Source organism: Denticeps clupeoides, chromosome 11 (assembly GCF_900700375.1).
Source record: "Denticeps clupeoides chromosome 11, fDenClu1.1, whole genome shotgun sequence".
Lineage (NCBI taxonomy): Eukaryota > Metazoa > Chordata > Actinopteri > Clupeiformes > Denticipitidae > Denticeps > Denticeps clupeoides.
The window spans coordinates 19,420,480-19,562,421 of NC_041717.1; the positions used below are offsets into that span (position 1 = coordinate 19,420,480).

At 46.2% G+C, this 141,942-nt stretch overlaps 8 protein-coding genes, 1 long non-coding RNA gene and 1 other non-coding gene across 15 annotated transcripts in view; 6 read left to right on the forward strand and 4 right to left on the reverse strand.

The window, feature by feature from the left end:
• The window catches only part of sema6a (sema domain, transmembrane domain (TM), and cytoplasmic domain, (semaphorin) 6A), a 74,807-nt gene extending 47,540 nt beyond the window's left edge, over positions 1–27,267 (forward strand). The window contains exons 11-21 of one of the 4 annotated variants that reach the window (XM_028996092.1): positions 716–933; positions 1,660–1,791; positions 3,781–3,936; positions 5,997–6,170; positions 8,887–9,027; positions 9,963–10,040; positions 11,642–11,700; positions 11,970–11,990; positions 12,128–12,178; positions 14,802–14,960; positions 23,422–27,267. In XM_028996092.1, coding sequence (XP_028851925.1) covers positions 716–933; positions 1,660–1,791; positions 3,781–3,936; positions 5,997–6,170; positions 8,887–9,027; positions 9,963–10,040; positions 11,642–11,700; positions 11,970–11,990; positions 12,128–12,178; positions 14,802–14,960; positions 23,422–24,548 — 2,316 coding nt within the window. In that variant the 3' untranslated portion in view covers positions 24,549–27,267. The remainder of the gene's footprint in view (positions 1–715; positions 934–1,659; positions 1,792–3,780; positions 3,937–5,996; positions 6,171–8,886; positions 9,028–9,962; positions 10,041–11,641; positions 11,701–11,969; positions 11,991–12,127; positions 12,179–14,801; positions 14,961–23,421) is intronic. The other 3 variants (XM_028996094.1, XM_028996093.1, XM_028996095.1) reach the window with 3 other exon arrangements.
• A 17,682-nt stretch (positions 27,268–44,949) lies between these two features.
• Positions 44,950–81,471, reverse strand: commd10 (COMM domain containing 10). The gene is made up of 7 exons (XM_028996976.1): positions 81,381–81,471; positions 81,054–81,144; positions 80,846–80,956; positions 79,747–79,902; positions 75,851–75,961; positions 45,297–45,356; positions 44,950–45,207 (listed from the first exon to the last, which is right to left on the reverse strand). Exons 1-7 carry the CDS (start codon positions 81,407–81,409, stop codon positions 45,169–45,171), a joined length of 597 nt encoding a protein of 198 aa, XP_028852809.1. The 5' UTR covers positions 81,410–81,471; the 3' UTR covers positions 44,950–45,168.
• Positions 81,472–82,182: 711 nt separating this feature from the next.
• ap3s1 (adaptor related protein complex 3 subunit sigma 1) lies at positions 82,183–94,121 on the reverse strand. 2 transcript variants are annotated; one of them, XM_028995719.1, is made up of 7 exons: positions 93,914–94,121; positions 88,817–88,908; positions 87,993–88,104; positions 87,283–87,354; positions 86,598–86,705; positions 84,263–84,304; positions 82,364–82,500 (listed from the first exon to the last, which is right to left on the reverse strand). In XM_028995719.1, exons 1-6 carry the CDS (start codon positions 93,980–93,982, stop codon positions 84,269–84,271), a joined length of 489 nt encoding a protein of 162 aa, XP_028851552.1. In that variant the 5' UTR covers positions 93,983–94,121; the 3' UTR covers positions 82,364–82,500; positions 84,263–84,268. The 2 variants fall into 2 exon arrangements, with proteins under 2 accessions (XP_028851551.1, XP_028851552.1); XM_028995718.1 differs by lacking the exon at positions 84,263–84,304 and having other exon boundaries at positions 82,183–82,500.
• LOC114799246 (uncharacterized) lies at positions 85,377–86,598 on the forward strand. The gene is made up of 3 exons (XR_003751202.1): positions 85,377–85,446; positions 86,275–86,310; positions 86,437–86,598. It is a non-coding gene; the product is annotated as an uncharacterized LOC114799246 (long non-coding RNA).
• Positions 94,122–97,539: 3,418 nt separating the features above from the next.
• Positions 97,540–102,256, forward strand: cdo1 (cysteine dioxygenase, type I). Its single transcript, XM_028996854.1, has 5 exons — positions 97,540–97,807; positions 98,588–98,665; positions 99,501–99,658; positions 99,892–100,061; positions 101,286–102,256. The coding sequence occupies exons 1-5, from the start codon at positions 97,632–97,634 to the stop codon at positions 101,313–101,315; spliced, it is 612 nt and encodes a 203-aa protein (XP_028852687.1). The 5' UTR covers positions 97,540–97,631; the 3' UTR covers positions 101,316–102,256.
• An 8,420-nt stretch (positions 102,257–110,676) lies between these two features.
• On the forward strand, positions 110,677–113,839 carry tmed7 (transmembrane p24 trafficking protein 7). 2 transcript variants are annotated; one of them, XM_028996851.1, is made up of 4 exons: positions 110,677–110,809; positions 111,351–111,538; positions 112,151–112,396; positions 113,101–113,839. In XM_028996851.1, the coding sequence occupies exons 2-4, from the start codon at positions 111,371–111,373 to the stop codon at positions 113,335–113,337; spliced, it is 651 nt and encodes a 216-aa protein (XP_028852684.1). In that variant the 5' UTR covers positions 110,677–110,809; positions 111,351–111,370; the 3' UTR covers positions 113,338–113,839. The 2 variants fall into 2 exon arrangements, with proteins under 2 accessions (XP_028852684.1, XP_028852685.1); XM_028996852.1 differs by lacking the exon at positions 110,677–110,809 and adding an exon at positions 110,846–111,044.
• Positions 113,840–115,284: 1,445 nt separating this feature from the next.
• On the forward strand, positions 115,285–120,240 carry fem1c (fem-1 homolog c). Its single transcript, XM_028995886.1, is given in 4 exon segments — positions 115,285–116,492; positions 118,129–118,460; positions 118,462–118,491; positions 118,493–120,240. Coding segments are annotated over 4 exon segments (1,845 nt in total). The 5' UTR covers positions 115,285–115,948; the 3' UTR covers positions 119,432–120,240.
• A 4,501-nt stretch (positions 120,241–124,741) lies between these two features.
• Positions 124,742–124,814, reverse strand: trnak-uuu (transfer RNA lysine (anticodon UUU)). The gene has a single exon. It is a non-coding gene; the product is annotated as a tRNA-Lys (tRNA).
• Positions 124,815–129,100: 4,286 nt separating this feature from the next.
• Positions 129,101–133,098, forward strand: ccdc112 (coiled-coil domain containing 112). The gene is made up of 10 exons (XM_028995888.1): positions 129,101–129,175; positions 129,447–129,505; positions 129,835–129,941; positions 130,017–130,106; positions 130,194–130,269; positions 131,233–131,608; positions 131,685–132,098; positions 132,175–132,270; positions 132,683–132,801; positions 132,901–133,098. The coding sequence occupies exons 1-10, from the start codon at positions 129,131–129,133 to the stop codon at positions 132,929–132,931; spliced, it is 1,413 nt and encodes a 470-aa protein (XP_028851721.1). The 5' UTR covers positions 129,101–129,130; the 3' UTR covers positions 132,932–133,098.
• A 422-nt stretch (positions 133,099–133,520) lies between these two features.
• On the reverse strand, positions 133,521–138,406 carry LOC114799335 (tripartite motif-containing protein 16-like protein). The gene is made up of 6 exons (XM_028995887.1): positions 137,765–138,406; positions 136,288–136,350; positions 135,844–136,077; positions 135,539–135,698; positions 135,052–135,111; positions 133,521–134,467 (listed from the first exon to the last, which is right to left on the reverse strand). The coding sequence occupies exons 1-6, from the start codon at positions 138,347–138,349 to the stop codon at positions 133,917–133,919; spliced, it is 1,653 nt and encodes a 550-aa protein (XP_028851720.1). The 5' UTR covers positions 138,350–138,406; the 3' UTR covers positions 133,521–133,916.
• Positions 138,407–141,942: the final 3,536 nt, after the last annotated feature.

The following is a 141,942-nucleotide window of genomic DNA, read 5'->3' on the forward strand; positions in this document are numbered from 1 at the left end:
TTAGACTCGTAGGCCTGTTCGTATTTTTCCGTATTTGTGCTCAGCTTTAAAGACGGAGAAGTAGATCAGTCTTTGCCTGATACTTTTTCGTAAAATTGATGCAAACTTGTGGCTCTGAACATTATACCCAGTATAGCAACATAGTCGTGAGGAAGATATAGCGGAACTTTACGAAGAAATGTTGTGTCAGATGGTGAAAAGTTGGTGACCTCTAGATGATGTCACTTTGTATTCTGAACAGCATAAATGTTGAATATAGAGTTAATCACAATTAATTAACAGTGACCAAAAACCTGGTTGTGCCTACACTCTCTGCAGTTTAACATGTTAAACACACACACACACACACACACACACACACACACACACACACACACACACACACACACACACACACATATATATAAGCTCTGTAAAAATATATAAAATCACATGGATTAACATGCTAATTTTGTCGGCCCCGATTAAGCACGTTTTATTTTCTAGACCATGAATGTAAGATGACACCATGTATTTTGAGGAAAAGAACAACAGCATATATATGGTCTAGTACTCTATGTATAACCTTTGAAACGGACGTCCGTATTTTTTAAGTACAGGGAGCCTTAGTCCAGCTGCTGTGATGGGTTCGACTGGCGTCCATATGGGCGCACGTGCTGCTTCTCCGCTGGGATTGGCTCGCAGCAGATGTGTTGAGCAGGTGTGTTTGTGTCAGGTGGTGTTTCCACGCGTGGCGCGGGTCTGCAAGAACGACCGCGGCGGCTCGCCCCGGGTCCTGGAGAAGCAGTGGACGTCCTTCCTGAAGACCAGGCTCAACTGCTCCATCCCTGGAGACTCCCACTTCTATTTCAACATCCTACAGGCCGTCACGGACGTCATCCACATCAGTGGCCGTGACGTCATCATGGCAACGTTCTCCACCCCCTACAACAGGTAGTGCTCTGATCCAACAAACACTTCAGAAAAACACATCCAACGCCAAAATTTCTCATTTTATTTCCAAAGTTTTTTGTTAATTTTGGTCCTCAGGTAGAGTGGACACCTCCGTCTGTCTACCTGTCTCTGTCTCTCTGGTGTGTTATTCATACGGGGCAATGGAGACTGTTTTAAAACGTAATTAGAATTACAAAGCACAGGCGGAGCGCTCAGCATTTGCCAGTTCTCCCTTTTTTAAGGAGATAAGAGAATTCCGTTTGACGGCGCAATTGAGCTTGTTTAATGGCCGTTGAAAATACATGCGAGCGGCTGGCAGATCCTCGCTGGGAATTTCAATAAGGTCGATGCACAGCGTTTAATTGTGGAGAACCTACGACGCTCACAACACACACACACACACACACACACACACACATCATGCATGGACTGGAAGGAGCAGCTGCACTGGTTCCGTTTATTAAACGGCCATTTAAGAGGAGGCTCCTGGAGCGCCTGGCACTGTTACTCTGATTTATCGCGTGCAAAATCGCGCTTCTGTGGACGCCACAGTCCTGCCGTTGTGCCAGACCGTCGGCGATGCAGCTGGAAGAGATGAGAGAGAGGCCTGATTCGGTCCCGGAGACACTGTGCTCCTCATCTCTCACCGAGAAAATGAGTTTTGATTTTTTTTTTTTTTTCTCGTGCGTGTGTGTGTGTGTGTGTGTGCGCGCGCGTGTGTTCTAGTATCCCCGGCTCGGCGGTCTGCGCTTACGACATGGCGGAGGTGGCAGCCACCTTCACCGGCCGTTTCAAAGAGCAGAAGTCTCCCGACTCCACCTGGACGCCGGTTCCTGAGGAGAGGGTGCCCAGGCCCAGGTGACGTCCACGCAAAGACCCTACACACATAACAAAGACAAAACCAGCAACCTCGATCCATATCGGCCTCCGACTTTCTCTAATCATGTCGCAAGTGCCTCCCTCGCTTATTCACTTTACCTCCTGAAATTGAGTCAGCAAATAAATAAATATATGTTTGCATCTTCTGAAGCGCTGTGGCAGGCGGCACGCGGCTCCATATGGCTGTCTGATGACAGGAGCAACAGGATATCGCCGCCCCACTCATTACCATGAAATGATGTGTTTGCGCGGCGCGGGGTCACGTGCTAATGAGATCTGAGGCACGTAGCCGCGTTTTATTCTCCGCGCCTCGTGCGCGGAGAAGGCAATCAGCGAACAGAAGGCAGGTCTTGCTCCGTTGGTGGAGCGGAGCGGCGCGTGCACGCGGCAGCCTCGGCGGCTTCACCGACAGTGGAAACAAATGGGACGAAAAGTCCAGAGAATTGATGAAACATGCACCGGAATTCTCTTCCAATCATGCATGCTTCTTTAATGATGTGCATTGTCATTGCCATTTTTGGGTTGCAGTGGCCTGTGAACCAGAAGACCACAAAGTCACGGTTTCAAACCCCACTTACTACCATGGTGTCCCTGAGTGTCCAGGGGGGACTTTGCCTGTCACTCTTCTGGATAAGAGTGTCTTTTAAATGCCATAAATGTAAATGTAAACACATTTTCCAACTTGTTTTGCCCCAATTGGACCTTCTCAGTTACCAGTGGTTAAGTTTCAGTTTTTTTGCTTCTGTAAAAGCATGCCCGATGCAGGGACTGCGAAGACGCCCCTTTGACAGCAATCCTTGGTATTCTGTTGATGGGGAGTGTCCCTGAGACACACCACCCCTCCGTTGTAATGCTCCACAAGCTAATTATGATCCTACAGGCACCTAGTGGGCACAGCTGGGATGTGGAAGCCCACCCCCCCCAACCGCAGAGATGAAGCAAAGATGGCTACCGCACTTTGCATTACAGGCCCAGTTTTCATGGCACTGTAACAGACATAGCATGTGATTAAAAGAAGAGAGGGCTGCTTGCTAGTTGTATATTGTATAGTTGTATATTGAAGCCCCCTTTAAAATGGGCGGGGCCTATATGGATGACTGACAGCTAGTGTTGTGTTCATCAACAAATTTAATGGTGAAATATCTTCGTAGAACTAACCTTTTTGATGTGATGAATACGAGACTCAACGTAAATGCTGGTCAGGTGACAATAAATATAGTGAAATATATTATGTAATATTATTGACGAATAAAAACAAGACTAAATATGGTTTACAAAATAAAAACTATACTAAAATGTCTCTTCATATTTGTTGACAAAAATGAGACTAGACGTTATTTCCTTTTGTTTAATCGCATTATTATTTTTATGCAGTATTTCTGTTTTACATTTGCAGCATTTATCAGATGCACTCATCCAGTGACTTACAATCAGTAGTTACAGGGACAGTCCCCCCCTAGAGCAACTCAGGGTTAAGTGTCTTGCTCAGGGACACAATGGTAGTAAGCGGGATTTGAACCCGGGTCTTCTGGTTCATAGGCTAGGCTACTAGCACCACCTTTTCTGTGTCTCCCATCCTGAGACATCACTTCTGCAACACACAGTCGCAGCATTGATCTTTGGATGCTCTTTCTTTACAATAATGAGGAAAAGAAATCAGAACGTGTGGTTGAAAAGTGTCTTCCATGTCTGGAATTAATGTAGATTGTTCTAGAGTCTATAAGGTAACAAAATTATAATAATAAGATAACCTTGTTTTAATTGTGAAATGGGTTTGACTAAAAGAAAATGTTGTTTTTGTACGTTCTTCTAGGTACTTGTACTATATTGATGAGTTAAAATGCAATTTTTATTGACTAAAACTGGACTAAAATATCATCAGTTCTCGTTGACTAAAATTAGACTAAAATAGTCATGGATAATACTCAGAATTTCTATGTAAGTGACTAAAACTGTGTTTTCTGGCAGGCCTGGCTCCTGCGCTGGGACTCCATTGCTGGAAAGGTACAAGGTGTCCAACGAGTTTCCCGACGACACGTTAAATTTCATTAAGGTGCATCCTCTGATGGACGAAGCCGTGGCCTCCATCGCACACCGGCCCTGGTTCCTTAAAACGATGGTCCGGTGAGTATAGCGCTACCTCACTGTAATCCCGTGTGTTAATTTATTTATGTGCCTTTTATATGCTTCAAGACCTTTATTAATATTTAGATGGGACCTCTGTGGGTTTGAACATATCGGCTTTGCTCACTGGGGTTTAGATACGGTTACAGTAGCGATCCACACGAACTGGAAGGTGAATAACACACTGAACCTGAGAGGCATCTGAAAACAAAGTGTGCGCCATTGTCGTTAAGGATTTATTCATTTTTTTAAATCAACAACAACAACATTTATTTTTTTATATAGCCCCCAAATCACATACTGTATGTCTCAATGGGCAGAATAATCCCCTGGGTGTAATCCTCTACTTCCGTTTTTTGTTTCTGGTGAGATATTATGGGATCATTTTGTCTTGTTTTCAGGCTTCAATGAAAAAATGTGCAGGCGCAGAAGATTTTAAAAAGATCTCCCGTGGATTTAGGATGCTGGGATTTTAGTTAAGTAGCATTATGATTTCCTGATCCCCGAGGGAGGAGGTTACTGTATATTGGATCCCCACAACAAATATGAGGGAATGGACCTGCGAAATGGTGCCACACTCTTTGAAACTGTGCCTCCGAGTTCAAAAGAAAAAGGAAGGTCTATGGGCGAAGGAATGAATTGGCACACGTGGATTTTGCCCGGATTATTTCTGCTATAGCGACAGTTGGAGGTCCCCTGCCATTCCTGCACTCTCATTGGCTGAAGCTCGTTGGCACCTTGGCCAGATATTTTGCATGCCACAAAATCTTGACACCATTTACATAAAATATGTTTCTTTACATTTCTTTACATTTTTGAATAAAGTTTTACACTGGCCACCTTTTTTCTCTATAAATTTGAAAGTATTTACAACATTTACATTTATGAAATTTATCAGACGACTTACAATCAGGGACAGTCCCCCCCTGGAGACACTCAGGGTTAAGTGTCTTGCTCAGGGACACAATGGTAGTAAATCGGGTTTTAAACCTGGGACTTTGTGGTCGTCTGTTTTTTTTTTTTTTGCATCTTGGCAATTCCCACAAATTTCCTGATCGTGATGCTTTACCATTTATATAAACCTATAACTCGGTGTTAGTTAGCTGAACTCGAACCGTGATTCCACTGCTGGAAATAAACGTGTCACATGTAGGAAAAGGTCCCTGGGTGTCTGTTTCGCACATTCCATACAAAGAGTGTCATTGACGCAGGAAGCTGGCTCCAAGCAGAATTGGTAAGGAGTCGTTTCTCTCCTCTGCAGCCTAAAGGAAGATGTCTGAATTCCAGCTTTCCTTTCATCAGCGCCCCCTCCCCTCGTTTCGTCTTATTTTTCCCCCCTTTCCCGTCCAAATTAGAACAATGGAGTCCATTTTCAAATAGTGCAAGAATAGGACCCTGCTGGGCACAAACTGTTAGCCGAGATACGCCTCCGAGCTCCTTATTTCAGAAGAAAGGGTGAGCATAAAAGCAGATGTTCCCGTCAGACGTAACGCTGTTAGAACCCCTCCTCTGTCTTTGTGTTTTTTTGTGTTTTTTTATTTCTGGTGGAGGGCTGGGTGGGTGGAGGGTTTAAACAAGCTCACTCCAGTCAAGCCAGACTGATTGATGGCACATTTTGTTTAAAGAACGTATTTTTGGAGTAGCCTGCTAATGCTCCGAGAGTGGATTAATCTCCCACCACTTTAAAGACTCTGGACGGGGGTGGGCGCTGCGAAGATTAAAAGAATTCTGGGATTATAAATATATATATATATATATATTTGGATTTAATTACCTTGAAAATGCATTTGCTTACCACTCTGAATCCTTTTGGATTTAATTACCTTGAAAATGTATTTGCATACCACTTTACACAGTCCACATACGTTTGATTAAGGACAAGATTCTCGCGGTAATTGGAGTGCCAGTTGCCAGATAATGCTCTAATTCCTCCGTGTGGGAGGCATCCAGATGTTCAATTTGTGGGTAACAAGAAGAAGACTTAATTAACGCATCTGGGCGGGGCGGGGTCTCATCCAGTTCCGTCTCAACCAGTGGCATGTTCTCTGTCCACGTTCCAGGTACCGGCTGACCCGGATCGTGGTGGATAGTGCGGCGGGGCCGTACGGGAACCACACGGTGGTATTCTTGGGCTCAGAGCGGGGGATCATCCTCAAGTTCCTGGCCAGGATAAGCAACGGACTCCTGAACGACAGCCTGTTCCTGGAGGAGCTCAATGTCTACAACCCAGAAAAGTGTGTACCCCATCAGCACTCTCTCTCTCTCTCTCTCTCTCTCTCTCTCTCTCTTCACTCTTGTTCATGTTCCAGGGGTTTTATCGGGTTTCAGCCGCATGTCCATTTGTGGTCAGGAGCAAATTAAAGAGCGAGCACTGCAGGGGCTTCTGTGGCCGGGCACCCACCCCGAACCTCAACCTCCCCCCTCCCCCCCCCCCCCCCCCCTCGACCACAGAGCGCTGCTCTTCCAAACAGCCGCCTGATTAAAGAAAGCAGAGACGAAGAAGTCCCTTTTGTGTGTTTGAACCAGGCCTGAGGTGATATCTTTCTTTCCATCTCGCACTGCCCCAGTAGCTGTGTGGGTCTCGCTGAGCTCTGGCTCACCCAGTCATTGCCTCCACCCACCCTTTTCCTTTGAGGTTCCTTTCATTAAGTTGGTGAGAACATAAGAATAAACGACGGCTGACGTTCAGGTGAAAGGTTGGGAGGTGGCAATGTTTGGAGGAAGGGAGGATGAAACTCTGTTCTGATGTCTTCATCTCATCATGAGCGTCTTTGCTGAGGAAAAACCTGGTATGGTTTTTATGGAACATGAGGACTGTGCAAATGTCAGTTTCAGAATAATGGTAATCCATGTTGGATTTTGGTGTGGAAGCGGTCCACATGTTTATGATGTCCACTGACAGCATCATGAAGTAGCGACATCATGAGCTAAGAAAACAAAGGGGACAGCATAGGAACAAAAGGACACAGGGTCATGCACCCTAATATTAAATATTTTTATATTTCAGGAAAAGAAACATACAGTTTCTCAATTCCTTAATTTAAAACTTAAGTTATTGTCTAAAATATCCAAAATATTCCAAAATCTCCCTTTGTATTGCTAAATCAGTCAGCTCAGGCCACAATTTCTGCTCTCAGATTTGTTTACAACATTTAAATTGACTAGAAATGCCAATCAACAATAAATATAATTGTTCACTATACAGGACAAAGGATGTTCAAGATGGGTTTTACGTCTACACACAACTACTCACACTGTCAGGGCGATACGCCCTGGTGCAGGATCTGTGAAGATTTACTGGAATGTACCATTCCAGTCTCAACTTCAGTCAACTTCACTCAACCTAGATGGTGTCACCATGGAAAACAATACAATCCACATGGCTTTTGGCACCTTATGCATTACTAAGAAACTGCATAAGAAATACAAATAATCTAAAAAAAACAACCAGTATAGAGATCATTTGCTGGACTATATTAGTCTTGATGCAACCTCTGCTGCCACATCAGGTCCAGTCTCTCTGGGCCCCTATGATCAACTCCATCGCATAGTGGGTGTGGGGGGTCATGGTTTCAGTTACGGTGGGTGTAGTTTTTCCTCTGTGGCGGGGTCCGGAGGTACTGCAGTCTGGAGGAACCTAGTCTCTCTTCCCTGGGCATATTTCAGGGAGTTAACTAACTAACAAGCAGTCAGTAAAGACATAAGTCACAGAAACATTACAGTGCAATACACAGAGAAACATACAGCGGCAAATGTGCACACGCATAGGTATGATCATGCACAAACGCACACAAAGATTCTACAAAACAAGTTTTTTTGGTTATGTGGACAAATGAAACCCAAGGCTGTTCTTCGTTTCCTCTTGCTTAACCATGAAACCCCGCTTTTATGGAGCACCCTCTAGATTTAAAGATGGAGTTCTACCAATTAGTTTGTTGTGTAATTATAAGTCGTTGACATTGAGAGCTCACGGCTTACGACAAACAGCTAAAATGACCCGAGAAAAACTGGATGATTTTCGTGCTGCTTAGAATCCACAGACTGTTCGTTTAAACTGTTCCTTTCCAGCCTTTTGTTCTGTCACACTGGGGCAGGGATCACATAGATAATTCTGTCTTTTACTAATTGGCACATTCGATTGCACTTCTTTATATTGACAGGGGGGGCTGGCACCCTGGGAACAGTTGCAGTGGAACTTTGGCAACTTGTCACAGGTGCAAAAAAAACATGGACGCAAACAGGACATTTTTCTCTTCTCTTCCACATCCGTTCTAAATACCTTAGACTATATACTACAAATACGTAATTACATGTTAAACTGTTATTACAATAATACACTGGTGTACTGATCCACTGTGAAATTGACCTTGAGTGCATTAAGTATAATTATTTTGTGCAGGCAACAGAATGTGACGGCTTTATTCTGAAATGTATCGTGTTTCGTCGTATTGGCACAACCATACGAATGCTTGTTCTGGGTGGTTTTACAGTATAAATGGCATTTCAGGGCGGAGACTTGAGCTAGGCCAGAGATTTATGGATTTTTCATACTGGCCTGGGGCAAACAAAAATGGCACAAAATGGTTGAGTGCTGAGATGCTCGTGTGTGGGCGATACCAAATATTTTCTGAGTTGGGAGAGGACAATCCTGTTGTTACAACCAGTATCCAGGATTGGTGTCTGACAGCTTTAGCTGGTTTGTAGCCGCATTTGTTGTCCTGTCGCGGTCTGCATTGTCCTCAGGGTTCACTAGCATGTCCAGGTTCTGGTGTTCTGGTCCCTGGCGACTGGGCAGAGAGCCGCAAAGTCTTTTGTTTCCACCACCCGCTACGGCATCCATCTGGCCCGCGTGTGAAAAGAAGATTCCCTGGACCCCACGTGGCCATCATGGAGGGAAAGGGTCCCGTGGACCGGCATGCTGACCAGGGACGCGTTCCTCTGTCTCTGCAGGTGCAGCGTCGAGGGCGTGGAGGACAAGCGCATCATGGGCATGCAGGTGGACCGGGCCAGCCACTCCATCTACGTCGCCTTCACCTCCTGTGTGGTCAAAGTGCCCCTGTCCCGCTGCGAGCGGCACGGGAAGTGCAAAAAGTACGTTTCGTTCCTTCTCTTTCATTCGCGGTGACCTTTAATACACCGTGCTGTTATGTGTAAGCGTACAGAACTTTTTAATTCTTTTAAATGATTAAAAGCACTGAGATTCAGCCTCTGTCCGCCCTACCTCTAATTTCGTATCATTTGCTGCTTGTAAATTTGTGTTTCGCATGTTGTTAATTAAATGTTTTATTAAATTTACATTTTTAATGAAACGTTAATTTGATTTGCAAATCTCGACCCCCATCGTCATTGCGAGACAGATGCGAAAATGGATGCTGAGGAGGTGAAACGGAGGCTAACCCTCATCTCCCCTCACATTACCCTTCCCTCTTAGTCTAGCGCTCGTAACATGCGTAAAGAACGCCATACTTTTAAAAAGCTGTACTTGTTGGGTCGGGACTTTTTAGGCCCGATCACAGCTGTACGTCCTTCAGCTCCGCCTTCCCTGCCCTTCGGTCCATACACGAAGCTGACTAAGTGGAGACGTCCTCCTTTCCAGTCCTTCCAGTAGCGTGTCCAGGGTCCGTCCATCCCTTCCACCCTTGTCTGGTGAACCGGGCAGGGAGGCTGGTCCCAGATCAGCTGTTAGACGCTGTCTTACAGCAGTGCTGGCTGGGATTTCATCAGGTTCGCCAGGGAAGCAGGGCACACGCTGCAATTTATTACTCGTCTTCTTATCTCGCCGTGAGCTGAGATGAACGTGTGGGGGGAACGTTTTTTTTTTTCAGTGTCACTCCTGGCCTCATATTTTCTATTGGTAGATGACTGAATGACCATAACCATCATTTCTTTACTATTCTTTACTAACATAACTGCCGAACTCCTAATAACAAAACTCCTATTATAATTGTTTTTGTTAATTAGCTAACGTAATTTGACATAGAAAATTTTTGATCAATTGTATAAGCCACAAAATGCATTTTGCCTAGGGCCTGCATCGCCTCCAGAGATCCGTACTGCGGCTGGGTTTCGGATGGAGCCTGCAAGGCACTGCTGCACAAGACAAAGTACGTGTATTTGTTTATGTCTATGTGCATTTATGTGCACGCACACGTCTATATGTGTATGCGTTTATGTGAGTACTGTAAATCTGTGCGCTCTTGAGTGCATCTGTATACCCCCTCTGAGAGCCGATTAATGCCTGGGAAGAATTTGGCGCTGCTTGTTGACCAGAAGTTTTTATTGAGGATTATGTATTAAGTTCAGGCTTGGAAACCTTCTTTTGGCAATGAGGTAGATAAGTCACAAGACACACATTACGTTCCTCAGAACAGGTGAAATGTGTGTAGAACCTCAATGTCTTGTCTGTGCTGGGAGTCTCCTGGGATGGCTGGACGTGACTGGATTTTCTCGTCGAGTTGATGGATTTTTGGATTTGGGCCTATAGCCTTTTTATTTGTGTTGTGTCGATGTGCGGCGGTTGCTCTGATTGGCTGTGCCCTCTGAGGGAGGAGCGGGCTTACGGAGGTGGACGACCTCACTCGCCACCTGCTCCTTTTATTTTTTCATTATTTGTCCGTTGTCCTCTTTCCGATGCTACCTTGTCTCCGGTGAAACAGCTGGTGGGACGGTCAAAACAGCCACCCCGTTTTCCACGCACAGTTTTTCCTTTTCAGGGTGTATGTGTGAGAGAGAGAGAGAGAGAGAGACATGATGTGTGTGTGTGTGTGTGAGATACCTGTTCCCGCGCTCAGCATGTGATGGTGCATGCCGTGCTGCTGCCGGCGAGGCGACTCCGCCCGAACTCAGAGCCCCATGGGCCTCCTTTGTGTTAAATGTCACCGTCTGTGTGATGATGTCAAGTTTGCCGACATGCTGAACAAGTCCGGCTCTGGTTTTGTGGGTAAACAGAGTCGCCCTCGCATCTCAGGCCTCCCCACATGGAGTCGGCTGCCAAAGGGGGCATCGCTAAGGTCCACTTTCCAACTCCTGGCGGATTTATTACATCTGACACAATAATCTCAAACCTCAAATGTTGAAAATGTTTATGCAAAATTCGACAAATGTACCGGAATCAAAATATTAGGGAATCATAACAACTGTTGTTAACATGCAAAACGGCAGATTCATCTGTGTAACATTAAATCATGACACTTATATAATATCACATCAGAGTGCTGATTATGATGCCATTGTGCTGTCATTGGTCCTTTGCTACTGGGATCCAGTGGAGGGAACGTAGCAGAGGGGCGAAGGTTGAAGATCAGTCGTGCTGCTGCAGTTTGTATTAGTTGTACAGGTCGGATGGTACATAGCGGTAGACTATTATGTGAGTGAGTATTATATGAGTATTATATGAGGTTTATTATTATATGAGTTGTGGACACCACTCAGTCATCCAACTATTTAGCGATGAAAGGTCGTCGGCTGGGGGTGGGAAGCAGACCTCTTTTACGATATTCTTTGGTCATTTCATTTTGGTAAAATCAGATTGGTGCCTCGCTGCTCAGGCTCTGGGGTGCCGGAGGTCTCCGGGCGTGTCAGGCCTACCTACAGCACGCTGGACACACGCGGACCATCGCATTCGCGCGTGTGTTCTGATACAGTAGTTAGTTTGTGCGGTCGTGTCACTGTGTTCTGACTGCGTTGTCCGCGTGTGTCTGTGCAGATGGGCGTTTGAGCAGGATGTGGAGCACGGAAACACAGATGGACTGGGAGACTGCCAAAGTAAGCACACACACACTCTCACACACACACACACACACACACACATTAAATCAAGGTCTGATTGTCTGAGACTCAATGAGAGTCTATTAGAATCTGATGGAGGCACAAGAGCCGAGTAAAATTGCAGTCTTCACGGCTGTTTGTGTGTGTGTGTGTGTGTGTGTGTGTGTGTATTATGTGTATTATGTATTACGTGGTGTATGGTGGATGAGTTATATTGAACGTGTGTGTGTGTGTGTCTTTTAACGATTTACTCTCCTTCTCTTTAGACTCATTTGTGGCCCTGAATGGTGAGTATGTACTGAGGGAGTTGACTTACTCTCTCTATCACTCTTTTTCTTATTACACATTTTATTCTTCATGTTTTCCTCTATGTAACGTACATATCTTTTTTTCTGCTGCCCGTCCTTCGCCCTCCTTCTTGTAGACTTTCTGTCTAATCGTCTTGGTTATGACATTTCTTCTGCCTTGTCTCATGGTCAGTTGGTCTTTATTTCTTCTCCTGCCCCTCCCTCTGCTCAGCCGAGTGGGTTCTGCAGAGAACCCACTCTAGAAAGCCGACCCTCATTATCCCACAGTGTCCCGAGTAAAAACCCTGACCGACCCCTACAGACATCCGCCCCGCCCCTTCTCAGGGTGCGGTGTGTTTCCAGCGAGGCCGCATCGATTGGACCTGACCTTTTGATTTTTCTAATTGGTCGGTCCGGAGCGGGATGCAAATGAAGGGTGGATGTTGACAGAGGCTAAACTCCGAGAGCGCAGCTGGAGATTATTCATGAAACACACAGCCTCATACAGACAGCGCACACACTGACAGGTCTCACGGCTGATCGCACACAAACCGCAAAGGGCAGACGTACACCAGTGTGGACGCGGGTACACACACACACACACACACACACACACACAAAGTAATTCAGCAACTCACTTCCCCCTAAACTGGTGCCTGTATTCGCTCTAGACAACGGCACAAACTATACCTCGCCCTTCTGCTCCCTTCGGTGGCCTTTTGCACCTCTCCCCTTCTCCCTTCGCGTCTCCTGTAGCCCCCTCACCTAGAGAAACTGAAACGCAGATCTGAACAAAAATAAAGACGTTAAAATACGTTGAGGGAACGTTTTCTGCAATGTTGTCCATGCCGAGTCTTTCGGAGGACAGATCTGAAGAGCAGATGTGACGTGACCCGAAGTGTCCCGTAATTCAGTGCCTTGGTTTTATGCAGAACGGGGCTATTTCTGCAAAGGAAGCCTTGGCCAAGGAAAGTGCTTGTAAAATGCATTTTCCTGAATATAAAGCGGCTTTATGACTGAAATGGTTTGTGAACTGTGCTTTGGTACAATTTTTAGGCTAAACCGTCTCATTTAACAGCCAGACCTCTGAAGGATTTGGCCCATGAACCTAGAATGTTCTGCTCAGCAAGAATAAGTACAATCCGTTCAACATGCATTTAGGAGATATCTACTTAAACAATAAACTATTAGACCTATTTTACCATTTTTTTTTTAACTTCCTTACTTCACGATGCGGTGCGGTGAAGGACTTGCTCTCGTCCACGTTTCTCTGTGGTGAAGCGCTTGTCTGAACACTGGATGGATGCTCGCTACTCTGAACCCCCCCGCATCAGCTGTCAGCTGCAGCCCCGAAGTGTTAACGCGGGGAACATGGCGGCGTGAGCAAACAGGGGGGTCCCGGCGGTACTCATGGATGATTTATCGCTTTAGCGACGTATATTCTTACCCGGAAGGCTTTCCGCTTAGTCTGTTTGTTTAAAGGGAAAACCTACCGAGGACGTTTTATCGTTATTGTCATTTCTTTTTCTAACCGGTGGTGCCAGTGCTTCCTCCATATGCGCGCCGCTGGCTCGTGGCAAATGGAGGATGAATTATAAAACAGCCCCGTCACGCTAATCTGTCTGCCCACGGCACGTCCTTAAATAAATCAGTTTAATGATGGGTCCTAACAGGCCGGGGGGAGGCGGCAGCGGAGCCTCCATCCTGGCCAGCGCTGGAACGGCCCTTTATTTACCGCCCGATCAAGACACGAGGTGCTAAGTACAGCCTCCGCGGCCCTCGCTCGGGCCGGCCGGAGTAGCAGAGTTACGCCGACGAAAGTGGGTCAGGCGCGGCGGGGGGGTTTCCTGAAAGACCTGAGCGCCATGGTGCCACCGTGAAAATTGTCTTTAATTCAAGATATAATTTTTTCCATCTGCCGTGTTATGACGCATTTGTGTGCTCCACGAACACAAATAAGTGTGTGGCGTCAGGTTTAATTAAATGACATTGAATGTGAAAGCCTTCGGTTGGAGGGTAAACCCCCCTCCAGGGGAGTGGGTTAGACTGACCCGTGCTCCCTTCGACGGGCTACAAACCCAAACCCTACAGGGAGAGGCAGAAAGAAGGGAGGGGGGCGGGGAAGAGACAGAAAAGCAAGAGAGGGAGGAACGAAAGGCAGCGAGAGACGAGCGTCGTGGGGGGACGTCCTTGAACGGACTGGTGGAACAATGCGGTGACGGTGGCATGAAGACTCTATTATGCCCCCTTTACATATGAAAACAAGGACAAACAACACCATCTACATACCCTGAGCAACATTTATGTTGTTAGCAATGTTAACAATGACACATCCACTAGAGGGCATTTTTAGAGTCCAGAGGTTCTGACCTTTTAACCACAAACATTCGATGGTACTTTGAATGTAAATGTAAATCGAAACAAAACTGTACAAATGAATCATGATTAATTACGTTTGATTGGAAGCTATGTAGCTAGATCAAAAATGAACATTAAATTACCATTATCGGGATTAATGGATTGTATCTGGCTGGGATAAGTTTCACATCTGGGGGTCATAGGTCAGACCCCACATAGGAAGTAAACAGAGCGCAGCTGTGGTAATTGTGTTAAACATTCATGAATTCATTGGAACGATTAACGCATTAATTTTGACAGCCCAGGAGTAACCTCACCTCAACTATTGGTTGTACTGCCCCATGATTAGAAGATTGTGTATTGACGCCGCCGAAATTAGAGCAGAGCACGTACTGAAGCCACGTAATTGACCGTAAAATGTATAAGGTGTATAACCTGTGCTGTGTCTGGCAGGCCACGCCATCTTCCCAGTCCACACCACGGCCCCACCCTCGGTGGCCGGACCCCTGGGCCGCGGCGGAATGGTAAAAGCAAAGGAACCCCCGCCTACGGCCTCCGATAAGACCCGCCCGTATGTGGCCGTGCCCGCCCACACCCAGCAGGACGCCAGCGGTAAGCCTTGGAATGAAGCCGGGGGAGATTTACGGTGCCTCCACTTCCAGATGACCGACACAGATACTCCCGAACCGATATTTATTTAAACAACGTCCGTAGTGTCCTCCGACTAGAGCAATATCTGGGCTATTACCGTCCGAATGCGGAGGATGGCCTCAAATTTATCTCCCCTCGCCTAATCTCGCTCACATCGTTGACACCGCGTTGGCCCTGTTTTTTTTTTTTTATTTATTTCTGGCGTGAACGCTGACCTCCTCAAGGTCACATGCCGGCGGCGCGGCGCGTTAAATCGCCGTGCGCTCAAAATGATGTACGCCTCGTATCAAAACCGAGCCCGCCGTTACAAATTCCGTCCAGCTCCGTGCCCCCTCTTCCAAATGCCCCCCGACTCCACGAATATCACATTCCGGCAGCCAGATATGAGGGCTGCCGCTGTAAATGGATCGCCGATCAGCTACAGAGGCGCCTTGTAGGTCAATGGCAGGCCCGATCAGTCGCAGAGTCGAATCGCTGCTTGAACGTGCGGTGGCCATTACTGCCGTTAATCCCATTTCGCTCCCGGAATTTCTTTTCTTCCGAAACCAATTTTAGCTCCGCCTCATTCACCACTCAGGCAGCCGGCCTTCATGTTATTCATCGAGGTCATTCGTGTAAGATGGGTGGAGGTTATCGGGGTTATCATGAATTGCCCACCCCATTAGGCTCAATCGTCCATCTTATAATACTTTCTAAACCTGTAGTATGAGACCCATTATATTATTCTATATTGTATTATATAAATACATTATTATATATGTATTACCACTTTACTATATTTAAATACGTAACAGGGGCGTGGGGCGTGGCTCCACGCAGCTCGGCGGAACCCGTTGGAGGGAGTATCTGTCTGGTCACTGGAAGCGGTGTACCTGTTCGCAGGACGGACACAATGGTGGCAGAGGTCTTGCGCACGTTAACGCAGCTCGAGCCAGAACGATAACTGCTTCCTCGACATGGCCTGTGATTGATTTATTTACGACATGCAGCTTCTTTTCAGTGTCTGAGGCTCTTTTGTTTCTTTTTTTTTCTTTTTCACTGGTCGTTGATGCTTGTGTGCTGGTGTTTTGATTTGTGTCGCATGGCTGCGTCCCCTCTTCCACCCCATTGTCCCGTCTCATAAACTCCCACACCACGACCCCTCCCCTGCCCTCCCCTCCCCGCTCCTGCACTCGCGCCTTCACAAGTTATCACTTCATGTGACCAATGTGCTCGAAATCGAAACAAGATCGCCGGAGGGGGGGCGAGGGAGTGAGAGAGAGGATGAGGGTGTGTGAATGAAGACATGCGAGAGAGAGAGAGAGAGAGAGAGAGAGACTCAGAGAGTTGTACTGCTGTGGGCGTGACCCCGGTGTAGCGGCGTAATTGATTGTCGGCACTCTCGGAGGTTTGGCGGCGAGGTGTCGTGCACGTCCGAGGCACCTCCGTTATCTCTGCAGCCGTTAGCGCAGCTGAATACAGAGCATGTCGACTGATGCATATTCAACCACGAGACCACGCCCGTCTGTGGCATGGGCGTGTGAGTGCGCATGCGATGCCTGTGTTTGCATGTGTTTGTATGTGAGTGTGTGCGCGAGTGCAGTATTCATTTCAAAGGAATTCCTTAATATTTCGAAAAAACTACAGTTATTTATGCTAATACTTATGGAGCCTCTATATTATAGAGCCTAAAGATTTGCATACATGGTTAATAATTAGGTGCCGTGTAGAAAAATCTTGTGTCCTCACAAAGACCCTGAAGAAAACGCGTGTGTGAAAGTGAAGTGATCGTCATTGTGAAACACTGCAGCACAGCACACGGTGGCACAACGAACTGTGCCCTCTGCTTTTAACCATCACCCTTGGTGAGCAGTGTGTGGGGACGGTGCTTTGCTCAGTGGCACCTTGACGGACCGGGATTCAAACCTTCCGATTACGGGGCCGATTCTTTAACCGCTAGGCCACCACTGGCCCGTGTGTGTGTGCATATACGTGCCATGCACATTTGGGCAGGTGACTATATCAGCCCCGTAATCAGACGATTTGTGCAAATTTCACTAGAACCACTCGAACTCTGTGCATCCTTGCAAGTTTGTCCACCCGAAGCAGGGGAACGATACCAACACGTAACGTCACACGTTACTGCTCAAAACTTGAAACCTTGCAGTCATCAAAAAGCTTGCAAAATCTTATATTTGACATTTTACAGCGTTTAATCAGACGCTCTCATCCAAAGTGCCATGCATTCGGTAGTTACAGGGACAGTCGCCCTGGGGACACTCAGGGTGAAGTGTCTTGTACCACCCTGCCCGTGAGATTTAGGAGGGACCGCGGTGTGTGTATGAGTGCGTGTTTTCGCAGTACATTGGTCACTGTTTTGCTTCTGCTTCTCCTGCTGCTGCTGTTGTCTCCGGGCTTCCTCTCCCTGTGACCCCTCCCAGCCCCACCCAGCATCACCATCTGCTGCCATTGTGAGATGCCTCCCCTCCCGAGGACCTCTCCTCCCCGTTGGAACGTTCCAAGGCTGTACCTTCTGTAGTGAAAACGTGTTACTAACCATATTTTACCGGACGTCCTCTACCTGTTGCCCCCCCCGTCTACCCTGACACCCCCGCTGCAGATTGGAATCTGTCACCCTTCCAGCTTCCCTTCCAGCCTCTGCAGCCATCTCTCTGTGTCTACTACCGTTTGATTATGAGAGAACTCTGGGGAGCGTGAGACAGGGACAGGGTCCCCCACGTCTCTTCATTGTTCTCCGGTTATAATGTCTGCACTGATAAATGTCCCATTAGCTAGTGGAGAGCAGCCATGCATGGCGGAGTAAACCTCATCCAGGGACCCGGCAATCGCCTTAGCGAGGGTTTAGGGGTGGGTGAAGCGAAATGGAGCCGGTCGTCACTTGGCTGGGTTTTACAGTCAGCCACCAGCTGGGGGCGGGGTTTGCACTCGAGCAGCCAATGAGAACTTAGCCAATGAGAACCACCGCCCGGGTGGGGTTAAAACCGGCCAAAGTTGTGAAGGTGCAGTCAGCCGCTTCGAAGGCTCCACCCACCCCCTGCTCTCGCTCAGCATTTGTTTAATGGACCAGTCCACACCGGCCAGATGTAGTCAGTATATAAAAATGATGATGGTGTTATAACTGGATACAGTCACTAATCCAGCTGTTTATTTTCAGCTTCACAGCAGATTTCAGTTGCGGTGGCAGATGGCCAGAAGCTCTTGCCAAAATGTTTTATCAGTCATTTATTTCTTAAGATTCTTAATAAAAGATGGCAAACCAGGAAAACCCTTACCAGAAGAATGCAGATATTATCCACTAGACTCAATTCACTCTAGTTGTGCCATGTGTACCATATCTAGATGTTAAAAGGGACACAAACAGAATTATTTTTACTGCTGGTGTTCAAAATGGAAATGAGTCAGAACCAAGAAAAAAACTGCTTTAGTGTTGGGGCGAAGCCCCCAACCCTACTGTACGCCTGTACGTGACCTCAATCACCAGATCACGAGTGTGCGTTGAGCGGCCCTGAGCCGCTGACGCTCCGGTTGGGCGGTGTCGTGCCACGTCTCGTCGCTCGAGTGAACACGCTTCCCTGGTGCCACATCCGACTCTGACGGCAAATGCCACGTCGTAAATTAATTAAAGCAAACGCGTGCATGAAAGGCCCAAGCCAGTGTGTGTGTGTGTGTGTGTGTGTGTGTGTGTGGTATGAGGTATGCAGCATCTAGTGTTGTTGTTATTAGTGTTGATGTCAAAGCCCTAAAATGAAAGAAAAATTGCCATGCTGCGAGCTTAATATTATATTCATTGTATATCATTATCAATGTGCCTGGGTCAAATTTCATAGTTCTAACAATGTTTAGTTGAACGATTGCCTGGTGGCTAGAGGAAAATAGGCCTTTTATGTGCCTTTTGATATGAGCTGTGAGGAGAAACGTCTACGAAATCCATAAAAAAAACAGCCAGCTCTTGATTTCACTGAAATAATAATAATAACAACAATAACAATTATCGGTTATAGAGAAATATAGTTATTTTAAATGGACCCCTTGTGGTCTGCAGTAGCTATTATCCAGATGCTACATTAAACCGATCAATGAAGAGCAAAGTGTCCAATTTAAATGTCTATATACAGCAAATTTCCATTAAAATGTCCTTTTTTCTCTATCTGAAATATATTTAAATATGCTGACATTTAAATGTCATGGAATTTTTTTTTTCAAAGGTAATGGTTTTATTATCTGCCATTTATGCAGGAGCTCCACATGGAAATATGTTTGGTTCTATGTGAGGAACCAAGAAAATCCATGTCTGTCTGAATGTGTTATTATTGGTACGTTGTCCACCACTGTCCTCTTCAGACACTTCCTCTTCCAAAAACATGGGTCCTAGGACGGGTCGCTGTCTGATTACAAGAACTGACAGCAGAAACACGCGACCTCTAAATTCTGCAGCCAGAGGTTCGGAGCACTTGAAAGGCCCAGCCCGAGGTGACGAGAGCTTTGAAGTGTCCACAGACAAAGCAGGCGGTGTGGGCCGAACCCCAATTACGCATTTTCACACGCCGCTTTCGCTCAGAATTACACCGTCCGGGGTGCTGAGGAAAAAAAAAAAACTTGAGAGTTGTGCATGTAGTAAATGAGGGGAATTCGGGCGGAACCGCGTCTGGATTCGCCTCCGAACACGAACATGGAGCCGGTAAGGAAATGAACTCTTTCGGGTTATTTTTAGGCCGTTCGCGAAGTCCTCCACTTTGAGACAAATCAAGAACGATGAGTCGTGGCGGGAGAAAACAAACAAGAGGTCGGCTTCCTGTGGAAGGAGCTTGTTAAAAAGAAAAGCTTCCTGGGCGGTGGAGCCCCAAGCTGCATTGCGCTCATCTGGAGATCTGGCTGCTCTTTTATGACTGGAGCAGCTTTGAAGATCCCCATCTTTAATGTATAAAGTCAATTGTTTGACTTTGTAACTTCAAAGGTCTGGCGGGGCCTTTTTTAAGTCGTCCCTCCCCGTCGTTGTGACAGGAAAGTGTTAAGAGTGCCAAAGAAAAATTAGGAGGCCACATATGGGGTAAAACGACCCATTATTTTCATCCTATAGCGGAACCCTTTGGGATCTTAAGATGCTTCTGTGATGTTCTACAAAGACCCCCGGTTACTCCCATTGCTGCTAAATGGATTGCTGTCAAATGAAAGTCTTTATAACGCGACGCATGGATCTCTTCAGTACCGCCACATCACAGCAGAGTGGTGAGGTTCCTGAAAATGACTTCATTTCCTCAATTCTACAGGTGAATTCAGGTCATGACCCTTTTCACAGTGAGGAAGCAGCACCGAAGGCCTTAATGTGTCGTCAGTTTCCAGCCTGGCTTTTGGACAACCACTACCCTTCAAAAGTTTGGGGTCGCATGGAAAATGTTTTCCAATTGACAGAACACTAAATTGCATCATGGGACAGTTATCATCAACAATCAGTCTTGAGTCGCAACAGAGCTTCACCCTTTTGGAATTAGCGGTTGCTAACAGTCCGAATTCAGACTAGCCGAGCATTCGGTGGGTCGTTATTTTTAACTTACGATACTTTTTGTGCAGAATCTGGTGTTTTTGTGCAACGCCAGATTCTCACCTGGCTGACAAGCCCGGTGAGGAAAGGAAATAAAAAGGAAAAGTAGTGAAAAGAGCAGCATTCCGGTCCAAAGCGTGGTCGGGAGCGACGCCGGGAGGTTCTTTCTTAACGGGGGAGCTTTTCTCGCGCTCATTTTCTCCTTCATCTCAAAGCCACGCTCACTCACTAACTCGCGCCGGAGCCGAGCGGCGCGCCGAGATACGCCGCCGCTCGAGAGAAAAAGGTCAAAAAGAAAGGGGATTAGCACAGGATTGCCAGCCTAATGCCAAAGCGCGGTGTCAAGCGTTTTCACACACTTGGCAGCCGAAGCCTTCGCTAAGATGGCACCCAGGGTACGGGATGAAGTATGGAATCTATCTGACTCACAACTCCTTATCCCTCAACTTTCCCTGTGCCGCGGAGAGAGAGAAGAGGAAGAGTAAAGGATGCGAGGAAACCACAGTAAAAGTGCTTCGCGTAAAGGTCGCCAAGAGAGGAAAGGGAAGTAAAATAATAAAAAGGGGAGTTTTCAAATTCTGTCGGGAAGCCGCGACGAAAAAGTTGTGCTTGGAAACAGGGGCGAAGAAGCGAGGGAAGAGAAAAGGCGTCGCTGCATTAGCGAAGCCGAAGCAGATGTGCAAGTTGTCATCTGAGCAGAAAGAGCTCGTTCACAACCCCTCCGCAGACGAAGAGAAAGACTTTCATTTTTTCGTATTCCGTTTCAAAAAGGCTGACACTTCAGCTGACGAAATGAAAAGGGGAAAAAATCCCAAAAAACGCTGAGTGTCGTGCAAGCAGAACACGGCCTAGCGGGTAACACACTCTCCTATAAACCAGAAGACTCAAGTTCAAACCCCACTAACTACCATTGTGTCCCTGAGCAAGACACTTAATCCTGAGTGTCTCTAGGGGGGGACTGTCCCTGTAACTACTGATTTTAAGTCGCTCTGGATAAATGCTGTAAATGTAAGTTTGGGGCAGTGGTGGCCTAGCGGTTAAGGAAGTGGCCCCGTAATCAGAAGGTTGCCGGTTCGAATCCCGATCCGCCAAGGTGCCACTGAGCAAAGCACCGTCCCCACACATTGCTCCCCGGGCGCCTGTCATGGCTGCCCACTGCTCACTAAGGGTGATGGGTTAAATGCAGAGGACACATTTCACTGTGTGCACCGTGTGCTGTGCTGCTGTGTGTCACATGTGACAATCACTTCCCTTTTAAAAAAAAAAAATGTAATGAGGAGACTGATGCCACGCGCTCGGGCCCGTTCGTCCGCGGGTTGCCGCCGCATCGCCGTGACGAGACATGACAGGATCTCCGGTTTGCGTTGAATTACGGTCGACCCATGGGAGCCATCTGTGCCGCGTTCAAAAAGAGCCGTAAATCTTCTTCAAACACGCTTAATTTTCGCGTGCGTTCCAGCCGCCCGGGTTCGGGCCCCCACCTCCCCGTCCCCGGGGCTCTCCACTCTGGAATATGGAAATCAATTAGATAATGCGCTGCCGCGTCCAGACGAGCAGGGTTTATCATCCTTTTATCAAATAATGGCCCATTCGCGTAGTGGTGGGGTTGGATTACGGAATTGCGGTTTGTTTTTTTATCCACTGCATTGTAAAATGTTTCTGAAATTGCATTTATCAGATAAAAAAAAAAAAAAAAAATCTGTCATTTTCACATTCAGGACACGTTTATCTCCATCATCGTAACCCCCCGGCATGAAACACAGGGTGGTAGTAGCCTAGTGGGTAACACACTCGTCTGTGAACCAGAAGACCCAGGTTCAAACCCCACCTACTACCATCGTGTCCCTGAGCAAGACACTTAACCCTGAGTGTCTCCAGGGGGGGGGGACGGGACTGTCCCTGAGTTTCCGTGGTGGAGTGTAGGCTGCAAAACTAAAACACCACGTTTTTTTTTTTTTTTCCCTACCGCAGATTCGGACTTAAGCGGCGCAACAAAGAAAAAGGCTGATTACGTTCTTAGTTTTAATGCAGTCGGTCCACATCCGGCGCCCCAGTTCTTAGCTTTTCTGCTTTCCCGTGAGCTGTTATCAACATTAGCTGGCAAAAAAAAGTGCTCGAAGCACGTTTATAATGTTTCGCGTTCTGCAAATTACGCCTCAGACCGCTTGACACCTCTACATGGTTCGGGGTACTTATGTAATTTAATACCAGATTTTGAGGGTTCTGACCGAAAACACCAAACGAGTGAAATTGGCACTGGACCTGTTGCTAGATGCCTGCACATCTGGCATTTTGACTATCTGGTCATGTTGACCAGTGTAGTAGCCTAGTGGGTAACACACACGCCTATGAACCAGAAGACCCAGGTTCAAACCCCACTTACTACCTTTGTGTCCCTGAGCAAGACACTTAACCCTGAGTGTCTCCAGGGGGGGACTGCTCCTGTAACTACTGATTGTAAGTCGCTCTGGATAAGGCCGTCTGGCCGTAAATGTAAATGAACGTGCAGCCCATGGGATGAAGAAAAGACCCTCTAGAGTCTCTCAAATCTGTACGACCCTTTGTGTCAATCAATTTTTAGATCCATTTGAACTGATCAACGTCATCTATTCCTAAATCTCCTGGCATCTCCTGTATCCTTTTCATGACAGAACGACCCAACGGACCCATTGAGGGTGAAAGATCATATAATGTGTGACTCTGCCCACCCACTCAGTATTGAAGTACAAACCCTAAACGACTCGATCACAAAAGTTGTGTAGAGTGATCTGTGACAGTGTGAACTTGCTGATGTTTTAAGCCGTTGTGGGAGCCTTGTTGAGGTAAAAGTTGTATGTTGGTGCAAACATGCTCTGAACTAAAGTCTGAACTTTCTTTGTCCAGGAGTGATCCGCGAGAGCTATCAGAACCGGCGGGACCAGATGGTCCCGGTGACCCTCCTGGCCATCGCCGTGATCCTGGCCTTCGCCATGGGCGCCGTGTTCTCCGGCCTCGTGGTTTACTGCGTGTGCGACCACCGCCGGCGCCACTTCGAGACTCCAGACCGGCGCGAGAAGGAGGTCCCGCACTCGCGCCGCGGCTCCATGAACAGCGTGACGAAGCTGACGGGCCTGTTCGAGACGGGCTCGAAAGATGGCCGCCCCGACGCAATCCTCACCCCGCTCATGCACAACGGCCGCCTGAATGCCTCCAGCGCCAAGATGCTCATCAGGGCCGACCAACACCTGGACCTCTCGGCGCTCCCCACGCCCGAGGCCACGCCCATGCAGCCGCGCAGGAAGCCCAGCCGAGGCAGCCGCGAATGGGAGCGGAACCAGAACCTCATCAACGCCTGCACCAAGGACCTCGCCGTCATGGCCGGCTCGGCGGTCATCCCCACGGAGCTCCCGCTCCGCGCCTCGCCGGGCCACATCCCGAGCGTGGTGGTCCTGCCCCTGCCGCAGCTCCAGCAGGCCTACCAGCACGAGTACGTGGAGCAGCCCGGGCCACACCGCTCCGGCATGGGGGACCCGGGCCCCGGCGGGCCGCCGGACGACCTGGGGGCCACGCTGGAGTACCGGCCGACGAAAAGCCCCCGCCACGGCAGCCTCACGCCGGCCGAGGACGGCGAGGGCGGGATGGGCGTCATCCTGCCCCCCAGGGTGCCGCAGCGCGAGGCCTCGCTGGGCGTGGCTCCGCCCCCCGTGCCTCAGATGGGCAAGCGCGTGGACGTGCACTACGGACACGAGTTCAAGCGCGGCTACGCCGCCCTGAAGAGGCACAACACCAACTCCTCCAACTCCTCCCACATGGCGCGGAAGCACAGCTTCGGCTGCGCCGAGACCCCGCCCCCGGCCCCGCAGCGGGTGGACTCCATCGTCATGACGACGCTGTCGCGGCAGGGCGGCCTCGGGTCCTACGGCTCGCTGCCCCGCTGCGGCGCCAAGCTGCTGAAGCCCGACGTCCCGCCCAAGCCCTCGCCCGCGGCCCTCTCGCCGAAAGCCAAGTCCCCCGGCGACCCCTGCACATAATCGTCACGGCAACGCTCAAAAGCGACTAAAAGTATTGACTTCACAGCGTCGACGGGCCAACGGAGCGCGGAAAAGGAACAAAAAAAAGTTTATACATACATAAATCTATAAAAGCGTTGTCCCCGGACAGACCCCCGGATTGCCGGGCGGGGCCCGACGTCTGCCGCCGCCAACGAGTTCTAACTGCTGTATCGGACATTTCATCGCGAACGCAACGTCGCGCCGAAGAACTCCGTTCGGCGGGAACTTTTTTTGGGTTTTTTTACTTTATTTTACGTTTTTGGGTGTCTGTTTGGTTTTCTACGCCGACTGCCAAAAGCACAGGACACCGAGACGGGAGGGCCGAGTCCTGTCCCTCTCCGACGAGCACTTGGGACCGACCCGCCTCAGGCCGGACCAGCAGTTCCGGGTTTACACGGGGGGTGGTGGGGGGGGGGGGGGTGTACAAACGGGAACAGAAAACTGTGAAGTTCACGTCAGTGTTACCGCCACGGGACACGGCAACCGAGTTCACGCCTGCGCCGAGGCCTGAAGTCCTTCTACTGTACCGCTTAGCGGACACGTGACTGTATTTATTTCAAAAGTGCTTTCGAAGAAAGGCTGTTTAGGCCCGAGCGAGACGAGCGGGAAATTTATTTAAAGTCGTTCAACTGGAGACAGTTTTGAGAAGGGACCCACTCAATTTTTTTTTGTTGCGTTTTTTTCTTTTGGGGTGGGGGGGGGGCCCTCTGTATGGGGGTGTTGGGGGGTATTTATTTACTGTGCCAGTGAAAAGCTCTGTGACCGAACACAGCCCAGCGGTTTACGGACCCGTGCTTGACCGTAGTGAACAGAGATGGACTAAGAAAAACATTTTAAAAATTAAAAAAAGGAAAATACATCTGGAACTCTTGCAAAGAAGCAAACCTCTCGTTTCCTGTATGGCCATCGTTGTGGTGACCTCACTTCCTGCTGGAACTCACGGTCAGCATCACGGTGGAGTCGGTGGATTCCCGGACTTTTATTCCACCCCCCCACCCCGTCCACACAGGCCCTCGATCCCTTTACATCCTCCTCAGTCACGTTACACTGTTGTTGGGTTTTTTTGTTTTTTTTTTTTCTTACCCTCCTATTCCACATGTAAATTTGTGCCTTACAACCCCCCCCCCCGATTAGTGACGAAATTTTTATTTTACAATTTTTTTTTTGTAAGAAATAAAAAAAGAAGAAGAGGCGTTTTAACTGTTTCCCCTGCAGTTTTTACGATGTCAATATTTCCCTTTGTTAAAAAAAAAAAAAAAAAAAATCAATTAAAGAATGTAGGTGTTGTTGTTGTATCTCTGCTCCCTCGGGACTAGTGCGGGGTGCAGAGGCGGGGGTTACCTCTCGCTTTTCACGCGTGGTTCGTTCCTCTGACAGTGCCAACGATGCCCCCCGAACAACCCCGCTTTATTTCCGTCGTGCTGGCGGTGGTCGACAATGCTGTGCTCTTGTGTTTTTTTTTTTATAATTTGTCAAAAAAAAAAAAAAAAAACTCACTTTTTAGTCTTGATGGTTGTGTCATTAAAAAAAAAAAAAAAAAGCCTGGTACACTGCAATCTGCTTGTTAACCTGTGACGTCATGGCCAGCTGAGCCGATGCCAACGTGTCACCCCCTTCAAAATCTGGGGTCATTTGGAAATCTCCTTCTTTTCCGTGAATAATGAAACCGTGAACTTTGTTTGAATAGAAAGTACACGCACGGACGCACTCGGATAGGAACGATGACGTTTGTACCGTTTGTCACTAGTCCGAATTGGGTTTCAAGCACGAGGACATTTCTAAATGACTGTAAAAAAAATCCCAATTTCATCTGGAAATGACGCGAACGAGCTAACGAGCGGGTTGTCCTAAGACAAACGAAGAAAACGCGGCCCGACCTGGTCCTGTGTGTGTTGTAACGTACAGACAGAACAAAACTCAGTTTCTAGGCAGTTGAGCACAGGCTGGTTCCTGTGAAAGGCACTGAAACGAAAGCGGAAATGATCAGACCACCAACCACCTTTCTATGTTTGTGACTGACGTAATGAACTAACTCTGCAGCGGTGGGGGGTGTGGACGTCCCCGTCCCCGTCCCCCCCCGAACACACCCACACTCGCTGCAGCACTCTGTTTGTGTCGTGTATGTAGTACAGTACAGTGAGCTCTTTCACGTCCTTTACTAGCGTCTCACCGCCATCGTTTTTCGAAGCCCCACTAATCACCGTCCGCCATCGGGAGGGACGTGCAGAGTCCCCTTCCCCAGAGTCGCGAGGCGCACGTTCTACTCACGCATTCACTTCGGAAAAAGTAGGAAGACTAACGTGTACATAGATGCTCGGTTAGGGCTGCAGCTCGTACTGGGGGAACATTCCGATTCGGAGAGGCGAGGGTGTTCCTCGAGCGAGACGTTTAATCCGGTTTGGGTAACCCACCTCTGGGACGGCCTTCGGCGGACCATGGGCCTCTTTGGTGTGCCTTTCATCTTTCACCTCTTTCTACACACTGCTAGACCCATTTCCAGAAAATGATTTTTTTCTATGGTTGTTGTTTTTTTGGTTTGTTGGTTAAATTTTTTTTGGTTTTGTTTTGTAAAATTGTAAAATAATTGTTGTCACCATTTTTTTTTCTTGCCCTATTTCACTTCTTTAACATCTGATTCACAGCTAAATGTATGTTGTAAAGAAATTCTCTTTAATAAATGAAAAAAGCATTAATTTAAGAGAACCTGTTGGTTTTGGAGTTCTTACACGACCGTGACGGTGTTTCGGGCGGAGGTGATAGGGTGGAACCGGGGCTTATTCAGGTCTTTGACACCCTACTGTTGTCTCGTCTCAAACATTGGGGACATGTGAGGCTCTGCTGATGACAGGGCTTGGGGTGGCTTGTCTGACGCAGCTCACCGTGAGTAAACATGGTGATAGGCATCGTCGTGGAGACGCGATGGCGCTGTGGGCGTGGTGGGTCAGCTGTGCCATGGGGGCGTTGGGAGATTGGCCCCCTTTCCAATCCATTCACCACAAATATAAAAGTCTCCCCAATTGGAAATAGTTTAGCAAAGCAGAGAGTGGAAAACAGAATACATTTACTTTTCTGTCCACCAGGACATTTATAAATTCAGTTTTACGTTTATGGTTAGAAAAATGGTGAAGAAGACATTTACACATTTGTCACCATAGTTTCTAAAGAAAGAGTTTGTGTAAGAGAGAGAAACAGGGAGAGTGTGTGTGTGTGTGTGTGTGTGTGTACATAGATGCAGTTGGATGCAGATCAAAAGACTCGTCGGAGGACTTGCTGGAAACAAAAAGCCTTTTCATTGAAGAAGGTGTTTACACAGAAAGGTGCCTGAGATTATCTCCTCAGTCTATCTGAGACGGCAGCCACTCGAGGTAAGGTAGATTTAAACACACACACACACACACACACCGCTCCTGCACAGCTGAGTCTGTGCCGACTGCATTATCTCATTTTTGCTTCCAAAAGGCCTTCGGTTCACATTCATCTTCAATCAGTACGTTCAGGAAAATGCGATGTCCCCATGCTCGCTGACCTGAAAAGGCTCTGTGATAAAAAAATAAATAAAAATGTTTTATTCACTTTTCTTGAGTTTCTCACATTCCTGCAATGAATGGGCTTTTTGAATTATTGAATTCTCTCAGAATCCTAAGGCATTATTTATTTCCATTGCAGTCCCTTAGCTCCTCTCAGAGAGATGAACTACAGTAGCACAAATCTATATATGCTGCATGCACTCTAACTGGCCCCTTTTATTAGAAAATCTGTCTACAATGCAGCTACACAGCTCCTGACCCCAAATCTACATTGACATTTAGGGCATCTATCAGACACCCCTATAATCCGTAGTTTAGCGACAGTCCTCCTGGAGACACTCAAGGTTAAATGTCTTACTTGGGGATTTATCAAAATATTTAATTGAAAAGATTTAATTATTTAATTCATAATTCATGGCCAGTGGTGGCCTAGTGGATTTGGAAGTGGCCCCGTAATCAAAAGGTTGCCGGTTCGAATGCCAATCCGCCATGGTGCCACTGAGCAAAGCACCGTCCCCACACACTGCTCCCCGGGCGCCTGTCATGGCTGCCCACTGCTCACACAGGGTGATGGTTAAATGCAGAGGACACATTTTGTTGTGTCATCCTGTGCTGTTCTGCTGTGTATCACAATGACAATCACTTCACTTTCACTTCACTTTCAAAATGCAAATAATTTTTTTTCTTTTTAAAAATGGATCTTTTTAGTTATTGTATTGTTCAAACCAAACATTGAAATTACAGACTTATCATCTCTTTGTCAGTGGGCAAAATCAGCAGGGGATCAAATGATAATTCCCCGACTGTACAGTACAAAGGCTTGTGTGTATATGACTCAGTCAGCCACCAACCAGGCCACCACACCTTAATAATGACTGAGTCAGTACCAAACAGCAGGGAAAACCCGGCACGGAGCGGCCCACGCGGCTCGGGATTTCGCCCATCCTCGTCTTACTTGCTCCTAATCCTTGCCATGTTTCTGTACTCTGTTTGAGTGCTCGGCAATCTGTAGTCAAAACAAGCTTAGCCGCATAATCCACATCTCTTATTTCAGCTCCCACATGCAATAACAGCAATTCCGTGTGCACTCCCCCAATCTGTCCCGAAAGTGCGTCTTTTTCAGCCGCTGTCCAGCTGGTCGGAGGGCCGAAGGACTTTATTCCTCATACAGTGTGATATATGACTGGTTTTTAGTAGTTAATTAATTACATCTAATTAATTCAAGACTACTCAAGACTATCATGCATGTATAAAACTATTAGAAGTGTGTGAAACAGACTCGGGCTTTAACTGCACACTTTCCATCCACTTTGGGGTGACATCATGTGCAATGTCCAAAACTGAATTCTGGGTTTGCACTTTTGAAGCATAGAGCCACTTTGGCACACTTAGGGTGTTCGTGTCCTAGTGGGTAAGACACTCACCTATGAACCAGAAGACCACAAAGTTCCAGGTTCATCCCCCACTTACTACCTTTGTGTCCCTGAGCAAGACACTTAACCCTGAGTGTCTCCAGAGGGGGACTGTCCCTGTAAGTCGCTCTGGATGAGGGCGTCTGGTAAATGCCAAATTGTCAGGTTTATGCCAAATTAAGTCACAAGCCAGAAATTGGTTGCCGCTCATGTGCTCCCAGCACAACAGACACACCCACACCTGACACACATACTACTGATTTAAATACTCGTTAAATCTTTTAAATAAATCACTGCAATTAACGCATTGGTTTTGACAGCCAGCCCTGATGTAAAACAAAAAATAGTATTTTACAGTGTTATTCCATGTTACGGTCAAATTTGCCTCATTTGTAGATCTGACCAGGCGGTGACCTTAATCCACATTGTTATTGTATGAAGATCTGATCCATGAGGTTTTAAAGGGGTTATTGGCTTGTTGGGTCAGGGTGATATGTCCATATTTTTCCTACCTAGCTATTATTGTGCCAATCTACTCTTAACTCCAGGATTAGACAGTAGATTGTGCATATTATTAATGCAATAACTGCAAGAATGGATTAAGAGGAGTCCATATCAGACCTGCTTCACCATGACCAAAAGTCATTTTTTTGGTATTTGAATTTATTATGTAACGTTGATGGGAAGGGAAGCTTAAGTTCAGCCCCTTTAATAACAGGACTGTGGCTGAAGGGACGGTGCCCGCAGCTCCATTGTGAAAATGTTGCATCAGACTTGGAAAAATGAAATGTTTTTCCAACCAGACGACGTGTCATCATCGGGCGTCAGAAATCCGCGCCACCAGAGGAGATTATTTCAGCACAGACACACATCTGGCGTGGGGTCTGAATCTGCCAGTCAGTGTGACAGGCCCTGTGCTCTGTGCCTCTGTGTGTGATAGTGAGAAATTGAGTGGCCTCGCAGTGTGGACCAAGGGTGTCATGTTGGTATAATGATTTGTTTGTCTGTGTGTGTGTGTGTGTGAGTTTAATAAAACAGGTTTTTAGTGTAATCATCTATTTTTATTGTTTCTGCATGTAGTTTAATTTTTCCGCAAATCGTTCCTTCATTAAACTAGTCATTATTTAACAAATCTGAACACATTTTAGATGTGTGCATACATTTCATCCTGGACTGAGGGTCTGAGGGTCCAGGTTTGGTAGTAGAACTAGTAGACTAGTTCATTCACTCATGCATTTTATTCACTTTTACCGCTCCATTTAATTATCGCATCACTGAGATTGCATCTCTCAGGCCCAAACATCTTGGCAGCTTTGCTGAAGATATGTTCCGCAGGTGCAGATGAGGCGGGGATAATGTTCTGCTTTTCTTGCCAATTCAGGATTTCTCCTCCGTGACTCTCGTCTGGTTGGCTCAGATAACCTGGCACCTTCTCTGATGCTGGTACCTGAGCGTATAGAAATGTCTTTAGGCTTTGTGCTCTTCTTTTGAAGAGCGTTCCTTTGTACTCTGCTGTTTGGGTGGAGAGGAGCTCTCCGTGTTGTGGTCTCTTTCTCTTTCACCAGGCGAGTCTGAATCCGATGTCCAGAGTGACAGACAACCCACACAGCCACACCAGTTTCAAACATGTCCACTGGACCCAGCAGAATCAACAGAAGCAACAACCAGCGTGCCTGGCAGTCCTGAACGGCCATAACCTTGTTGATAGGCCGCGGGACGGACATCACAACTACTGTATACAGCGTTATCATCACAGCTGCTTTTTCCCACCAAAAACTCCTCGATGAACATGTGTGTTTAGTCTGGACTCTGGTTTGATGTGTGAAACGTCTAGTTTACAGCACGGTGGTGGTGATTCTTTTCATGTGCGTAAAAACCTCTAATTACTTCAAATAAATACGGCCCTCTGACAAACTAGTACGCTGTAGTCATTTGACTAGTTCCCATTTCACCTTGTCAAACATAATTATGTCCCCCAAATCAGCTTCCTTAAACTTTCCCACGCTCCTTTTCATGCTGCAGCAATTGACGATCGTGATCTTACCCCGATGTTACGGGATTGGTTTAGTTTAACGTAAGCAGTGCAGGTCCGTTAAAATCGATGTTTGTGGCGGACTACGGTTACAGGGGCTCACTGGAGGCCGATGCTACTGAATATTGGCCATCTAATAGCTTTTATTATAGACCATTTTGCCTCTAAAGGCCCAATTTCACGGTCCAATTATGGGGTGTAATTTCCAGTAGGAGAGTTTAACTGCTCTCTGTCTTCTTGTTTGGGGACATTTGAGTTTATGTTTCACACCATCTCTCTGCCCACGTTTCGCCATAATCGCACCATGCGCAGGATGTACGACCATGCATGGAATTTCAAGTACCTCTCCTGCCTCGGAAAGTATTCTGAATCTGTGTTATGAGTGAAGTCAGACCCCTCACTCTTCTTTATTATTTGTTCCATCCTGGAACAAATGACCTCTTTCTCCAAATTAAATGTTACAATGGGGTTTGCTGATTGGATGTCTACAACTGTCTAAATGGACCAAAACGACATGGATTAACGCCGTCGCCATTGCTTCATTTTGTTTTCTGCACTCTCAGACGTCTGCGAATCAGGGTGGGTGTGTTTGTCGTCCATTTTCCTGCTCGCGACAACATAGCCACTTAATAAACAGCAAATAAACAGACCGATTGGCCAACCACTCTAGGAAAATTTGCATAAATGGATTTGATTGGCTGACGCTTTCTGTCTCTGCGTTTGTGTAATGGGTTTGTAGGCTTCAGTTTAAGGAAATGTAACTCCAAGTCAATCACACTTCTGTGAAATCAAACTGTCCACTTAGGAATCAACACTAATTCCACACATTTCCACACAACGGGTGGAAATGATAGGCAATTAGCAAGACGTCCCCAATAAAGGCACGGTCCGGCAGGTGGTGACCACATTTTTGTGTGATTCTGTTGTCAGTACATTCAACTATGTAAAAAACAAAGAACATTCATTTAGATCTAGGATGTCTTAATGTTTGTTCCCTTAAATATTTTCAGCAGTGTAGTTAAAGCTGATTTTTTTGTGTGTATTTGTGTGTGTGTGTGTGTGTGTGTGTGTGTGTAATAGGTCCTGCAGATAGTGAGTGGGGAGAATTTCCATCTCCTCTGAAGGTCATCTGCACAGCCCCTCTGGGGACCAGAGGGGAAGAGCTCTCTTCTCTTTTACACTGACGCGTCTGTGTTTGGACAGAGCCTGTCTTCATGACGGCCAGTGTGGACTTGTCGCCGGTAAATAAATCCATTATTCGGCCCCACTGTGGCAGAGTGGACCAGAGTGGACCAGCATGTGGTCAGCAAAGCAAAGCAAGAGTTGCCTGTACGCCGTCGTCGTTTACGGGAGGAAAATTCCGTCATGTAGTCTGTTATGTCTTCATATGACATGTGGAACTTACACCTGGCCCTGGAATCCAGTCCTGCTTTTTCGTCTCTCCCTCGCGGTTAACTGGCCAGAGAGTCTTCACCACTAAGTCACAGCTGAAGAGGGGATGGAGGTGCAGCCGGAGCAGGTTTACACTGTGTACACGTGCAGTCTATAGATTCTCCTCATATTTCATCTGTTTTTAAAATGCATTTTGCTTTTAATTGCATTGCAGCAACATATTTTAGAATCTTTTCTAGGAACTATCTGCAACAGCCAATATACACAATAGACACTAGACTGGTTCCATCTTGGCTCGATTTATTAGGTTCATTAGGGTTTTCACACAAAAGACCCCAACTGACCAGATATTATTCCGATTTTTTATTTTCCGATTGATCACACTGAAATTCTACTTCTGTGTGTAGAATCTTTATTATCCTCTTATTAACCCCCACTGTTGTGCGTTTTATCCCCGTTAATTTGATTTCCTGCTTCACAACCGATATTGACTCTAGGTCCAGGAGTTAGAACCTTTGATTTAACTTTGAACCATTTTATTATTGTCAGGAGTCGTTACGTATTTTCACATTTTCGTGTTGTCGATGTTTCCAGCAGGAAGATGAGCACAGATCTTGCACAACAGATATGGTGTATTGTACACATCACCGGGTGTCGCATACATTTCGTCAGGAGGAATCGGAGGTGAAGAAATTGGCATGACGGTGATATAATGAGTGACGTGCCGGGACTTTTAACCGGTAGATCTTTTGTCTCGCAGGTTCTGCTGCTGCGATCTCGGGCCCCTTCTGCCCCTTCAATATGAGGACCCCAGGTGCACACCCTCTCCTCATCAGCTCCCGGGCACATCGCCTCTGGTATCCCACAATCCCCCAGGGCCACCGAAGGTCAGCGCCGCCCCGCCCTCCGCTGTCGGCTGAGGATGAAGTCGGAGTGGATTCCCCCCCCCCCATGATTGAGGAGATCAAAACTGAAGCTGAAGAATAATTCTCCCACATCTCTAATTATAGATTAGGGCGCCGCAGATAACTCTTCCATTATCTCCTGAAAAATGGGGCCAAAGTGCTACAAAGTGCTGGTTTTGGAATTAAACTTTTGAAGCAATTTTTTTTTTTTTTTTTTAAATGAATTATGATTGAGGTGAAAACGCCATGACACCGATGGGTGTGCAGATTATGCTGTCCTGTGGGACGCGTGGTGGCCACGTGGTTCAGGTCCGAGTCGCCTTAGAGGGAAGGGTCAATGTAAATCAATTTCCAAACGATTGTGAGTGATTGATCACCCATTTTCAATAATGAAATCATTAACCATCAGATTGAAATTCCACTGCATGGAAACATGTTGATTTCTGTAAATCATGTTATCTGACCTTCAGCCGGCAGACCTTTCACCTTTCACTTCACTTCAAAACTTTAAACAGTGCTTGCACCTCCATCCTCAAAAAGTGGGAACTCCACCTCTCCGCTAGAGAAACCGCATTGAGCTGCTCAGCCATTTAAAAATCTGGAAATAGCCACGATGGCTCACCAGGCTGGTGACATGCCCAGACGGTGGGGACCCTCCCATATGGTGAGGCGCTGGCGTACACAAATAATCTGTCCGGAAAAGATGATGTTGCAGCGTCGCACATGCATTAATGTGCCGTTGACGGACGGAGCAAACGCGCCATTAATCTTCGGCTGAGTGTCGCCTGCTGCCGCGCCAGACACCCGGCAAGTGGACGCCACTCAGGTCTTTAGGGGAGCAGCGACCGTTATGAGGTTCATCTCCGCCCATAAAGCCAAAGGTCGGGGGTCAAGCAGAAGCCTGCAGACTCATCAGTCACCGGTGACGTCGGGCATCGATGGGGCCCTCTTTGTCTTCAAGTGCCGGGATTTCTGGGATGGTGGTGGCTGCTTGTACGAAAGTAAAATCACAAATTTCAAATGCATCATTATATTTTTTTGGTTGTCAAAAATGAACATGTTATTCACTGTAAGATTGGCTGACGTTTGCGCTAAGTAACATGCTTAAATGCGATTGGCAAATGATTAATTGTGATTAATTCACTGCATATTGTATGATTAATCGACTGAGCACCCTAATTTATTTAGAAAAAAGTCAAACATGATATTAGCAATATCGTATTTGCTCTGGCATTAGTACCAAAGAAGCTTGTAATGTTAACGTTTGCAGGCCAAACTTTCATAATGGCCGGAATACAAGACGACTCCCATCCCCATTCAAAACGAATGACAACATTTGTTATAAAGTATAATAATCGACATGTTTAAAAGTGTGGTACTGCAGAATCATACAGAAATTAAGACCTATTAATTGAAACAAAGGTAAAGACAACGGGAAAAACAATACATGAGAAAGAATATTAATACCAGAAATGTATTTGTAACTTGTAAAATGTGACAAAAGCAGAAAGCTGCTTCAGATGTTCAGAGGTTTGGGAGCTACACGCATGTCGTGGGGTGAACCGGGTTTTCAGAGTTCTCCGTGGTAAAATGTTGAGATTGGAAGGCGACGGGACGATCTTAGCTGCAAATGATCTTGTCCCTCGTTCTTTCATCCATAATAGATGAAGGTGGTGCGGTGTCCCTCAGGTTCTCGCTCTCTCTTTCTTTACTTCCATCTGTCTCGCCCTTCCTTTTGTTCCAGTCTTTTGAAACAGGCCGCTTTCCCGTGCTCCTTCAAAGAAACTTCCATCATGCTAACACCACCCCTCCATTGCGATCTGTGCTTTTCTTATTCTGGCCATCCAGCACCGGCCCCTTTCATGTCTCCGCCCTGACGGTTTCCAGAGCGCGGCCCATCTCGCCAGCAAGCGTCCATTAGAAGGCCTTCTCCCCTCGGCCTGTTTTTGTCTTTTGCTCTTGTCTTCTTATCCCCGACCCAGCCTTTAATCCAGAGAATTATGGGTAATGTGATTTGCGGGGGCCCAGAGTGCGGATGAATGAATTTTTGGGAGGTCGTCCCTTCTCGTTTGCCTCTTTGTGCAGCAACTCACAGTCACCGGAGCAGCAGAGCACAGCAAACACACAAACAAACACACACATAAATAAGATGGGGGAGCAAGAAATTAAAATAGCTTCAATTTAGACGTGAATAAAACATAAGACGGCGACTTCTGTTCGACTCAAACAGCCACTCAGCTGCTAATGCACATCGGCCCGCGAATGGATTTTTATTTCTTATTTCTTATATATATATATATATATATACACACACACACTTACTAAAAAGAGAGATTTTTAATTTTTTTTCACATCCCACAAATATCCAAGTGCATCAATTAATTGGGATTTAAAAATGTTAATTCCTCCATTTTTGGGCTGGGTCCAGCTGTCTTTCTGACAAACCCACTGAGCAAAATCTCCAAAAGCTCCTTGCATGAAAAACATCTTAAGAATGCATCCTAATTTTTCCTAACAGACTAAAACCACAGGCTGTCTTCATGTTTTCACATATTTATTCTGCAGTTTTACCCGAAGTGAGTCAGAATCAAGACGCCTCATAAGATTGGCTTTATGTTGCTGCCGGTGGGACAAGGGACACTTCACAGACTAAGCGAAGAATGGATTCGAATAAATACCATCAGGTTCTGGCTGCAAGCAATCACACCATGCGTGGAGCCGCCAATGGAATTCGAATGTTTGAAGTAAAAACAAGTAAAAAGTTTCGTTGTGAAAATTTTACAATAAAGCTCTTGATTTTTTTTTTATTACATATGTGACAACATATGTGATGAAAATAATTAGGGTCCTAAAATGAAAGTATTGAAGCACGCAGTGGTAATACCGAAAGTGTATTAAGCAGAATGCGGTGGAGATCTAGTATGGCGACTTTTAAAATACGGTCATTAGGCAGATCGTTTGTCACACCAACAAGTGTCCTGAGCCCTGAGTCAGTCGGCTCAAGAAAACGGCATCCCAGTGAACAGAAGACTGGAGATTGTAGACGGGTATTATGCTGGCATCTCGGTCTGGCTTTTTCAATATGGGACAGTGACAGTTAGACTAGAGACACAGCGACGAATTAAGCAGTTCAGCAGTGTGTTGTGCTTGAAAAAGAGGGAAATAAAATGTACTTTTGCAGGGTTTTCACAACCGAATGCATTCAAAAAAGGCTTGAAGTAGTACTTCGGAAATCGGCTTATATGCATGTGAACATGGTCACTTCGAAGATGCCACCAGACGGAGAAGGGCCTGTTTTATTAGGAGAGTATTTCTGATTTTATCTTGAAGCATGTGCTGATGAGTAGATCAGTCCAGGTATCTCAACCCTCACCCAGCTACTCCCGGCGAGTCCCATTTTTCTTGATATTTGCCACCGGGTCACAACACCAGGTGTTCCTTGGTCACCTTGGTTTTCATTTTCCTTTTGCCCCCGAGGGGTCCAGACAAGGTTTCTATTGCCAATTCACTTCCAGCTAGCTTTTGAAGGCCTGTATTCTTTCATGGTTCCCCAGGTTTCATGAAATCTTCTCCAGCTCCATTGTAGTCTGGTCTGGCAGCTGTACACCACAGGACCCTCGAGGCTGGCGGTGAGCAGCCCGAACTCTGGAAGCAAGCAGTGACATTAAGGAACGTCGGCACCTCCTACGTACAACTACTCCCACTCTTGGCATCAGGAGGACGCTACGGGAGTGTGAGAATACCGACAGCACGACTGGAGAACGGGTTTCAGCCACAGGGCCAGCAGGCTTGTGAACGACACCCATCTAGTACGCCCGGCCCGGCCCGGCACACTCTTTATTTTAAGACGTGCAATCATTCACACACACAACCTCTGTAGATGTACCATACGTGGTGCTCATTCTCCATACGTGCACGCTCTTCCAGTTCTGATTATCGGTTATTTACGGCGTTGAGGCCCGGGAAACCGACCTTGCCCTGTCTGTTTGCGCTCTCATGCCAGCATCTGTTCTGAACTGCTTGCTGACGGTGCTGACAAGGTAAGTGGGGATCGTCTCCACCTCCCAACACAGCCGAGGTTGACCCTGCTCTTCTCTCTGCGGGCAGGAAGCGGGCCTTGTTTTTCCGACATTTGCTGCTCGGTACGACAGAGCCAGGTAAGTCAAGGTCATCCAGCTGCTTCCAGAAGGCGTCTTCACATCCCAGTCCACGGGCGACGGGAGGGCGTGGATCCAATGATGCACGGAGCTGCAACCAAGTCGGGCCTGATTTCAGCTAATCAGGATTATTTTTGCATCAGTGTTTTTATTTTATTATTTAAAAGCATTTTGAATATGTATACAAATATAAAATAATGTTAACATTGGCAGAACCTTCAGCCAACATCAAACATAACACATACACAACGTGACAAAAACAAGAAAAAGAAATAAGAGCATCATAAAATTTTGGCATATATGGACCAGATATATAGCAGATTTGTCCAATTTACATTTACATTTACCAGACGCCCTTATCCAGAGCGACTTACAATCAGTAGTTACAGGGACAGTCCCCCCCTGGAGCAACTTAGGGTTAAGTGTCTTGCTCAGGGACACGATGGTAGTAAGTGGGATTTGAACCTGGGTCTTCTGGTTCATAAGCGAGTGTGTTACCCGCTAGGCTACTACCACCCTGGTAAAGATTCCCAGATCCAGACCCGGCAGCATATTTACACGTACACGAGAAAGAGAGGAGCTTCTCTACAGTGGAATAAATCTCAGCCTGGAGTGTTGTCAGGATATTGCAGTCGGTATCGTACGATCGGTATCGTACGATCGGTGTCACCGGCGGTTTTATTGCAAGAGAACGTCTCGTGTTCTCTTCATTTTAATGTCCTCAAGTGTCGGCGAGGAGCGTCAGCGCGTGGAGGTAATCTGGCGGCCCTGTTCTAATTAAATCTGCATGAGCAGCGGGGTAGAGTGAGGCTACCTGGGAGAAAAGGCCTGGGTTCATTCGAGACGCGGCTCCGCCCACCGTTGCCACGTGCGTTGCCAGGGGACGGAGCAGCGTGCTTCCAATCTCATTACCGCACACACACACGAGTAGAAAGTTCCCTACAATGACACACCCCTTTAATCTGCTCTTCATCCCACTCGAGCCTCATCCTCTCAGTATCTGAGACACACACACAGTCCCATTCACACAGAGTCACAGTGTCCGTGGCGACGTGCTCGCTGGCTCTGCCCGTCACCACGGACACACACACAGATGCTGGTGATGTAATATGACCAGAAATGACAAGGTTCCATCAAACCTTCGGACGACTTTAGTACGTATGTGTAGTTACGTATGCGCGTGCGTACGTGCCTCCAGGTTCTGCGAGTTGTAAAGAATTCATTGACTGTCCTAATTTTAGGCCTCCTCCTGCGCACTGAAAAATGAATGAGCGGCGGCGAGGGGAGGGCGTGGATCCAATGATGCACGGAGCTGCAACCAAGTCGGGCCTGATTTCAGCTAATCAGGATTATTTTTGCATCAGTGTTTTTATTTTATTATTTAAAAGCATTTTGAATATGTATACAAATATAAAATAATGTTAACATTGGCAGAACCTTCAGCCAACATCAGACATAACACATACACAACGTGACAAAAACAAGAAAAAGAAATAAGAGCATCATAAAATTTTGGCATATATGGACCAGATATATAGCAGATTTGTCCAATTTACATTTACATTTACCAGACGCCCTTATCCAGAGCGACTTACAATCAGTAGTTACAGGGACAGTCCCCCCCTGGAGACACTCAGGGTTAAGTGTCTTGCTCAGGGACACGATGGTAGTAAGTGGGGTTTGAACCTGGGTCTTCTGGCAGCATATTTACACGTACACGAGAAAGAGAGGAGCTTCTCTACAGTGGAATAAATCTCAGCCTGGAGTGTTGTCAGGATATTGCAGTCGGTATCGTACGATCGGTATCGTACGATCGGTGTCACCGGCGGTTTTATTGCAAGAGAACGTCTCGTGTTCTCTTCATTTTAATGTCCTCAAGTGTCGGCGAGGAGCGTCAGCGCGTGGAGGTAATCTGGCGGCCCTGTTCTAATTAAATCTGCATGAGCAGCGGGGTAGAGTGAGGCTACCTGGGAGAAAAGGCCTGGGTTCATTCGAGACGCGGCTCCGCCCACCGTTGCCACGTGCGTTGCCAGGGGACGGAGCAGCGTGCTTCCAATCTCATTACCGCACACACACACGAGTAGAAAGTTCCCTACAATGACACACCCCTTTAATCTGCTCTTCATCCCACTCGAGCCTCATCCTCTCAGTATCTGAGACACACACACAGTCCCATTCACACAGAGTCATACAGGGTGACGGGCAGAGCCAGCGAGCACGTCACCACGGAAACACACACAGATGCTGGTGATGTAATATGACCAGAAATGACAAGGTTCCATCAAACCTTCGGACGACTTTAGTACGTATGTGTAGTTACGTATGCGCGTGCGTACGTGCCTCCAGGTTCTGCGAGTTGTAAAGAATTCATTGACTGTCCTAATTTTAGGCCTCCTCCTGCGCACTGAAAAATGAATGAGTGGCGGCGGCGGCGGCGGCGGCGGCGAGGGGAGCCGTTCAGAACACGCCGTTCTGCCACGACAGGAAGGAGGACAGCGAAACAGAGAAGAACAGAGCCACGCACACAAGGTCGCGGTGACCCGGGAGCCTCGCGGTGTCACTCGTCACTCCAGTGCTGAGGATCGGAGCCGCACAGAAGGACATGGCATCCCCGGGACGTCCTGTCCTGATGCGTCAACACTCGTCCGCATTAAAGATGCAGGAGGGGCGTCCAACGCTCTTTCAATGACAATGTATGTTAATTTGTTCAATAAATGGGAAAATGTCCCCGTCTCAGCACTATTTTCTGTCCACTGGGGCATTCATCTAAAATGTGCTAAATATATACATATATTTACACTCTTTTATTCTATTGAACAGATAACATATTTAATGAATATTTAATTGGTGTTTGACATTTAAACACTGTGTGGTTGTAAAGACAAAGATCCCATTTGGAACATTATAGAGAACTATGCAGTGCTTGCTGGGAAAATACGGCCTCGTAACGTTTGCGTTTTCTTTTATGGACTACGGCTTTATGAAGAAGTGTGCTGTTTCTGAGCTGTTTCTGTTGGAATTTTATCACTCCAAGGCTCCGTGAAGATACTACATCTCACGACTGCCTACCACGAGGTAATATTTCACAAAACCCCGAAGCAAAGCCCTGTTCTGGCATTTGCAGGTCACATGACGTCCACCACGCGCAGGAGCGGAGATTAATCGGCACGACGTCTTTCTTTCGCCTTATCGTTAGAAGAGGGAACAAACATGTTCCAGTTCTTCTAACCGACTTCCTGAACGTCACACCTACCGCTCCGTTGCTCCGGGGCGGGCTGAACCCGTGACTGAGTACGTGGAAACGAGCACACGAAGCGCGTTTTCGGCGCGAGCTCGTCAACATTGCGCCGAACCGCAGCCGCGCCACGAGTCCCGCGTCCGCCCGGCCTGAACTGGGCCTTCGCGGCTCAAACCCGGATGAGCGCAGAAGAAATAAATAAAACCAGTCCGGGCGCGGCCGGACGGGGCGGCCCGAGGGGTAAACAGTATGTGTTTGCTGCCGGAGCCGTGCTGCGCGGCCGAGGACGGGTCCACCGTCTCTCTGCCCGAGCTGGCGCGCTCGCCCGGTCCGACTCCATCCATCTGCGCGCCTTCTATTTACAGAACACACAGAGCCGGCCAGGGAAGGGGCGCAAAGCTGGGAGCCGAGACGGGGACGTTCCAAACGTCCTAAATTTCCCTCTTTGTTCTTTCTTGGCTGACGCGGCAGCCGAGCGACAAGGCGGACAAACAGATGATGGAATAAGGAGGCATAAACGCGCCAGTGTTCTTGGCCTCGATGGCCTGACAGGCTCCAAGACGTCTTCGCCTGGGACGCGAGGGCCAGCCTCGGCGAGTCGGACCATCGCACCAACAAAACCCATTGTCCTCCTCCCGAGGCGCCCGCGCCGGATTTCTCGGTGTTTGGCGGTTTTGTGAGAACCCCAGGAGCGCATTGTTCGAACGCGGCCCTCTCGGCGCTGGCCGAGCTCGTGTCCTCAGGGTCAAGGCTGTCCTTGTCACAGCTGGGCCGGCGCAGCGACGGTTGCGTCGCTTCATTCATCACGGGCCCTGCACCGCCGCGGTAACGGCCGTCTGCTCACACCGGCTCCCCGTAGGGCCGTACGAAACACACACACAAGCCGAGTAAAGAACAGTCATTTCCTTAATTGCGTTATTATTTTTATGCAGTATTTCTGTTTCCTGCATCTCCCATCCAGTCGCACAGATTACCTTTTTACATTTACAACATTTACACCCTTATACAGAGCGACTTACAGTCAGTAGTTACAGGGACAGTCCCCCCCTGGAGACACTCAGGGTTAAGAGTCTTGCTCAGGGACACGATGGTAGTAAGTGGGGTTTGAGCCCGGGTCTTCTGGTTTATAGGCGAGTATGTTACCCACTAGGCTGCTACCACCCTACTACCAGATGATGTCACTTCCTCAATATGTATTTATTTTATTATTTAGACTCATAGCTATACGGTGGTGTGTTAGCAGATGGCTGGGAGAAAATGAGGAAGTGAACTCTAGATGCACTTTCTTAACAGAATGTGTGGTCAAAAACCATGAGGCAAAATGTGGCCACTGGAATGGATGTAGAGTATTCTTGAATACTCCATAAGGAGACAATAATATAACAATAAAATAGCCCTGTTTTAATAATGAAGCGGGATTGATGAAAATGTTATTTGTTAAACAGAATCGCATTACTTAAAATACAGTCTTTACTGACTAAAACTAGCCAAAAAAGCCATCAGTTTTCATAGACTAAAACTAGACTAAAATAGTCTTAAAACAGACGAGGCTAAATGAGTATGGAGGTGACCAAGTTAATAAAAACCAAAATGACAGAATTAAGACACCCCACCAAAAAAAACTATGCTGGGAGGGCCCCTGTAAAACATGAGCCACAAAACGCTGCTAGCGTAGAGCAATTTTCAAGGGTAGCTACTTAAGACTGCCCTCTAGTGGATGGTTAGTGTAGACGCCAACGTACATGACGTACAACAGCCAGTTACATTATAACACAGACTGCAGGACCTCCGGATGTTTATATAGAAAAAGGGAGTGTGTTTGACCGGTTTCTCGGTGAGATCTGCTGCCATTGTCGTCATGAAATGGTTGGCCAGTACTGGCTGCATTTAGGCCCCACTGCCATACCCAGCCTTGGGCACTTCCTCACTTCCCCAGCCTGCTTCCTCGCCACCTTTCCAGGGAATCGGGCGCCCTACTTCCCACTTTGCAGGATGGATGCCAGCCGGGTAGCAGACTGTGTTGGAACCAAATCCTGTCCTTTGACATATATTGTGGACACCGTCAGTGGCAACTTTATAGGAAACAACTCGTTACCTTACAACTTTGGTTTTTATCAGATTTTATCAGATACTCCACATACTCCACTGGTTTTAGAGCAAATTATAACGGAATGTTGGTGATGTTGGAAGAAAGAAGGTCCTAATATACCGCTTAAAACTCATACGCAGCAGAATAGGCATTTGACCCTGACATGGATAATCGGGTTCTGACCAACAATTCTTGCTAGTTCTTTCAAATAAGAAAGTGTAATAAGACCCTATTTGTCGCGTGACTGGCACGATTAGGTGCACACTACATACAGCAAGCTCTTTATTTCAGAGGAGGCTGCTATTCCAGGCTCTCTGCTAATCTCCCCCCGTTAGCATCTTTTACACGGTCTTGGCATTAGTTTGCATAAGTGATAGCGGCTGCATCGAGGGGATGAACCCATTAATGCTCATCACACTATTGTACCTTATCGTTTGAATGCAGCTCTTTCCCCCTGGGCCTCCAACGTCACCCAGATCCGCCTGGAGCTCCTGCTCCAGTTTCAGCGGCCGTGTTTCCATCCGGGTAAAATCCCAGCTCCGCAGCTCTGTTCAGTGGCGGGCTGCTAGTTTGGATCACTTCTAGACCACCTTTCCAGTCATCGCCTCGGTTTTCGATCAGATCTTCACAAGCACTCCTCGGCAGGCGCTTTCTGTTACCAACGAATATCTGGCGCAAAAAGAAATAAATGTGGGGAAAAAAGGTCCCAGCTTGACCACAGCATGTTCCAGAGAATCATTTTCTGTATTCCATTTGGAGATTTGGGCGGAGAACGTCAACACGTTCAGCATCACCAAGGGGGTTAAAAATTACTGTCGCACACAGAACTTTTCCGAAAGGGAATTTCCACTATGAGCAGCTTTACCTTTATGCCAAGATGGAAGAAGTAAACCTTTTTAGAAGTGTTTCGGACGATGACTTAAAGTGTTGTGCGTGTCATTAGGACCACGTGACTAGGGAACTACCTTCAAACTGGCTCTAAGTGCAGCGACATGCGCCAAGGGTGGGGCTTGCGGCTTGTGCATGATTGACGTATGACTTTGTCACCTGGAACACAATCTTTAATGAGTTTTTTTTTTTTTTAATAAAGAGAATAAAATGGTATTTGACTTGTCTAGTCTAGTGTAAGGCAGCGCAGACAGAAGAGCGATCCCAGGTGAGCTCTCATCTTGCGAGGTCTTACAGATCCGCACCCTCATTGAGGATTTTTACGCTCCAGAAGGCCGCGTCCCGCTCTCACACACACATTTATAGAAGCCTCTCCATTCCCGCCGCGGCTGGAGCTCGCTGGCATGGCCGCCTCGGAGAGGCCATCTGTTCCCCATGCTGCTTAACACACTCCTGCCCCGCGGCTCCAGCTCTGCCCGGGCTTCTTCCCCCCAGCTCGGAGAAGAAGAAGAAGAAGAAACCGCAAATTGGTCTATCGACCTTCCTGTTCCTGAGCTGAGTGCTCTTCACCTGAAACTCCTCGCTTCACTTTAAAAGACCAGAACGAGAAGAAACGTGAACGATTTCAGAGAGGCGCGTGTCGTGGTTCAAAGCGCAAGACTTCTTATCCAATTAACACGCTTCCCGCTTGGATGAATGCAAACGCACACAGACACACATACCGGACGAAGAAGACAGTCAGCAGTGCAAACAGGGTCGACTTTAATAAAAAAACAAAAAAAACCTTTCAGAAGCACCAGATATTTGCACTTGCCGATCAAACTTCTGAACATCCCATCGTCTCGTTTTTCCAACGATGGATCGTTTCATGTAGATCCGAAATGGAAGCGTGAGGAGTTAACGGAGAGCGTTCCACCAGCGACCTGTCGGCGGGACGTGGTGGAGGGTTGAGGGCCACGTCAGGTGAGGGAGTCCAGCTGGGCTTGGATCGTTTCCAGCTACGAGAGGAAAGAGGAAAAAGGTGATCAATTTTAAACGGAGGGAGGAAATGAAAGACGGTGAAGACGGAAAAGCGCCCGGCGCCGACCTTGTTGTAGAAGTCAAGCAGCTCCTGATGGCTGAACTCCACAAAAACGTTCTCTTGACCCTGGAAAAGGAGACAAAAGGGAGGATCAAATGAAGAGGAGCCGCGGGAGGGGAACTTTACATCCGGCCTCATTACGAATTATTGGAATTTTTTATATTTTTTTTCTTCGCCCGTCCAGAGAGGGAACTGTGTAACACAAAGGAAAATAAATTAGCGTCTCCTTTTTTCCCCTGACTGGACTGATGTAGACAGGAAGATCGGCCGTGGATCTCCGGTCCAACCCGTCGCCGAGGGCCCGCGCTCGCCGCGGCGGTGGGGGGTTTGCCAGGACGGACTGTCAGAGCATATTAATGACACGGACATTAATTAGACTCTACATCATCATCCATAATTAAGAGGAAAAGGGGAAATGTTATCTTTAGCCAGGCCCGCTCGAGACACGCGCAGCGGAATCTGGGGCAGCCGCTGCTCTCCGCAGCCACAAAGCGCCTGTTTACTTTGACTTATTTACTTTTTAATTCGCATATTTCAATGAATAAACAGCCTTTAAAACTCCGACATCTTTCTCCGAAGCCCAGAAAACACTAGCAGCTCCGTGCTGCGGCAGCAGAAGAGGTGCGACGTTGGCCTTGGGCAGTGGTGGCCTAGCGGTTGAGGAAGTGGCCCCGTAATCAGAAGGTTGCAGGTTCGAATCCCGGTCCGCCAAGAGGTGCCACTGAGGTGCCACTGAGCAAAGCACCGTCCCCACACACTGCTCCCCGGGCGCCTGTCATGGCTGCCCACTGCTCACCAAGGGACACATTTCACTATGTGCACCGTGTGCTGTGCTGCTGTGTATCACATGTGACAATCACTTCACTTCACTTGTACGTGTGTACGTAATGGACATGAAAGCGCATCCCCTCAGAGCGGCGAGGGGGGTCAGGATGCGTCCCGCATCTCCAGCACGTCACACGTGCCATGCGTGCCCACCAGCGTCGTGGACAAACCTCTGTCCTCGTACCCGCTAGGCCACCACAGCCATGAACTAGTAAAATCCAAAATTTTATAAAAATGGATATAAATGGATATAATTATTACCCAAATAAGTGTGTAATGTATTTTTTTGTAATAAAATAATTGTTTTGCCCACTAAAACAGTAAAATTGATTAGAAATCACATACAAACATTGTTCATATAGTTCAATGTGAGGTTCATGTGTCTAAATGAGTGTGTGTGTGTGTGTGTGTATGCGTTTTGATGGTTTGACATCTGGGTGCACACCAGAAAATAACACCAGCCAGGAGGGACAGATGAGTCCAACAGATGAGTAAAAACCAGCTCGGGTGGTGTTACCTCCCTTCTCTCTCTCTCTCTCTCTCACTCTCTCTCTCTCTCACACACACACACACTTCCTCGATCAATAACAATACCATATCTGCACACACATACACACAAGTCTGTACACACGCCCAGCGGGTGCTGTGGGGCGGTGGCGGCAGGATCCGGGGGGGCTTCGCTGCTAATTAGCGCCCAATTGTGCAAGCAGCACAGCGTTATTTTAACCGTCCCTTTACAAAGCTTCTTGTCATCAGGCCGTGTGGAAAGGATTCGTGTCCTTCTCTCTCCGAACGGTGACATTCGAATTTATTCTTCTGCGCTGCATGATGAAACATCTTAAGATAGAAAATCGCAGAGGTTCCCCGCATAGTTTCCCCGACTACAGCGGCACAGTTACGTAACGGAGAGGGGTCTCGCTTGGAATGAGGGGTGAACTGGAGGACAACGATGCTGCTCCACTGGGCATCGGGCAAATTCCGGTCATGAGCAGCAGCGTCTTGGTCGCCGTGTACGGAAAAAGACAAAAACGTGCACAACTTTCTGACTTGTGATCAGTGTGCCACACACACACACACACACACACACACCTACAAACTACTCTGGGTCATCAGCCCACCCAAGTGTGCCTTTGGATCGCGGTAGGAAACCGGAGGACCCGGGGGAAACTAGACAGAGGGAGAGCAGGAAAAATACACCCACACAAGGTCCGAGATGGGATTCGAACTCACAAACATGGAGGTCTTAATGTTCTACTTTCTGACCACTTATAAAATGTGTTCAATGTCACCATTCATTCCCATTTTATTAAGGTGTATCCATATAAATGGCCCACCCTGTATATTAAATGCAATGTATAATTACATAATAAAAATATAATACAATAATACTGAAAATGGTCAATAAAGTGGGGGTGAAGTAAAGGGGTACGATTAGGAAATTTACATTTACATTTACAGCATTTATCAGACGCTCTTATCCAGAGACACTCAGGGTTAAGTGTCCTGCTCAGGGACACGATGGTAGTAAGTGGGGTTTGAACCTGGGTCTTCTGGTCCATAGGCGAGTGTGTTACCCACTAGGCTACTACCACCATAATGGCAGCACACGTTGAGTCATATTAACAGAGTCGTTACTTCGCAATTAGCACGTTGTGTCCTGACTGTGTGAAATTTGTGGCTTCATCTGACAGGAACCATTTAGAGGTTTGCATAACATCATACGTTCATTTCAAATGACGCCGCGAAGAGTTCGCTCAGACGGCAAGGTGCCGCGCCGACGAGAGGAGCATAAGCGGACGTCTCCTTCACACCCTCGTCGCCTGGATGCTTTAATTAGCACCACTCGTCAAGTCAGGGGGTGGAACTCGGCCCCGCCCACCGCCCGATGCCGAAGGACAGAGAGAGGAGCGGCCGCGGACGGAGGGGGGGATAAAACGGGCCCGAAGTCCGCGACGGAAGCGACAGCTGGGCGGTCACAAGCGTCCCATGCGAAGGGCGGGGCTCCCGACTCGCTGCGAAAATACATCGCCGTATTCACACTACTCACGTTAACAATGTTCATAAAACCGCAGGAATGAGAGTAAACTGTATTTATGTATATTCAGTATGGACTTGAAGGCTTTAAATACATGAATAAATAGCATTAGCATGACTTTCAAAAAAAAAAAAATCCAATCAGTTCACCAGTGAAGTGAATTTTCTGAACTGGGTCAACATGAAGACGTGGCCCTAAATCCACCTCAGCCCGACGTGCGACAGCGTGCTGCATATGACCTGCTTGCTGTTCTTTTGTGCATTTGTGCATCATTTCAGAATCATGATATTTCCCACATTTGAGCAAAAAAGTAAACGTAATGCTTAAACAACAACAAAAAAAAAAAAACGGATTTGAGACTAAATCCTAACGAAATCACTCGAACATGCATTTTAAAGAAATCTCCCTTTAGCTCTACTTCACCAGTTTTGAGTCTATGTGAAGTCACAGCGTTCCTTGACTTTGACCTTTTGACCTGCACACTCTAATCGGTTTGCCTTTGAGTGCAGGCGAAGGTGCGCATCACATCCCAAGAAATTCCCCGAAGGCTGAGATCCTGTGCTCACAGAAATAGGACGAATGGTGGGAGTGACAACTGGGGAAGAAAGAAAAAAAAAACTGGTACACCAAGCGAGGTTGTATAATCCAGAATAATAATAACTATTTTCCCACTGCTTTCCCATTAAGTGACATCAGACAATTCAACTTGAATCTTGACACTTAATATTTAACCACGATTCAAAACAAACACAGAAATATACACACACACATATGTGAAGATACTCCATAAAAATAATAATAATGAGAAAATGGCCACGATAAAGCTTTACCAGGGTTAGATTTCATCAGCGCTTTAATTTTGCCTTCATTTGTGCATCTGCCTGCTCACATCAGCTCAGGGCAGGAAAACAATGACGGGCACGTTGCAAGAGCGCACGTCCACTCCGTCAGCTCTGCCCGCGGACATCCGGACAGGAACAAATCGCGCGGCCGCTCCTTCACGCCCTCCCTTTTTGGCAACCGATCCCCCAGCTCGTCCAAACGCGGTTAATTATGAATAAAAATCCCTCAATTCCTGGGTTAACCGGTTGCCATGGACACTGAGCTTCTTGCTGTACCGAGCTGTCTGTCTGCAAACAAAAACGTCAAGCTTCCTTTGTGTGATCACTCCGTTGCTCTGGGGACGTATGTTCCTCCTTTGTTTTAAAATATATCATTCATTTTGTACGTGGTACAAAGCTAATAGGTTTGAGTCCTACATATATTACCCTATTCTAAACCAGGAAAGGCGCTGAGGAACGTTCCGCTGATACAGAGGGTCCAACCGGAACTTAAGTTGGTCAACAACAACGTCACGCATTTCCAATCTGTCTGTTCTTATGGGTGAGGGCCCGAAAGCAAGACAACTGCAGGCACCTACACAGGCAGCATATGCTCCCTTCATTCATTCATTCCGAGTGCGACGAAAGAAAGAGGGTACATGTAGCCCTAAATAAATAACGGCTGCTGAAGGAACGCACAACTGCTGAACTGGGGACCGGGGGCAGGAGCGGGGCGGGGCGGCGCCCAGTCAGGGACAATCCCTGTCTGTCCTTTGTTTACAGGACAAACTCACAACGGGATGGGAGACAAAGGTGGCCGGAAGAATAAAATTAAACCCGGGAGGGATTTTAAACAGACAAGATTGCTCCTGTTGTCTGGGTATTGGGGCCTGAGAGTCTCCAGATGGGCCACTGTTCTAATGCTCCTATGGTTGGAACTCCGATAGAATAAGCATGATGAAGAAATCATTTAAGTGTCAAAAATATCCTACATCCTAGCAAAAAAAAAAACAAGAATAGTGGTTCTATCTCTACCGATTCCAAAATGGTTCATATAGGACACAAAATTGATTCATATTTCCCATTTTGTAAAGCCACAATTTTAATGGGGTTTTTTTTTGCCAATCCTATAGGTGGCACAATGCTGGTTTCTGCTCGGATAGTTATCTTTAGCTGGACCCATATGGTACGTCGTCATCCAGAGGATGCAATCCAAGTTCAGCCAAAAGTGAGAAACATTCCACGGGACCAACGCAAAATGTTCACAGTTAGTTAAAATTTTGGAAGTTACGCTTGTCACCACACATTACAGGTAAATGTACCAGCTCCTATTTGGTTTTCATTTCAGCTACTTTTACGTAAAGTAAAAGTAAAGTAAAAGTTGTTTAGTTTAAAGGTTTTCAGTTCACATATTTGTAATGCAACTTTAACTACCATCTCAGGGGCTGAATTTATACCAGATGTTCTGATGGCCGTTTTGAATTGAGAATCATTTTCGATTCATATCATGAGCCCAGCAATCAAAACAGACCATCAAAACTGTGAGGTTTTCTGCACCCCTAATCCTTGCTAAACCTCTTCTTCTGCGTGTGGTTGTTCCTTTACCCAGTCGATCGTAGGCCATTTCAACGTCAAGCCAGACGTTCCACAGCTACATCTGTAACAACAGGAAATGGTCACAATAATAAGCTAAACGTGCTGCTGTTTATCAGCCAGAACTGTTCCATTTACAGCCGTCTCGCTATTGGCTCCCTACCAACAGAAAAATAAACTACGGCCTAGAAACCCACCGAATACGGAAATAATCCACATAAGCTAGCTGCTAAGAAGCCTTGTCAGACTTCCAAGTCACAAATCTCTCCTATAGAGTCCTGTTACACTGTTCTTTATCCATTCACTGCCCATGACAATGGTGACAATCACAGTTCCATCAATACCATCAAGGGGCAGTGGTGGCCTAGCGGTTAAGGAAGCGGCCCCGTAATCAGAAGATTCGAATCCCGATCCGCCGAGGGGCCACTGAGCAAAGCACCGTCCCCTCACACTGCTCCCCGGGCGCCTGTCATGGCTGCCCACTGCTCACCACGGGTGATGGGTTAAATGCAGAAGACAAATTTCACTGTGTGCACTGTGTGCTGTGCTGCTGTGTATCACAAGTGACAATCACTTTCACTTTCTGTGACACACACAACACATTTTAGGACAGGTGATGCGATCACTGGGTGGGACAAAAAAATCTGATATATAAAAAAAAAAAAAAAGCAGAATTGTATCTGCTGATTCATGAACAATCATGTTTATTTTCTAGTTTCAGAAACTTTGTCTTCAGGAACGAGTGATTATTACAGCAAGTTCTTGAAGCCTTTAGACCCTTTTCCCGGCGGTAAAAGCTGGACAGCGGTAAGTACGTGAGCTACACGGGAGAAGAGATGGCAGCAGGATGCACTGTGGGAAGAAGGCTGACGTTCTGCTGGGGATCTTGGCCTTCGCACGGATGTCACTTTGACACGTGCCACCCACCTAAACATGGCAGTGGAACCCCCCCCCCCGATGACAGCAGGATAACGAGCCATGGTGTGCAAAGCAAGCCGCCGCTGCCGCCGCCGCCGCTAATGTCCTGGTGGGTCCCCACTACAGAATATGAGGCAATCGGCAGGCAACGTGCACTGGGAGCTTTCATCGAGCGGGAGGATCTAGTGGTTTGTGACCAGCGAGCGTACCTGGATATTAGCAGTTTGAAGGGCCGAGGCCACACACCATCGGCATTAAACGAGTCGCCCTGTCAGCACCCACTGCTTTGCTCTGATCTGCTTGCAGTTGTCCATACTGAAGGCCGGGAAACCATCTGCCCTTCCCTACAGGAAACTGGATAAGACGCGGCTGAGCTGCTTAGATTTTTGTTTAAAATCTTCGAGAGAACCGAGACGTCGAGCCGTACGTTGCGATCTGGGAAGCTGGGCCTCAGCAGGTAACGAATCAGAAGGTTGCCAGTTCAAATCCCGATCCGCCAAGGTGCCACTGAGCAAAGCACCGTCCCCACACACTGCTCCCCGGGCGCCTGTCATGGCCGCCCACTGTTCACTCAGGTTGATGGGTTAAATGCAGAGGACAAATTTCACTGTGTGCACCGTGTGCTGTGCTGCTGTGTATCACATGTGAAAATCACTACACTTTTTATTTTTTTTTAACCTGAAGGTAGCGAATCAGATTGCATGGTGGGAAGTTTTGCTGAGGTTACTCTGGTTCCATAGCGAAGCTGGAGTGTGTGTGTGTGTGTGTGTGATGTCTGCACTGCCTGTTTTAAAGGAGAAAGTAAAAGGGCAGCTCGTGCGAAGCGGAGCTCGAGGGTCAGCCGCCCATGGCAGGATTGCAGTGCAGTCCACTGACAGCGAGACGCGAGTCCATCCCCCAGATGATCCAATTAGAGGCAGGAGATGCGCGGGCCCCCCCGCGCCCGGCCAGCCATGAACGCGGCAGAAGAGATCAACAAAATGACACTCGGGACGTGGCTGTGACCCAGGGAAAATGGCCAGCCTGAGCTTACTCGCCATGCTAAAAAAAAGGGGAGGCGCCAGGCTGGAATGAATTGATCATGTCTGCAAAGACGAGCTTCTCCGTGCGGAGAGAATCTGGTGCGCTGGTGCTGTTCTTTTCCAGGATCTTAATTCCCTCCTGAAGGATCCGAAACGTTCCACGCGGTCAGATCCAGCCGCGCCTCTCCATTTGTTTATTAATGAAGAAGGACGTCCTGCACTGGGGACGACAGACGGCGAGAGAAAGGGGGATATTTCCGTACCAGGCGTAGTATGTTGGGCATGTTCGCGAAGTGTGTGTCATAACGCTTGAATAAACGTTACTTTTAGAGCAGTGACTAAATTACTTTTCATCGAGCGTTCCCTTGAAACAGTAATAATGAGACCATGCTTAGAACTTAGAACCGTGCTGTTTGTTTGGTTCTTTCCTGTCATTCACGACGCCATATGTCCCTTCTATTTAAGGTGAGCTGATCCTATGTTGAGGGGGAACACCAAACCTTGGCGTCTAGGCCATACCTACCACTAGCACTAGTGTGTGTGTGTGTGTGTGTGTGTGTGTGTGTGTGTGTGTATATATATATGAGAGAGAGAGAGAGAGAGAGTATATATAGGGGAAATTAAGTCCTAGCGGTTAAGGAAGCGGCCCCGTAATCAGAAGGTTGCTGGTTCAAATCCTGATCCGCCAAGGTGCCACTGAGGTGCCACTGAGCAAATTACCGTCCCCACACACTGCTTTGTTAGACGATTAGGAAAATTATAACTCTATAAATGAATGAACTGTCAGTGGCATAAGCAAACACTCCCCATGCACTGTGTGTTATAATAGCGCCCCCCCCCCAAAAAAAAAAAAAAAAAAAAAAAAACGGGGTAAGACAAATAGGGTAAGGAAGGGACAGAAGGAAACGATGTACACATAAAATACAGAGAGAAATAAGAGAAAGAGAAGGAAGGACATGGACATGGAAGGACATGGAGGGGAAATAGTGAGAGAGAGAGTCAGGCCGCCAGCTGGACAAGGAGAGTGAAAGAGGGACATGGACGGAAAGAGAGGAGAGGGCAAAGACAGATGGCTGGAGACCGGCCGACTGATGGTAGAGAGAGAGAGAGAGAGAGAGAAGGTCTTAAATAAATAGAGACAGAAATGGACAGGTGACAGACAGGACGGCCAGAGAGAAATAGGATGGAATGAGACAGAAACAGGGACATGGAAAAACGAGAGAAAAAGTTTCATAAACAGGACAACAGGCCAACATCCAAGGCTTCTTGTGCCTCGCAACACCCCGAGATTCCGCGGGGCCCGAGGGGCCGTCGTCCACTGGTCTCTGGACCATAAGGAAGGTGCAGAATAAGAATGTGTGAGCGAGGGCGCGAGACAGAAAAACCAATGCTGCCATTGTCCCGCAGGCCTGTGGAAACGTTCACACGGCTCTCGTGGTACAGTAGGCCGAGCGAAGCGCGGCGACGCGCTGCACAAAGGCGCGGATTGTCTGCCGGAGGTCCCGAACCCCTCCAGGCGTGCAGTGACAGGGGCTCAGGCACACAGAAGGCTCTTTCAGGGCACCCCCCCCCTCCCCAAAAAAAAAAAACCTGCTGGGAATTCAGGAAACGGGGAGAACCTCTCACACGGATGGGTCCCGTCCCCACCGAGGGGCTAATAAAAGCATCCTTAAAAGGCTCCGAATGAGGAACTCTTCAGTATTACCCTAAACCTGCAGTGTTGTTTTTCTGCTTTGTCCACTTCCTACAAACCTACGTGGCTAACAAGCGCTGGAAGAACGATAATACATGAACGACATCCCACACGTTGCCATGAGCAGTTTTTTTTAACGTGTACCTCAACTCGGTTACTGTGTACGAGCGTGGAAGGGAAGTTAGTTTATGGGCTGATGTGTGCGTTAGACTGTGAATTGGACAACAGTACAGGTTTGCACGTTCTGCACGTGCTGCGCGCTTTACTTCGTTTGCAAATGAGATCCCTTGTGGTTGCGGTGTTATCCAAAGGCGCGGTCACGTCTGGTCCAAAGCACGAAGAAGGACGCGGCGGCTTGGGTCCAGCTGAAGCGATACGGGCGGGACTAGCTATCGACTGCATCCTTTTTGTGTGTGCATGTCCTATATTTAGGTTTACTATAGTCATACTACCATGTTTTTACCAGATTGATTTACCGCCATACATAATCTTTCGCAGCGTAGCAAATTTGCCCAAGATGGCTGACATTTTCATTCGATTTTTATAGACAGCAGCTACTCCCACAGTTCGAAACAACTGGACTTGTTTGAGGAATGTCCGTGAAGTCTTCAACATACAGATCTAGCAAGCTTCCATGGCACCGACTGCAAGGGACGTTTTAGGACGTCTGCAGGTTGATGATTGTAGGCCCGGGCATGCGCCTTGACCTGACCTGAGGTTTTCATGGAGATATCATCACTGAAACTCCCGAAGACCAGGGTAGGATTTTGGCTGATGCATGCCACCGCGAAGCTCCCACTGAGGGAATCTGCTCATGTGGAGGGGGGACTTAATGGAAAACACAGCCTGAGAAGCACTCTCTGCGGCTGACTCGGCTCATTTTTTCGAGGGGGGGTGGCGCGGGGCCGTTCAGAGGAGACCGCGCCCCTCCGACCACATCAGTGACGACGCTGGTCTCAGCAGCACTGGCTGCTTTCAATTTAGGGTGAATGGCCTCTATCTGTTACATTCCTATTGAAGAGAGGGACACGTTTGAGGCCAACACCTTCTCAACAAGATCTACATGACCATGTTGATGTCAACCATCTGGTCTCTTCGGAAGAAATCGCTGAACAACTGACAGAAAGTCGTCCCGAATGTCTCCAGCCCAGTGATGGGATCGGCCAAGGATGGTGAGCATCTCCGCGCTTGTTTGGTCCTAATGCAGCGGGGCCAGACAAGCTCGCAAGAGGCGCAAATGAGTGGGCGCACATCTGTTCGCGGTTTTCATCCAGGCCTCTCAGTGAAAGAGCCGTGCTTGAGGATCACGCTGTGAACAGAAGAGGAGCTGCTGCTTCCGTAATACGGCACACATGGTTTTACTCAGGACAAAACTGCTCCCTCAGAACCCAAAGCCCCCACCCCCCAGGAGCGGATTGTATAGTCGGCTCAAATGCATGAAATAACTTATTCAACCAATCAGGGGGAGTGCCGGGGAAACACAGGAAAGCCATCACGAGTATTAAATTGTCATGGGTGACGGCCGGCGACTCTTCGCTTTAAATGCAACAAAGGCCCATCCTTCATTAAGGAGCCAGTGGAGCGGCAGTGGCCTCTCTGCCAGGAGGAGGATGTGGGAGGACACCGTCACTGTGACGGGGGGACAGAGAGAGAGAAAGAAAGAGACAGAGCTTCACCAAAACAAACTCTGCGGGACAACGGCTGGAGATCTCAGGAGACCACCAAGAGTAGAGAGATCCCAGCGAAAAGAGCCTTCAAACATTTTGGCCCAAAGGACGTGGCATGAATTGGAAGCAGCTACAGAAGGCGTGATAGCATTGTGATGTACTGGGAGCCCCCCCAAAAGTAAAAAAAAAATAAAAAAACGAGAAACATATTCATAAACACAATGCATTTTTCTCCAATCAGCACTCATGCGAGTTCCACACTACCAGCGTTTCGATAAAAGTGGGTCAGTTTCTCTCTGGGGGGTTTCCGTAAAACACGGCTATTGCAACCTGTCTGTTACGAGTTGAGCATGCAAGCTGAGGCTTCTCGGATAGCTGGAGTTTGGAATACAAAAACAGGAATAATGACATACATCGATAAGCAACAACAAAAAACCTGCATGTACGTCATGTAATAAGAGCTCTAAATGAGTCTCTTTATTTAAAAGCAGATCCTTTAAATCCATGATGTTATGCATTGTGATCGTGTCTAAATCTAAAAAAAAAACTGGGCCCATTTCAAGCATATTCCATGTTGGGTTAAGTTCTTTTTTTTTATCTGACATCTTCATGACCAACATTAAGCTTATGCTTATCATATCTTCTGCAGGAATCTACCAATGTAAATGGTCATGAAAAAGAAAACACATTGAATGAGAAGGTGTGTCAAAACGTTTAGCCTGGTGTGTGTGTGTGTGTACATACACACACACACACACACACACACACTCTTATCGGGCGATAAAAAAAGTATCGCCGTTAATCTATTCACAAAGTTGGGTCTATACTACGCAAGCTATTGTGCTGGAGTTAAATGGTTACACTAGATTTATAAGTATATTTCTTCTTTCTTGTGTCTTTTATTTTTTTTATTTTCTAAAGACTTTTATTTTGTTTTTGAGACCCTGTTCAGGTCTCTTGGACACATGGCGTGAGTTGTGAGGTGCGTGGGATTTGTGTGCAAAAAGTTATTTCTTTCATTTTAATTTAAGTACATATTAGCATGTGTGTTATTTTGCGAATATTTTTTTCATGTTCTTTTAATACTGTATATTGTAGAGAGAGGTGCAGAAAGACGCGATGTGTGATGTGATGGTCTGACGCGACCTTGCTTTTTGTACAGAATACACTTTGCACAGAAAATCTCTTGGGTGTCAGCTCATCATTTGTGGTTCAAGAAACGAAATCAAAAAGTTACAAAACGCAGAAGAAGAACCACTACACTATGATGACTTTCACCTTGATATTTTAGCGCGGATGTATACCTAGCCGAATTGCACTGTAGGGGGTGAGAACGAGTCTTCGAACTGTGAAATTACCACATCAAACGTGACGTGGTAACATGGATGCAGCTATTTAACTGAATAAACAGTTGGTAAACACAAGTACATCTTTTTGAACATAATTTATTTTCATCACCAACTATCATAGTAGAACAGCTTTCTCAAGCAGTTTGTGATGCATTTTGGAAACAGGAGATGAGCCCCTGGTCTAATGCGCCACCTGGCTTGAGAAACCCGTTCTCAAAGACTTACTTTTAGTCATTATTTGGGTAGCACACATATTCTGAATGCCTTCGGCAGAATTTAAATAAGCCATTTTAATCTTGATTAATCTAAAATCTAGATTAATCTAGAATAATTTATATTACTCTAGATTCCTCTAGATAAATTCCAAGATTAGTGAGATTAATCTAGATTAAGAAAATTAATCTATGCCCACCTCTAATATAAATACATAGTGAAATTAATCATTTGCAAATAAGACACATACATACTGTACATACAAACACAGACAGAGCAGATGTGTTTTTGCCCAGTATTTTTAGAATCCACTGTGGCCTATTACTGCCATCCCAAACGTTGCGGAGGCGCGCCTCTAACGTGTGAAGTCTTCACAACAGTACAGTTGTTTATCTCGACTCTGCGGCCTTGGAGAACGTCAGCACGTGCTCAGAGAGCGTTCGCATATCCCGTATCCGATCGGCGCTAGCCATTTCTCAGTCACGATGCCCTCATTAGCCAAAGCTGCTCATGAGCAGATTAGCAGAACATTAGCATAGCGGCGGAGGTTGGAATAATTATTCCTTCATTTCATGGTAAATGGGTGAACTGAGGGGTGCCCTGAATAATACAGCGTGTGGGTTTAAATTGGATGTTTAAGCCGGTTTTATTTCCTCTTTTTTGAAAACGGAGAGAGCAATGGAGTTGTGCTTGTCAGGAGTATAGCATACACTAGTTTAGTTTTGTGTTTGATTGTGTGATTGGTGCTCGGTGTACAGACAAACCCAAGACTAATGCTGCATTCTGAGTACACAACATTCAAAGTAGTCGGACTGAGATACGGTTCACGCTAACATTACGACGTTGTCAGGCCGTCAAGGCACCATACAAAACAGGCACTATGGGCACAATTTGAACTGATGTAGTAAATCGATCACTGGCGTAAAGAAAAAGCGTGACGGTCGCTCTCTTTAGTCTTCTGCAACTCACACTAGTGCCTCACTATCAAACACGGCGCATTTTACCAGCAAATAAAAAAGAAAAGAAATGGCCTAGACGATAGCAGAATTGCATCCGGGTAGAATGCAACAGCAAACAATGAAAAGGCATTCCGGAATTCGGCGTGTGATTCCGCTACTTGTAGCGAGATCTTTTGGAAATTTTGTTGACCCCCATTCATAGCTCACAAAAAGCTAGCTCAGTAGCTAGTTCCTCTTCTTCAACATACAGATAACTATACCAAGCAGCTTTTCCCATATTTTACCTATTTATGTAAATCGAGAGGATGCCTTTGACCTTCCACCATCCCACAAACCACATACGTTGGCTCAGTCTTCTAACCAAAAAGTTAAGCACAGCAGTTTTCCAACGCCAGTTGGAAAATAGTGCCCTGCGAGTTGCTTGCACAACTCTGTGATCAGTTCTGAAAAAACATTCAGGAAAATGAAGGAACATGGGTTCGCCATTGACCAGATATTTAGCACGCTAGACAAGGTGCTGGAAGAGTTGTGATCATCCAACAAAAATCACGTAGTCTGAACTGGGTATAAGGGATTTTGGAACAAAATGGACGGGTGACTTTTTTTGCATCGTGCCCTACTGAGTAAGGAGAAAGGAGAGCGGGAAAAAAAAACCCCCCACAAGCAGTTCTGCGAACCTGAATGGAGCGCTGTACCGTGTAGAGAGTTCCATTCATTTACCAAGCTCCAGTTCTGCCAGCGCCAGGTACAGCTTCACGGATCACGGCTGGTACCATCAGATCAGGTGTTCTCCTGATCTTCAGGGAGCGCCCCGCTGAAACAGCGGTCCAAGCGCGTCAGAAGAAGCACAGATCTTTGAAATGATGAGGCTACTGAAATTGCCGTGACGAATCTTCTATAGCCAAGAAACTCAGAAGTTTCGTAAATCACACTGAGCTTTGAAAAAACAGGAGATGAATTGAGAACAGGAGTTCTGTAGTTCTGAGACGCATGGGGCCAGAGCTCTTCGCCAGCATTGCAGCTGGTCTAAGCTGTGACGTTTATGAGTAAATTAGCCATGAGCATGTTCAGCTTCGCTGCAGCCTCTTCGAGGAACGGAGAGATGGCATGGCTCTAGACTTAACTTTTTGCACTGGTGCACTTTTGCACTTTTTTTCTTAGGTGCACCAGCACAAACGTTAGATGCACCAAATTTTCAACGCCACTGCATTTAATAATGCAGTATTTACAGGTTCACATTTTCTTTATAGGTTCTCACTTTTTTTTTATTGCTGTGCATATGGGCAATAATAAATGAAATGAAAAGAAAATCTAAATTAAAAGTGCGAGTGTTCAAAGGGCCTGAACTTGATTATCACGACGGCCTGACGATGCATCCATAAGCACTAAAATGGAAGCTGAGGCAGGTCGGTACAGGAATATTGGAATCAGAGGCGGACTCCGCCCTTCCCCATCTCTGATCGTGTTTTTGCGTGAACCACAGGTTTTTTTTCACCCCGAATGGCTGGTCGCACTGGTGCAACCTTCATTTTTTTTTTTTAGGCGCACCATTGAGAAATTAGGCCGCATTCTAGAGCCCTGGAGGGGGGAGTGAAGAAGCGTTCAGCTGAGATTTCCTCCTCTTAGAACGGCTGTGCGATTGAATCGGGGGAAAAGTCTGTTCCCCCCAGCTTCAGAGCACATGCAGTGGCAGCCCCTCATCACCTTGTGCACAACGTTCCTTAGAAAGTGGGACAGCACGAGGAGTGGGGAGCCCATGGAATGCCCTATAGGTCAGGTTAAAAATTCATTATGGATTCGTCTAAATTATTTATCGTCAACTGTTGCCAAGTGCCCCTTCAGACACACTTCAGGTCAATGAAATTCTGTAGACATCACTGGATGCTCCACATAGTGAGCACATCACATCACCTATAATATGTGCACACATTTACGCAGCCTTTCACGAAAGGAAAAAAAAGCACTTACGGACCATCTGGAATTACGCTCCAGCAAGGATTCCTCCTTAAACTGTGCTTAAACTGAAACTTGTAATTCATTTTCAAAATATATATACCTCCCAATGGATATCCAGATAGAGACAGACAGATAAATGAATAAATAATCACACTATAGACTTCACCCCCACCCCGTGTCTCCAAATCATACCCATTTTCGTCCTAGTTTGTAATAATGATGAGCATGAGCTTTTCTTTTTTGAGACGGTGTGTGTGTATGCTACTCGACTGACGTGAGATTATAGTCTACAAATTCCACTGGGCACAGGCACGCACTTGTTTTCCTCTGATAAAAAAAAAAAGTAAAAAAAAAATAAAACAGTGGCCTGTTACAATAGCTGGAAGAATTAGAATGTGTCTTCGGAAAAAAAAGCAACTTCTGTTGTTGATCAGACAACACATTGATATATATACATTGATTTTGTGTTATACAATTTTGATTATATAAAGCTGAAACCTCATACACCGATATTTGTTCATTGCAATCAACAGTCCTATACTACATCATACATACATCTCTAAATCTGTGACATCATCATTCTGAACATTTTTAATATTGGGATACCTATTAAAAGGGCGAGCGAATGGGAACACATACAGTATTGCACATTGTTTGCTCATCTCGCACATTGAAAGACTGTCACTGAGCTCAAAAACGTGCATCAGCACAGACGGCACAGGCCCAAACCAGAAGAAGGGAAGGCTTTATTAAAAAAAAAAAAAGCTTTAAGGACAAGGGCAGGGCGAAGAGTGAAAGCGAGAAGGAACAGTCTACTTTAAAGCGAGCGTGACTAAAGAGATTGGGCCGGTCTTCCCTGCAGGCTCGGTGAGAGGACCCCCTGATTGAGATAATTACCAGCGGCGGTATTTTCCTTTCTGCCTCTCGCCCGTCTTATCTCCCTGGGCTCTGCCTCCACACCCACGAGCCTGTCTCCGGAGAAGCTTTTGAGGGGACGGCTCTTATCGGGGGCTCCCAGCAAGGCCGAGCCGCCGATGCCCCGCTCTGCCAGTCACGATCAAGCCGCCACCCCCGCGCTGTTTACACATCCCGCCCCAAGAAGTCAAAATGCGACGGGATTAAATGACTTCGGATGAAGACATTATGCTAATGAAACCTGCAGCTCAGCAACATTTTGGATTTCCGGCCGGGAGTGAAAGTGGCGGGCTGGCATGCGCGCCGAAATCCTTCACACCCAGGTGCAATCCTGTTGACCGCAGCCCTCTGGGTCTTATCGATGTCGCCTGAAAATGAAAATGCTCTTCGGTGGTGCCGCACACATGGAAAGCCGCAGTCAAATGGGAAATTGGGAAGGGGAGCGGCAGGAGGCATGGTGGAATCCCCGTTACCATGCCGACCACCGTGGACAAATCACCTGCAGGATGCAATGTGTCCGGACTTCCTGCCGAGGGAAATGGGTTTGGAAATATCCCCGACCGCACAATGTCACATGACGCCAAGTAACGACAACCTGTCCTGTTCCGAGGGCTGCTGCATTAATCGTGCAGCAGGGACACGCAGACACGAATCACTGACTATTTAATGGTTTCTGTTCTTTTTAAACCTATTAATTATGAAATGACAAGAAAGAAAATAAAAAGAGATGTCAAATTCTGAACACAAGCCACTTAATAATTTTTTCATCATTCATTTTGTTTATTTATTGGCTCTGGTTACATCTTCCCATACCAAAGCACAGTGCTGTTCACAGCGAATGCAGGAAAAGGTCAATGTGACAGTGCAATCCGCAGAACATGAATTATTTAGCTGACAGCGTAATTATGCTGTATAATAACGTTCTATTAATTCACTCGGGTGAGATGCCGCCACTATGCTGGCCAGTGGAAAATTGCAGGCTGGTTGCAGGCTGAAATGGCTGCTTTCCCCATAAATCAATCAATCTTTATTCGTAAAAGGGCTTTTTTTTTTTTTTTTTTTTTAAAACAATGCGCATGGGCAAAAAAGAGCTTAAGATGAATGAGATACGGCCCAAGGCAACAGTAGCAAAGGGGGTAAAAAAAAAAAAAAAAAAAAAAAAAAAGGTCCCTGAGCTAAGACAGGAACCTTGAGAGGAATCAAGACACAAGAACCGGAACCCATCCTGCTCTAAGTAAATAAAGAACATTCAATATATAATATAATGCAGTTACTGCAGGGTGAACAGTATGGCTGCTGAGAAGTTCCACTGCACAAATGCACAGAGCGTCTTATATGTTGTAGTCCTTATTAAGTATACAGAAGGTTTTGTATTTTTTATAGTCTGTATAGGTATTCAAGTTTTCGTTTAATATCAGAATATAACTTTTATTATATTTGTCTGTAATGTGTAATATTTACACAGATTTCTTTTGTGATCAGACTATTACTGTATAATGTATGATGTGTATATTGTTGCACTGACAACAAACCTCTCTTGAAGTTCAGATTTGGGCATAAAGTGCACTGCAGAGGGTTATCGTTAATATCTAATGATAGACCGTGTGATAAAGTTGGACCGTATAATATCTTTAGACCGTGTGATAAAGCACCGAAGAAATCGCTCTGAATAAGGGTGTCTGATAAATGCGGTAAATGTAATCCTTGGACAGGATTACTGAATAATAAAGTTTTTTTTCTTTTGTGACCAACTGCTATGTACACTATTGGCCTAAAGGTGGCTCTTTGCAATACCCCCAAATGTTATTTTGTAATGAATTTTAATTAGTACTAAGATATAGCAATTTACCATTTACTTACAAGTCAATACTACAGAATAAAATATCTTGAAAACCGACAACCTTGACTATTTGCCCAACCCAGCAGCCGAACAAACTACAAAAGAAATCCTGAAATAAATTAAAGTTCATCTACAGAATGAACTGATTCAGGACCTGACACCAGATGTTACAAACCGTTTAATGTTACTAGTAAGCCGGATTCCAAGAGAATCGCAACATTTCATTTCACGAGGGCAGGCCGCGTTGGCCGGCTTAGTCGATCCTCTGTGGCCGTGGGCATTGTTCGCCATGGTAAATGGGCACGGTCTCCACATGAGGCTGGCATCCGGGGCGCAGTAGCTGCTACTGTTTCAGCCACGATCGGCATTCAGGTCCGTCCAAGTGATTTATTCGGGACTTCTGTAATGAGAGCCTGGCATTGTGCTATTGTCCTGCAAGCAGTAGGTGGTGGTTCTCCGTGGTCTGAACTCACAATGCACACGTAGCGTAAGCAATAATAGCTCCCTGACCATCCCACAGCAGGCCCAACAGCATGTCCAACAATATAAGTCAATTATACTCCGCTGGGGGAAATCATTCAAGTCCCAGACAAAAGGAGCCCAAGGGGGAACCTTGCAAAAAGGGGACAAAAGAATTCTGCAGAAAAAAAAAAAAAAAAAAGCATTAAACAGGTAAAGCCGCTCAAGTCGAGTCTTTAATCTGCGTTAAATAATTGAAGAGGACACTGCAGACCCCCTTGACCGTCTGGACGGATGCACGACACTCAGGCAGCAAAGGTGCCGATTCAGCACCACACCCTGGAGCACTCGGCCCAGTAATTCGCAACTATCCCCTCGCCCACTGACAGTACCAGGTTATGTACGTCCGTGAACCACGAGGTGAACTTGATTTCTGTTGTGCCACACGCTCAGCCTCGTAGCCTAATTAACGAAACAGCAAAACGACGAGGACCCCGTCTGTCCCACCTCCGGCCGAGGTTGAGTTGGTGAACCGCCCCTGACTTTCAAAATGGAACCAATGACGTTTATTTAAGAGCATTTCAAGCAAAATGTGCAAAAAACATGCAAACAAATAACGTATGTGTGTGTGTGTGTGTGTGTGTGTATGTGATGACAGATAATAAGCGTAAGAGAATATGTTTCAGTTTCTGTCTGCATGAAGCTCTGATCCCAACAGGAGACGCGGTGCCATCTGTTTCCTGACGTCTCTCCCGGCAAATACAGCGGGACTCGGCGCTGCTCTGATAGCGTCTTGGTCCAATTAAGCTATCTGGCCACATCGCTCTGTGTTTGGTAGCTGCGCTGCGGAGGCCCTGGCGCTGCTCAGATGCCAGTGAATGCGTCTAAGATAAGGGCCGGGGGGGCCGGGGGTATTTACAGATCCGCCTGAGTGCAAAATAACCTCGGCTTCTGCAGTCTGCCTTCAACCCTTCTGTCTCACTAGTCACATAAGTGCATGGCTTTTCAATCATTTTTGCCAATTTCCTTATAAGCAATTTTTGGAATTAATTATGGAAATTCAACTTTAGACACTAAAATAAGTATGTAAACACTAAGCTGCTCATGGACCAAAATGATCCCAATGAAAGCCATTAAAAGTGCTACTTAAAAAATCCTTCCATTAAATCACCCATCTTTTACCACCATGTTAACATTTTTTGCCATTTGACAATTTCTGAAAATGTATATTTTATGCATCTATTCATAATTAATCTTTATATATTATATAGCAGCTATAGGAAGAAAGACACAAGGGGTACTAGGCCAGACTAGGCAGGGGAGGTTTGGTTTTCAAGAAAAACCAATGATGCAAAAATATTCTGCAAAATAACTAGATAGGTCGATAGGGATTAAAAACAATGTTCCAGGTCTCTGAAGCCTTTCATCTCATTTAAATATGATTAGAATATTTACAGAACGTTTCATGTGTGGCAGATAGTTAGATATTGACATATATGTATATATGGCTGTTTATATGATTTTTTTTCCTCAGCATTCAGCCAGTTAATTGTACTTCACATTTACTGATTCACATCAGTTCTGGATATTTATGGATGTTAACCGGCTAAAAAAAAAAGTAGACAGTGCTGAACAGATATGGTGACATTTATATGTCATTATATAATGATGTTTATACCATTGTCATCAATAATTTGAAGTTCATTGTAAATATAAATACCACCATTTACAGGTGACCTTGAACTGGAAACCTTAGTTTAGATCATTTGTCATACGTGGGATGACTCGTGTGTGTTTTGGGTGATAATTTAGTAGATTTGTAAGATTTCAGTGAATTCCCAGATTCCATTTTCACAGCAACGTTAGCATTAAGCGGGGTGGATATGGATTTTTCTCATTATCTTCCTGTCAATATCTGAGGTCACTGGTCACAGTGAGTAAGGTGAGCCGGTCTCAGCTGGAGTGTATAAGGCTGGATTTCCAATTTTTCTACAAATCAGTCAATCATTTAGTCCTTTATCCGGCTACAACAGTGATCTTCACCCTTAAATCTCCATATAAATTAAACATTTTTTTCAACGGGCCTCAAACCAGGACTAGGCACAGTCCTTGTCTGAGGGACGCCAGGTTTTAAATAAGTCATCCGTTTCGGAGAGGAAGGAATGCCGGCATCCATAATTTATTTGCCCGGGCAGGTGAGGAGAGCGAAGACTGACTTTTTTTTTTTCCCTTCCTTTGAAGAACGTGAAGGATGCCGAGACACTCTCGGGTCAGCCCGACTCAAAGACTTCCGTTCGGTGTGGAAGCCGCGAAACTTCAGAGTTCAGCTCTGACAGCCAAGATCTGCGGCAGGTACCGCTCAAGGTACGTAAAAATGGCCGATGTCAGCAAAAAAAAAACAAAAAAAAAATTCACTTCACTTCATTTCAATGTCAACTTCAGAGTCCGTCCTGGCAACAAATGGGGGAAAGACTCCGGCGTAAATAAAACAAAACTGCTTACTGCTCCACCGGACCCCTCTGCCGTGCGGCAGAAGACGAGCAGTTAATGCTCTTAGCAGCGTATTGCTAGAGTAAGCAACAATGGCATCACTTTAGCTTGATTAGGACGGGGGAGTGGGGGGCAGATGGGGGTGGGGGGTGAACAAGACGTCCGTCCAACGCAGATGAAAAAAAAAAAAAAGAGGAAACGCGGATAGCGGCGATCCAGACGAGAGGCCCTCGCTTTTGTCTCCGCGGCGAGATGAAGAAAAAAACGGGCTTATCTCAGCTCGACGCTCGCTGATTGGTGGCCGCCGTCCCGGCCCTCGGCGGCACCGCGGAGCAGGAGGAATCTAGCGCAGATTTCTCAGATAGCCGCGCGAAGACTTCAAAGGGCAAATTGGAATTAAAGGCCCAGAAAATATGCTTTCCTGGGACGCCGATCCCCGGCCTCGGGCTAAAATTAAAGGGGGTTTTGGTCGTCTGTGATGGGACTGGGATAGCAGGAGCGCAGGCGATCCATAAACGTGTGGTGGGGGGAACAAAACGACAAAACAAGAAAAAACTGAACAATTGATTTGTTCTTTCCGACATTGAGCTCAAACAGTTCAATTCATTCTCTTTGAACAGTTGACAAACGTCCAATTCAGACCCTTAAAATATCTCCATTAAGCCATTTAATAATTTTGTGATTCCATAGAGCGGTGGGTAGAAGTGCGGTCACACACAAAGAAATGCAAAACATGACGCATGTCACTTTAAAATGGTGTACGGTGATTTGTCACATATCTTTTTTAGTTTTTTAGGGGTCACATTACGAAGAGAGTCACACGAGAAACAAGGCGCAGTTCAAGAGCGGAATTTCAGTCTCATGCTTCATGTCACTGAACCTCATAACAGCGTTACGTGTACTAGCCAGACAACACTGTCTGTAAAGTAACGACAATTGCAGTGGTGCAATTGTGGTGGTTAAGGAAGCGGCCCTGTAATCGGAAGGTTGCCGGTTCGAATCCCATGTTGACCTCAGCGTGTCACTCAGCGTATTCTCCAGCAACACTGACGCGATACTCATCAGTGAACAGGATGGTAGACCATGGCTGCATTGTTCAGGTCACATGGGGCAGTGGTGGCCTAGCGGTTAAGGAATCAGAAGGTTGCCGTAATCAGAAGGTTGCCGGTTCGAATCCCATGTTGACCTCAGCGTATTCTCCAGCAACACTGACGCGATACTCATCAGTGAACAGGATGGTAGACCATGGCTGCATTGTTCAGGTCACACGGGGCAGTGGTGGCCTAGCGGTTAAGGAAGTGGCCCCGTAATCAGAAGGTTGCCGGTTCGAATCCCGATCCAACGATCCAATGGACAGCGACAAACTGACGCACCGCTGAAATCCTCAAAACCAGCAAAGGTACGTCTCTGATGCAATTTACCAATCTTTCTAATGACATGCAGACTACGAAGAGTACAGCTAGCGGGGCGAATGCCATCCATCACCCTAAACGCAAGAAGGACGGAAGCAGCATTACAATGTTATGGAGATGCGTCCCGGCTTTCGGGGACGGGAGCGCTCATAAAAATGGATGGGCAGCGGTCCTGTGGAAGACGGGAGCCGGCTGCATTTCAAAGACCTGAGAGAATATTCATCATTCGGCAGGATAGCGGCACGGAACGAACAGCAAAAGTACTCAAAATGTCACCGCGCCGGCGTGACAAAATGTCAAAAACAGACATCAATCCTACGCCGAACACAGAACTGGTGAATCAGCCAAGATGCGGCCGTCAGATATGTTGTTGGAAGGTTTTTCTACCTTGCGTCACTGAACGCTGAACGATCTTCTGCGGGAATGGCAGCAATGTTTACCCTACGGTGGAAAATCCGGAGATTTAAACAGAGTACATCTGACAGGTTACGCAAAATTATGGTCAACTGGGCTACTTTCACACAAACTGCCAGGAACTTGCTTAACATCACGTTTTCACACGTTTCTCACAACGATTGCGGACTCTTTTACCACGATGCACACCAATGTGAAGGTTCTCTTTCTTTCTGCCATCCGGACATGCAACATCTTCCATACTTCCATTTTTTTCTCTCTTCAGCCTGTTTATATGCAGATTTGCTCATTTCACCCAACGTACCTCCAACTTCGTGCCTCTTCTCCCATTTTTCTTACTATTATTCTGTCCATCAATTGTCACTTGTCATCCGTCCGGTGCTTTGAAATTCCTCATCCCCCCGTCCATCTTTCCTACGTCACGTCTATCTCTTCCACTCCGTCTATTGATCCCTCTAATCTCCTTCCTCCCCTTCTCATTTCCTCATCTATCGTTCTTACTTTATCTTTTGTAAACTACACCCCCACCACTTTGCATCTTTCTAATCTGTCTTTACTTTTTTTTTTTTTTTTTTTGCCAAGTCGATTTGATGCCCGACAAACAAGTGAATGGAAGTTTTATTGGTGGTTGCAGAAGTCCTCACTGCAGAGATCAATAACCTCCAGACCATCTCCACCTGAGCAATGGCGTTCAATTCCGATTGGATGTGCGATTTTAAAATCACACAGACTCAGGATCCCATTTTTGTTGCTCTTCACAAGATGTCACATCAGATACAGACAACAATCTGTATCTCAACACCAGGCACATTTCCCAATCGAAAGTTTAAAAGGGCTGGAGCCAATATGGATGATTGGCGGCTCTTATGCACGCCACTGTTTCCGACCCCCTCGTGTCAATATGTCCCTCATCCTCACGCCCCCCTTCTTCCTCCATATGCTTCTGTTCTCTACGCCTCGACATCAGATTAAGGAATCCGATTGGAGAATTAGTAAAAGTGGCATCAGTGAACACTCCCCATGCACCACGTCTCAGGGAACTCCGGCCTGGACGCTGTCGAGGACAGACGTTTCTTTTACATAATTCATCATCCCGTGCCACGCCGGCATCTCATGCATTAGGAACCAGGCCTCGCCTTCCCAACACCAGCCTAGGAGAGGGCTTTTTCGGACCAGCCCGCCTTCCGCGTGACCGGTGAGATGGGTGGCGGACGTGGGTAGATGTTATCCACCACGGGGGTCAATTTTCATATGCAAACACCGGTGTTCCGGCTGGACGGTAAGGAGAGACGGGAAGTGGGCCATTTGTGCTCAGAGCACCCTGAACGTGGTCTGGCACCGGTCTGGGGCACGGAGGCGGAAGGAGGGAAAAAGAATCACTTCCTGTTCTTCAAAAGAACTGGCGGCACCAGTGACACTCGCGCTTCATCTCCACCCAAAATATTTTCCTGCAGCTGGAACGACAGAACAGCTCTGGGGATCCGGGAGGGCACAGCGGCTCTGCTCAAGGCGGCAGGGGTCTCCGCGGTGATGATGGCGTCTCCGCGGTGATGATCACGTTGCGGGGAGCGCCTGTCAAGCGGCTGCACACCCAGACGCTGCTGGGATTTCCGGGTGTAATAATGCTGCCCAGCCTTTCACTCTGAGGGCAACGCGTGAGACTCGGGTGATGATATCGCGATTATATCACAATTAACCGTTTATATATCCGAGTTATTTATGATGACAGCCATAATTATGAAAATGTTCATTAGGCAGCAACTGTTGAACAACGTAACAAAGTGAAATCATATTTAAAGAGATGCACTAGAGTGGCATTATTTTAATATGGTGTCAGTTTTTTTTTTTAATGAACTAATTACGCCACTCATCCATCAAGTTCTTGGCCGGTAACACAAGTGACGAATTTCAAACAATCTTATTTGGGATGCAAAGGACAGAGGTGTTGGTGTAGGCGTTTTGTGGCTTCCCATTAAGTTTATATACAGTACAGGCCTTCCCGTTCAATGTGTTTTCTTTATTTTCATGACCATTTACATTGGTAGATTCTCACTGAAGGCATCAAAACTATGAATGAACACATGTGGAGTTATGTACTTAACAAAAAAAGGTGAAATAAGTGAAAACATGTTTTATATTCTAGTTTCTTTGCTCTGATTACTGCTTTGCACACTCTTGGCATTCTCTCAATGAGCTTCAAGAGGTCGTCACCTGAAATGCTTCTCCAACAGTCTTGAAGGAGTTCCCAGAGGTGTTTAGCACTTGTTGGTCCAGCTCACCCCAAACCATCTGGATTGGGTTCAGGTCCAGTGACTGTGGAGACCAGGTCTCCACTTTTTGTTAAGTACAGAACTCCACTCCATGTGTTTTTTGATGCCTTCATGTTTATTTGTCTTCTTTTGTTTTATTTAAATGTCAAATAATGTCCAGTGTTTTAGTGGCTGTGCGAATTAATGTGCTTATTGCCACGTTCAAATAAATGAACACATCTGAGATTAATCGCAATTGATTATGTATAAAATGTACAATTAATCTACTAACACCCCTATTTCTAAATAAATTGCACCAATTTTGACAGCTCGAAATTTTTTTAAAAAGTGATCAACTCCAAAATTCTATAATGCAGAAATGGTTAATAACGTTAGATTAATCATTCACACTGGGGTTTTTAATATGGCCGGTCAGGGAGGCGAGCCTGTGGAGCACGTGGATTCAGAGAGTGGAGAATATGCACCACACAACACTGGGGGGACATGATGCAGTCTCTCATTATCCCCATTGGATGGAGAACACAAGGCCGAGGCGACTCTCAGAAGTGGAACTGCTCACCGCAGCACAAATAAACATCCCGGCGTGCGCACCGACCGTCTGAGACGGGACACCAACACCCTGTAATCAGCGGTAGTGCCAGAGGACCGACGTGTCACACAAAAATGGCTGACCGTGGCGTTCGGTGCTGACCAAGGAAGTGACTCTCGTCACAAAAAATGGGTTTTCCCACTCCACATCCACCTAAGCGGGTGGCAGACAGAGACTCATATTAACACTTACCTCTTCAGACAATACAGACTAACTTTTAAACTCTTTTCTTGAAGTCTGACTTATGTCATAAAAACAACAGAGTGCACAGAATGATTGCATTCATAATCGCAGACCTTGTAAAAAAAGGCCGTCTGCCAAATGCCATAAATGTAAAGGTACTTGGTCGCGGTCCGCTAAAGTCTAATGTTGAAGTGCTAGGGGTGTTGAAAATAAGGGACAAAATGAATTAGCGGGAGATTCTGTAGTGCAGAACACTACAACTCTGGTTGGTGATTGTGGAGGGAACGTTGGGAAGGAGTGATACAGAGAGGGACGCCCTTCCAGGGTAGAGTGAGCCTGCAAATGGTGTCAGGGCAGGGCTGGTGACGATTTGTCCAATAAGAGAAAAAGTAGTGGACACTTTGGAATACAGCCTGTGATCACCTGACGCCATGAGCGGCAGAAAAGCGCCTGGTTCAGACGTCCGTGTGGCCTTTGTCTTGGTATTATTATGTCTGAATACGGTGCACGTCTGTAAATAACATGCCAGAGAAACGCCAAACGGCAAGAATAAAATTCCTTTGTGTGTTATCAGGCTTGATTGTTAGTCCACAATTCTGTAGTGTTGGTTTTAAAAGATACTTTTGAAAACCTTAGTATTCTGAATAGCGCAGTACAGAATTTCGGACTCACTCAGCTGACAGCCCCCCTCCCATTCAGGTTGCTGTGAATAAACTTGTGCCAAGCCGAAAAACTCTTGCCCGACATATCTGGTATCCTGGAAACAACACGCTGGGATCCACAACCCCAAAAACACATGCCGGAATTCCACGAAAAAGACACAAAAACCAATCACGGAACTCAGATGTTAGACCCCCCCCCCCTTCAATAAAACTTTTCCCTCCTCTGGACGTGTGGTCGGGCCATGCTGGAGAGAAGCTCGCGGCTATTCACGGCCCCTGAGAGCCCCTCTTGTGCGACGGCTCCGGGCATCGCCTAGGCAGCCCCGCTCCGACTGTCTGGCATGCGGAGTCTATAGCCTCGGAGGGTTAGGCGGCCTCGTCTTTTTCGCCACATTCTTGTGGGAAGGAGATTCCAGCTAGCGCAATATCTCACTGCCGCATCTATAAATAAAAGGCATTTGTCTATGGCCGATGGAAGAAAAAAAAAAAAAAAAAAAAAAAAAAAAGAACAAGGAGCTGCCTAACAAATGCGGCTTGTCACATTCAATCCAAGTGTGCAGTATATATTGTTCAAATAAATCTAATCCGCCACTGGTACTTTTGAAACAATCACAAAAAGCGTGCAACATTTTGTCATGGGTGTTAATCGCTACCAGTGCAACTAATGCACAAAACGTTCGTTTGCAATTAATAAATCAAGTTCTTTAGATTAAAATAAAATCACTAAACCACAGTATAAGTCTGTACATACTCATGGGTCAGTTAACATGGCAGTATCATTCTGGGAAAAAGAGAAGGGAAAGAATGAAGAAAGATTATCTGTTGCTAGTGACGGGGACTGGTACATGAACCCTGGGCAAACAGGCCTGAAAGGGACTGATGGGGCGGGCGGGTGGGGAGGGGTGAAAAGAGGGATGAATGCCCCAGTGGCCGGGGCTGTAAATAAAGCCATGACATCATCGCAGGGATAAGCGCACCATTCTGGAGGAGGAGGTCCGTGGTAATCGCTGGAGGAGGTCTCACTGACCAAAACCTCACTGAGATGACGGGCCGCTCTTCACAATTACAAGGACACATATTCCCAGATATAATTAGTGAATAACAATGAAAAAAGGAACAACCACCCTATAACTATAACTCCTTATAACTTCATTTGAACCTGAATTTACCTTTATCTAACACTGGGGATAGATATGTTGCTTTTATCGATAGAGCAACATCACAAATTGGCATTTTATTATGAGTAAAAATAATACAGTTTTTTTTATCAGATCTAAGGTTAAAATAGGTTTTACATTATGCAGCAAGAAAAAAAAAACTGACAAAGCATGTCACCAATAAGAAATAATTAGCAAATAAAACCTCAAAGACAATGGAGGCACCTTAACTGAGCCTCCATCAAGATTAAGCTTGTTGCATGAGGGCGTCCCTTTCCTCTATGTATTTAAATTCACCTCTTCATCCTACAGATCTCAGTACCTCAGCGTGCTTTAAATCGCGTGGTCGGAGGTCACTAGGTCAGTCAGGACTGAGGAGAATGCGGCGCTCGGTATTCCGCACTGACCCCTGGGAAGCGTAAACTCTGTTCCAGATTCAGGCTGAAATGAGATGCGAGAATCAATAAACATTACAGACTTTATAGGACACCATATCCTGCGGGAAGCTTTAGATATGAGTTCTTCAAAGGTAGGTGGACTGTAGACTCAAACACACGTCTTTGGTCCTGGCATATTTACAGTTGACCAGAATTATTTTAATAATAATGAAAAAAAAAATGACACCACAGGGCATGAGTTTCAATTTCTATTTGAGAAACACAGTGTATGTAGATATATATAAATTCACCTCTTCATCTTTTTTCATCATCACCCCTTTTTTGGGCCAGTGGTAAGTGGGGTAAGGAAGGCCTGGCGGTTAAGGAAGCGGCCCCGTAATCAGAAGGTTGCCGGTTAGAATCCCGACCCGGCAAGGTGCCACTGAGCAGAGCACCGTCCCCCCACACACTGCTCCCCGGGCGCCTGTCATGGCTGCCCACTGCTCACCAAGGGTGACGGTTAAATACAGAGGACACATTTCGTTGTGTCACCGTGTGCTGTGCTGCAGTGCATCACAATGACAATCAATCACTTCACTTTCATCCTATAGATCCCAGTATCTCAGCGTGCTATAAGTCGGTAGGTGAGAGCGGGTGAGGGGAATGTGACGCCACAATGCATTCTGGGAGTGTAAACACTACCAAATTACCGCGGTTCCTGATTCAGGCTGAAATGGGATCAGTATTACCGATTTTATAGGATTTATAATGGCCTGCAAGGACAAATCCCCACATTTCAACAGGAGAAGTAGTTCACGTGTTACGCAACGCATTCGCAGGGTGGAGAATAAAAAAAAAAAAAAAAAACGATCACAGTGTCTCTTTTCCAACAGCCGGAAATCTTTAATTACGCGCCGCATCTCTAGGTAGTAATAAATGAGGTCGCAGCCTTCACTGTGAGGATTCCAACAAAGGCCCCCCGCTCCTCGGTGGCTGAACCCAGAAAAACAAATTAAGAACCAGAAGGCTTTCAAGTCGCGCCGCTTTGATAAAAATTCGGCAGACGTCACGGCGAAATAGAATTAGTTCGCGCCGCCGCCGCTGGCGCGCGGGGGCCCGATAACAATCAGGCGCCGTTCGGCAATTAACGCCTTTTCCTCCTGTCACTTCCCTAAAAGACCGCCATTATGACGGAAGACCAATAAAACACGCGGTGAGGTCACACGAAAAGATGCGACCGTTCTCCGAGAGCAGATGGGTGGATTTTTCCGTGGAGCTGGTAACAACAGGGGCAGCGGTGGCCTGGCGGTTAAGGAAGCGGCCCCGTAAATCAGAAGGTTGCCGGTTCGAATCCCGACCCGCCGAGGTGCCACTGAGCACCGTCCCCACACACTGCTCACCAAGGGTGATGGTTGCCACTGAGGTCCGGAGAGGACATTCCGGGAGGAGATACGTTCCGGGAGGAGGAGGAGTCCTCGACCCGCGGCGTTATTTGATTTGTGGGCCGGCGAGGTGGAAACAGACCCGGACATGAATAAATAACCCGCTCACCTGCTTTGGCGGGGCTCACGGACGGGAGGACGTGTCGGAAAAGCACGGGGACAGGTGGGCGTCGTCTCCATCCACGTTCCCCATCAGTTTCACCACGGGGACCCAGTAAGGAACACGGACACCGGGGTTCTATTCTACTCTTTTTACGGCACAGTCTAAAGTGAAGTGATTGTCATTGTGATGCACAGCACACGGTGACACAATGAAATGTGTCCTCTGCATTTAACCCATCACCCTTGGTGAGCAGTGGGCGGCCATGACAGGCGCCCGGGGAACAGTGTGTGGGGACGGTGCTTTGCTCAGTGGTACCTTGGTGGATCGGGATTCGAACCGGCAACCTTCTGATTACGGGGCCGCTTCCTTAACTGCCAGGCCACCACTGCCCCAGTCATGTTTCAAACAAAGACAACACTTTCTGCCACATGCTAAACCAGATAGAATGATTTTTTTTACGAACAGAGAAGATGCCGGGCCATCGCGTTAAAGACCCATCAACGCACACGGCCCAGCAGCACGGATTTGTGTGTGGCAACAGCGCCCCCTTCTGAGAGCAGAAGGTACTGAATCTCACCCGGCACGGTCAAGGATCGACACATGGCTGACATCTGCATCCACGAAGAGCCGGCGTGGAGAGGACCTCCGTCACGAGCCCCACCTTAATTCGGCGAGCCGATCGGCAACGTCTGAAGGAGGGGAAACCGCCCGTCGGGGCGTCGACCTCCCAAGACGCCAACAGACTCGCGCAAAAGCAAACGGTGTTTCCATCGACCGCACAACTTCCTGTTTGATCTGTGGATGCTCCACTAAGCTCTGTGCGCTGGTTCGGCACATTATCCAAGGCTTAGATGCACGAGACCAGGCTAGACCCCCCCCGACCCAGACCTCTGGAGAGCAAGAAGGCAGAATATGGTTTACTACGGTGTTTACTACACTTAAATTAATAATGTAGTCATTATTCTTTTGCCCGTAGAAAGAGCATTTCCATGCATATTTACATTTTGCCCTTTTGGTTCTCACCGCTCGATATGCTCCTCAGCACCGTGGTTTTACCGTATTTTGTTTTGTGGGGCTAGCCCAGTGGATAGTAACGCAAAGATGGACGATTTTTGGTATTTGGTGGATTATTAAAAACGGAATGTTGTGCATAAATAGACACAAGGATGAATTAAGTGTTGTGTGTGTGTGTGTACCTCGGCATCGTCCCCGCTGATCCCCAGTTGCAGCACCGCGTGGGGGGCTTTCAGCTTGGCCTGAGAAGACTGACCCAACTCGAGGCTCATCTGCCACCCGACGTGCTCCAGCTGAAGATGACAGAACCGCCATTATAAATACACGCTAGACATAAAAGGTCAGCTGAAGTTGTTTTTTTTTTTTTAACCATTGGCCTGTTAAAAAGTTATTATATCCCTCGATATTAAACCTCTCCTGAGCCCCAGGGAGAAGATTAATGTCAAACTCTATTCAGTGCCTCATTTTTGCACTCACTGCTAGCGTTACATACAGGTGATGAAGCAGGCCAAAGTGCATAAACCGTGTATTAGAGTTAAAGCAGGTAAAATATTTCTCCAGTAAAAGTCCTCCTTTTAAACAAAACCACGTCCCTTCAAATGTGGTTTATTAAGTTTCTGGGTCTAGTTCAGAAGACACGAATTTAAGCTGAGATGTCTGCCTTGCGGGGAGCAAATAGTTACAGGGACAGTCCCCCCCCCGGAGACACTCAGGGTTAAGTGTCTTGCTCAGGGAGTAATTGGGGTTTGAACCTGGGGCTTCGTGGCCTTCTGAAAGTGAAAGTAAAATGAAATCATTGTGATACACTGCAGCACAGCATATGGTGACGAATGGTGTCCTCTGCATTTAACCATCACCCTTGGTGAGCAGTGGGCAGCCATGACAGGCGCCCGGGGAGCAGTGTGTGGGGACGGTGCTTTGCTCAGTGGCACCTCAGTGGCACCTTGGCAGATCGGGATTCGAACTGGCAACCTTCTGATTACGGGGCCGCTTCCTTAACCGCTAGGCGTGGTAGTAGCCTAGTGGGTAACACACTCACCTATAAACCAGAAGACCCAGGTTCAAATCCCACTTACTACCATTGTGTCCCTGAGTAAGACACTTAACCCTGAGTGTCTCCAGGGGGGGACTGTCCCTGTAACTACTGATTGCAAGTCGCTCTGGATAAGGACGTCTGGTAAATGCCGTAAATGTAAAATGCCACCACCACCCCTGAAGATTTTAGGTTTGACGAAACCCCCAAAGACTGACAACATAAGCCGAAGGCCGCGGCAGCTTCTCTATAGGCGAGCGTGTTTCCCGCTAGGCTACTACAAACCAATCGTTTTTCATTGCTTGTGACAACATAGCCGCTTTGCATAAATCCTGTTAGCAGGTAAATCCATAAATGGATTTGATTGGCCAGCTTGAAAAAAGTTCCAACTTTTTGCCACAAGAACTGCAAGCCAAGCCTATTGGGGTTAAGGAAGCAGCCACGTAATCTGAAGGTTGCCGGTTCGAATCCTGAGCCACCAAGGTGCCACTGATTTATATTTAGAACATTTACCAGACGCCCTTATCCAGAGCGACTAACAATCAGTAGTTACAGGGACAGTCCCCCCCTGGAGACACTCAGAGTTAAGTGTCTTGCTCAAGTACACCATGGTAGTAGGTGATTTGAACCTGGGTCTTCTGGTTCATAGGCGAGTGTGTTACACACTAGGCTACCACCACCTGGTTTAGTCTTAAGAATGAATCGCAGTGAATGCCGGCTGTTCAGATGCTTTGCTCACCCTCTGCAAGGCTCTCTGGTCCCACGGGGTGATCCGTAGTCTGAATTTACCCGAATGGCATACATCTCCGGCATCAAGGCGTCTGGACGTGTCCAGGAGGGGTGAAATTCAATAGCGAGTTTTACGTTGCCGTCGTAGAAGAGCGGCAGAGAGCCGCCACAAATCGGCTTCTCGCCCGCTTGTCTTTTAATGGCCGTAATTGGTTTGGTGAGTTACTGCCGTTAAGTCTTGGGATGGGTTCTGGGAACAACCTGTTGGGTGGGACTTTTTTTTTTTTTTTTTTTTTTTTTTAAAGCAATCACTCAAGACGACACGCCACTTTATCTCAAAGCACTACCCCGAGCCGATCCTGGCGCGGGGGCGAGAAACGCGGGCGCTAATGGAGTCGCTGAGCGGCGGGTTTATTGACTGACGCCTCATCAATCTGACTCTGTGGCGTAAAAGATTAACAGGTCCGAGTGCAGAGAGGGGAGCTAAGCGTTTTATGAAGCGCATCCAGGCAGGGTGATGAACGGGGCCGATCCAACGCACGGGGAAAGTGACAGGCCACCCGATTCGCCAGAAGGCCCGGCGATAAAGCGCGCCGACGGGCTTTATGAATAGTGTGTTGTGTTTACTGGCTACTGATGCAGCGGCTCTATTAAAAACCGCACGTTTTCTGGTTCCGCCCGTGGCCCCGGGGAACACAACTTTCACCTCACGAAGTGCAGATATAATCAGCAGCTCTCACGGGCAGTAAATCTTTGACTTTGGCAGAAATGTCTGACACAGTTGGGGACGCACTACTCGGGACATTTACCGAACACGTTGCGTCCACACGCAGCCCCTTTTCACCCTTGTATCCAAAGCCTTCGGGCCGTCCATGCCAGACACACACTACCACATTAATATACACACACACACACACACACACACACACACAGTACGGGCCAAAAGTTTGGTCACACCTTCTCATTCAATGTGTTTTCTTTATCTTCATGACCATTTACGTTGGTAGATTCTCACTGAAGGCATCAAAACTATGAATGAACACATGTGGAGTTATGTGTCCAAACCTTTGGCCTGTGCGTGTGTGTGTGTGTGTGTGTGTGTTATTGAACTGTTCCTTTTTGCACCTTCTTTATTCATTTACATTTACATTTATGGCATTTATCAGACGCCCTTATCCAGAGCGACTTACAATCACTAGATACAGGGGACAGTCCCCCTGGAGCAACTCAGGGTTAAGTGTCTTGCTCAGGGACACAATGGTAGTAAGCGGGGTTTGAACCTGGGTCTTCTGGTTCATAGGCGAGTGTGTTACCCACTAGGCTACTACCACCCATTCATTTCAATAGTTTAGTGCTGTCTGTCTACATGTTTTGTTTCACACAAATGGTACTCTTGCAGGGTTTTTGCACTTTGTATAGTCCAGTTTGTCAGTGTCACACACATGCACTTTATGTCTTTAACACTGTTTAAATGTTACAAATAGCACCAGGTTCAAACTTATAATTGTCACAGTCGAGAGAGAGAATGTATTCTGCCCATTTAGGCAATGCTGGTCTAGTAGCTAAGTCAGTGGACTTGTGACTGAAAGGTTGTGGGTTCGAATCCAATCATGCACAGTCTCACTTTAAAGCTAAAATGATTTTCTGACCGACCCAACATTTGGTTTGCCTGTTCATTTTTTACGTGGCATATTCTTCAGTGCGGTGTGAACGGTTCGCCAAACTGAGCTGGCCCACATGCGCACGTGACATGCATGTCACTGTACTGATGCAGGAAATCCTACTACTGGTTAACGTCTGTGTGCTCTTAAATGTGTGGTGACATCTGCCTGACAAGGCCTAAGAAGGTCTTCACCAGCAGGTGGTGGCCTAGCGGTTAATGAAGCAGCCCCGTAGTCAGAAGGTTGCTGGATCGAATCCCGATCCTCCAAAGTGCCACTGAGGTGTCACTGAGCAAAGCACCGTCCCCACACACTGCTCCCCGGGCGCCTGTCATGGCTGTACTGCTCACTCAGGGTGATGGGTTAAATACAGAGGACAAATTTCACTGTGTGCACTGTGTGCTGTGCATCACAAGTGACAATCACTTCACTTCACTTAGGAAGCTACAAGAAGGCTTCCGAAACTGGACCCACGATGCATGTGTGAGAAAAGATCAGCTACGGACAGGTTCCCTTGATAAACAAAAATGACAATTGTGGTCCTTTACATACAGTATTAGTTAAATTAATTTGCAATTTACCAAACAAGTGATATCTCAGTATAGCTGAGTCAGGAGATCATGACTGGGTTTTTGCTTTCAGGGTGAACTGCTACCTTTTTGGGGGCGAATATCCTCTGTCGAATCTTCTCTATGACATCAGGACCGGATGTTGTCCAAGCCTGGCAGAAAGCTTCTGCCTTTTCTGGGTCTATTTTAACGTTTTCCAGCTGCTCCTTGAGAGACGCGGGCTTTATATTATGGTAGACGGCCTGCAACACAGCATCCACAACATTCCTTGGAATAAAAAATCTGATATATTTGACACGCCAATAAATGAAATGCACCAAACCCTGGTCTTACCAAATATGAAGGAAAAAAAAATGCTAAAAAAGGGTGATGCTGGGGGGCTGAAGAAATCACAACGTTCGAGGACAGATTAAGTCATTTTAGCAACCTCTCTATCTGATGTGCATAATATTAAACACATTAAAACAAGAATTTTATAAATTCCATATCCATATATGTGCTATATCTCCATAACTGTGCAATACCATCTCACCATGCGCAGTAATATGCAATACCTCCAAAACATGCAATATCTTCTCACAGCGTGCAATAGACTGTACTTTTTGTACTTATATCTTTTTTTGCCAGTGTAATAAACAGCTGACAACACAAACACACACATCCAGTACGCCATCTCCATTTCTCTTAAGTGCAATGTCTATATCTACCCAATGTACAATGTACTTGTACGGTCCATTTCCTGCCGTAACTGTAAATTTCCCACTTGTGGGACTCATAATGGTGGGGCAGTGGTGGCCTAGCGGTTAAGGAAGCAGCCCCCGTAATCAGAAGGTTGCCAGTTCGAATCCCGATCCACCAAGAGGTGCCACTGAGCAAAGCACCGTCCCCACACACTGCTCCCCAGGCACCTGTCATGGCCGCCCACTGCTCACCAAGGGTGATGGGATAAATGCAGAGGACAAATTTCACTGTGTGCACCGTGTGCTGTGCTGCTGTGTATCCCATGTGACAATCACTTCACTTTACTTTAAATAAATAAATAAAGGATCATCTTATCTTATCTTGTATATATTATGTGTATTACTATTTTTTTATTAGTTGTTCAAGTTTTAATCTTGCTATTTTGACATATCTCATGAAAGATGAGGCACAGAATAGAGCTTCAACCTTCTCACCAGGACAGACCTGCTCGAGGATGAAGGAGATGGTCTCCAGGACCAGGCTGAGGACGGGCTTCTCCATGGACAGAGCGTTCTGCAGCTTCTCCTCCTCCTCCTGGCTGAAGGAACGCTCCACCTGCAGGGAGCACCGAGGCCCTCTCACAACTCAGCATAAAAAATGCTGCATTTAACATTCAGCGAGACTTTGCAAAGCAGGAAAGAGGCGCGATTACCCGCAAGTGAAGTTTCTGCAGGATACGTGACAGCAGACGGGAAAACTTGTTGGTGTCAATTGTGTTTATGTGAATCACCGCCTCCTTTATGCTAAAAAAAAAAACAGTAAAAAGAAAAGTATTCCGCATGCAAACACTCCTTAAAAACGCAATAATCGAAGAAGTCGACATCAGAACTGTTCCTTTGCAGTTGTAATGAACACAGCGAATACTGTCGCCTGCTAAAGAGCTACACCGCGACGCACGGAAAATAAATGGTACAAAAATATAAAGCGACGTTAATTAAAACAAAAACATAACTACATTCAACCCAATGTTCGGATTTACCTCTCAGTCTCCTTGATTATTGTAGCCATGACGAGAAATCCTGACAGTTCGCCGCTTCACTTCCGCGTGACGTCACGTGAGCAGACGCCCCGCCCCGAGGTCACGTGATCAGGCCCACGTGTTCACGACGGAAAACGTTTGTGATTCAATCGCTAATATTAATAGCTCATGAACAAAATAAGTTTCACTGCATAATTAAAAAGTTCCAGTGTAATAAATTACAAATATAAGTTTCATAAATTATTTATTATTAATGATTTTCTTCTTTGAACAGCAAGTGCCTTTACATGATAAAGGATCATCTTATCTTGTATATATTATGTGTATTACTATTTTTTTATTAGTTGTTTAAATCTGTCTTTAATTGTATGCCTCACACTGAGGTGAATAAATAAATGATTTATTATTAATGGTTTTCTTATATGAACAGCAAGTGCCTTTACATGACGAGTCAACACAAGAGACGACCCAAATAAAATGATTATATACTTTATTGTGCTGCAAAAAACGATACAGAAGAAAAATGCACTCCGTACAGGCAAGATCAAAATAAATCTTCTGAAAGTTTATAGTACCTTTTTTTTTTTACATTGATAAGACAAGTAACAGAATTTAGGCATATACAGCATATTGTAATACTTTTATACAAGATTAATTACTTCATTTGTTGAACAAGAGCATGAAATAGAGGATATGGATTTATTCAAATACCGTAGCAGCCAAGACTTAAGGGCGATGGAATGTAGTAAATAAATAAATACAGGAGTTCATTCATCGAAGCCAAAAGTTCCACACACACACACACAAAAAAAAAAAAAAAAAAAAAAAACCAAACCCAGAGAGCCAGGCTCTCTCACAAACACAAAACAGAGATAAAACAATGGCGCACCTTCATTGTCTCTGGAGTAATTTGAAAGTTCCTTTGATTTTGGTAAACACACGAGAGTAAACGCACACGTGAGCCAGCACCGCTAGGCCTTGACTGCTTCTGCTATTTGAAAGACGGCAGGTTTGGCACTTTGATGCTGATGTCTCCGATGTTGATGTTTTTGGGTATTTCGGGGAGGTTCATGTTCTTCACCGCAGATACGGCGCGGGCCGGGGCGCCGGCGATGCCAGCCTACGTACAAAACACACGCTGTTAAAAAGCAGGCACCCTGGACAATTCACTCACGTCTCATTCCCCGCAGACAATGCATGCAAACCGCAAAACAATTACTGAGGAGGACAGACACACGCTGGCAGACAACGGACAAAACTGGCAGGCTACATACAGACAGTGCAGCATTACATGGAAGGCGCACCCACGATTCTCCTGAGAAAAGCACTACAGGGGAGAGACAGGGCTTTTATGGTGAGGACATGGCAAGACGAGTGGTGGTTACGCCAAAAAGACAGCGACACAAACACTGAAGATTACATTAATTGCCCTGACGTGCTGTGTGTGTGTATGTATATCACACATACATTAAGTATGGCTCATTTAATATTCTCAATTAAACAGTTATAATAAACGATCAGGAAATGAAACTCATCCTGTACCAATAAGGACAGAATTTAGGAAATCCTCCGGGACACAAGAGGGCGCTAATGTTTCACTTAAAAAAGCAGCAATGCCAAAAAGATTCCGAAAAAAAAAAAAATCTCTTAGTGAATGTTTTACAGACAGCCACGGATGGTTGCAACATGGACACACAAATCCGATTAAATTGTTCACATTCTGCATGAAATGGGTAAACGAGTAAGACCCTTTAAAAGACAAGCGACAGGATATCAGGAACAGAATCGAAGAGAACAGCGGAGAGACGTGTTTGGTCTGCAGTTTATTGAAATTCCCTACTGGGAACATTACTGCCAGTCCACATAATAATAATAATAATAATAAAGATAATAATGATACTACTAGTACAACTACTAACAACAACAATAATAATAACTGTTGTTGCTGTTATTATTACCATTATTATAATAATAACACCATAATATGCAATAAAAGGTACAAATAATTAGCAATAATAATAAAAACAACAAGTATTATTTTTATTATTATTATAGCACTAAGGATTTCCAATGGCAATATGCAATATTTTCTATCATGTCTACACAGGGCCATACAAAGCTGACAGAACAAACACAAAACAAAGGTCACATCTACAGCTGCGCACAGCACAGAACTGCGGTAAAAACAGACTTGTGGCAAGTCAGGCAGGAGGGATGCAGAAGCTCGGCTCCTTGTTCACGTCGTCAACAAATCCATTCGGGATCAATTCATCAATTTTTCAGGTCTTTCCAAAAGGCCACGGGTTCATGTGAAGATACTTAAAACAGTCACATGATTTCATTACTTTTTGTAAACAAACGCTCGGGTTTCATAAAGTGTTCGATATTTTTGTTCTTTTTGTGTGTTTCGTTTAATGAACGCTCTTCTATTCTGTCGTTAGAAGAGTTAATGCTCGGCAGGGAAACGCATCTTCAAAGGACGCTTGGCTCATCTGCACTACAGAGAAAAGGCTTGAGATCAAGAGAACACAAGAAATGTGCTGGTTTTTTTTAATGTGCGGTGTCAAGTACTTCTTGTGTTCTTTTGAATTTTGAAACGATGGAAAGCCCTTTAAGAAAAAAAAAGAAAAACTGAAATAATAATAAAAGTTTAATATTAAAATCCATTTTAACAGCATCACTATGAAAACCAACATGCAGAATGTTGCACAACTATAAAACGAAGCCGATTTTATTGCAACGTCATTTTCTAGCTGGAGTAAAGGGAATTGCTGTGACGCAGGACGTTAACCCCTGAGTGACCTCGCTGCACTGAGTGCTGGTCCGTGGGCAGACATGCTAAAGACATGGGGTGGGGGGGGGCGCGTGGAATTCAGCAGTACCTGAGTCTACCTGTCCTGTCTGGATGACTGAAAGATAAAGATCTGGAAGAAAGAAGAGTGGGAAGAACTGGAGAGAGTCAGGAAAGAATGAAGAAATATGGCAGATTTTCTGTTAAAGCAGGTAAAAAAAAAAAAGCAGAAAGAAAAATGTTAATTAATAAATAAACAAACACACACAGGAAGTGAAAGGAGAAATTTCCCATTAGAATAAAAGACCCACCATGGACCAGTTATATTATTTTTATATAAAATTTTGACACACACATACACACACACACACACACACAAAAAAAAAACCCAACATGAAATGTTTTGATTCTGGGGGCTGTATACAGGGCGTAGACATACGTAACCTCTGCTACACCCGACCACTGACATTAGTAGCGAATGCAAAGTCTCATTCACACCGGCCAGAGTGCAGTTAAAATACAGCGGTAAAACACCGGAACTTTATGTGGAATTTTTTTCTGGTTCTCTCTTTCTGTGTGTGTGTTTGTGTGTGTGTGTGTGTGTGTGTACTATGGGTCTATGGTGAGTCAGACAGTGAGAAGGACGGGAGGAAGTCTGATTTACACGTCCATCAAAGAATGATTCAGTGTCCAGTGTCCAACTGTCCAGCCCCCAAGTGTCAGAGAGACACTGCTTGCACATTTTTTAATTTAGAACCCCGACTTTGCACTATTGGGGGGGGGACTTTGGGGGCACTATAGTGCTCTCTGTATTCGGCTGAGAATTTCAAAATGAACAATTTCAATTTGAAGTTCACAGAACTTATTTGCTCTTGTCATCACTATGACTCAAAATTGAGGCAAATGTACAGTGTCATTTGTCTAATACAAACTAATACAGTTTAATATGAGTCATCTGTCTAATAAATATCACACCATCGTCATGTGTTTTTAAAGGAAGAAAAAACTGAGGAGACATCGAGAGAAGCCGGAAGCAGGATTAAAACCCTACTGTCACCATTTATAAATACAGGCCCAAAGGTTCTTAAAACCCCCAAACCAGCTGCTTAACAAAAAATTCCAACTGACCGCTGGTGGTGAAACTAACTCACTCATTAAAAGAAGAGGGTTTAAAGTCTGACTTGCTGAATCATTCTGTTGGGTGTGGGAGAGGGGCAGCGTCGGGAAAAAAAAGAAATCCACCATGGATACCCAAAGTCTGCGCACCCAAAACCGGTATGTCAGAGCCCACTATACCACATACTTATTACATACATACATATACAGTAAAGGACGAAAGTTTGGACACACCTTCTCATTCAATGTGTTTTCCATGGCCATTTAGGTTGGTAGATTCTCACTGAAGGCATCAAAACTACAAATGAACACATGTGGAGTTATGTACTTAACAAAAAGTGGAGACCCGGCCTCCACAGTCACCGGACCTGAACCCAATCCAGATGGTTTGGGGTGAGCTGGACCCCAACAAGTGCTAAACACCTCTGGGAACTCCTTCAAGACTGTTGGAGAAGCATTTCAGGTGACGAGAGAATGCCAAGAGTGTACAAAGCAGTAATCAGAGCAAAGCAACTAGAATATAAAACATGTTTTCACTTATTTCACCTTTTTTTGTTAAGTACATAACTCCACATGTGTTCATTCATAGTTTTGATGCCTTCAGTGAGAATCTACCAACGTAAATGGTCATGAAAATAAAGAAAACCCGTTGAATGAGAAGGTGTGTCCAAACTTTTTGCCTGTACGGTAGTTATTACACCTTAATACAATGGGTACAAAAAGAGGGGGCAACCCCCCTAAAGGAAATACAAAAATACGTAGGAAGCAATGAACCCACAATTCCACAGCAATTCCACTGTAGAGGTGATCTGTTGTATATGTGGGAGAGGGGGGAAAAAATCTTGTGACGTGGGGACCTGGAGAAAAAAAGCGAACCCCCTTTTTTAATGAGCAGGTCGCTCCATAGTTCCCTCAGATCAAAATAATTATTCTGTCTCAATTTGTCAATTTTTCATGACTTCAGTTCTTGCAATTTCACAATTTCAGTGTGTAGACTTTGGAAATCCACTCGACAGTCATACGGTGAGTTTGGACTGAGCCTGAACTGCTGAAATTTATGTAAGAAATGTCCTTTATTAAGCACAAGGTGCATTTAGACAAGGTGCATTTGCGCTGGACAGTACACATTGCTACATATTCTGACCCCAGGACCAGGATTCCCACAATGCAGCAGTGCAGTAGCAAGTGCAAGCAAAGACGGTCACAGGTGCATCATGGGAGCATGCAGAGAGAGGGTGCAAACATGCCTGCATGTACCTCATCAATGAAAACCAACGCGATAAGACCCTCGCCTCAGATGCGGCTCTTACCTCCGACTTCTCCATTTTGTTTTGCGCATCGACGTGTGTAATGATCTCGTTCATGTTGGTCTCCAGCACCATGCCTCCCATAACCATTTCCGACAGGATGTGGTGTACCTGTAGGTCCAGAGGTCATTTTTTTGTTGTTTTTTTTTAACAATTTACCAATTTGTCATTTGCGCTTCACATCACACACAGTGAATAAACACTTTCCTCTCTATTCCCTGAGTCAAAGTCAGTGAGTCAAATCAGACATGAATGAAATAAAATTCTTGTTTGCTTATGAAGACTAATACAATATAACTGAACAAGGAATTCCAGCGATGGACTGAAAGTAAAAATTCTTTCTGGTTCAATGCAATGTAATAAAAAAAAAAAGCACTATTCTCCTCAATTTATAAATGAAAGAGAGTGAAGTGAATCAAGGGAAAAGTGAAATGAATCAAGGAGTTCAGCATGCTGTACTGGGGTAAGGAAATAATTAATCTCTGCAGGAACGCTTCAGATTTTTTGCCCTGGAAGGATCATTTATTGCACCGGTGACCTTGAGAACAGGCTTCCACCAGCTCACCTGTTTTCTGGTCAAACAAAGACATGAAAGCCAGTGCAGGGCAGACACTAATCTGGATTTTACATGACGCGACCTCCAATACAGAGTGTGCTTTATAACACAAAAAGCAAATAGAGACTGTACCTTGTCGACGTGGAAGATTAGGTCGAGCTCACAGACGTTCTCGAAACATTTGTCCAATGTTTCCACAAAAACCTGTGGGAATAATTTACGGTTGAGCAAAGCGAGCGGACAACTACAGAAAGGACACGCAGGGGACACAGGAATGTCTAGTTGCACATAATCGGTCTTCTGTGACCTTTCGTTCAGCCTTGTCCTTTGGGGAACCTGGTTTCGTTGTCTTAAATCACGTCGTATCGATTTGAAATGGCACGACTGGATATGTTACATTTTACTACGAGAAAACAGACAAATCTAACACTTACACACGCACATGCGTATACATTGCACAAACAATACAAAAATGTATAAATACATTATAATTTTTCTTAGTCTAGCACCTAACACTCTCCGAGCATGCTCTTCACTGACAAGTCTAAGCATTATCAGGGCTCTTAGTTTGTAAACTCAATATTCTATAGAAATCGAACGAGAATTGCTGGTGTCTTCCTCTTGTAAGTCGCTTTGGATAAAAGCGTCTGCTAAATAAAGTAAAGTAAAGTAAAACAGAAAGCTGCACGTTTAGATCTGGAATTGTAATGTTCACTCATATAAAGTATCATTTTGGTCCTTATGATGTATTTAAATATAAAAGAGTTTGACTATGCAGTGCCCCTGAAATGCAGGAATCCAAAATATTTATTTTATATAAAAAATCTGAAACGTGGCTGTACCTGAATCAAGTCTAAAATGCCCAGCTCACTCTCTGACGAGTCCACACAGAAGACGAAGTACAGGGTGGCGTAGTGTCGGTAGATAAGTTTGTTGTCTGAGCCACCAATGAGCCTGACAACAGAAACAAAGTCAAACGTTATTCAGACATTCTTTAATTACATTTACATTTAGAACATTTACCAGACGCCCTTATCCAGGGCGCCTTACAATCAGTAGTTACAGGGACAGTCCCCCCCTGGAGACACTCAGGGTTAAGTGTCTTGCTCAGGGACACGATGGTAGTAGGTGGGGTTTGAACCTGGGACGAGTGTGATACCCACTAGGCTACTGCCACCCTATGTGACATTTGTCACATTTGGCTTATACAGTTGGATGAAATGGCTGTTTATTTACTGCACACACGACGTTTGGTGTAAGTGGACATGTTTAATATTTAATATTTACTTTGCGCCGGGTTATTAAAGCGGCTTCACTCCCTGGAACTCACGCCCAAGGCCACGGCGACGTTTACTCCCTTCAATCACATTAATAATGACACGACAGCAGCGGTCACGTGACGCGGCCGCATGCTGCGTCACAGTCAGCGCGCTCGGCGGCGGCGGGGCGGGGCTGAAGCGCACGTGTGCCTCAGGCAGCGAATGAGCAGTTACACGGGGAATTAGGCCGTCACATGACGTAGACGCTGCAAGCTCATTAACCCTGACCAGGTGAATCATGAGCCAGACCAAGCTTCGCCGTCTACATGAGGGTCGAGAAGGTCGCGAGGGCGGGGTTTTACAAGTTAGGCTTTCTTGTGTGTTAAACCAGAAAAATTGCAACTTACATGCCCCCCTCCAGGAAGTTGCACACATTCTCATCTCGTTTCGACACCAGATGGAAGGTTTCTCGTATTATCTGCTGTTCCGTATCTTCACTCTGAAGAGGAAATGATGAAAACAACACACACGCCACTCATAAGTCGCTGCACACGTTTTCAATTTGCTCCAACATCAAGCAGCACTGCGATTTTTTACCCATAATTCCGTTATGGAAGTCGAATGGTCCTTATTGGAGGGCCGAGTAACATACAGGCCGTAATCCATCTCATTTTATGAGCCTGTCTGCTCAGTGACAAAACCTGATGCACACATACATACATACATACATACATACATATATTTAAAAAAATAAAAATAAAAATACATTTACATTTACAGGATTTACCAGGCACCCTTATCCTGATTTACAACCAGTAGTTACAGGGACAGTCCCCCCCTGGAGACACTCAGGGTTAAGTGTCTTGCTCTGGGACATGATGGTAGTAAGTGGGGTTTGACCCTGAGTCAACCTAGGCGAGTGTGTTACGCACTCGGCTACTACCACACATTTTAATTAAAGCTATATTAAATAGATTTTAATTAATATTGGCCAATATGACACACACACACACACACACACACACACACACACATATATATAAATATAAGCTGTACAGATATAGGTATAAGGTTGATATTAAAATCAGGCCAACATTTGAAAAAAAAAAAAAAAAAAAAAACAGCAGCCAATGTGCTGCTAGTTGGCATCCTGTTTGTTCTTATGAATCCTTTTTAACAGATGAATTAACCCTCCTCTGCTACAAGGACACACTACCAAAACCAAAAATGTCTTGTGCTGAGCCACAGACTGACCACTATCACAAGTGGTCATCTTGTAAAATCCGTACGCAGAAGCGAACGATGCCTGAAGGACCCATTTTTAATCAGCGTGGCTGGTAGGCCTGCAGCCAGACACGTGTCGGTAACCATGTGACGAGCCTGCAGGTCGACTCCTCCTACTCCTCCAGATGTGACGGCCTGAGCAACGTGCAGCTGTCGGCAATACGATTTTATCTCAGAAACGTCTCAGCATCACAGGTGGACTTCCCATAACAACCCTTCATTCATTTCTTGTAGATATGAAGTCTGAACACTCCCTATTCAAAACCTTTACATTTACAGTATTTATCCAGAGCGACTTACAAGCAGTAGTTACAGGGACAGTCCCCCCCTGGAGACACTCAGGGTTAAGTGTCTTGCTCAGGGACATAATGGTAGTAAGTGGGGTTTGAACCTGGGTCTTCTGGTTCATAGGCGAGTGTTACCACCCCAGCAAAATGGATAAGACAACAAAATGGTGCGGCAATATAATGGCAACAACATTGATATCTGTAGAACCAACAATAACAACATATGCAATAATAAGTGCAACTTTTCAATGAACGAAAGCTGACGTTGAACGATAACAATTGTGTTAACAAAAATAGCCGCATAATACTAAAACAAACTCTAAAGACCGTGATGAGAAGTTCTGCAGGTGTTGTTCTGTCAATGAACCAGCAGTACGATGTAGTTATTATCATGGGTGGCATTTTATCTGTTTATTTTTTTTTTGTGTACATGGCAGGAAGCGAGAGGAGGAGCCAGTGAGCTTATACGAATTACCACACTAATTCTAGAGACAGATATATAGATACACTACTCACAATAAGTTAGGGATATTGTGGGAGACTTAGTAGATGTCCTACATTCCGCGTTTGTTTCACTTTTTGGTATAGGGAGGCAATTGCATTGGGTGGAGAGACGCACCTCATTTTGTGTTTTCCTATTAATGTCTCATTGTAGTACAGGTGGGCCTTATATTGGGGCCAATACCAAGAGACACATTCTCAATGTGGCATCAATTTCAACGTTCTCTGGGTATAAAAAGCTGGTATTGTCAGTGAGTCATTAAACATCCACAATCATCATTAAAACATCCACGAATACACAATGTCACTTAACGGTAGTAGCCTAGCGGGTAACACACTTGCCTATGAACCAGAAGTCCCAGGTTCAAACCCCACTTACTACCATTGTGTCCCTGAGCAAGACACTTAACCCTGAGTGTCTCCAGGGGAGGGAACGTCCCTGTAACTACTGATTGTAAGTCGCTCTGGATAAGGGCGTCTGGTAAATGCCGTAAATGTAAATGGACGAGCAGAGTCACCTGGCCGTGATGCCCCTTTGAATTGGTGGCAGGCAGTTCATGACAGACCCAGGAGTGGAGCCCCACAAGTGACCGACCACAATGATGACCAGAACCTAAGGACCTATGCAACTCAGACATCCTTATGCAACTGCCAAACAGCTGCAGCTGTGAGGGGTACTAGGGTTTCCAGACAAACCCTCCACCGCTTTGGCTTGAATGCCAGATGACCGTTGCAGGTGACTCCACTGACACCAAGACACCGGCGTGAACGTTTGCAGTGGGCACAAGACCAAAAAAAAAAAAAAAAAAGTGATTGTCAACAGCACAGCACACGGTGCACACAGTGAAATTTGTCCTCTGCATTTAACCATCACCCTGAGTGAGCAGTGGGCTGCCATGACAGGCGCCCGTGGAGCAGTGTGTGGGGACGGTGCTTTGCTCAGTGGGCCGCTTCCTTAACCGCTAGGCCACTGATGAGTATCGCGTCAGTGTTGCTGGAGAATACGCTGAGCAATACGCTGAGTGACACGCTGAGGTCAACATGGTCCCCAGGGTTTGCTTTGGTGGAGGAGGTGTAACAGTCTGGGGAAGCATCACCAGTCAGTGCAAAACAGATTTGGTTATTGTACATGTCACTGCATGTTCTTACCCCAGAGACATCATAGAACCCATCGTCATCCCCCAATTCCACCAGCAAACTCCCGACTTTCTGTTCATGGACGATTATGCTCCCCCACATCGTGGCAGAATTGTCACAGCTCGGTCAATGTCTTCTGACCTGAACCGCATAGAGCACTGAAGCCAGATTAAGGGACCAGTTGGGACAAGTTGAAGCAGAGACTGAATGGTCGTACCCCACCCCCACATGACCTGGCAGAACTGCGTGTAGAACTTGTGGAACAGTGGAACACATTGCCTCAGAACAACATCATGATGCTGGTGAGCTGTCACTGTCAAGCTGTCATTGTGGCAAATGGTGGAAACTGACATTGACATTGATATTTGGGGCTATCCCTGTTTTTGTCAAAAATTTTGGGGTAATAAATATTAAACCAATGAAAGTGGTGTTTCTTCTCATACATTATTAGTAATATCAAAGAGTACTTTTACTTATTTAATTAAAATCTAGAGCATATAGGAAATGAACTCATGTAAACAACAAGATCCCTAATTTACTGTGAGTAGTACATGTTACAATTTGAAATCTTCTGTTTATAACAGGCAAAATTTATTGTATGAGATTCTTGTGCACCGTTATCTCAGATTATTGTGCACCATGTGCTTTATGGCAGAATATTGTGCACCGTACGCGTTATTGCAGATTATTGTGCACTTTATTGTGCACAGTGCACGTTATTGCAGATTATTGTGCACAGTGCACGTTATCGCAGATTATTGTGCACTTTATTGTGCACAGTGCGCGTTATCGCAGATTATTGTGCAGTGGGCGTTATCGCAGATTATTGTGCACCTTAATGTGCAAAGTGCATGTTATCGCAGATTATTGTGCACTTTATTATGCACAGTGTGCGTTATCGCAGATTATTGTAAACTTTATTGTGCACAGTGCGCGTTATAGCAGATTATTGTGCACTTTATTGCGCAGTTATCGCAATAATCTGCGTGTTATCGCAGATTATTGTGCACTTTATTGCGCACAGTGCGCGTTATCGCAGATTATTGTGCACTTTATTGCGCACAGTGCGCGTTATAGCAGATTATTGTGCACCTTATTGCGCACAGTGTGCGTTAAAGCATATTATTGTGCACTTTATTGCGCACAGTGCGCGTTATCGCAGATTATTGTGCACCTTATTGTGCACAGTGCCTGTTATAGCAGATTATTGTGCACCTTATTGCGCCCAGTGCGCGTTATAGCAGATTATTGTGCACCTTATTGTGCACAGTGCCTGTTATAGCAGATTATTGTGCACCTTATTGTGCACAGTGCCTGTTATAGCAGATTATTGTGCACCTTATTGTGCACAGTGCCTGTTATAGCAGATTATTGTGCACCTTATTGTGCACAGTGCCTGTTATAGCAGATTATTGTGCACCTTATTGTGCACAGTGCCTGTTATAGCAGATTATTGTGCACCTTATTGCGCACAGTGCGCGTTATAGCAGATTATTGTGCCCCGCGCGTATCGCAGCGCAATATCCTCGGGTCGCCACAACGAGCACGGGACGAATCACAAGGCTGAGTCACGCTGGCCGCCCGCGGTAATCTGAACACGCCCGAGGAGCTCGAACCTGCCCGGCGGCAACGGGACACCGCCGCACGCCTGCTAAATACTTCATAGCCTTCCCCGCGGCATTAAATGTCGCGTCCCGAAGCCGCGCTGTCAACATTGATAATGGGGGGAGGGGGCGCCATAAGGGCCTATGAATTATTTCCGATCACTTGTTGCCAAATCTGGCTAATAACGTCTTCCACTTGCCGAAGACAGCATAAACACCGGCGTCCGCCGTTTTTCCAGTGCTTAATTTGCTACCGAGTCTCTTGTTATTAATTATTATTTTCACGAAATGCTCCGAATGGGCCGAGGTCGCGGGTCACGCAATATGGCAGTATCTGGCAACCCGGTTTTACACCAATTTGACATAAAAACCGCCGCCGAGGCTGAGCTACGAGGTTAGCAAACTAGACGCTTCGTACCTGACAAGGTAGCGCGTCATGGTTCAATAAAAGAAACAAATAAAACGCGCGGCAAATTAATACTTTTTTTTTTTTTAAAAAAAGAGAAGAAAGAAAAAGTGATAAAAACCATGCGTCGCCGCGGTGACACGTGACGCAGCGATATGTTTATTCTGTCGTCAAAACCCGCCACGGAGCTGGGCCGGCGTGCCTCCTTATTCCGCACACGGGGCGCATAAGAAAACAAACCCACGGATAGACGGCCACGGCGCGGGTCGCGGCGCGGCAACTCACGTAGTGCTCGTAGAACTTGGAGAGCCGCGGCTTGCCGTGGTTGTTGAATATGAGTATGGCTTTAATCATGGTCCCGGCTGCGTGTGTCGGGGCTTCTCTCGACCCGCCTGCCTCCAGCCTACTCGACCGGGACTCGCATCGCAGGACGAGGCGGAAGTCGAGACTGCGCAGGAGAGAGAGCGGCGACGCCGCGGCCGCGACGCGTCGGAGCTACGGAAGCCGCGCGGCTCTGGCGGCGCGATTTTTTATTTTTTTTTATTATTTGTTTGAGCGTATGAACAAGTGACACGAATGATGCAATTACCCTCGAAACATTGACATGATGCACATTTGTTGTTTCAGTAACGTCACGTCCGCGAATTGAATTCAAATTCAAATTTTTATTTGTCACGTTATGATATGCAGTGAAATGCTTTTGCGACTGCAATAGACCTCAACCAATTCAAGTGAACCAATATGCAAATATTGCAAACATAACCAAGTATTACACTTTTACGTTTGTAAAACATAAAATATGTGTAACAGGTAGGGTGAGGGTGTGCAAATGTGTAAAGTGATAAGTGAAAGTAAAGTGAAATATATATAAAATAATAAAGTGAAGTCATTGTGATACACAGCACAGCACACGGTGCACACTGTGAAATTTGTCCTCTGCTTTTAACCATCACCCTTGGTGAGCAGTGGGCAGCCATGACAGGCGCCCGGGGAGCAGTATGTGGGGACGGTGCTTTGCTCAGTGGCACCTTGGCGGGTCGGGATTCGAAATGGCAACCTTCTGATTACGGGGCCGCTTCCTTAACCGGCAGGCCACCACTGCCCCTAACACTCCAAAACTCTCCTCTCTATCCTCCTCCGGCTCCACAACATTGAGCCCTGTCTGGGGGCTGGAGTTGTCCTTAAGTGCTCCTGTCTGATAAATTGATTGGCAGGCTGATGATGAGGGAATCGGTAGGCGGAACCATCAATCCCAATCTCCACCCAGCAAACAGCCTAAAAGGGAAACCCACACCAAACACAGAGCACCCCCCAAACCACTCTACAGCCCACAGGACGTAATATTAACAGGCGCGTGTTTGGTGCACTGACATTTGCTTTGGATGCTCATTGAAAGTTATTTCCAAAAATTGCCAGAAAGCATGCAGCAAATATGTGAATATGCTGTGAAAGAGGCAAGGTGTGGTGATTTTGCGGAAGCTTTCCCAATTAATTCAATTACACTTACATTACACTTCAAGAACCAGTTGACTGAATTTGTTTTTTTCCCCATATTTTTATAATAAATAAAATAAATATGTGTGTGTGTGTGTATACAGTACTGATCAAAAGTTTGGATACACCTTCTCATTCAATGTGTTTTCTTTATTGTTCTTTATTATAGGCATCCAAACAATGAATGAACACATGTAGAGTTATGTACTTAACAAAAAGTGGAGACCTGGCCTCCACAGTCACCGGACCTGAACCCAGTCCTGATGGTTTGGGGTGAGCTGGACCAACAAGTGCTAAACACCTCTGGGAACTCCTTCAAGACTGTTGGAGAAGCATTTCAGGTGACGACCTCTTGAAGCTCATTGAGAGAATGCCAAGAGTGTGCAAAGCAGTAACCAGAGCAAAGAAACTAGAATATAAAACATGTTTTCAGTTATTTCACCTTTTTTTGTTAAGTACATAACTCAACATGTGTTCATTCATAGTTTTGACGCCTTCAGTGAGAATCTACCAACGTAAATGGTCATGAAAATAAAGACAAAACATTGAATGAGAAGGTGTGTCCAAACTTTTGGCCTGTATGAATCTATATACAGATTTATAACACACACACTTATATATAATTTATATATATGTGTGTGTGTTATAAATAGATATATATAAATGTGTTTGCAGTGTATAAGAACATGATGCACTATAGCAGTGGTCTGCTCACACCCCACCCTTGAGCTGTGAATGGTCTCTCATATCTGTGCCAACAGGTCACTTCTCATTGAAACATTCTCCAAACCAGTTTTTGCCGGCTCATGGCGGTTCGTTCTGCAGGAAGTCCGTGGCAAATATTTGTCTAGAGCTGCTTGGGCCCACATGCATGAGTGTCAGGACCTCTTACTGAACCCGCTACCACGTCCACTGAGGGTCGCGAGCATCACTTCCGTGAAACTGAACTAAGAGATGCTTTTCTGTAGTGCACCCAGCCTGCTATATTTGGTGATGTCCTGTGAACACGCACGCCTGGGAAACAGTGGGCATACAAATCAGATCATAATTCATTTATTATTGCCACCACTTGATGAAATTAGTAAAAAGGGTAGAAAACAGCACCCTCTTGTTAAGTAGTTCCATTTCACCATTTCAAAGTTTGAGAAATGTTGAGAAAGAAAATAAAGGTTCTTTTTCCAGTTATAAAATATGATTGGTTAAGTCTCTGCGACGTTGTGGGCCTGGCTCTTCCAGAAAGATAATAATCTGAAGAATATGTCCGATTAAACACAAAAACAGAATCCAACTTCTGTCATGTCCTCCTCAGTCCCCCGAACTTCTAAAAACCTGCGGACTAAGCTGAAGCAGATGCTGCGCTAGAGAAGGCCAAGGAACACAGGAGGACCTGGAGATCACATGTACATGTGTGGCATTTAAAAATTGCCCTTATCCAGAGCAACTTACAACCAGTAGATACAGGAACAGTCCACCTGGAGACACTCGGGGTTTACTTCAGTGACACAGTGGTAGTAAGTGGGGACTTTGTGGTCTTCTGGTCTCAGACGCCACGCTCTCTGTTCTCCAACCTCAGACAAATGTTGTATTGGCCAAAAGAGGTCACACTAGAGTATCAAATTCCAGGGTGTCAAAAGCACTTATGGCATTTAAAAAGCATGTCAACATGTTAAAAAGCATAAAAATCATGACATTTGTACACTGAACAAGTCCGATTCATTTGTAACTTTGTAAATTTGTTAGTAAGTTTTAAATTCTCTTATTATAGAAGCACATCCACACTGAAAATAAAATTCGGTTCCATGTGACTCATTTGATTTGGGGAGTCCTAATTCCTCTGCATTATTTCAAACCATATATATATTGAGTGAATTCAGCTTGTTTTTTTTTTAAAGTAACATAGTATTTGACCATTTAAGAATAACGTGTTTAATTTGGATTCGAGGGCAAATCAGGTTTGATCATCTTTAAATCATCAAAAGAATTACTTCAAAAGAATTAACTTAGTATATATGGTTTGAAATAATGCAGAGGAATTAGCAAGTGAGTCACGTGGAACAGATTTTTTCCTGTGCAGTCGCCTTAGCTGCTTTGAAATGCATTTGAATCCTCAAATTCTGTGCATTCCTCCACGGAGGCCTTTAATTGGGATTATACCAAGTTCACGCAGCAAAGTCGCCATTGAAGAGGGTTGGCCCACAACCACCAGAGTCGGGGGAAATTGGGGGAAAAAATGAAAAAAAAAAACGGCGGTACAACAACGGGATCTAACGTCAATATAAAACACAATTGAATGGTGTTTTTTAAAAAAAAGGCGGCTTGACCGTGGAAATATCGCCCCGCCCCGGCTGCTGATGGTACGTTCCAGAAAGACGCGCGTATAAAGGGAGGCGCGGGATGGATGCGCGGCTGCACACTGGAGCGCAGGACGTCTGACTGAATCGGTCCGATCTGGTCTGGTCTGATCTGAGCTGATTTAAAGAGAAGAGAAGAGAAGGGAAGAGGAGAGGAGATGATGGAGCAGCACACCGAGGTCACCAAGCCGCAAACGCTGGACGAGCTCATCCAGATTTTGCACAAGATCTTCGAGGGCGACGAGATCAACGTGGAGGAGGTGCAGAACATCATGGAGAGTTATGAAAGCAACCCCCAAGAGTGGGTGAAGTACGCAAAATTTGACCAGTACAGGTAAATACCCCACAGAGCAGCGTCAGACTGCTTTTTTTTGCATTGCATGCTTTATTATAATATTTATAGACTCTTTTACTTAGTAAAAAAAATAGTAACAGAAGAGTGAATCACAACTTCTGAACCATAAATCATGGTTTTAAAAGGGTCAGCAGCATTTCAAATGGTCTCATTTTATGCATTTTAATCATATATGTAATTACAGTGGTTCTAATGTGTATAATTATGCTATAAAGCTTTGCGTGCACCTTTATCTTTTGCATCTAGTTTTGTGTCCAAACGTTTAAATTTTGACTCGCAGAGAAAATAAAAAGCCCATGTTGCATCTGCCCTTGGCGAGAACAGCGCTCTGGCTCTGTTTTCGGGGGGGTCAGTACTGGGTGGGGCGCGACTCTCCAATCAGAACCCAGAGAAAAAGCCACATCCACCGCTTTATGGGCCTGTTGTGCGAAAGTGGCGTTTCCATTCGAGAACGTTCCCACCCCGAGCCGGCTGCTCAGATCAAACCATTTGATGGTTAAAACATTTATCAGGCTGAATGAACTTAGTATGTACGATCTGGATTTTTTTTTTTCCGAGAGAAGTTAAAACTTGACTTGTATTGTACTGCCCCTGTGGTCTCGCCACGGACCGTCTGGAACAACCTGTCCACTGCGTGCAGAGGCATCAGAACACCTTGTCGCTCTACTGAGTAGCCAGGAGTGACCTGCAACGTCAAGGACGGGCCATGTTTGCGTTGCGATTTGGTCAGAATGTAACGGCCTCTGTCCTCTGCTGCAGGTACACCAGGAACCTGGTGGACGAGGGCAACGGGAAGTTCAACCTGATGATTTTGTGCTGGGGAGAAGGACACGGCAGGTGAGGCTCAGACCTGTGCAGACAGATCCCAGGTCCCCCCCCCCCCCCTTCATTCCTGCATGCCCGTCCCAGAGGCAGGCGCAGCGGCTCAGGCTGAGCCGGGCGCCGCTTACACGACTTACCGCCGCCTTTTCGGGACTCTGTGAACTAAGCCTCCATATCTCAGACTTCCACGTTTTCTCTGCTCCAGATCACAAGTGCAATAATAATAATAATCATTCACAACCGGAAGCGTGGACCAGTCAACATCTCATTAGTCCAGTCTTTGGTCCTAGTAGTTCTTTTGTTGTTTCTAGAAGGCTCGATGGAAAATCCCCGCATGCCGCATGGTACGTTTTTGAATACGTTATGGAATGGCGAGACACGTTCTAAAGGCCAAACGAAAAAGGAAATAAAATCAACTTCTAATAAACACTGACTCACATTATATGGTGCCTGATAAAGAGGTCCAATGTTCCCGCAACGTTATTTGGAGATAGAATATTGATAATCGTTTTTTTTTTTCCCGTACGGTTCTTTGCACAGAGCCTGAACGGTGATGCCGTTAAATCAGAAGATCACCTTACGTGACCCCTGACCTACTTGGGAGCGTTTGTCTGGCCGTAGGTCGCGTTGTTCTAGGTGCTCGTTGGACACGGACCTAGTCTCCGCGCCGTGCGTGTTTGCTTAGTAAATCTGCAAGGTAATTTAATTGAGCCTCTTGCGCCGCTCGGCAGAAGATAGCCCGGCCGTTACATAATTCAGCCTATAAATACAGAAGCCGGCTAGGGCGCGGCCGCCAGGGCGCTCTCGACCTCGGCCCCCCTGAGTGTTTGTGTGTTCGCCCCACCCGCAGCAGCATCCACGACCACACGGACTCCCACTGCTTCATGAAGCTCCTGCAGGGCCAGCTGAAGGAGACCCTGTTCGAGTGGCCTGGCGGCAGGGCGCAGGGCACCATGGTCCAGAAGTCCCAGAGGGTTCTCCAGGAGAACCAGTGTGCCTACATCAACGGTGAGGGATTTTTTTTTTTTTACGATTCTCCTCCAGCTTTGCTGCAGCTGCTTCAGATAAAAACCCGTCTAGAACAGTTTTTTTTTTTTTTTTGCTGCCGTGCGTCTGCATGGTTTGGGGTTTTTTTTTATTTCTTCTTGGCACGGAAGAAACACGGCCCACCCCCACCCTACATCTCCAGCCGCCTGCGGCGTTCTGCATCTCACCAGCGTGGAATGTGTGCGTCTCCGCAGATTCCATAGGTCTCCATCGGGTGGAGAACGTCAGCCACACGGAGTGCGCCGTCAGCCTCCACCTCTACAGCCCCCCCTTCCAGCAGTGCCAGGCTTTCGACCAGCGCACCGGGCACAAGAACACCGTCAAGATGACCTTCTGGAGCAAGTACGGCGAGAGGACTCCAGTCGTAAGTGTCGTCTAGATTCCTGCGCCCGGTTCCTGTCTCTTTTCGTGAAGCTGGAACCATCTTCTGGCGGAGTCATATTGGTTTTGGAGCCAGTGGATCATCAGTCTGTAGAGTCGTATTAAATCAAAGTCATTTCAAGATGGGCGAATTACAGCCAGTCGCTCAAGCTTCCTCATCTGAACCATTCAGAATCAGACTGGTTATTGGCCACATACAAGGAATATGATTCCGGTCAATACTGTCTGTCACATCTAATGGTATAAAACAAGAGATAAGAGGAATCTTTATTCAACTATGTAAGGTGCAGTCGACTCCGTGTGAGGCATACAGTTAAAGAGAAAATCAGACGGACTTAAATGACAAATAAAACAGTAGTACGCGCAAAATATACAGATTACACTGGTGAAAAATGTAAGTGCAAAGAATATAGAAAAATGGCACTGGGTGTTTACAGTATACTGCACGTTTTTGCACATTAGTGCACTTTGTGAGATATGCAATATAGTCTAATATCTTATATACAGAACATACAAATATTGCTCACTCACTTGCAATAAATAATCCTGAAGGTCGGAACCTTCTAGATTTTGGCAGCAGCCCTGCCGTCCGTGCATGAGGCTGCCATGGTGACTCAGGGCGGTCAGCATCACGCCGGGTTACATTTACATTTACAGCATTTACGAGACGCCCTTATCCAGAGCGACTTACAATCAGTAGTTACAGGGACAGTCCCCCCCTGGAGACACTCAGGGTTAAGAGTCTTGCTCAGGGACACAATGGTAGTAGGTGGGGTTTGAACCTGGGTCTTCTGGTTTATAGGCGAGTGTGTCACCCACTAGGCTGCTACCACCCTACAGGGCCTACAGGGTTACAGGCAGGGTCAAGGCGTTAAACGTGCGGGCGCTTGTCTCTGCATTTCTGTCCCCCGGACGGGACCGGGAGCGCTGGCTTATCTCCCACGGGAATGTTGCATAAGTTTACCTTGACAAAAGTGCTGTCTGGACAGAAGTATTACAACAGACGCGCCCCCGATAAGATTAGATAGTGGAGGCACGCTGCTTACCTCATCTTCTTTTTCTGGGTGTTTTGGCATTTAGTGTGTGTGTGTGTGTGTGTGTGTCCATCAGGGGTGGGTTGGGTGGAGGGGGTGTGTGTGTGACTGCTCCATACCCGTTAGCTCCCATCACACGCCCTAAAGTCCCCTTGTTCCCTTGTGTCTTGCAGGAAGTTGTGATGTGTCAAGAGAACAACTGAGGGCAGCCAGAGGACCTGAGGAACGCCACATGCAGACACTTGGTAGAGGGTGAAACGAGCAAAAAAATATACATATACATAAAGAAAACTTTGTGACAAGAATCAGCTCAACAACAATGTTTTTTTATATATATAAAAGAAAAATAAATCATTTAAAAAAAAAAAGAAGAAGAAGAACCGGTGGAAAGGACAGGGCAGCAATTACTGAGGCCATAGGACGGGCCAGCATATGCTTGGCACGCGTTATTGTGCGCTGCCCGTCAGTGTGAATAGCGGTGTTAGGCTCAGCCCGCGAAATGAATCCCTTCTTTGTTTGTTGTGTTTGGGAAGAACTCCGCCCGCACCCCATCCCTCTCTCCCAGGCCAAAGCTAGCATTCCAACGTGTCTCTGACCTGCGTCACCACACTTTTGTACTGTTACGGGGCTCGGCGGCGGATCGTTTCATGGGAAATGTCGTCCCCTCAACTCTGTGAGGTACCTGAAAGTGACCCCTTGGTGACCTTTTAGCCTCCTGGAACTCGTACATGCAGTGGAGCACTTTTTTTTTTCCTCTGGCAGATGTAATGATTTCTATGTAAAAAAAAAAATAAAAAATTATAATTTTTTTAACTCATTTCTAAATGTTTCTGTAAAAAAAATAGATTCTCGGTTTTCAGGATTGGCACTTTGCACAGGTTAAGGTGTGTATTTATAGTTATTAAAATGTAAATTGCAATGCCAAAAGGTTTTAATTTGCTACTTCTAGTGTCAATCCTGGCTGTTTTAGGGTGTTGTAGCTTTACCTTCGTGTAAGAGCAAGACTTGGTCTTTCCCTCTCAGGATTTGAACTGTGGGACAGTGTATGGTTTACAAGTGTGGGAATGCATTATTATTTTCCTCTTGTAATGCTTTGTCTTCAGGAAAGTGCCTTTTAGACTATTAAAAGCTATCAGTCAAAGATCATGTTCTTTTGTTGTGTTTGTTTTTCATATGCATGAACGTGTGCATTCTTTCCTTGTCCACAACCCTCCACATATAACTGGAAAATGCCTGCATAGAAAACCGTCATGTAATATTTAAATAGGTAAATGGCTTTGCATTTGATTCCCGGGATTTGGATCAGATTTAGTCCCATGCTGTTAATACACTGTAGCACGATAAACGAAATCATATTTTGCATAGGTTACAACACGCCCACTAGTTACTTAATTATGATATATCACATTCCAGTGCTATCGCTGTGAACGCAGACGGAATATCCCTGATGCACTTGCTGGGCCAGTGGTGACCTATAGGCTAAGGAAGCAGACCCCGCAGTAGGTTGCCGGTTTGAATCCCGAACAGCCAAGGTGCCACTGAGGTCCCCTTGATCAAGGTCTCCCGTCCCCACACACGCTGCTCCCTGGGTGCCTTTCGTGGCTGCCCCACTGCTCACCAAGGGTGATGGTTAAATGACAGCCACTTCACTTTCGAACCGGAGAACCCAGTCTGCTCTCAGGCAGACGTAGGCCAAAGATGGCTGACCTGAACCCATAGGCGCCGTAAATGCATTGCGCAAGCTCGTGCGAGTTGCCGTGTTTTATTACGCACTCCGGAGACCTTGAGGCCTAATCAGAGAATCGGTTTTGGCTGGCACGGCGCTCGGGCCTACGTGATGGAGGTGGTGAGGTCTCCAGACAGCGGGAGCTTTCCCATCGCCACAAGCAACCTCCACCGTCTTTCTTTTACAGGATCGTTGTTCTCCTGACTGCCATTTATCTGAGAAGGTGTCTTTTTTCACTGACTGAGTGAATAGAAATTTGCATTTGCATCGTCTTGACTGGAGATGAACCTTTCAGATGCTGAACAATCTGTCAGGATTGGTCCTCGCAGAGGATTCCTGTCTCACAATGTCACCATTGGATCAGCTCATTTTAATTCTTGGATGTAATTAGTGCAACGCTTCCCGGAAATGGACTTAAAATGGCAGCTGTGAAAACTCTGCAGCCATTTCTATCAATTACAATTACAATGGGTGGGTGCCAGCCTGCGTGGGCTGGAAAAGGTCCGAATTTCAAAATTCAAGGTTGCAAAGCGGACAGGCATTCAGAAGGTTTTATGGCTAATGTGCATGATCAGTAATCTGAGCAAATCGCAGCCAACAAACATATGTTATCTGCTCTTCACTTATCTTTTTTCTACCAATTAAATCACAGACTAAACTCAGGAAATAATGTCTCTGCAAATAAAAATAATTTCGTTTCAGATATCAGTCCCCTCACATCGTGGAAAATCATTAGTGACCTTGGTCTTTGATCTTTGTCCACCAAAATCTAAGTAGATCATTCATTTAAATTACATGTTCGTTCTTAAAAAATAGAACCCATTTGAAGACGGCATTTTGAAGCCTTCCTGAGAGGGATGTGAGGACCTTTGACGTTTGCACTTTGAAATTCTACTCAACTCAACGTTGAGTCCCAGCGAACTGTTTTTTTTTTTTTTTTAACAGATTTGAAGAAAACTCCCTCAAGGCATGAATGTTATGGGCATGAGGATGAATACTGAAAACATGAAGCCCTGTGAGGCCTGATAAATGCAGTCAAAATGATTTTGCTAATGTCTGTGAGCGGAGGATCGTTGTATTTGTAGTTGTCATTGTGATACACTGCAAACACACCCAATGGAATTGTCTGCATTTAACCATCAACCTTGGTGAGCAGTGGGCAGCCGTGAAAGGGGCCCAGGAAGCAGTGTGTGGGGACGGTGCTTTGCTCACCTCAGTGGGGGTTTGAACCCCCTACACTTCCTTACCTGCTAGGCCACCAATGCCACATCTTCCACATTGCCACAGTGATGCAAAAAAAATGCCAGGATTTGAGTAACTTTGACAAAGCCTTCAAAACAGCAGCCCTTGTGGGTTGTTCCAGGTATGCAGTGGTCAGGAACGACGCTTCAAAGGAGGACGTCCAGTGGTTTGAGGGACGCATCAACGATTTGGGATGTTGACTTCAGTCTAGTCAAGCTTCTGCTGGCAGATACCACAGCATTCCTTCAGGGGTCTTGTGGACTCCAGGCCGGTGGTCATATATTAGCATGAAGCTTGTAGGTGGCAGAAAAAGTCAACAGGTTCTAGATTGCCGATTCGATTCCCGATCCGCCAAGGTGCCACTGAGGTGGCACTGTCCCCACACACTGCTCCCCGGGCGCCTGTCATGGCTCCCCACTGCTCACCAAGGGTGACGGTTAAAAGCAGAGGACACATTTCACTGTGTGCACCGTGCGCTGTACTGCTGTGTATCACAACGACAATCACTTCACTTTGAAAAAACATTTAACGGGACTGAGGTCAGGGTAGGAAACCCAAGCATGCCGGTTGGCCTCTGCTCAAGAAAAGCAGCTCAAATGAGGTCACCACCTGGACGGGCGGGGCGGGAAAGCGGCGTTCTTTTTGTATGGAAATTCTCTGCGGTCCGCGGAAAGCACAGCTTGCACCCAAAAGTTAAAATGATACGTATCGCCTGCATCTATCTCAGCCTCGACAATAGAATGGACTAGAACAACTTTCACAAAACAGTTTTTATCCGTCATTTTTACATTTTTCAATGGTTTCTCAGTCCAAAGAGTCCAACGATGGCTTCTGCTGACTGTTTCCATCTGTTAAAAACAGAGCGATGTGTTGCACGGCCGTATCGCTGCACCCCATGTGGCCACCGCAGATGTTTTTCCATCATTCCAGAGCGCACGTTCCACTTCCACTCGCATCGTATCTTTAAACTGGAAGTAGATCGTAGCCATAAAACTAAATTGCATGGTTTCAAGCGCGTTGTTTGTCCTTCGGGCCCTTTGTTCGCTTCTTGTTGATTGGCTGAGCGTGGCTGGCTGGGTGTAAACAGCACTGTTTCTCAGGAAACGCAGACTGTAAAATAATCTGTGAATTCGGCCGTTATCGACGCCAACTGCATGGTCACCTTCTGCTGTGCCAGACCATGTAAAATAATTATTATATTTAATGCACACATTTCCTTCACGGCCATGCCCCACATAAAAAGCATTTTTGTCTGGCAAGCGTCTTGCTGGCACCGAGGTTCCAGACCCCGTGGTTCACTGCAAAGGAACATGCTGTTCCGTACTCTTTTTCCCCTCTTCTCTTCTTTCTCTTTTTCCCTTGGCGCCGGCTTCCCTCCACAGTCTCTCGCTCCCCTGCCAGGACGGGGGGAAAGCTGAGCGGGAAGGGAGGGAAGGCAGCCTCCATTCCCCTCCGCATGAGACCAGGGGATACAGGCGTGGCCTTCACTGAACAGGGTGAAAAAATGTGAAGTAATCTGTCACACTTAATATTTCAGCATTGACGTAAATAACCAGGCTATAGCAGGTTTGGTTTATTTTAGAGGTGGGCATAGATTAATTTTCTTAATCTAGATTAATCTCATTGTAATCTTGGAATTAATCTAGATTAATCTACATTAATCTAAATTAAAATGGCTCATTTGAATTCTGCCGAAGGCATTCAGAATATGTGTGCTAAATAATGACTAAAAGTAAGTCTTTGAGAACGGGTTTCTCAAGCCAGGTGGCGCATTAGACCAGGGGCTCATCTCCTGTTTCCAAAATGCATCACAAACTGCTTGAGAAAGCTGTTCTACTATGATAGTTGGTGATGAAAATAAATTATGTTCAAAAAGATGTACTTGTGTTTACCAACTGTTTATTCAGTTAAATAGCTGCATCCATGTTACCACGTCACGTTTGATGCGGTAATTTCACAGTTCGAAGACTCGTTCTCGCCCCCTACAGTGCAATTCGGCTAGGTATACATCCGCACTAAAATATCAAGGTGAAAGTCATCATAGTGTAGCGGTTCTTCTTCTGCGTTGTGTAACTTTTTGATTTCGTTTCTTGAACCACAAATGATGAGCTGACACCCAAGAGATTTTCTGTGCAAAGTGTATTCTGTACAAAAAGCAAGGTCGCGTCAGAACATCACGTCACACATCCCGTCTTTCTGCACCTCTCTCTCACAACTCACGCCATGTGTCCAAGAGAACTGAACATTAACATAAAGCATTCACAATTTACAATACTGCATTTCTGTATAAAAAGCAAGGTCGCGTCAGAACATCGCGTCTTTCTGCACCTCTCTCTACAATATACAGTATTAAAAGAACATAAAAAAAATATTCACAAAATAACACACATGCAAAATCTTCCTAATATGTACATGAATTAAAATGAAAGAAATAACTTTTTGCACACAAACCCCACGCACCTCACAACTCACGCCATGTGTCCAAGAGACCTGAACCAGGTCTCAAAAACAAAATAAAAGTCTTTAGGAAATAAGAAAATAAAAGACACAAGAAAGAAGAAATATACTTATAAATCTAGTGTAACCATTTATAGACCCAGCTCCCAACACAACTTTGTGAATAGATTAACGGCGATATTGTTTTTATCGCCGATAAGAGTCTCACGTTAACGCAGCACGTTAACGCCGATAACGGCCCACCACTAGTTTATTTACATTATGGCAATGCTAAAATATTAGCAGTTTGTTTAATGTGTTTTTTTTTCTCTAATTCCAAAAATTAAAAAATATTAGTTTGCTCTTTTAAACTAAGCTGTCTAATTTATTTATAATTTATGGAGTAAATAGTATTGGTTTTTTTTTTTAGTTTACTGTAATGTACTGACAGCAGGTTTACAGTACGGCAATGAAAAATTTTTTTTATTTTTCATCCCAATTTTTTCATGACCGTATGTTCTGTGCAAATGTCTGTTCAAATTTGAAAAAGAAATCACAAAAACTCAAACGTACCAATCAGACCCATTTAGCATCCGTTTTTGCATCGCTACTTGAGTCCAGATGGAATTTACACGACTTTTAAAAGGAGATACGTTTAAATTTTCAACATTTACACTTAGAGCATTTACCAGACGCCCAATTCAGCAAAGATACTACAGACCTGCACTAGTTTTAAACGCTGTAGTTGTAAATGTAGAAAAAACTTTTCTCACAAGTCTTACGGGAACCATCTACTTCATTACTTTACTTTACTTTACTTTACTTGGCAGATGCTTTTATCCCAAGCGACTTACAAGAGGACGACACCAGCAATTCTCATTCGGAGTTACAAAAACTAAGAGCCCTGATAAAGCCCAACTTGTCAGGAATAGAACATGCTGGGGATTGTTAAGTGCTAGGCGAGGAAAATTCTTTTATTTTTTTATTTTGTGCAGTGTGTGTGTGTGTGCGTGTGTAAGTGTTAGATTCTGAAATACCTTTTGAATAAGTGGGTTTTCAACTACTTCTTAAAGGTGGTAGTTGTCTCGGCTAGTTGAATGGAGCCGGGCAAGTTGTTCCACCAGCCAGGGACAACAAAGCAGAACAGAGTCGATTGGAATCGGAGACCCCGTGAAGAGGGAATTTTTGGTCTCATTATACATTCAATCAGACTTCAAAGAGTTTTCAAATATTTTCAAGATCTGGAAAATTCCATGACAGAATAAACATGTTGTTTTCCAACTACGGCGTCTCAAGCGCCCACCATCTAGTGCTCATGACTGCATGTATCTCACATCAACCGTCAGATCTTTCGTGTAAGATAGCAGTTGTTTGTCAGATGAAGTGAAAGTGAAGTGAGTGTCATTGTGATGCACAGCCGAGGACACAGTGACACCGTGAAATGTGTCCTCTGCATTTAACCCATCAGCCTGAGTGAGCAGTGGGCAGCCATGACAGGCGCCCGGGGAGCAGTGCGTGGGGACGGTGCTTTGCTCAGTGGCACCTCAGTGGCACCTTGGCGGATCGGGATTCGAACCGGCAACCTTACCGCTAGGTCACCACTGCCCCACCCGTGACCTTGGCTTAATCACCCCCATGTCACGTATGACTTTAGGTTTGACGGTAGGTTGTAAGGTGACTGTGTGACAACTGCTAGACATCGGGCATCGCCGGCTGGTATCAGGTGTTTGGTTGTCAGTCTCAGACAGTCAGATCCGGGAAGATCTGTATGTACCTGCGTAAAGCAATCAAAATACATCAAAATGCAAGTTCCGGAAGTAAAAGGCGACCATTCTTAAGGTCTTATTCAATAAACACAGTGGACAAAGTTTGCTGGTTCTGTTTTTATTATATTTATATTTTATTATTTTATTTGCATGTACTCCAGAATGTTATGAAGAGCGATCAGATGAAATGCGAAGTCCCACTTTGCCATGGAAATTAACTTAATTCCAAAAAAATAATAATAATCCACTGCATATCAGCCCTGCCACAAAAAGACCTGCTGAGATCATTTCAGTGACCCTCTCGTTAACCCAAGTGAGAGTGTTGAGGAGCACGAGGCTGGAGATCATTCTGTCCTGCTGGTTGAGTTAGAATAGAAGACTAGATGCTAGTGATGGAGGGTGATGCAAAATCATTGTTCTTCCTCCGTTAACCGTGGTTACCTGCAAGGAAACACATGCAGTCATCATTGCGTTGCATAAAAAGTTCTCCACAGACGAGGATATTGCTGCTATTGTTTCCTAAAGATGATTCAGCTGCGGGATCGGGGTGCCACCAGTGCAGAGCTCGCTCAGGAAGGGCAGCAAAGAAGCCACTATGGCCACTCAAGGACCGACTGATATTCTGCTAAAAGTACAGGGACTGGACTGCTGAGGACTGGGGTAAAAGTCAGTTTCTTTGATGAAGCCCATTTCCGATTGTTTGGTGCATCTGGCTTCAGTCCTGTCTCGTGCCAACAGTAAAGCGTCCTGAGACCATTCGTGTGTGGGGCTGCTTCCTGTCCAAGGGAGTGGGCTCATTCACAATTTTAACTAAAAACACGGCCATGAATAAAGAACGGTACCAAAACATCCTCCGACAGCAACTTCTCCCAACCGTCCAAGTGCAGTCTGGTGAAGAACGATGCCTTTTCCAGCGTGATGGAGCACCGTGCCATAAGACCAAAGTGAGAGCTAAGTGGCATTGAAATTGTGGGTGCACGGCCGGGAAACTCCCAGGATCTAAATCCGACTGAGAACTTGTGGTCAATCCTCAAGAGGCGGGAGGACAAACGAAAACCCACTAATTCTGACAAACTCCAAGCAGTGATTTAGAAGGAACAGGTCAACATCAGTCTGGATTTGGCCCTGAAGTTGATTGACAGCATGTCAGGGCGAATTGCAGACGTCTTGAAAAAAAAAGGGCCAACATTGCAAATTCTGACTCTTTGCATAAACGTGATGTAATTGTCAACAGGAGCCTTTGAAATGAATAATGAAATGCCAGCACGGGGAGAGCATGCGAACCCAACCTCAGAGCTGCGGGGCCGCGTGGAGGCCACACTGTTTGTGCGCTTCCCTGCTGTTTTGCAACGGTCTGTCTGAGCCGGCTGAGATAACGGCGTTTCACGGAAAGTCGGGCTGCCCTACAGTCACTTCGCCGCGAGAGATGATCAGACAACAGCGTCTGGTTTTCGGTGTGACGCGCATTTGACTGATCATGTGATGAACACACCACGGTGCAGCAGGTGCACGTGTACAGAAGGACTGCACCACTATGCCACTATAACAGAAACGTAACTCCCATTTAATAACTTCCTGGACTGTTATGTTCTTATAAAATGTTGTGGATTCTCTCGTCACACATCATGCCATGACGTGTGACGGCATGAGACGGCATCATCTTCTGAGAGTGCAGCAGATGAAAATAATCCCCAAGCTTGACATCACATGTCTGCCGTCACATGTCCGCTGCACTCTGCCCAGGAAACCAGTTCAGTGACCCCGGGGAGCAACGGGGTCAATATTCCGTTGGGCGCAGGATTCATCTCAAAGTTATCGGGCTTGGGGGTATTAGTCACTTTTAATTAGAAGTTTCAATTTTTTTTATTTGTGTTGTTATTATTGGTGTCATTAGGGCAATCATTTTTTTTTTTACTGACTGAACCCTGAACCCTGATGCTCTGATAGGTGACGTGATGACAACAACCACACCTCGTAGCCCTGGTTTGCATCTGGTTCAATGTACAATACACACTGTATCCTGCAAGCTGGCCACATGACAATACCGGTCACGTGTACCACACACTGTAAGCCGTTTATTAAACATTTGTGCATGCTCGCTGATTATTCGAGTATTATCGCGGCATTAAAATTTCTGTTGTTTAAATATTAACTCGGTCACTGTCGGTTCGGGCAGGCGACGCAAGCTCAATGATGGAAGGTTCCATTTTAGAAGAAGCACTTCCTCCCTCTGGCGGCCAAGAATATATTACCGGGAGGTCTGGAATTTGGGGAAAGAATTAGGGTTATAACATGGATAAAATGTATTATTTGTTGATAATAATGGTTGAAGGGACGTCATGTCTCCGCATAAAACATTTTGTGTTTTATATCCCATCTCCCAGAATGTGAAGACAAGAATCGTGACTTCCACCGTGCCGCGTAGGGACTTGTGGGAAGTGGACAGTCTTGTCAGCGCAGCGTCTTGGTTCTCCGGCGCAGGCCGGAAGCGCCACAACTTCCGCCATCCGGGTAACTGGGATTCGAGGTGAGCTGCGTCGCCGCTTGGCTCCGGAGCGCCGTGCGCGTCGCGTTATTTTAAATTTTTTTTTTTGCCGAAAGCGCGACCGTCGTCGTCGGCGGCGGCGGCTGACGGGGCCCGTCGGGCCGCTGCTGATCGCCCGAACGCGGGGTCCCCGTGGGCTTTTCGGGGGTGGGGGCTCCCGGCCGGCTAGGAAGCTAGCTCGCTAGACAGGCTCCACCGAACAGCCCCTGCGTGTCCGGTGCGTTAATGAATTAATGTGCAAATCTGGAAAATGTCGCACGCCGTCATTTGTGACGTCGTGTCGCGCTTGTGGACGGATGTCGCTTTGTTGTAGGAAACAGACACTTGTTCCCCAGATTGAATGGAAGGGGACCGTCTGTCGCTCACTGCTAAACATAATTATTACACAATTACAACTATTCATGTTTATTATATCATCGCTTAACTCGTAATAAACGTAATCTCGCTGTGCAATTATTGTAATTATATGTGCGTCGTTGTTGTTAATACTGACTGATGAAATGGCTGCTCGTACCTGTGACAGGGCGGAGCCGATCGCTGAGAATGATGGGTAAGCCTCGCTGCGGACTCCCCCTGGCGCAGGTGCTGGTGGTCCACTTGCTGCTCACGCTGGCGTCCAGCTCGGAGCTGACCTTCGAGCTGCCCGATAACGCCAAGCAGTGTTTCTACGAGGACATCGTCATCGGCACCAAGTGTACACTGGAGTTCCAGGTACTGAAATCCACATCTTCTAGCTAGAGCTACCCAGATCAGCGTAGAGCTACCCAGATCTAGCCTGATCTTGCCAGAGCTCAGTTTAGAGCTACCTAGATCTACTTCGAATTACATAGATCTTCTTACGTAGATTGCTGCTGTACCATGACCTCTGAATAGTAGATTTCATGGTACAGCAGTTTTATTACATATGCAATAGTGTTTAAGCCTGTCATGGCTGCCCACTGCTCACCAAGGGTGGTGGTTATAAACAGAGGACACATTTTGTTGTGTCACCATGTGCTGTGCTGCAGTGTTTCACAATGAGTGTCCCCAGGGGGGGGACTGTCCCTGTAACTACTGATTGTAAGTTGCTCTGGATAAGGGCGTCTGGTAAATGATGTAAGTGTAAAAGTATTGCATTGCTTCCAGCAGAATAGGATGTCAGAGCTCTGGGGACTTTTGTTTTTTCTCTATATAGAGTGGCAGTGTTGAAAACAAGGACATTCTCTAGTACCCACCCCACCCACCCCCGATCCTGCTGAGAACAGGGCGTCGGTGTCCGTTTGTGCGCTGCAGGTCACATTCCCGGTTGCTTTTCGGGTGCTTGACCTGCTCTTGTTCCTGCAGGTGGTGACCGGGGGACATTATGACGTGGACTGCCGGCTGGAGGACCCCGACGGCACCGTCCTGTACAAAGAGATGAAGAAGCAGTACGACAGCTTCACCTTCACCGCCGCCAAAAACGGGACTTTCAAGTTCTGCTTCAGCAACGAGTTCTCCACCTTCACGCACAAGACGGTGTACTTTGACTTCCAGGTCGGGGAAGACCCTCCCCTGTTTCCCAACGAGAACCGCGTCACCGCACTCACTCAGGTAGGCGTGGCCGTCACCAAGCGCTCAGAAAACACTATGATGAAACATTCTACATACATTACCAGTCCAAACTTTGGTCCCACCTACTATGTGGCGGTTATGGAGACTCATTACACATTTTGTATTTGTTGTATGAGGAGAAAGTGAAGAATTTGAAGAATTCAAATGTGAAGAATTAACACATTAATTCTTCGTCTTTGGGCAGTGGTGGCCTAGCGGTCAAAGGAAGCGGCCCCGTAATCAGAAGGTTGCCGGTTCGAATCCCGATCCGCCAAGGTGCCACTGAGGTGCCACTGAGCAAAGCACCGTCCCCACACACTGCTCCCCGGACGCCTGTCATGGCTGCCCACTGCTCACTCAGGGTGATGGGTTAAATGCAGAGGACAAATTTCACTGTGTGCACCGTGTGCTGTGCTGCTGTGTATCACATGTGACAATCACTTCACTTAATTCACTTAATTTTTGATGAAAAGCCGCTTGATGAGACGTTCATTAACATGAGCGAATGATAAGAAAGCATCAACCTTCAGGACTGTAGAGAACCGTCCCCGTTGTCCAACTTTAGGTGGTGGAGAGAAGACGGGAATCACAGCAAAAGCTCCCTGGTTCTTGTCTATTGCATAATGTCACGCGTGCTGTTTCGAGTGCAGTTGTAGGGATGTTCTTTACTGAACGTTTACTGAAGTGGTCTTCGCCCCTCCCAGATGGAGTCCGCCTGCGTCTCCATTCACGAGGCGCTGAAGTCGGTCATCGACTACCAGACGCACTTCCGCCTGAGGGAGGCGCAGGGCCGCAGCCGGGCCGAGGACCTCAACACGCGCGTGGCCTTCTGGTCCATCGGCGAGGCCATCATCCTGCTGGTGGTCAGCATCAGCCAGGTGGTGCTGCTGCGGAGCTTCTTCTCGGACCGGAAGACCACCACGACGCGGGTGGGCTCCTAAACGCCTGCACTTCCACAGTTTGGGACTTTAGGTAGATCGACGTTAATAACAGAAAGGGTTGGTTTAGAGTTTTTTTTTTGTTTTTTTGTTTTTTTTTTAAACTTCCTTTGCAGGATTAGAATTTGGAATGACTGCTGTTTTCAAGGTCCCAGTGGATTCGTTTAGGTTTCCAAAATTTTAATACTGGGGGGAAAAAAAATACAAAAAAATTATTTATTATGTGGAAGTATGTTGTCTTTTTTTTTTTTTATGACACCGTTTATCTGAATGTAAAAAAAAAAAGTTTTGGTTTTTTTTGAATGCCTGAGACTGACAGGCAGACGGGAAGATATACGGTGGCGAGGTTCACGTTCACAAGGTAATATTACAGCTCGAGCTTCGTTGCTCGAGCTTCATGGAAAGATCTCGAGGAAGGAGTGTCCTGTACTCTCTGTTCTGGCTGGTGGGACAAAACCAAGAAAACCGTTTTACCCAAATAAAATCGAATTGCTTCTCCACAAAATCCCATTCTCCTTTTTTTTTTTTTTTTTTTTTTTTTTGTGGGGTGAGATCTTCTGAAAATTACATAATTCTCAATAGGTTTCCTCACTGTTAGATATAAAGTATTTTATTATTTGTTCAAATCTTACCCTCCTCAGTCAAATGTGTCTAAATGTTTGCTATAGAATTTTATATATATGTATAATGATTTTAATTTTTCCTCGGCATGAGCTTTTATTGGTGGTACCCCTTAAGACCTCCACTCCCTTGTGTTGTGAACACCGTGTGATTCCCATCTGCGGCTTTAGTTATGGATCTATATGAAACACTAGTTATAGTTATACTAGCCCTTTTTCCGAATTGGGGCATTTCCTTGTAAATAAGTGCTGCATATGCTAATGACGGAGAATAAAGGGTCTGTAGTGAGGCGATTCCTCTCTTTTTTTCTCTGTCGCCACGTTGAGGTGAAATTTTACACCTTGAAGTGCGCCTTTATGGAGTCGTGAGCTCTGCGCTGGCCCGGTCTTCACGTGGCAACAGTTCCTATTGCGCCCAACGTTTGGTCCTGCTCAAGCTCTGGAAATAAAGATAATGTCACCGGTTTGGTTCGTTTTCTTTTGTTTTTTTTTCTTTTCTCAGGTCAGTAGATGCACCTGGACACGAAGGTTCAGCAATAGAGCCGACCAGGCCCCAAACTAGCAGAAAAAGGAAAAAGAAGTACAGGTTTCCATACCATATGTTCTCAGATAGACCAGTGGATGGCGCAATAATGAAATGTATTACAGAATAGAATTTCGATCGACGAAAGAATGTTAAGCAGCTTTATGATTAATTGTAAAAAAAGAAGATAGAAATTAAATAAGATTAAGAACACGAGCTAAACACGATGACACCGTGTAGAGAGTTTAAAAACACGCACAACGCCATGTGAAGGATGAGAATCGTGGCATACGACGGCATTAAACGTTTCATCACATTCACCACTTATTATTTCGGTTACTTCCATATGCTTGGATAGAAAGGCCAGATATTTTAATCATTCTGAGGCGAGGCCAGCTCTGTTTATTTATTCACACGATCGGATCATTACAAAGAAAAAAAAGTTTTTCTCTCTGAATAGTTTTAGAATGTCGTCGTAATATTGTTATTTTTTTAGTTATGGTGGTAGTAGCCTAGTGGATAACACACTCGCATATGGACCAGAAGACCCAGGTTCAAATCCCGCTTACTACCATTGTGTCCCTGAGCAAGACACTTAACCCTGAGTGTCTCCAGGGGGGGACTGTCCCTGCTCTGGATAAATGCTTTAAAGGTAAATGTACAAATCCTGAAAAAAAAAAATCACGAAGGACTTTCCCGGTGCCCTCGGTGGTCAGTGTTTACGTTGTCCGCAGACGGCGGTTTTCCGCCCCACGTGACCGAGTCCCTCGCGTGTGATTGGCCGGTTCTTAGCCCCGCCCCGCCTGCGCGTTTCTGGCGCAGCCGTGAGGAGGAGGTCCAGCCGGAGACCCGTCTTCGTCTCCGCGTCGGGGCCGCCCGAGTGTCCTGGCCGTGAGCTCCCGCCGCGTCCGGATCCGCTCGCCTCGGGCCGAGGACGACGGGCGTCTCGCCGAGAGCCGACATTCTAGATCCAGGAAGCGAGTCGAGCGGGGGCGGCGACATCCCAGGCAGCGGCAGCCCTTCTCCGGCCCACGTCCCTTCCCTTCCACCCCCTCCAGAAATCCAGCAGCGTCACCGCGACGAGACGAAAATGACACGACTCCGCGACGGTCGCGCCTGGACGCTCTCCCGGGATTGAGCGACAAAGGCCGGGCAGCCCGGAGGCGTGAGGACCGTGGCCTCCGGGGGGAACCGCATGTCGGGTTGCGGGGCGCCGTGGTTATGAAATGGGATTAACGGCGTCGCGTCGCGGCGACGGGACCGCCTGACCTCCAGACAACGATCTTCTGGCCGCTCACGATTCGCGGCTCGTTTCGAGCCGGTCCGAAGGTCGAGAAACGAACGGACGAGTTTATTTTTTACAATTTAATTCCGCCGATCCGCGCCATGTTTTCGTTGCGGCCCGGCAGCTGACCGGAGACCGGGGGCTGGAAGGAAGTCCCGGCGCGGATCGGGACCAGCGCCGGGTGAGATGGATTTAAACACCGCCGTCTTCAACGCGGCCCGCGACGGGAAGCTGCCGCTGCTGAAGAAGCTGCTGGAGAACAAGAGCGACCACGAGCTGACCAGGGTGATGGCCGAGAAGACCAACGGGGCCACGCCGCTGCTGATGGCCGCCCGGTACGGCCACCTGGAGCTGGTGGAGTTCCTCCTGGAGCGCTGCTTCGCCCCCGTGGAGGTCGGGGGCTCCGTCAACTTCGACGGGGAGACCATCGAAGGCGCCCCGCCGCTCTGGGCGGCCTCCGCGGCCGGACACCTGAAGGTCGTCCAGTCCCTGCTGGGCCACGGCGCCTCGGTCAACAACACGACCCTGACCAACTCCACGCCCCTGCGGGCCGCCTGCTTCGACGGTCACCTGGACATCGTCAAGTACCTGGTGGAGCACCAGGCGGACCTGGAGGTGGCCAACAGGCACGGCCACACCTGCCTCATGATCTCCTGCTACAAGGGCCACCGGGAGATCGCCCAGTACCTGCTGGAGAAGGGGGCGGACGTGAACAGGAAGAGCGTGAAGGGTGAGTCGGTCCCCCGTCCCAGACGAAGGACCCGGAGCCGAAGAGCAGGAGCGGGTTCGAGGCTTGCGTGGTCCCATTCGTTCGTTTCTACACAGGCACCATAGCTGGCGTGATGCTCTTCTGCCCATCAGTTCTTTTTTTTTTCCAGATTAGTTTGGCAGACGTCTGGGGCGTCCCTCCGTGGAGACTCGTACCCGCATGGCATCTCTTCTTTTGGGGGTCCCTGTTCCAACCTAGACCAGGACCACCCCACGGCGGTTTAGATGTAATGAAATCATTTTATTTCTCCTTCAAGGACAAACTGTTCGATGTCCCTCCCACTGTGACTAGATTACACGCAGAGTGCGAATTACTGCCTTCGTGGCGCTTCTTTTTTAAGGAAGAGGCCCCGTAGTCAGAAGGTTGCCGGTTCGAATCCCGATCCGCCAAGGTGCCACTGAGCAAAGCACCGTCCCCACACACTGCTCCCCGGGCGCCTGTCATGGCTGCCCACTGCTCACCAAGGGTGATGGTTAAATACAGAGGACACAATTCACGATGTCTCCGTGTGCTGTGCTGCTGTGTATCGTATTGTGAGATCCTTGCCAATCCGCACCCCTACTACCCTCAAGAAATTGGGTTCTGGTAACCCCCAGAAATACCAGTAAACGTAATAAGCCTGTACATAACAATACTGTAGACTTACAATAAGTTTAAAATGGTTTATTTTGAAGACCTGGTGGTTTCTCAGATCACATCTGTAACCTGTTGGCTTTGCCACGGAACCGCAGGAACAGCACAAGAGTCGAGTGAAAGTGAAGTGATTGTCATTGTGATACACGGCAGCACAGCACACGGTGACACAATGAAACCATCGCCCTTGGTGAGCAGTGGGCGGCCATGACAGGCGCCCGGGGAGCAGTGTGTGGCACCTCGGCGGATCGGGATTCGAACCGCCAACCTTCTGATTACAGGGCTGCTTCCTTAACCGCTAGGGCCACCACGATGACCAGTCTTCTTCTCAGAACTGGCTGAATATCAACCGCACGAGAGATTTCGACCAGACGGAATGAAAGAATGGGGCGTACGTGTTCAGCTCGGGCCTGCGGTTCAATCATGGAGCTACAGGAACAGTACCAGAACCGTAGTATAACCTGCCTTTATTATCAGGACAATGATGTGTACACAAAGGGACATATTACTTAATTTGTCCCCTTGGAGGGACATATCGCTTCTTACTGCAGTCATGGCTTTATTTCACTGTCATACATTTGTGCTCCTAATTAACGATGCTGTTGTCCAAGCTCAATTAATACAAATGAATTAACGTGTATTTACATGAAAGGCGTGTATGTCGTAATAGAAGACGTTTCCGACAGGCTCAACTTCCGGCCACTCGCATTTTACCAACACGTCTGCCGAGCTGGTGGTTAAAACGGTAACGGTCCGTGTTGTACGTACGTCGAGACGTGCCGTATGAGATTATGGGCTGTATTTTCACCGGGAAATGAAATGGTGAAGTGGGACCAGTACGTTCCCTAAGGTTGCATTACAGATTCCGAGATAAGTGAGGCGTCCTCCGGGGACCTCGTGGAACGTGGGCGGGTGTCGTAACCGCGCTGATGCCAGACTCTCCGTCTCGTTCTGTCCTCGGCAGGCAACACCGCCCTGCACGACTGCGCCGAGTCGGGCAGCCTGGAGATCATGCGGATGCTCCTGCAGTACGGCGCCGCCATGGAGCGGGACGGCTACGGCATGACCCCCCTGCTGTCCGCCAGCGTCACCGGCCACACCAACATCGTGGACTTCCTCACGCAGCACCCCCACACCGGCCAGGCGGAGCGCATCAACGCCCTGGAGCTGCTGGGCGCCACCTTCGTGGACAAGAAGCGGGACCTCCTGGGCGCCCTGAAGTACTGGAAGAGGGCCATGGACATGAGGCGCAGCGAGCCCGGCCACGCGGCGGCGCCCGAGCCGCGGCAGCCGGTGGGTGGCGTACGACTACGCCTGCGAGGCGGGCCAACGCCGACCAGCTGGACGCGCTGATCTCCGACCCGGACGAGATGCGCATGCAGGCGCTGCTGATCCGCGAGCGCATCCTGGGCCCGTCGCACCCGGACACGTCCTACTACATCCGCTACCGCGGCGCGGTGTACGCCGACTCGGGCAACTTCCAGCGCTGCGTGGGCCTGTGGAAGTACGCGCTGGACATGCAGCAGGGCAACCTGGAGCCGCTCAGCCCCATGACCGCCAGCAGCCTGCTGTCCTTCGCCGAGCTCTTCTCCTTCATGCTGCAGGACCGCGCCAAGGGCCTGCTGGGCACCTCCGTGTCCTTCCAGGACCTCATGGACGTCCTGGGCAAGAGCGTGCTGGAGATCGAGCGGGCGGTGACGTCCCCGGCGCCGGACCCGGCCCAGCTCGGCAAGGCCCTGTCCATCATCCTGCACCTCATCTGCCTGCTGGAGAAGGTGCCGTGCTCGGAGGAGCAGGACCACTTCAAGAAGGAGACCATCTACCGCTTCCTGAAGCTGCGCCCCCGCGGCAAGAACGGCTTCAGCCCGCTGCACCTCGCCGTGGACCGCCGGACCACCTGCGTGGGCCGCTACCCCGTCTGCAAGTTCCCCTCGCTGCAGGTGGCCGCGGTGCTGCTGGAGTGCGGCGCCGACGTGGACTGCCGCGACCAGGACGACAACAGCCCGCTGCACGTGGCCGCCGCCAACAACCACGCCGACATCATGAAGCTGCTGATCGCCGGCGGCACGCACTTCGACAGCACCAACGCGCTGCGGCAGACCGCCTGCGACCTGCTGGACAAGAAGGAGATGGCGCGCAACGCCATCCAGCCCATCAACCACACCACGCTGCAGTGCCTGGCCGCCCGCGCCGTGGTGCGCCACGGCCTGGACTACCGCGGCACCGTCCCGGAGAGGCTGGAGGCCTTCGTGCTGCTGCACAGGTAGTCCCGCCCGGCCCTCGCGGCGCCACTTTCTATGCAACCGCGGTTACGAACGAGGACGCCGCGAGGCTCCCGTGCCCTTCATTCTCCGGCTCGTTGGTCTTCTGCATCCATCCCTCCCTCCCTCTCGCTCGCCATTCCTCTCGAAGAAGCTTTATGGCGTGGTCAGGTTCTGCACAAACCGGAAGTGCTTTATTTCCCCCTGTCCTGCGTACGCCGCGACGGGGCTCGCGGTGGGCGGAGCGAGTCCAGTTTACAGCCAGCGGTGCGGGCGAAGATTTTCTTCTTCTCTCTCTCTCTCTCTCTCTCTCCCCCCTCCCTCATGCATCTCCTCTTCCCGGGCGAGCTTTACGCGAGGACACGAGGACGTTTTACTGCACATTCATTTAACTTGACTTCAGCGCAACGATCAATGCACAGCGGTCTGTGAAAACCAGATTTACTAAATGATGATGATTATTGCTATTGTTATTATTCTTAATACTTTTTTTAAAAACGAGCTTCAGTCGATGAAGAGAACGTAGGCCGTGCATGGACGGGTGACGTCATGTTGTGAGCAACGTTGCACATGAGCTGCAGTCGTATTACTTGTGTTTCCGAGAAAAACAAAAAAAAAAACAAAAAAAGGGCTGACCATATTATTTTTTTTTATTTTTTATTTTTTTTGGAATGAACCCCTGAGAGAAAGGAAGCATCTGTACAGCACCACCAGACTTGCACTTTATTCCAACCAAGTGTTGATATTTCATATTACAAAGCTTGTTTGATGTTCCATATTTGCATTTTTGACAATAAATCTCTGTTGCACTTGTACTCCTGGTTCGTATGGATTATTTTTTTTATTATTGCGTTATTATTGCGTCGCCCCGCCTGCCACTTGCTCCGGGTTCTATTCTGGTGCGTGTCGGCCTCACCAAACGAACCTCGTCCGTATCGGTTTCTTAATGTGGGGGACAGTGGGCGGCGCTCGGAATAACGCGTCTTTTTTAAAAACCCGATAATGGACGTAGTGCGTGGTCCACCGAAGGCACTTTAATTCGGTCTGAAGCAAACGGAGAAGCGTCTGCTTGCTAGCTGTGTGTATGGTGGAGGAGAGCAGCCATTTTTGTTCGTGTGTGATTGACTGCCAGAAGATAATTTAATGGGGCGGAGCCTGTGAGCATGATCGACCAGCTCTCACACACACACACACACACACACACACACACACACTTTGTCCTTCTGGACGATATTTGGTCAATATGTCACACATGCGAAGTAGTGCGAGCGGTGTTGCCAGATACGGGGTGGTTTTAGACCAAAACAACCTACGGCTGAGACAAAACAAGAATGCTGAGACTGCTGTGATGTACTGTATATAAGAATTACGTTCCTCGACGCCTATTTCTCGACAAACGGCAAATTCAGAATGGCCAAATGCCCCCGCGCCGAAGCACCACTTGTTCACACTTGATCTCTGTAATAGTCTTCTCATTATACACTCCACATCTTGGACTATCCACCCAAAAATTGGTTCGTTCTTTTTTCGTTGTTCACTTGTCAAGGCGCAGTGACGTGGCCGATACATATCAGCCCGACCTTGTCTTGAACCTGACGCATGGCGCATGTTGTGTTGCGTTCGTTTTCGTGCTGGCTAACTGTTGTGCGAGAAATAGGAAATCGAATTGTTTTAATAAAGCATTGGCATTTGGCAAGAAGTTCACAAGGGCCACAAACCTGAGTTCTTTCTTAATCTATTGCTAACGTACGTAAAACTCGTACCTGAGAGCATGAAGCCCGGAAGGTGCTTGAAGGTTCAACCACGTAAACCAATTCTTCACTTTTTCTTCGTGTGTTTTTTTCTTGTTGCTTTTAGTTTCTATCGTGTGAAAAAAACGGACGTCTGATACCTTCCTTTAGGCCTCGACCAGGCCGAGTCCGACTTCTTAGGTTTCTTTCAATCAGCCCCTTAAGGAATCATAAATTTCTAATGGGCTTTGGCCGACATGCACCCCCTGTTCTTCAGTACAATGAATTCTTAAACGCTAGCTGCTTATTCATCTTTTTCGCACAAACGTACATCGCCTGCCCCGTCAAACGCCTGCTTTTTTGGCACGTGACGTCCGGCCTACTTCTGTGGCCTCTTAAAATAACCGTGAATAATCCTTTCTCTCCCAGGAAGTGTGTCCTACATACAGGGCTGTGCCATTCGGCCCTGGACCGGGAAGAGCTGGTTGCAGGCTGGCATGGCGATGCCACGTCTAGCGGTCCTGTCGACGGGCATCAGCTGGTGTGCGTCTCCTTTCTGAAGACAGTATTTTTTTTTTGTAAGGCAAATTCTCATTAAATTGCACATTGCTTGAGTATGAATGTGTTTTTGTTTTATTTAAAATTTTTTTACTCTTATTGCTATGTATTATATGCCCATATTGTTTTATATTTACATTTACAGCATTTACCAGACTGCCTTATCCAGAGCGACTTACAATCGGTATTTACAGGGACAGTCCCCCCCTGGAGACACTCAGGGTTAAGTGTCTTGCTCAGGGTCACGATGGTAGTAAGTGGGGTTTGAACCTGGGTCTTCTGGTTCATAGGCGAGTGTGTTACCCGCTAGGCTACTAAGGCATCGGTACTCAGATTCTAGGCATTTTTACGTATTTTAATAGCAATTCACATAAGTGACATTCAAACACATGCATTGAGATTATTGAGACCAAAATCAGATCGGGAATGTGATGAGGAATAAAATATAAAAACTGATGGCAGGCATCCAAATACAATCGAAAGTGCTTGTTATGCATGTTAATGAAATGTCATTTTATGGATCAACTGGAAATATTTGTCAGTTGGTATGGAGACAACACTAACTAAATGGTAGTCTTTCAACGATCCTTACACAATGTTGATTCAGCGTCTCTTTTCGAACATAGACATTCCTGAAGAACTGAATTGTGGGTCCATAGCTTCCCGATGCTTGCTGCAGAAAGTGAACATTTCAAGCACAGAGTAAGCAGCAGCCTATCAAATCCCTTGATGCAATTCCATTGGGTTTGTTGTGGCATAAGCTATTGGGTGACACTCCTGTGCTCCCTGCATGGGAGACTTGCCCACCCGCAAATGTTGTCAATGCGTAAATATTCCAGTAGGTAATTTAAATTAGAAGTTGTTGATGCAATTTTTCATCCATTGCTGGATGCATTTTATGATTGCCGCTTCAGCATGACAGTCCCCAAACTTTCACAGACCGTGTTGTTCATGAAATGTATATTTGCACTGCATGCAAGTGTTTCAATTTGAGAAAGAACTATGATGAAAAACCTGGCCATTCAAAACTGAGAGTGTCCACCATGCATCGATGAGGCTTAACATCGGCAACAGCAACCAAATCATAGTGCAAGTGAGCAGGACTCTTCTCACGTCCAAGTCTCCTCTGAGCGTGCGGGCGGGTTACATCACAGCCTCCGGCGTTCCTAAAAAAGGATACGGCCACATTGAGGGCACAGTCCGGAACCTGATACTGGGGCAGCAGCGGAGAGCCAGACGCTGTCAACAGAACCTTTAAAACAGGAATGTGCTCGAAGGAGAGAGTGCGTCCGAGGGGCTTCTCATGGCATGTGGCGCTAAGACAACTGTGAAGAAACAAGGGTCACGTTTACTGGAAGGGGGTGCCAAATTTGGCATTGCGCTACGATATATATCCATCACATTAATCCTTTCTGGGGACTTCAAATTGTAGCACTGTGTGTGTTTTTTTTTTTTTTTTTTTTTTTTCTTACTTGTATGTGGCAACATAAAATACAAAATTCTCATCAAGCCCCAAGTTGGAGCTGCGAGGTGAGTCTCATGAGTGAACTTCAAAAATAGGGCCCTGATGTTGCATCAAGTTTAAAAAAAAAAAAAAAATCTTAAATCCCGAAATATGATATCTGTTATAATACCTCTTTAAGAATGACAGACCCGTCCAAGCCTCTATAGATAGATCCAGATCATTCATTGATTTACACTTCACATGGGTCATTCTGGCTCAACTCAACATACATTTTAGTTGCAGGTAGATTTTCGCATTGTAAAGATACAGGCGTCTGAAAATGAACAACCACCGATCTCAATTTTTTAAAGTATATGTACTAGATGGTGAATGGTTTTTGAGTTGAGCAAACACCTGTTTTTGGATTTATCCATATAACAGATACACAGTCATGCCTCTTTTTCTGGTTTAAGCTGAAGAGGCTTCACACCTCCTGTAATGCAACCTTCCCATGGAAAGTGGCAGCCATAGCACCCATGGGAGAAGAGACAAGCTGGAGCGAGACGTGCTAAGTGGAGCAGGTGCTGCAATCAAAGCAGTGTCCCGGGTAGAAGACCTCGCCACATCTCCGATGTCAGGGTGTGTCAGCGGGGCAGGATAGGGTGTCTTTCGGGTGAATATTTACTGTTGTGGTGTTTTGGGGTCTCACACTGATGGATCGCTTGTTAGGTGCAGACAGGTCATTTTGGAGGCAGGGGAAGAATTTTATATGTGTGTTTGAAGATGAAACATACTGGTTTGGGGTTCAGATGTCAGAGGGCACTAAAAAATGAAGTGATTGTGAAACACTGTAGCATAGCACACGGTGCACAACAAAAAAGCTGCATGCCCAATGTGGGGCTTGAACCCACAACGCTGAAATTAAAGGTGTCAAGCTTATAAAAGCTTATAAACCAACATAGTGCTTGAACCCAAGACCCTGAAATTACAAGTGTCAAATGTTACCAACTGAGCTAGCCGGGCACAAAAAGCTGAATGCCCAACGTGGGGCTTGAACCCACAACCTTGAAATTACAAATGTCAAGCTTTTTATAGGTAAGCACCTAACATGGGGCTTGAACCCACAACCATGAAATGACGTGTCAAACCTTGCAAACTAGGCTCAGACCCAACGACCCTGAGACTAAGAGTCTCATGATCTACCGAATGAGCTAGCAGGCACATAAATGCTAAGTGCCCAAAGTGGGGCTTGAACCCACGACCCTAAAATTACAAGTGTCAAGCTTGTAAAAGATAAGTACCTAATATGGGGCTTGAACCCACAACCATGAAATGACGTGTCAAACCTTGCAAACTAAGCTAGCGGGGTACAAAAAACAGAACGCCCAACGTGGGTCTTGAACAAATGACCTTGAGATTAAGAGTCTCATGCTTCAAGCTGCCCAGGCACCAAAAGGTAAGCACCCAATGTGGGGCTCGAACCCATGACCGATTGAGGTAGCCGAGCACAAAAAACTGAATGCCCAATTTGGGCCTTGAACCCTTGACACTGAAATTACAAGTGTCAAGCTTGTAAAAGTTAAGCGCCCAACATGGGGCTTGAACCAACGACCCTGAGATTAAAAGTCTCATGCACTACCGACTGAGCTACCCAGGCTGAAAAATCTGAAGGCCCAACGTGGGGCCTGAAACCACGACCATGAAGTTACAAGTGTCAAACAATACCAACTGAGCTAGCCGGGCAAAAAAAGCTGAACGCCCAATGTGGGGCTTGAACCCATGACCATGAAATTACAAGTGTCAAACGTTACCAACTAAGCTAGCTGGGCCCAAATCGCTGAATGCCCAACATAGGACTCGAGCCCACGACCTTGAGATTAAGAGTCTCATGCTTCAACAACTGAGCTACCCAGGCACAAAAAGATAAGCGCCCAACATGGGGTTAGAACCCACGACCCTAAAATTACAAGTGTCAAGCTTGTAAAAGAGGAACACCCAACATGGGGCTTGAACCCACAACCCTAAGATTAAGAATTTCATGCTCTATTGACAGTTAGCTGGGCACAAAAGGCTGAGCACCCAACGTGGGGCTTGAACCCACAACCCTAAGATTAAGAATTTCATGCTCTATTGACAGTTAGCTGGGCACAAAAGGCTGAGCACCCAACGTGGGGCTTGAACCCACAACCCTAAGATTAAGAATTTCATGCTCTATTGACAGAGTTAGCTGGGCACAAAATGCTGAGCACCCAACCTGGGGCTTGAAGTGTCAAACTAGTAAAAGCTGATAACCCAACACAGGGCTTGAACCCACAACCATGAAATTACAAGTGTCAAGCTTGTAAAAGATGAGCAGCCAACATGGGGCTTGAACCCCATGAGTCTCATGCTCAACCGACTAAACAAGCCTTGAACCTACAACCATGAAATTAAAAGTGACAAACGTTACCAACTGAGCTAGCCAGGCGCAAAAAGCTGAATGCCCAACAAGGGGCTTGGACCCATGACCCTGAAATTGCAAGAGTCAAACTTGATAAACAGTCACAAAAAGCAGAACGTCCAACCAGGGTCTTGAACACACGACCTTGAGATTAAGAGTCTCATGCTTCAACGACTGAGCAACCCAGGCATTAAAAGGTAAGTGCCCAATGTGGGGCTCGAACCCATGACCGACTGAGCTAGCAGAGCACAAAAAACGGAATGCCCAACGTGGGCCTTGAACCCATGACACAGAAATTACAAGTGTCAAGCTTGTAAAAGTTGAGAGGCCAACATGGGGCTTGAACCAACGACCGTGAGATTAAGAGTCTCATGCTCAACTGACTAAGATAGCCAGGCACAAAAAGATGAATTTCCTTTGTGGGGTTTGAACCCACAGCTGTGAAATTAAAAGTTACCAACTAAGCTAGCCGGGCGCAAAAAGCTGAAGGACCAACAAGGGGCTTGGACCCATGACCCTGAAATTACAAGAGTCAAACTTGACAAAAATAGAGAGAAAAATAGAGCAGACTCGAAAACCCGGAAAATCCGTTTTCGATGGAAAACAGCTGGGAAAGAAAGTTAAAGTCCCTTCCCCACATGAGAACAGATCTGTATACAACAAAGGCAAAGAAATGTCATGGCTCCGCGACGTCCCATCTTACAGAAGGCCGCTTGATCCCCTGGGTCACTCGAGTATTCAGGGTCCATGGGGATCACAATTGGTTCGTCCTTCCTGGTCAGTTGGGAATTCAAATGTAGCCGATAGTGGTGGTTCCGTGTCCTTTACAATCTTCAGGCATCTTATAAGTGTAAGGAAAGGAAATTACAAGTGTAAAGCTTGTAAAAGATGAGCACCCAAAATGGGGCTTTAACCCACGATCCTGAGATTAAGAGTCTCATGCGGTGCTGACTGAGATAGCCAGGCATGAAAGCTGAATGCCCAACATGGAGCTTGAACCTACAACCCTGAAACTGCAAGTGTCAAGCTTGTTAATGTTGAGCCCCCAAAGTGGGGCTTGAACCCACGGCCCTGAAATTACAAGAGTCAAGCTTTACCAACTGAGATAAACAGTCACAAAAAGCAGAACGCCCAACCTGGGTCTTGAACAAATGACCTTGACATTAGGAGTCTCATGCTTCAACAACTGAGCTACCCAGGCACAAAAAGATAAGCGCCCAAGGTGGGGCTCGAACCCACGACCTACTGAGCTAGCCAGGCACAAAAAACTCAATGCCCACCGTGGGGCTTCAACCCATGACCCTGAAATTACAAGTGTCAAACTTGTAAGAGATGAGCGCCCAACGTGGGGCTTGAACCAACAACCGTGAATTTACATGTGTCAAACCTTACCAACTGAACTAGCCAAAAGGTGAACACCCAACATGGGACTTGAACCCATAACCCTGAGATAAAGAGGATCATGCTCTACCGACTGAGCTAGCCAGGCACAAAAACATGAGCACACAATGTAGGCCTTAAACCCACGACCCTGAACTTTAAAGTGTCAAGCTTTACCAACCGAGGAAAGCTTACATATTGTTGCATAACGATTAATGTTATAAAATTGATATCGTAATGCTGATTCATCCTTTGACGTGCTGTTTTATTGGTCAAAATATCCACTGATAATCCTCTGGAAAAGTTAGTCAATTAATTTTCTCATTCTGCTGTTTACATTATCCATAAGAACTCGTAATGTTTCGTGATAAAATATTCATCACGATGAGTTTTTATGGCATCTTGTCCACCCAGGTCTTGCAACTGTGTCCAGTGTGCAAAGCCAATTTCACTCGTATCTATGCATGAGGCCACGTCTCCAATCTTACTGTGCCGTGCAAGAGAAAGCTCAGAACTGGACACTGTTCCAACGCAGCGTGACCTCGCTTGGTCTCCTAATCCAGCGTAGGTGTAGGTTTTCATCTGCTGGTCATGTCTCTGCTTTAAATAATTCAGCGGCCAGCGGAATGTTAACATCAGATAAACGTATTACATCGTCCTCGTTGGGAGGTTTCAATGAATAAACTTCATCAGGGTGTAAAATGAGGAACCAACACGTGTGTAAATAGTCGTGTAAAAGACATTACTTAATAAGCGAAAGTGAATAAGGAAGCAGATATTGTTCCTGTTGAATGAGCTATAATGTAAAATGATTTTTATTTTATTCTTCACCATCACACCCCACTTAAAATATACATATTTTTACGTCCAATTATGAAAGTGTCCTGTGGGTATTTGTTCCTGGTTCATAACATGTTCTAGACGATGTTGATTCCCCCATTAAGCCAGAAGTTTGGAACAATAAAATGAATATTAGGATGCATGCTTTCTTTTATTGTACACAAAAAGAGGATTGATTTTTTTTGGAGAATCACGGCATGTGTATTTTTGTGCTGTGATCTTTTTCAGCTACGGCTCTATGCTGAGAATTTCACAGACTGTTTAGAATGGAACAGGGACCCTATGGACTATAGTGTGGTGTCACAAAAAAAAAATTATTCATATAGCGACTGGTTCCATGGACAACACATTTTTTGCAATCTGTACAGATTTGCTGTTTCATCATCTGATAATCCACACACATTATGTGTAGATTTGTCAAATTATTTCTCAGAATGGACCATAGTTGAACGATCGCCTCATATATTCGTTTCTGCTCATCCTGTATGTTGACAAGCCTCAACTCTGGTGGTAGCACCACATGAAAGTTCCAGGCTCAAACCCCACTTACTACCATCGTGTCCCTGAGCAAGACACTTAACACCGAGTGTCTCCAGGGGAGGACTGTCCCTGTCACTACTGATTGTAAGTCGCTCTGGATAAGGGCGTCTGGAAAACATTTGTGCATCTACCAAACACAGCAGTGTTCTTCGGGCAAGATACCAACCAAAGCCAAAGTGTTTCATGCATGAAGGTTAGGTCAGGGTGTCACGGCCCTAAAAATGGCAGTACTGGCCATGGCCGGGCTCAGATGAAAATACGTCCCCAGACACGCTGCTATTTATGCTGCTCAGATAATTACATCTTTACACCAGAGAGAGAGAACGCACATCTGGCGTCATCGTTCATATATAATTGAGACATGGGCACATTAATGTGTTCTATATATATATATATATATACACAGTACAGGCCAAAGGTTTGGACGCACCTTCTCATTCAACGTGTTGTCTTTATTTTCATGACCATTTACGTTGGTAGATTCTCACTGAAGGCATCAAAACTATGAATGAACACGTGTGGAGTTATGTACTTAACAAAAAAAGGTGAAGTAACTGAAAACGCTTTTTATATTCTAGTTTCTTTGATCTGATTACTGCTTTGCACGCTCTTGGCATTCTCTCGATATATATATAATGGGGGATCTGTGTGAAACATTATTTCAGTACGCTGTACACTGTGTATCTTGAATCTTGAACCTCTACCGCTGGCCAGAGTTGGTGAGGCGCATGACGTCAAACGGCGCCCCCTGGCGGCCGCGGGCGGAATCAAACATGGCCGCCTTGGCGACCGGCGGCGTCGCATGCAAACAAAGACAGGTAACGTTCTATAAAGGTGGATCTGCGTGCATTTTACCCCAGGGCAAGCACGAATAAACTTTAAGACAGGGTTTCTGGGCGCCGAAGACGCGTCAGTTAATTCGCAGACTCGTTGCCACCGACACGTGGCTTTGTTGTGTAGTTGTATAGCTATGTTATATATATATAAAAAAAACCCAGACGCGTTTGTTGCATTAAGTGCATGTTGCACGGAGCTCCTGTGTTCCCCGTATTTATTCCGATTGCACAGTAAACACTTGTACTGTTTCAGAGCGCAGACGGAGCTGGCGGCGCCGGGTTTGCTAGAAAAGCTGCGCAGCTGAAAACGCTGTGAGTGTCTGACCCAGTTCCTCATTCAACCCACACAACCCCCCTTTTCTATTCTATTCCACACTCAACGTTTCTGGGGGGCAGATCTGATTGGAATCAGCCTCTGGAGACGCCTTGTGGGACGCTGGTGGCCTAGTGGGTAATCAGAAGGTTGCGGGTTCGAATCCTGAACGCAAGGTGCCACCGAGCAAAGCACCGTCCCCACACACTGCTCCCCGGGAGCCGGTCATGGCCGCCCACTGCTCACCGAGGGTGATGGTTAAAAGCGGAGGGAACATTTCACTGTGCCGTGTTTCATAATGACAATTGCTTCACTGTGACTTGTGCAGGGTGGAAAAGTGTGAAAAGGAAGTCTGGCTGAGAAGCTGTCCGAGCCACGCTTTCGGAGCCCTGGAGGAGGCGCACGTCACACTTAAAGAGGAGCTGAATGCTGAAAGTACGTGCAAGCAGGGGTTGGACCTTTAAAATAAAAAAATTCAAAGGTTTCAATTTTTTTGGTTGTTGTCTACAGATATACGAGTGCAACAGCATCTGATGAAAATCAACCAAGCCGTCAGCAGGTTCCAGAGGGACCTGTGTGATGCAAGGCCCTCTGACCTCCGTAGGTCAACGTCCAGATCACGCCACGTCACGTTGGCCAGAACTGCGCACTGACACTTTTCTTTCATTTTTTTGTACTATTTTAAAGTGATTGAGAAGCTGAAAGCAACCATGACGGAGGTTGAGGACATGATCAGCGGTTTCAGGGAGCAGCAGCATCAAAGGTACATTGCTGTAAATGTGTCCTCACCCACCTTTAGTATTTAACACTACTCGATCCACATTTTTTTTACTCTATCCACGTAGTTTTATTATAAGAATAACAACAAGAACAACATTTATTTCTTATATAACCCAAAATCACATACAGTACGTCTCAATGGGCTTTGACGGACCCTACAGTTGACACCCCCCACACTTGACCCTTCTGCACACAAGGAAAAACTCTACAGAAAAAAAACTCTAGGAGATATAAAAAAAAAAAGAAACGTTGGGAAGGAGTGATGCAGAGAGGGACCCCCTTCCAGGGTAGAGTGAGCCTGCAAGTGGTGTCAGTGCAGGGTTGGTGATGGTTTGTCCAATAAGAAAAAAAGTCCTACAGTTGTAGAGGTGGAGAAGTCCAGAGTGTAGTCCAGTGTCATGGTCTACATTACGTGTCCATTATGATGCTGCTGGTCCATATGAAGATCCCTGAAGCTGTGGTTGTTATGGTGGTGGTGGTGGCTGTGGTGACCCTCTGGTTCGTTTCAACCAGGATTTATCTGCTCTTCACTGGGGTCTGCCGGTAGTCTGTGCGCTTGATTCCATGTCTCGGAGAAAAACAAACAGAAGCAGTGGCAGATGGTGGCACTGTACGACCGATACTGAAATACGTGGTAATAGTGGTATATTGGTGCTACAGTGGCCCGGTACCCTGACTAGGACAGCCTAACCAGGGTGAATTTAACACTGTCTGTGTTTGACTAGGTGACGGTGTGATAACAGAAGGCCGGAGAAAACAGATGTACTTTAAATATATTAAATATTATAGATATAGATTTTATATACGACGGAAAGGCGGCCTTTTCAAAATTTCATGTATGTAGCATCTTATACTGTTGGATGTGGAAGTTTGTGTTTATCACGGCACATTCACAGATTCCCTGCATCCTTCTCAGCGTCAGTCCACTGTCCTCCTTTCCACGCAGCTTCGAGGAACTGCTGAAAGAAGAGAGAACCTGCTGGCAGCAGGTCTGTGCCTTTCAGAAGAAGATCGAAACCTGGTCTTTTGCTTCAAAACCAGGCGCCGCGCTGCCCCGCGGCCCCTCAAGCGCGGTCCTGAAGGCGGGACTTCCTCCTGAGGTGAGCGCTCTGGAGACCTTCCTGCAGCAGACCGGCGGGCAGCACGGGGGGTGGGATCAGTACGACCACCAGAGCTTCCTCAAGCTGTGGACCAGGCATGGTGGGAAGGCTTCCTACAGGAGGGAGGCGGCGCTGCATCTGCCCCACAGGACCGAGGAGGAGGTCCGACTGCATGAGGACTGGTTCCTGATGCTCAGAGAGCTGCAGGAGAAGAAGAGAGAGGTGACCCGTAATTCATCTTCTACATCCATCATACAGTAGGACCCTGACCCTACAGTTCCAAATTTGAACTCCTCAGGCCATCGACCGGTGGAGGACATGCAGACAAAAGGAGAAGCAGCAGCAACTGCAGAAGCACGAGGAGCAGCAGGAGGAAGAGAGGAGGAACAGGGGGTCGGTGGAGGAGCAGAAACGCTTGACACAGCAGGAGAGGATGGGCGCCGCCAAGCAGCTGCAGGAGTGGAGGAACCAACGGGAACACCGCCGGCAAGAGGTGGAAGATCAGAAGATGAAGGAGGAGTTAGAGAGGAGGAGGAAGGCCCAGGAGGAGCGTAGGAAGCAGGCGGAGGTCAAGCTCGCAGTGCAGGCCCACTGCCAGCAGAGGAAGGAACAGGAGGAGCAACGTCTCCTGGAGAAGGAGGCCCGGGACCATGTGGAGATGGAGGAGAGGAGGAGAGAGGCGTCCCAACTGATCCAGCACTTCCAGGAGAGGGTGAGCGTCTCCCTTTTCTTCAGACCCCCTTTCTGTTCCATTTGTACTGGACTCAGTGGCTCTCCTGTTCGTCCAGGATCTACATAAGCTGGGAGCGAAGCTGCAGAAGAAGCAGCAGAGGGAGCTGGAAGATCTGGAGAAAGAGAAGAGGCAGGCTGTGCTGAAAGAGAAGGTCAGAACCCTCTACAGACAGGAAGGGAAAGGATCGTCCAGCAGTTTACAGAGTAAAATATACTAAGCGCAACGAAATTCTTACTTGAGCACCATCTCTACAGACAAGAACGCCAAAATGGCGCAACAATACCAAAAAAACACAGCCTGCCAATATATATAATATTTTTTATATATCTGCCAGTATGAGTATAAATAAATATCTAAGTAAGTAAAGTTAAGTAACATGGGTGTGTAAGTTCCAGCATTGTCCTGTCCTGTTACTCTGCTGCATTGAATGGTCATTTTTTACTGGTCTGAATATCAGCAGACCAGCAGTGCTGTGTGTTGACAGTGTGTGTGTGTGTGTGTGCGCGCGCGTGTGTGTGTGTGTGTGTGTGTGTGTGTGTGTGTGTGTTTTTTCCCTGGTTCAGGCCGAAGCTCACATCAGCAGAGATCCTGCAAGGCTCTGGAGACCAACAAAAGGATGGGAGGAGCGCCTGAAGGACATCGGACCGACGGGCGGGGGACCAGTCCTGCAGATGTTCCACAGGTACGCGGCTTCGCAGCTAAACGCTGACTTGCACACTCGAGTTGAGTGTAACGGACCTGTTTTTTTTGTTTTTTTTTTGTCCTTTTTCCGTCCCTGCAGGGCTGTGCCGAGCTGGAGGCAGGGCTTGTAGGACAGTCCTGTCCCAACTTCACAAGCTGACATGACACCATCACAAAGCCTTAATAAACGTGTCCTTGTTTATAGTGAAAGTTGATGACTAATTTGTTCTGTGTGTGACGTGAAAAAACATGAATATGCACTTAATAAAACACTAATTAAACATGCTAATGAAAATTATCATAGGTGACAGTGAAATGTGTCCTCTGCATTTAACAATCACCCTTAGATGGCAGCCATGCACCTTGACTGTTCAGGATTTTGTAAAGGTACAACGTCACTTGCTGGTTCTGACACCCATATAATTCTATCCTTTACTGTGTGAACTTTCAGAGGTGGACAAGGGGTCGCCTTTCTGCCATGACCAGCGGTCTGATGTTCAGCTGTTTATGCTACAGAACATTTACTGGAGCAGAGAAGCTCATCCAGCAGTTATATAGAGGGAACACCTGACTAGTTCTGTTTCTCTAGAGACCAAGTCATCTACAGACTGTCTACAGACTCGCGTTATAAAAGGTGCCACGTGTGCGCCATGTAACGCTGGGCTGAAAAAACTGGTCTTTTACACACGTTGACTTATTAATCGCACATTTGGTGGGTCGAATGTTTTTTTTATTCATTTGGAGTTATTTGGACACCAAATGTCAGTAAATTACTTTATTTGAAGGTAGCAACAAAAAGGTAGGCTGTTGTTTTTAACATTATTTAAATGAACCCATTACATGCATTTTATTAAACTTTTAGATTTGTCACATATAGATAAATTTTTTATGCAACAACAAAAATATATTGCAGAAAAGAACCAAAATATCAATAACTGTATTAAGCATGCACTTTTTCAAATAATTATTTTGTGCTGAAATTATAATGTATTTTATGTACACAAGTTTCATAAAATCATAAAAAATATGTTAACCACCAATCCCACCAATTCTAAGCAAGTGAAAGATATATGAGTAGCGAGTAACTGTGTGACCCCGTGGCGTGTGTGTGTGAGGCTACTTTAATTTGCAGAGGGACACGGTGCTGCCCGAGCTGCAAGTCCCCATGGAAAAGCCGAACCCTGGATACAGGGGCTCGGTGAACGTGGCGTGGAAGGTGTGCAGGTGGGTCAGGCGGCCAGAGGAGACGCTGTAGAAGGACAGGGTGCCGGCCGTCCAGTCCAAATACACTCCGACCCTGTTGGAGGGGGTGCTGGGGACGGGGATGTGAGTGTGGTCGTTGTTGTGGTAGGCGCCGTAGCCGTAATCGGCGCACTGCAGGCTCCAGGACTGGACGTTCTGGCCCAGCCAGCCGTCACAACCGTGTCTTGTCCTGCTGATCCCTTTATACGTCACGGCCACGTAGACGTCGAACCCGCTCCACTCCATCTCCCAGTAGCAGCGAGTGCACAGAGCCTCCCTGCAGAGCACCTGCTCCCCGTGCCGAAACCGCTCCGGGCCGTCGGGGTACGGCAGCTCCTCCGGCACGCCGGTCACCGTCCGGCCCTCCTCAGACAGGGACAGTTGGTTGTACGCCGTGTTCGGGTCCAGTGTGAGCGCGCAGGCATCTGCAGACATTACGAAATGAAGGATCAAGCCATCCCTCTACCCGGTAGAGTCTACCGGGTCAAATGATCTGGTAGTGGTAGTAGCCTAGTGGGTAACACACTCGCCTATGAACCAGAAGACCCGGGTTCAAATCCCACTTACTACCATCGTGTCCCTGAGCAAGACACTTAACCCTAAAATTGCTCCAGGGAGACTGTCCCTGTAACTACTGATTGTAAGTTGCTCTGGATAAGGGCGTCTGATAAATGCTGTAAATGTAAATTTAAATGATCTGTTCGGTCAGTGCTCCTCTTTCCCACGCTTGTCTGCCATAGTTCTGATGCCCAACAAACTAGGCCCACAAGCTAACTTTTATTATTTATTATTCTACATGAACTTTGGGGTATTTAGTGTACATTTACAAGTGTTAAGAATGACTTGTCATGCTTAATTAACTGCAAAATGTAATTATTTTCACATACACACCATCATTTTTTGTCAGATGCATCAGACTTTTCCTGTTTATTAGTAGGTGTGTATGTGTTTGTGTGTGTGTGTGTGTGTGTGTGTGTGTGTGTGTGTGTGGGTGGGTGTGTGTACTCACATTGTATAAAGTCATCTCTTGTCTTGGGCTCAGGATACAGCAAAATCTGAACATTTATTACTGTGGCAAGAGAAAAAAAGGAAATAGATGAGGCTGCGGCTACAAGTATTCTGTTAATTCTAATGTTAATTCTATGTTTGTATAACTTTCATTGTTATAACGAAATCCCATGTTAACAGGGTCCTTTAATACAGCCTCTGTTAGATTAAATACATTAACATCCCTAATGGAAATTTAACATTTGGCCTTTCTTTTTAATCAACATTCAATTAAGATTGGGGCGGTGGTGGCCTAACAGATAAGGAAGCAGCCCGAGCCGCCAAGGTGCCACTGAGGTGCCACTGAGCAAAGCACCGTCCCCACAAACTGCTCCCCGGGCGCCTGTCATGGATGCCTACTGCTCACCAAGGGTGATGGTTAAATACAGAGGACACATTTCGATGTGTCACCGTGTGCTGCGCTGTCACTTCACTTTCACTTTTTTTACCTGCTGCAGAAACCCTGTTTATTTCCTGTTTGCTGAAATCTTCCAGTCGCTCCTTCAGATTAGAGACAGACTTTATTACAGGATCAAAAGACACATTTTGATTGACGGTGATGTTGGGGAGATCTTTAGATCCAGGAGGAGCACAGAGAGACGGGAACCTCTACAGAGACAAACAGACAAGAGACGGAGAGTTGGACAGAGACTTTAAATACACTTTACTGGGGAGAAGTGAAGAGCAGCTCCATAGGAGAGAAGTTTGTGAGGGACGCCGCCTTCTGTAGATGATCAGAGAGCAGTGATGTTACCTGGAGGAAATGGATGTGGTCTTCTGTGTGTGAAAGCTGCTCCAGCTCAGCGTCTCTCCTCCTCAGATCAATGATCTCCTGCTCCAGCAGCTCCAGGCGTCCTTCAGCCAGACTCAGTTCAGCCTTCTCCTGATCTCTGATCATCTTACACACCTCAGAGCGCATCTTCTCAATGGAGTGGATCATCTGAGTAAAGATCTTCTCACTGTCCATCACTGCTGCCTGTGCAGAGCGCTGTTAGGAGACACACAGAGAGGATGGGGTCCATTTGAAGCAGCAGACCTTCACTCAGCTCCTACTGGGACCCCAGACAGCAGCCTGGTCCCCACAGTGTGGTGTCTCAGTGGGATTGAAAGTGTCCCAACACTGAGTTCCTCACTAGCTGACTGGAGGAGAGACCTGACTGAGTCCTGAAATGTCTCTTCTCCTCATCTCACTTCTCACCTTGAGAGTCTCCACAGCCTCTCTCAGCTCCTGCAGCTCCTGCTCTTTCTCCACCAACAGCTTCTGTAGAAGAACAATACATTGCACTGAATTATATAAAAGTGCAGTCCAAAGGCACTGTCTCTTCAACCAAGAAAGACAAAGAGAATGAGGACAAAACTGATATACACACACAAAACTGTTGTTGCAGGACATTGTTGTTGCAATGTCCAATGCAAACTACTGTCATGGTGCCCACTGCTCACCAAGGGTGATGGTTAAATACAGAGGACACGGTTCATTTACTTCCATACTTCACTTTATCCTCATACGACAAATACGAAATATGTGTCTTGCATTGGATTCTTCAAAATGGCTCCATCTTGGTGTCAAATGTCATGTGGCTCAGGACGTGCCATCATGTGACGTGAGATGGTTTTAGCAGGGTTAATGTTTTGCTTTAATACAAAGCAGGAGAGGACCTACCAGACCCCTGTCATCAACAGGAGCCCAGTGGAGAGAGTGGACAGCTTCCGTTACCTCGGTGTTAACATCACGCAGGACCTGTCATGGTCCTGTCACATCAACACCGTGGTGAAAAAGACCCGGCAGCGTCTCTACCACCTCAGACGCCTGAGAGACTTCAGACTGCCCTCCAAGGTGCTCAGGAACTTCTACTCCTGCACCATAGAGAGCATCCTGACGGGAAATATCTCAACCTGTTTCGGGAACAGCACCATGCAGGACAGGCGAGCCCTACAGAGGGTGGTTCGATCAGCCGAACGAATCATCTGTACCAAGCTCCCTGACCTTCAATCTATCTACAGCAAACGGTGCTGCACCAGGGCCAGGAAGATAGTGAAGGACCTCACCCACCCCAACAATGGACTCTTCTCTCTGCTGCGATCAGGGAAGCGCTTTCGCTCCCTGAAGTCCAACACAGAGAGAATGAGGAGGAGCTTCTTCCCGCAGGCTGTCCAAGCTCTCAACATCAAGAGTACATAGAACTCATGCACTTTCACCTCCAATCACTCCGGACTCTTTTGCACAAAACCACTTTGCACAAAATCACTTTGCACAAAATGACTCTGCGCTTTTTAGGTCCTTACTGCTCTTTCTTTATGGCTCTTTCTTCTTTCTTTAAACATTGTAAAAACTGTAACTCATTTGCACACCTTCACCCTACCAGTTACACATATTTTATGTTAAAGACGTAAAAGTGTAATACTTGGTTATGTTTGCAATATTTGCATATTGGTTCACTGTTTACTTGCAACTTTTGCAATACTGTGGTCTGTAGCAGTTGCAGAAAGCATTTCACTGCACATCATACCGTGTATGACTGTGTATGTGACAAATAAAATTTGAATTTGAATTAATTTCATGCAGACAAGAACATCATGAAGTGAACACTAATATCAGTTTTAAAGCAGGTCAAAATAATAATAATAATGTATAATGGCCAGTTTTGTCTACTTTATTGAAGCAGAATTGTTACCTTATTCCCCATTTTCACAGCTGGAGCAGAGACAGTATCGTGGTTTTTGTGGTCATCCATTGTACAATGAAAGCAGATCAGACTTTTATCCGTTCGGCAAAAGACCTCCAGCAACTTGTGATGCTGAGAGCAGATCTTCTCCTGCAGTTGTCCAGTAGCATCAGTCACCGTGTGTTTTCCTCCTGGATTTACTTCATTATGAACTTTGAAGTGAGTCTCACAGTAAGAGACCAGACACACCAGGCAGGACTTGACAGCTTTGACTTTTCTCCCAGTGCAGACGTCACACTCCACATCTCCAGGTCCAGCGTAACAGAGAGCAGGAGGAGCAGCTTGGAGTCTCGTCTTCTTCACGTTCTCCACCAGTTCAGCAATAAGAGGGTTTTTGAAGAGAACAGGTCTTGGTGTGAAGGTGTGTCTGCACTGTGGACAGCTGTAGACGCCCTTCTGGTCTTCCTCATCCCAGCAGTTCTTAATGCAGCTCATACAGTAATTATGTCCACAGTGAAGAGCCACTGGATCCTTCAGAAGTTCCTGGCACACTGTACAAGTGACGGAATCCAGATTCGCGACCGTTCCTGACATTTTGCTGCTTTAGTGAAACACACAGACCCAGACAGGGAGCAGCATGACTCGGCACTGTCGTCTACAAAGCCCACAGGGGGCGGGACTTCCTGCTTCTTTGTGGGTAATGTGGGGGGGCGTGGCCAGCTGTGCCTGGAATGAGTGAAACCATTATTATTTTTTAATAGAGCAGATTATCAGGTTATTGAGGTTTTTAAATGTGTATTTGTAATAAATATGTCCTGTTTTGTTCTGTGAGCATATAAAACATTTCAGAATAAATAAAAAAACAGTTTGAGAAAAAAGCAGCAGAGTATTTTTGTGTGGCCAGAGCACCACACAATAGACAGAATGCCCTTTATTTTCACTATACGCATTTACGATGAGATTAAAAGCAACTCCTTCAATGCAGACATGAAAGTAGTACAACAAAAACACCCAAAATGTACAAAAATACAAAATACTATAAGGATTCAGGAAAGTGACAGCACTATGTACATATGGGAAGAATGAATAACTGGGTAAGGTTTTATATACACTGTGTGTGTGTGTATGTGTGTTTCACATTCCGGGACCAAGCCTTCCCACGTCCCAGACCAGGACTGAGATCACCTCACTAAATAGGGAGACGCCTGGAGTGAGTAAAATTCAAAATACCAGTTCCGTTGATATTGAACATTTTAATAAGGTTGATGTTGAAGATCTCTGTTGTTCTCCATAAAAGAGGAGTTAAAGTCCCTTCTGATCGTCACAAGGGAGGGGTTAAAGTCCCTTCCGCTTTCTGCTTTTATGGGGTAAGAGTGCGCCCTTTTAGGAAATCCATACAAGTAAAGTATAGAGGAGGTGTTTTAGGATTTTGCCGCCGTGACAAGAGTAAAATCCAGTGTAGAGATATCAGTGTAGAGGTCTCCACAGCCACCACCGTAAAGGCTGAAGCTTCAGGGGTCTTCAGGTGGACCAGTGACATTATGATGGTCATGCAATGTACACCATGGCACTGGACTATAACCTACTCTGCACTGTCCAGTACCTCCAAACATGCACAGATGCTCTTTACTGTACTTTGGACTTTTCCACCTCTACAACTGTTGGACGTCTTGGACAAATCATCACCAGCTCTGCACTGATTACAATTACAGGCTAACCCTACCCTAAAAGGCCGCCCCACTATGTATCACTCCTTCCCAAGGTTTCTTCCTTTCTTTTTTTCTCTCTCCCAGAGTTTTTCCTTGTGTGTAGAAGGGGGTGGGGTGTCAAATGCAGGGACTGTCAAAAACCACTGAGACGTACTGTATGTTATTATGGGCTACATAAGAAATACATGTTGTTGTTGAATTGAGTCCACTACTATAGCCTTGTTGGGCTCACATAAGTCCACACACAATGGGGTTTTACCGGATTTCTTCTGGACAACCCCTATTGGAGAATCCCATCTATTCTCTCAATCCCACCTCTACTGAATGCGGAGCAATGCAAATACAAACACTTCAAAAAAGGCCAGCAGTTCGCTGAAAGACCCTGGCAAACTTCATTTACACTTGTATCCAAAGCAACAGGCATTTGTAGAGAACTATAGAACAATGAACTGTTCACAATACATTTTTCAGACAAAGATAATACTTAATTTTCTTAATAAATTATATTTGTATTTAATTTTAAAAATTAACATTAATTTAAGTGCTTATTTTGAAAAATAACTACCGACAGTCCATACACAGAGGCATTTTGTATAGATTTGTCAAGAACTAAAGACATGAACTAACTATACATTATATTGTTTATTTGACTATAATAAATATATTCGACTGTGAATTCAAACATGCATTTTGTTCAAACATTTTGTTCTTTGTCTAGCCAATCACAAAGCTGCGGGTAAGTGCCAATCCTGGCACTGAAAATGGCGCCGTTGCTACTCGATTTGGACCAGTAACATGATTTGGACTGTGCATGCCTACAATTCAAGATTTGCACTACAGGTTTTGTATTTGAAAATCATTCTATCTTTGTAAAAAATTGCATACAAATACAGACACTTTGATGCATATTTCTGTTCAGAAATACAAATTGTTTTCAAACTCAAAACAAACTTCTTTTTACACATACAAATTGAAATGTACGAATACAGTTATGTATGGCTCTATTCCATAGTGAACTTGCAAGAAAAACGTTTTTATACAAATATTTTTTTTCTGTGATTCAAGCACAAAAATACCTGGCCATAATTAAATCCAAAATTAATTTAAAGGGAGAATATTATTTTAATCCATACATTTTTATTGATTTGAATTTTCATTGCAATGTGAGAATAAAAAAAATACAGTAATGTACGTCCATACCAATGCACACTTAGTGAAATGTGCATAAATAGATTTCATTTGCTGGTGCTTGTTCAGGGCTTGAAAAGTTAAAAAATATTGACATTTTTTTTCTTTCAGCTGCAAGCAATACAAAGCCACTTTAAAATGTTTCATATTATAGTAATAATTCATTCATGGTATAATTTCTTATTATTTGTGAACCATAATGTCGCAGCATTTTAACTTTTTGAGGCGTAACACCTTTTACAACCCTAAAATGAGATTTACAGTTTTAAGGAAAACCAAGAGGTCATGCCAGAAGGGATAAATGTTATTTTTAGAGGTGGGCATAGATTAATTTTCTTAATCTAGATTAATCTCACTGTAATCTTGGAATTTATCTAGATTAATCTAGAGCAAGCAAAATTAATCTAGATTCTAGATTTATTTACATTAATCTACATTAATCTAGATTTATTTACATTCATCTACATTCATCTAGATTAATCTAGTTTCTAGATTTATTTACATTCATCTACATTAATCTAGATTAAAATGGCTCATTTGAATTCTGCCGAAGGCATTCAGAATATGTGTGCTACCCAAATAATGACTAAAAGTAAGTCTTTGAGAGCGGGTTTCTAAAGCCAGGTGGCGCATTAGACCAGGGGCTCATCTCCTGTTTCCAAAATGCATCACAAACTGCTTGAGAAAGCTGTTCTACTATGATAATTGGTGATGAAAATAAATTATGTTCAATCAGATGTACTTGTGTTTACCAACTGTTTATTCAGTTAAATAGCTGCATCCATGTTACCACGTCACGTTTGATGCGGTAATTTCACAGTTCGAAGACTCGTTCTCGCCCCCTACAGTGCAATTCGGCTAGGTATACATCCACGCTAAAATATCAAGGTGAAAGTGATCATAGTGTAGCGGTTCTTCTTCTGCGTTGTGTAACTTTTTGATTCCGTTTCTTGAACCACAAATGATGAGCTGACACCCAAGAGATTTTCTGTGCAAAGTGTATTCTGTACAAAAAGCAAGGTCGCGTCAGAACATCGCGTCACATGTCGCGTCTTTCTGCACCTCTCTCTCATAACTCACGCCATGTGTTCAAGAGAACTGAACATTAACATAAAGCATTCACAATTTACAATACTGCATTTCTGTACAAAAAGCAAGGTCGCTTCAGAACATCGCGTCTTTCTGCACCTCTCTCTACAATATACAGTATTAAAAGAACATAAAAAAAATATTCACAAAATAACACACATGCAAAATATTCCTAATATGTACATAAATTAAAATGAAAGA

Excerpts from the sequence above, each read along its gene's own strand:
- commd10 (XM_028996976.1), bottom strand. The coding sequence starts at position 81,409 with ATGGCTACAATAATCAAGGAGACTGAGAG. Across the intron at positions 81,145-81,380 it reads ATAATCAAGGAGACTGAGAG|CATAAAGGAGGCGGTGATTC; the intron begins GTAAATCCGAAC and ends TTTTTTTTTTAG. Across the intron at positions 80,957-81,053 it reads TGCAGAAACTTCACTTGCGG|GTGGAGCGTTCCTTCAGCCA; the intron begins GTAATCGCGCCT and ends TGCTCCCTGCAG.
- ap3s1 (XM_028995718.1), bottom strand. The coding sequence starts at position 93,982 with ATGATTAAAGCCATACTCATATTCAACAACCACGGCAAGCCGCGGCTC. Across the intron at positions 88,909-93,913 it reads CCAAGTTCTACGAGCACTAC|AGTGAAGATACGGAACAGCA; the intron begins GTGAGTTGCCGC and ends TTTCCTCTTCAG. Across the intron at positions 87,355-87,992 it reads GCATTTTAGACTTGATTCAG|GTTTTTGTGGAAACATTGGA; the intron begins GTACAGCCACGT and ends TTATTCCCACAG.
- cdo1 (XM_028996854.1), top strand. The coding sequence starts at position 97,632 with ATGATGGAGCAGCACACCGAGGTCACCAAGCCGCAAACGCTGGACGAG. Across the intron at positions 97,808-98,587 it reads GCAAAATTTGACCAGTACAG|GTACACCAGGAACCTGGTGG; the intron begins GTAAATACCCCA and ends CCTCTGCTGCAG. Across the intron at positions 99,659-99,891 it reads CCAGTGTGCCTACATCAACG|ATTCCATAGGTCTCCATCGG; the intron begins GTGAGGGATTTT and ends GCGTCTCCGCAG.
- tmed7 (XM_028996851.1), top strand. The coding sequence starts at position 111,371 with ATGATGGGTAAGCCTCGCTGCGGACTCCCCCTGGCGCAGGTGCTGGTG. Across the intron at positions 111,539-112,150 it reads AGTGTACACTGGAGTTCCAG|GTGGTGACCGGGGGACATTA; the intron begins GTACTGAAATCC and ends TTGTTCCTGCAG. Across the intron at positions 112,397-113,100 it reads GCGTCACCGCACTCACTCAG|ATGGAGTCCGCCTGCGTCTC; the intron begins GTAGGCGTGGCC and ends CGCCCCTCCCAG.
- ccdc112 (XM_028995888.1), top strand. The coding sequence starts at position 129,131 with ATGGCCGCCTTGGCGACCGGCGGCGTCGCATGCAAACAAAGACAG. Across the intron at positions 129,942-130,016 it reads AGAGGAGCTGAATGCTGAAA|ATATACGAGTGCAACAGCAT; the intron begins GTACGTGCAAGC and ends TGTTGTCTACAG. Across the intron at positions 132,271-132,682 it reads AGGCTGTGCTGAAAGAGAAG|GCCGAAGCTCACATCAGCAG; the intron begins GTCAGAACCCTC and ends TCCCTGGTTCAG.
- LOC114799335 (XM_028995887.1), bottom strand. The coding sequence starts at position 138,349 with ATGTCAGGAACGGTCGCGAATCTGGATTCCGTCACTTGTACAGTGTGC. Across the intron at positions 136,078-136,287 it reads AGGCTGTGGAGACTCTCAAG|CGCTCTGCACAGGCAGCAGT; the intron begins GTGAGAAGTGAG and ends GTCTCCTAACAG. Across the intron at positions 134,468-135,051 it reads AAGAGATGACTTTATACAAT|ATGCCTGCGCGCTCACACTG; the intron begins GTGAGTACACAC and ends TAATGTCTGCAG.